Source organism: Muntiacus reevesi, chromosome 19 (genome assembly GCF_963930625.1).
Source record: "Muntiacus reevesi chromosome 19, mMunRee1.1, whole genome shotgun sequence".
Taxonomy (NCBI): domain Eukaryota; kingdom Metazoa; phylum Chordata; class Mammalia; order Artiodactyla; family Cervidae; genus Muntiacus; species Muntiacus reevesi.
Window position 1 is genome coordinate 31,334,972 of NC_089267.1, and position 122,675 is coordinate 31,457,646.

A 122,675-nucleotide genomic window follows, 5' to 3' on the forward strand; every position below is an offset into this window, starting at 1 on the left:
AGATCCCACGTGCCATTCAGTGTGACCAAAAATTAATAAAATTGTTTGTTATTAGATACTGTGTAAGAGGATGTTCATCCATTTTACCATCTAAGCATATATAATTTAGAAGTTCTCAAATTGTATCTAATAATCTTTAGACATATCTATAAACTTTGTTCAGTTTGTTCCTCACAAGGTTTACATGTGGTCATTTATAGTCAACCTAAGAACTAGGTGTAAAATATGTAGGAATGCTATTTCTTTGTCAAGGGTATTTGAGGTCAGTCAGGAGGAAAAACTCAAAAATGGTATTTTATTCTTAAGTATTAATGCATGTAAATCATATTTCAGAAATTTACTTGCATGATGAACATTTGGGGCTCCCCTGGTGGGTCAGACAGTGAAGAATCTGCCTGCAGTGCAGGAGACGCGGCTTCAATTCCTGTGTTGGAAATATCCCCTAGAGAAGGGAGCCTGGAGGGCTGTCGTCCATGGGGTCTCAGAGTCGGACATGACTGAGCCACTAACGCTTTCACTTTATGAACATATAAACATATTTATTTTTTTTGTCATTGAGTAACTTTGATTCAGTCCTAATACTGTATGCTATGTGTCAGCTCCCAATTCACCAAGCAGTTTGAAAGTCTTTTCCCCAAAATTCTCTCCATAGGATTTTGTTCAGTTTATTAAATAGAAAAGATTATTTGCATTTTCATTATTAATTAGTGTTCTAGATTAGGGGATTTTATAATTAACTTTTTTTTTTTAGCTGAGAAGTATTAATGCAAATTATTACATGCTGTTGATGCTAAATATTTGTCTGATAAATCTTTTTCAGGTGTATTTTGAGAGCTACAGTCATGGTTCTAGCAGCCAGTAGAATGCGTCTCTCAGCCCTCCAGCAGGAGGGAACATAAGGGCCTGAAGGCCCTGTAGCCGCTGCACTTGGTCATCCCCGCCTTAACACACAGTCTCTGCCTCTTGCCAGCCAGGGACCGAGCCTGGCAGGGAGATGACTCCTTCGCTTTGGTGTTAAAGCTACCTGACGGTCTTGCCAGACTCCCTTAAGATTGTGTTATAGTCGCTAAGTCACTTTCACTCAACCTTCCTTCTTTTATTTACCTGCATCAGGGCCTGGTTGCCTCCCGCCAACCCCAGCAACCCCACTCTTTTCCTCACCAGTGTTGCCCCTGGTAACTCTGTTCCATAGCTGATCCCTACTTGGTCTAGGCGTCTGCTTCCTGGAAGATCCAGACTAAACAAGTAGCCCAGGAGTGAGAGCCAAGAAAACCGGTTAATAGGAGAATAGGAGCTGATTCATCTCTGTTCCAAAGAATGCAGAGGATGACAACCTGGCTGGTAAGTGGCATCTATACAGGCCCAGGCACAAGTTATGGTCAGTTACTAAATATGTCACAGATGGTGTGCAGAAGAGTTGTCAAAGCAGGCCTGAATCTGTTACCCTTAGAGAGGCCTGCTTGCAAGGTTCACATATGTCCAGCAGTTTGGATTTCTTGGATGTTCGCCCTTCTCTTAATTGATAAGGATGGTTTACTCTGCCTGAAGTGTTTGTACAGACAATGGGATTTATGTCGAATACCTGCTTTCCTTCTGGGAATCATGCATTTTGGTACATGTTAGACAAAGAGTGCCTGCTTAACTGGGCACAATAAAAACCCTGGACTCCTATGCCCAGGCTCATGCCAGTTTCCTTGGTGGACGCTATTTTATACATATTATACATCTTTGCTGGAGGAATTAAGTTCATGTGTGAATCCATGGCTTCCTCTAGACTTTGTTCATGTACCTTTTCCCTTTGCTGATTTTGCTTGGTGTTCTTTCTCTGTAATAAATCATAGTTGTGAGCACAGATCTGTGCTTAGTCCTGTGGGTCCTTCTAGCAAGTTGCTTAACCTGAGGATGTTCTTAGAACCCCAGACACAGGTGGTAACTTAGGCAAATATCTTCGTGGATAAGAATTCTGTGGAAGTTCAATGAGGCAGGCATTTGATAAGTGTGGAAAGAACAGTGTCTCCGAGAACAGCAGAATTGGCTGGTTACCGCCAGGTTGTGATGATGACCTACAGAAGGATAATGAGAGACCCCAGGCTGTTATCAAGCTGTTAATACGGAATGACAGCCAGAGGACCCCGGGGGAGCTCACAGTTCTGTTTAATGCAGTTCAGTTGCTCAGTCGTCTCTGACCAGTTTGCGACCCAGTGGGCTATATAGCACACAAGGCTTCCCTGTCGTCACCAACTCCCAGTTTACTCAACTCATGTCCATTGAGTCGGTGATGCCATCCAACCATCTCATCCTCTGTCATCCCCTTCTCCTGCCTTCAATCTTTCCCAGCATCGGAGTCTTTTCCAGTGAGTCAGTTCTTCGAATCAGGTGGCCAAAGTTGGCTACAACATCAGTCCTTCCAATGAACCTTCAGGACTGATTCCCTTTAGGATGAACTGGTTGGATCTCCTTGCTGTCCAAGGGACTCTCAAGAGTCTTCTCCAACACCACAGTTCAAAACCATCAATTCTTTGGCGCTCAGCTTTCTTTATAGTCCAGCTGTCACATCCATACATGACTACTGGAAAAACCATAGCTTTGACTACACAGATCTTTGTTGGCAAAGTAATGTCTCTGCTTTTTAATAAGCTGTCTAAGTTGGTCATAACTTTTCTTGCAAGGAGCAAGTGTCTTTTAATTTCATGGCTGCAGTCACCATCTGCAGTGATCTTGAAACACAAAAAAATAACTCTGTCACTGTTTCCACTGTTTCCCCATCTATTTGCCATGAAGTGATGGGAAGTTGTAGGCCAACTTTTTCACTCTCTTTCACTTTCATCAAGAGGCTCTTTAGTTCTTCCCATTCTGCCATAAAGGTGGTGTCATCTGTACATCTGAGGTTATTGATATTTCTCCCAGCAGTCTTGATTCCAGCTTGTGCTTCCTCCAGTCCAGCATTTCTCATGATGTACTCTGCAATAAGCAGGGTGACAATATACAGCTTGATGGATTCCTTTCCCAATTCGGAACCAGTCTGTTGTTCCATGTCCAGTTCTAACTATTGCTTCTTGACCTGCATACAGATTTGTTAGGAGGCAGGTCAGGTGGTCTGGTATTCCCATCACTTGAAGAATTTTCCACAGTTTGTTGTGATCCACACAGTCAAAGGCTTTGGCATAGTCAAAAAGCAGAAATAGATGTTTTTCTGGAACTCTCTTGTTTTTTTTGATGATCCAGTGGATGTTGGCAATTTGATCTCTGGTTCCTCTGCCTTTTCTAAATCCAACTTGAACATCTGGAAGTTCACAGTTGACATACTGCTAACGCCTGGCTTGGAGAATTTTGAGCATTACTTTACCTAACGTGTGAGATGAGTGCAATTGTGCAGTAATTTGAACATTCTTTGGCATTGCCCTTCTTTGGGAATGGAATTCATTCTGACCTTTTCTAGTCCTGTGGCCACTGCTGAGTTTTCCAAATTTGCTGGCATATTGAGTGCAGCACTTTCACAGCATCATCTTTTAGGAGTTGAAATAGCTCAACTGGAATTCCATTACCTCCACTAACATTGTTTGTACTGATGCTTCCTAAGGCCCACTTGACTTTGCATTCCAGGATGTCTGACTCTAGGTGAGCGATCACACAATCATGATTATCAGGGTCATGAAGATCTTTTTTGTATAGTTCTTCTGTGTATTCTTACCCCCTCTTCTTAATATCTTCTGCTTCTGTCAGGTCCATACCATTTCTGTCCTTTATTGTGCCCATCTTTGCATGAAAAATTCCTTTGGTATCTCTGATTTTCTTGAAGAGATCTTTAGTCTTTCCCATTCTATTGTTCTCCTCTATTTCTTTGTGTTGAATAGTGAGGAAAGCTTTCTTATGTCTCCTTGCTGTTCTTTGGAACTCTGCATTTAACTGGGTATATCTTTCCTTTGCTCCTTTGCCTTTGAGTTCTCTTCTTTTCATAGCTGTTTGTAAGGCCTCCTCAGACAACCATTTTGCCTTTTTGCATTTCTTTTTCTTGGGGATAGTCTTGATCCCTGCCTCCTGTAAAATGTCATGAACCTTGGTCCATCATTCTTCAGGCACTCTATCAGATCTAATCCCTTGACTCTATGTGTCATTTCAACTGTGTAGTTGTAAGGGATTTGATTTAGGTCATACCTGAATGGTCTAGTGGTTTTCTCTACTTGCTTCAGTTTAAGTCTGAATTTGGCAATAAGCAGTTCATGATCTGAGTCACAGTCAGCTCACAGTCTTGTTTTTGCTGACTGTATAGAGCTTCTCTCTCTTTGGCTGCAAAGAATGTAATCAATCTGATTTCGGTGTTGACCATCTGGTGATGTCCACGTGTAGAGTCTTCTCTTGTGTTGCTGGAAGAGGGTCCTTGCTATGATCAGTGCATTCTCTTGGCAAAACTCTGTTAGCCTTTGCCCTGCTTCATTCTGTACTCCAAGGCCAAATTGTCCCACTACTCCAGATATTTCTTGACTTTCTACTTTTGCATTCCAGTCCCCTATAGTGAAAAGGACATCTTTTTTGTGTGTTAGTTCTAGAAGGTCTTGTAGGTCTTCATAGAACCGTTCAACTTCAGCTTCTTCAGCATTACTGGTCGGGGCATAGACTTGGATTACTGTAATATTGAATGGCTTGCCTTCAGAACGAACAGAGATCATTCTCACAAGGGAATGATCAAAAGGAGCTCACAAGGGGAACTCACAAGGAGGCCTTTTCTCCTGCAATGGAAGGGTTGAAACAGCCAAGATTCAGGTCAAACATCTAATTGTTACAGTCACAGAGCTTCAGTGTTCAGCCAAATTTTCTTTTGTGAAAATTCAGGGTGCTGGTAGGGAAAACCTAGAGCCTTAAAACATGCCGTGGGGACACCTGGATAGATGCCCCTGAGGATGCTGGCTCCGCACTCCCTACTGCACCCTGTAGTCTTGTGGGAGTAGCCCACCCTTCCTGCTAAGTCACCTCAGCTTGTGCTGGAAGATGCTGCGGAGGCTGCTACCCACCCTTCCTCTTCTTCCCACCCTCCTCCCCTCCCCCACCCCTCAGAGAGTAACTGCCCATCTCCTCTCTTTGCTGCCAGGTCTGTAACTAGGGTTAATTCCTTGGTAAGGGGGAAAGAAGACTAGATATCAAAAATGTAAGACTAGCTAGCATATCCTGGCAGAAACCAAGAGACTGCTACTGGGATTAGATTTTGAAAGTGCTTGATCAAGGACTAAAACTGTCCATTAAGAGAAAGAATTCAAATTAGAAAAATGCAACAAAAAGTTGTTTATAAGGAACACACATAAGGATACAGAAAATTTAAAAGTGAAAAGATAAAGATAAACTGAGTATATAGTCTCCAAAGGCAAGCTGAGATAGTTATATTCATCTTACAATAGACTTAAAGGAACAAAAGCATTATCAGGCATGGAGAAACTATATTCTTATTTTTTAGTTTAAGTATAGTTGGTTTACAATATTGTTTTAGTTTCAGGTGTACAACTGAGTGATTTAGTTAAATATATATTTTTTCTTCAGATAATTTTCTATTGTAAGTTACTATAAGATATTGAGTATAGTTCCCTCTGCTATACAGTAAATCCTTATTATCTATTTTACATATAGTAATTTGTATTTGTTAATTCCATACTCTTAATTTATCCCTCCCCCTTCCCTTACCTGTTTGGTAATAACTGTAAGTTTGTTTTCTGTGTCCTTGAATCTGTTTCTGTTTTGTGTGTAGATTCGTTTGTATTTCACATAGACGCGATATAATATTTGTCTTTCTGTGACTTACTTCACTTAGTGTGATATTCTCTAGTTTGATTCATGTTGCTGCAAGTAGCAATATTTCATCCTTTTCTGTGGTGGAATGGTATCCCACTGTATGCGTGTACCACATCTTCTTAAACCAGTCAGTTGTTGATGAACACTTGGGTTGTTCCCATGTCTTGGCTGTTACAAAGAGTGCTGCTATGAATATGGGAGTGCATGTATCTTTTCAAATTAGTTTTCATAGTTTCTGGATATACGCCCAGAAGAGGGGTTGCTGGATCATATGGTAGCTCTATTTTTAGTTGTTTAAGAAACCTTCATACAGTTTTGCATAGTGGCTATACCAATTTACATTTCCACCAACAATGTAGGAGAGTTTCCTTTCCTCTGTATTCCCTCCAGTATTTATTATTTGTATACTTTCTGATGATGGCCATCCTGACTGGTGTGAAGTGATACCACATTATGTTTTTAATTTGTATATCTCTAATAATTAGCAAGGTTTAGCATCTTTCCATGTGCCTTTTGGCCATGTGTATGTCTTCTTTGGAGAACTGCCTATGTATCTTTTTTGGAGAAATGTCTGTTTAGCGTTTCTGTGCATTTTTTAATTGGGTTTGATTTTTTTTTTATATTGAGTTATTGTTTGTATCTATTTTGGATACTGATGTCAGTTGAATTGTTTGCAGATATTTTTCCCTATTCTGTATGTTGTCTTTTGTTAATGATTTCCTTTGCTATGCAAAAGCCTTTAATTTGTTTTATTTTTGCTTTTATTTCTTTTGCCTTGGAAAACTGATCTAAGAAAATACTGCTACAATTTATGTCTGAAAATGTTTTGTTATCTCCTTGGAGTTTTATGGTGTCATGGCAAATCATTTTGGGTTTATTTTTGTATGTGGTGTGAGGAAGTGTTCTAATTTCGTTGATTTACATATGGCTGTCCAACTTTTGCAACAACCACTTGTTGAAGAGACTGTCTTTTACTCATTGTATTTTCTTGTTTCCTTTGTTGTAGATTAATTGACCATAGATGTGTAAGTTTACTTCTGGACTGTTATTTTCCATTGATTATGTGTGTTTTTGTACCAGTGCCATGCTGTTTTCTTTGCTGTAGCTTTGTATGACTGTCTGAAGTCTGGAAAGATGATGCCTCCACCTTTGTTCTTTTTCCACGCAATCATTTTGACATTTTGGGGTCATTTGTGGTTCTATATACATTTTACTATTATTTATTCTAGTTCTGTGAGCAATGTCATGGGTGTTTTGATAGGGATTGCGTCAAATTTGTATAGTATAGTGTAGCTATTTTAACAGTATTAATTCTTCTAATCCAAGAGCATGGGATATCTCCCATTTCTTTGAATCATCTTCAGTTTTCTTTATCACTGTTTTATGGTTTTCTGCTTTTAGGTCTTTTACCTCCTTGGTTAAATTTGTTCCTCTTTTTTGTATCCTTCACATTCCAATGTTAAAGTAATTCTGATCTGTATATACCAATTTAAAATAGCCTCAAATTTTATAAAGTAAAAATAGAACCATAAAAAATGACATAAATCCATCCCAATAGTGGAGATTGCAACAAAACTTTAAAAGAAATCAGGGGAGAAGGAGGATTTAAACAGCAAAAATAACAAGATTGTTTTTTTTTTTTTTTTTTTTTTTTAATATTATTTTATTAGTTGGAGGCCAATCACTTCACAACATTTCAGTGGGAACAAGATTGTCTTAAAGTTCAAGAGGGTATTTGGTTCTAAAAGAATGACCTCTGGCCTTTAAGTAGGATGATAGATGAATAGATTGTAAGAAGGAAAATTAAATACACGATATGTGAAACAGACAACTAAAACTTAGATTCTGTGCCTTGGAAAGGTAAAATCTGAAGTTTGATAAAATGCCAGCAGGGGGCAGAAGATTCCAAATGGGAATATTCTACTTCCACCTATTGTTAGAGCTGGAAGGCTTTATGAGGATTATCAAATAAAATACTCTTTATTATGAGAATGAACATACTGAGCACTTGGAAAGATATTACTTTCTGAAGTCATACAGATAGTATAAGTGTCAAAAGCAGGACTTAAATCCCTGTCTTGATTCATCTTTAATAGGCCATAAAAGGAAATACAGATGAAATTACCAATTTTTCAGTCTTGCTCTCCCGACAGTTACTTTTATTTTTATTAAATGGTGCAAGGATTAATGGAACCTATGATTGATTCTATGTTGATTTTTTAAAATGATAGTTGGATAAAAATGATTGAGCTGGATTTGAGTTTCAATAGAAATACTTTTTTTGTATTTGAATGACTGTTGAATGCAGGAACCCGCTAAAGTTACAAGTAGATTTCTAGATCCTTAAGACTGTAGCATTCTCCCTCCCCTGACACAGAAACAATCTCTGCGTGTGCTTATGGTCCCCGTATTCTTCAGTGTTTGTGACATTCAAGGAAGGAGGCATTGTCACCAGGTGCCTTTCTGTTGTCATCCTCACCATAGTTAAGGGGATTTTTACCTTTGCCTACAGCTGTAAAAAGTAGATTTTCAGCTTCTGAAAGCAGAAAACTAATCGAACAACAACAACAACAACAAAAAAACAACCTGGTTTTTCAGGGGCAAAAGACAATGTGCTGGGCATACTAACCATGAAAAAGAGTGCTAAAGGCAAATGTACAATGTAAGAAATAAGGGAGAAATAGCCATAAAAACAGAGGAAACTAAAAGGATAATGAAAGACTGTTTGGTCAATTCCATATGAATACATTTGGCAACTTTTCTAAAGGTATATAATTTACCAAAACTGAAGTTTTAAAATCTAAACAGATATCCATAGGAGAAAAATAGAAAATAGAAAAAAATCATCAGCTTGCTACCAACCCCAACAAATTACCCCAATATATGGTTTGAAGGGGCAATACTACTAAACCTTTAAAGGGCAGATAATTCTAATGCCTAGCAAGAGAAGAACCTAGAAAGAAAAGAAAACTTCTAAATTACTTTTGTCTAACTAAAAAAAAATAGGAGAAAGATTGGTACACACAAAAAATGAAAGGGCTATCTTGAAAAAAGTATTAATGCAAAAATTCTGAGTAAAATATTATCACTGTGATCTCAGCAGCACTTTGATAGACTCATACACCATGACCACATGTGTTAGGGCATCAAATAAATCATTTGGCTGAGTCTAGAGAGGGATCCTAGGTAAGAAAATCATTTGCTTCTAATTCCATAGATGCTGAAAAGGCACTGGTCAAAATTCAACACCCATTCTTGGTGTGGGGGAAAATGGAACATAGCATAACAACATACAGCCCAACATAATCTATGCCCCAAAACCAGGTCATGCTTAGTAGAGAGATACATCTTGTTGTTACTATTATTATTTTAGTCGCTAAGTCATGTCCGATTCTTTTGTGACCCCGTGGACTATAGCCCTCCAGGCTTGTCTGTCCATGGGATTTTCCGGTCAAGAATACAGGAGCAGTTTGCCATTTCCTTCTTCAGGGGATCTTCCCCACCCAGGGATCAGACCCATGTCTCGTTATTGGCAGGCGGATTCTTTACCACTGAGCCACCTGGGAAGGACCATAAATAAAGGAGGTTGCACCAGCACTATCTGCATGCATTATGATCACATTTCCAAAAAATTAAGTCAACAAAAACTACTAGAAATAAGGAATTTAGTAAAGGAGTGATATATAAACAAATCAATCTGAACAAAATATTAATTCCATATTAAAATATATGTCTGTAACTGCTAATACCAACGTAGTGCTTGTCATGGGGCAAGGCACAGTTCTAAAGGTTTTACATGTATTAACTCATAATATTCACTGCACTCCATGAGGTATATGCTGTCATGATCTCCATTTAGAAATAAGGAAATGGAATCAGAGAGATGTAGAATAATTTTTTTTGGTCATACAACTAGAACAGAATTATGCTTTTTTCCACAAGGGCCATATTGATTCTTGATATGTAAAAGGAGGGATTTGGGACCATTTACAGTGACGACAACAAAAAATATCTAAGCGTAAATTAAACCAAAAATGTGAAGTACTTATATGAAAACTATTTAAAATGCCCTTACATCAGTTCAGTCGCTCAGTTGTGACTGACTTTTTGCGACCTCATAGACTGCAGCACGCCAGGCTTCCCTGTTCATTACCAACTCCTAGAGCTTGCTCAAATGCATGTCCATTGAGTCGGTGATGCCATCCCACCATCTCATGCTCTGTTGTCCCCTTCTGCTGCCTTCAATCTTTCCCAGCATCAGGGTCTTTTCCAGTGAGTCAGTTCTTTGAATCAGGTGGCCAAAGTTGGCTACATCATCAGTCCTTCCAATGAATATTCAGGACTGATTCCCTTTAGGATGAACTGGTTGGATCTCCTTGCTGTCCAATGGACTCTCAAGAGTCTTCTCCTACGCCACAGTTCCAAAAGCATCAGTTCTTCGGCACTCAGCTTTCTTTATAGTCCAACTCTCACATCCATACATGACTACTGGAAAAATCATAGCTTTGACTAGATGGACCTTTGATGGCAAAGTAATGTCTGCTTTTTAATATGCTATTTGGGTTGATCATAGCTTTTCTTGCAAGGAGCAAGTGTCTTTTAATTTCATGGCTGCAGTCACCATCTGCAGTGATCTTGGAGCCCAAGAAAATAGTCTGCCACTGTTTCCATTGTTTCCCCATCTATTTGCCATCAAGTGATGGTATGGATGCTATGATCTTTGTTTTTTGAATGTTGAGTTTTAAGCCAGCTTTTTCACTGTCCTCTTTCACCTTCATTAAGAGGCTCTTTAGTTTCTCTTTGCTTTCTGCCATAAGGGTGGTGGTATCTGCATATCTGAGGTTGTTGATATTTCTCCTGGCAGTCTTGATTCCAGTTTGTGCTTCATCCAGCCTGGCATTTTTCATGATGTACTCTGCATATAAGTTAAATAAAGTGGGGTGACAATATATAACCTTGGTGTACTCCTTTCCCAATTTGGAACCAGTCCATTGTTCCATGTCCAGTTCTAACTGTTGCTTCTTGACCTGCATACAGATTTCTCAGGAGGCATGTAAGGTGGTCAGGGGAAGGATTTTCCACAGTTTGTTGTGATCCACACAGTCATAGGCTTTGGCATAGTCAATAAAGCAGAAGTAGATGTTTTTCTGGATCAATGATCCATCCAATGTTGGCCTTTTAATCTCTGGTTCCTCTACCTTTTCTAAATCCTGCTTAAACATCTGGCAGTTCTTTGTTCATGTACTGTTGAAGCCTCGCTTGGAGAATTTTGAGCATTACTTTGCTAGTGTGTGAGATGAGTGCAATTGTGCGGTAATTTGAACACTTTTTGGCTTTGCCTTTCTTTGGGACTGGAATGAAAACTGACCTTTTCCAGTCCTGTGGCCACTGCTGGGTTTCTCAGGTTTGCTGGCATATTGAGTGCACCACTTTAACAGCATCATCTTTTAGGATTTGAAATTGCTCAGCTGGAATTCATCACCTCCACTAGCTTTGTTCTTAGTGATGATTCCTAAGGCCCACTTGACTTCGCATTCCTGGATGTCTGGCTCTAGGTGAGTGATCACATCATCATGGTTATCTGGGTTATTAAAATCTTTTAAAAATGCCCTTAAAGAATGTAAAAGAAGCCTTGAAACAGTGGAAAGGGCTATTATAGAAAATAAAAATTTCACTGGAAAAAAGAATCAATGGGAGATAAGGCACATGAAAATTCTAGGCTTAGGTCATTGTTTACTAGAAGGACTTGGGATATTAAGGGAGAATCCTTTTACACTTGTGAGAGATTTGAACACATTTATAGGTCAAGAGGAAGATATCAGTTCAGAAACAGAAATTAAAGGAAATGGAAATACTTGAAGCAAAATCTGAAATGAGGGAGAAATTGGTGTGTGAAGGTTTCAAACATTTTTTTCCATCAACACAGGAGGGAAGGACTGGAGTAGATGCAGCTTTTTGCGGGGAGAGGATGGACAGGGAGTTGTCGGATCTGATTTTAATGACTTGCTTAGATGAAAGATGTGGCAAGATCTCTAGAGGGAGGTTGTGCAGAGTGGCAGAAAGAGATGAGAGAAGAAGTGACCCAAAATGTGTAAAGGGGTAAGGAGTAATGAGCCTGAGGTGGCTGGGGTTTTCTTGAGAGGCTCCATGTGGGCAGTTATGCCTTGTTCTGCTGCTGCTCTGATGGAGATGGGAAGATGGCATCCTGAAGGGGACTTCTGTCGTTGGGGCCTTAAGGTCGTCAGTCCTGGAAAGACCATGGAGTGCAGATGCTCAGACAAAATAGTTTAAGTGATGGATGGGAAAGAAAAGAAAACCGAAAAAGTTTAACAACCGGAGGAAAATGGTGGTATCTAGGCATTAAATTGGAGAAGGCAATGGCACCCCACTCCAGTGCTCTTGCCTGGACAATCCCATGGACTTGGAGGAGCCTGGTGGGGTGCCATCCATGGGGTCACGAAGAGTCGGACACAACTGAGCGACTTCGCTCTCACTTTTCACTTTCCTGCATTGGAGAAGGAAATGGCAACCCACTCCAGTGTTCTTGCCTGGAGAATCCCAGGGATTGGGGAGCCTGGTGGGCTGCCGTCTATGGGGTCGCACAGAGTCGGACACGACCGAAGTGACTTAGCAGCAGGCATTAAATAAATTTTAAATCTCTTCTTGAGATCAGTGAATCTGTATGGAAGCTAAGGATGATAGCTAAGGAATCAGAGAATAGGTTTTGTACAGAGATAGAATTATTAAGATTTCAGAGCTGGAGTTCTTACTGTTAACAAGTGTGGATATATAGGGAGGTGGTTTGAACGAACTGCAGGTTTCTAGTTGTTAGTTGTTAAGTCGCTCAGTCGTGTCCGACTCTTTGCGACCCCATGGACTGTAGCCCACCAGGCTCCTCTGTCCATGGAATTCTCCAGGCAAGAATACTGGAGTGGGTTGCCATTTCCTTCTCCAGGGGATCTGCCCAACCCAGGGATCGAACCCAGGTCTCCCACATTGCAGGCAGATGCTTTAACCTCTGAGCCACCAGGGAAACCTCTAGGAGGTTTCTAAAGTAGACATCAAAAAAATCATAAAAGTTAACATGTTGACACTGAACTTTTCCACATGATTATAGAGAAAGATTGGAGAAAAACTGAGCTAGGCGATGTCCTCAGTGAATGGGGGAAATGGCTTGGAAGGTATTAGGTGACACATGGAGAAGAAAAGCTGGTAGAGCCACCCGGCTGAGTCATAAGGGAAGAGAGTTTTGCATGGGACTGAAGGAGAGAGTGGATGGGGAAGTGGGAATCAGGAGGAAGGTGTGTCTTGCACGATTTTTGAAAAGTTCAATCCAAAAGTTAAAAACCGGTGCAAGGTGGCTGGTACTCCTGGTATTAGAGTTGCCAGATTTAACAGATACAAATTATAGGACATGAATAACTTTTTAATATAAATCTGTCCCATTGCACAGAACATACTTAAACTAAAAACTTACTTGTTTATCTGAAATTCAGACTTAACGGGGTATCCTTTATTTTATCTGGCAGTCCTACCTGGTGTACCTGACAAATTCCCAAACCCCTCAGAAAGACATTATCATAGAGTTTTCACCAGGAGGAAAAATCCCTGCTGAGGATGACCCACAGACAAAAGTTAAAACCACACAGACACAAAGCATCACAAACAAGAGTCGGTAGAAATGACAAACAGGAGAGAGCCTCTGGAAGTTCTTCGGTCACTGAGCAGATCCTTCTTGAAAACTGTCCTGAGTGCTGGGAATATATGTGGGGAACAAAAGAGGCAAAAGTCATTTCCTTCCTGGGATGTGATCTAGTGGGAGAGTCAGATAATAAGCAAGAAAATAAACCTGTGCTGGATTAGACAGTGACACAGATCAAGGAGAAAAGTGAAGCAGGAAAGGAGATAGAAAACGTGTTGGCGGAGCCTTGTGCAGTTTCCTGACAGGGAGAGGGAGATGTTAAGGGGCTTTTGCTGGAGTCCAGGACTCGACGGGGCTGAGAGAACAAATTGCAGTGGTCCAGGGGAGGAGGTTTCCAGGAAGAGAAGAGCAAGTGCAGAGTATGTCCCTGGCATGGGGAGGTGACAGCCAGGGGCTCCGCATGGCTGGCGTGGGGAGAACAAGGTGGGGGATGAAGTCAGACAGGTGACAGCCCGGTGGGGGGTGTCCTGTCCAAGTAGTAGTCACATCTGGCTGTCCACATTTAAATAAGTGAAAAGTCAACAAGATTAAAACAATTTTTCTTCAGTCACTCCAGCCACATGTGACTGGTGGTTACCCTCCGGAGCAACTCAGAATATTTCCGTTCTTGCAAAAGTTTTACTGGGCAGTGTTGACGGAGGCTTACAAATCATTACACAGACTTTGTGGCTCTTATTCTCAATGAGATGAAGATGACAGAAAAAAAGAATGTAAAATGAGTAGGTTTCACATGATTAATAAAAGAAGGAATCAAAGCCATAGAAAATAACAAGACACTGTAGAAAAGGGAAGACTTGAAAAAGAATCAGTAGACCCTCCAGAAATTTTTTTTAATTGACATTAAAACCTCAATGATTAAATAGCAGAAAGCAAAACTGGAAATTAGTAAACTGGAGTATAATATGTTATCTTATACAGTGCTTCATGTGGGTCAGACAGTGCTCTGAAAGCTTCATTTAATACAACAGCCATAGGTAGGGGGAGAGTATATTTTTTCCCCAGGTAACAAGCAAGGAAACAGGTGCAGAGAAGTTCTGGTTCCTTGCCCACGATGCATTCAACCACTATGCTATACTGTCTTTCAGGAATTTACTTGGAATGCAGCAAGAACGATAAAGAGAAAGTAAGAGGGAAGAAGACACATGATGCAATGAGAAGGCCCAGTGAGCATCCACAGGAATCCCAAGAGTGAATAAAGAAAACAGCAGAGGCAAGTAGTATTGGAAAAGGGAGGCTGAGACTTTTTCATAGTTCATAAAGTTGAATCCTGAGATTCTGGAAGCACAAGTCCCAAGTGAATACAAATGAATTTATAGCAACCCCAAGTGGTAATAGGGCCGGGTGGCTCAGAGGTTAAAGCGTCTGCCTGCAACACAGGAGACCCGGGTTCGATCCCTGGGTCGGGAAGATCCCCTGGAGAAGGAAATGGCAACCCACTGCAGTACTCTTGCCTGGAAAATCCCATGGACGGAGGAGCCTGGTAGGCTATAGTCCATGGGATCGCAAAGAGTCAGACATGACTGAGTGACTTCACTCACTCAGTCCAAGTGGTAAAATTGCAGAATACCAAAAGCAGAGTGGAAATCCTTAAAACCTCTAGGTGAATTTATTCCCAGAACAGGGAGAGGCTGGGTGACAGACCCATAGTTGGAGGTAAAAGATTGGTGGCAGGCCATGAACACAGCAGCGTGGTTTTGAGAAGGGCACTTCTAGGTGGCTGGATGGGCTGGGTATGGAGCAGAGACCGCTAGGAGGACTTATTCAGCCCTGGCTCCTCATTAGTGGGACTCAGCCTCTCCCAGGTCCTGGTAAGCGCCCAAGCTTGTGCTTTCTCTCAAGGAAGTACAGGGTGAGCGTGGCTCTCAGAACCTTAATAAATAGTTAGTGCATAAACAGATGCAAGAAGCATTTTGAGAATAATGAGGCCAAGCTGGTAGCTACACTTGGATTGCTAAACTGATGTATTTATGAAAGGCCTTGTGATGATGTTTCTGTGAAAGGTTATTCATGGTGATAAATATGATTTCAGTTTCTGCTAAGAACCTAAAGCAGTGCAAAATAAACAAGAGAAATCTCTAGCATCCTTTCTAGATGTTTTCTAGGCTGATTATAAATATGAGTTAGTGCACATGTAAATCATAGTAATAGAAGCCAGAGTAGCGTCAGCAACCTCTGTGGATGGCATAGTCTTGTCTGAGCAGAGATCTTTCTGCCACAATTGTTAAGAAGTGACAGACTGCAATCTTTGCGTTCCAGTAGGGTTTGATAACATAGAAAAAAACAGACAGTTGCCTTATCACAGGTGCTAATGTTGCAAAACGGAAAAGAAAAAGCCTAGTATTTTCCTGCTCTTATCCTGTAGCTTAGGCTTGGCTGTGTTGGGTGTATCAGACAGACTTTTCCACTGACCATCCTGGGCTGCACAGTGAGGCCATCCTGAGGAAGTGGTGTTCCAAAACAAAGTCCTGTCCTCGTTCTTTCTGTCATGATTGGACCATGTATACGGGAAAGAAATGGGGTAGATGGACACTGCTCCACTGTAGAGAAATCTGGTTTTTTGGACTAGTATTTTAATGTTAAAAATACATACAGCCCAAATGTCACAGTTCTTATCTGTAAGCCTTGGAGGAAGGCACACTCACATCGTTTTTATGCATGAGGAAACTGAGGCTCAGGGTTAGGTAATGACAAATTGGATATACAGATGGATCATGGGCAGACCATAAATAAAGCCAGAACTCTGGCTGGCAGCCTACAGCAATAAGCATAGGAAACCAACTCATTATCCATAGTAGCAGGTAGAGAGGCCAGCCTGTGTAAGTCAGGCTTGTAGGAAGTTGGTTCACTACTTCTGGAAGCAATCAATGCAGGAAGCCAAATTAAAATGCCTGAAACAGCTGACCCCAGATCACGAGGACTTTATTAACAACCGACAGCTTCCCTAATTTCTGTCCCTATTTCCAGCTCAGGACCAACCAGCGGAAGCCACGAACGCTCTTCCCATTGTACCACTTGTCCTTTTATGGGAGCTGAGCCTCCCGTGCCTTCAGTAGGCCAGCAAGCAGGACACCTAGGAGAGACGGGTATGTAATTGGTTTGGCATAGTTTATTACAATTAGTTTGCATAGGAAACCATGTAAACTCACAAGGTAAATGGTTTGTCCTCCACAGTAACCACAGATAATCTGCTGTGACCTCCAGCACCTCAGTATCACAGAAAGTGTCATGCAACTATAGCATTACACATTTTTAGGGAAAGAATTTTTTGGTCCACATTTTCTTTTAAAACAAAAACACACACTTTCCTCTTTGACAAAAGAGGTTAAATTCGCACACCGCCCCCCACCCTCCCGCCCACAGTGAACTTACAAAGCAAACTCAGATAAAACCACTGGGCAATGAGGTACAGCTGAAGTCAGGGCCAATCTGGAATTATAGACACCTACTTGAGGGAAAATTTTTTTCTTACAAAATTAGCTGTTTCCAGCCATCTCAGTAGAAAAAGCTCTATGTAGATTTGGCTTCAGTCACGTTTAATAACACACTTCAAATAACTTTTTTGTGTTTCAAATAGTACAATGTGCTGTTTCCGACAAAAGTCATGAAAAGTGTGGGCGTCTGACCTCAGCAGTATTTTTCATCTGAGGTACAAAAGCATCTGACACAGTAATTTAGAGCGTAATTGCTGTGCCCCCTTCACTCTCTTGAGAGAGCAGTTTTGGTTGCTCTAAGTCTCAGCAGTTGGCTTTGCAGACAGTTTGAAAAGGCAGATTTGCATGTGGAAGTGAGTTATCTGCCAGGTCTGAGGTGAGCAGGAAGCAAAGTGTCAGGAAGGCCAGCTGCTCAGAGGGCCAGGTTCCCCAGGCTGAGGGAAGTGAGGTCCCCAGCAGGCCAGAGATCTGGTCCTTGCACACCTTGAGAGGCCACTGCACATCCCCACCTGAAGTGGGGTCTCAGGAACCCGCAGCTGCTGAGGTGCCAGTATCTTGTTTGTTCTTGTTAATCTGCAGTGGTAATTGCAAACAACCACCCCGGTGTGCTTGCAGGCTTCAAGTAATTTCATTCCTTCCAGGAGAAGAATGTTAACAATGCTTTTAGTTTTCCATATCAAAGGAAAGGAAATGAGCCATAATAACAACAAGATTAAGTTTAAACAGACCTGCTGCTAACACAGTATCAGATAAAATATATTTAAAAAGTGTACATACTATTATATGTTTTTGCAACAGCTGCATCTCCCACTTAACCTCCCTGCAGAAGGAAAATCTGCTAAAGCAAACTTAAGTTACTTTAATTCTTGTTAAATACAACTCTGTACAGATTGCACATTTTACACCGAAGCAGCTCAGTATCACAGTTAGAGAAATGAAAACGCCATCTGAAAAATGTTCATTTTTCTAGCCCACAAAACCCAACAGACGCTGGCCCTCAGGGTCAGAACAAAACCAGCTGCACAGTTCTGTAAACAGTGTGGACGGGGCGGGGGCTCTCCGACTCCCCCGCAGGATCCTGTTCCCCCGCGCGCACACGCACGCGCGCACACCACACTCGCACCACACTCTCCCGAGCGCAGCGGCTTCCAGGGCGGCGCGCGGCCCGGCGCTCAGTACCGCAGCAGCAGCGTCGTTCACAGTGTGTGTGTTCACAGAAGAGCGGTCATGGCCGTCGGGTTGAGGGGTCTGAGGCAGTTTCTGGGGGCCAAGTAGGCAGCGCTGCTCGCGGGGCTGACCTGGGGCTTCTGAGAGTCGGGAGGGGCGCGCCCCGCGGCTGAGCCCTTGGGCTGGTCGTAGCCCGGCTCCGCGGGCGCGGGGCTCGGCGGCCGCTGGTAGCCGGCGGCTGGGGAGAAGGCACCGGAGGAGAGGGAGTGCTTGTGCGCCGGCCGGGGCCCCGGCACGCGGTAGCCGCTCCGCGCCGAGAAGGTGTGCGCGCGGGCCAGGTGCCGCTCCACGATGGGCGTGGCGTACTCGGGCTCGGCGTGGGTCAGGGGCAGTGCGTACTCGTGGCGGCCGGCCGGCAGGGGGCAGTCGTAGTGGCCGCCGGCCTCGGGACCAGGCCCCGCCGCGTCCGCCTCGGTGTCCATCGGCCGGAAGGTGGAGCCCTTCCTGGTGACCGTCCCGGTGCCAATCATGAGAGGCTGCTGGTAATCTGAAACCCAAAGAGCAGACTCTTGGTACCCGGCTGTCTGCAGAGGGGGTGCTCTGCCCGGTGCCTGACGAGTACCAGGCGGAAGAGAAAGACAGGGATGTAAACAGCACAGATTCCAGGCCTCGAGAGGTGGAGATTACCTCTAACCACATCTAGAGGTATGAGGGAACATCATGGAGCTCTCAAACTGGCTCTTGAAAGGCCAGATTTTGGAGTTGAAGAGAATACTGTCAGGAAAGGGGAAAGTGAGTGAACAACCTGTTAAACAACCATGATCAGGGTGGTGTGACCAGAGTAGGGGAGATGTGGAGAAATTTAATAGAAAGCCAAGACCAGAGTAATAGGTTGGGAGTTCATGACAATGGTAATGGTGATCATGGGCTTCCCAGGTGGCACTGGTGGTAAAGAACCTGCCTGCCAATGCAGGAGACCTAAGAGACGTGGGTTCGATCCCTGGGTCAGGAAGATCCCCTGGATATTGCCTGGAGAATCCCATGGACAGAGGAGCCTGGCTACAGTCTGTGAGGTGAGAAGGAGCACACAACTGGGCGACCAAACAGCAACAGTGATAATCATAAAGCTCACGTTTACGGAGTCCTTTCTTGGTGCCAGGCGCTATTCTATAACATTAAGATATCAACTAGCTAAATCCTCTGGAAAAACGTGTTATGAGGTAGTTTCCTCATAGTACTTTTACAAATGGAAAACTGAAGCAGAGAGAAATTTAAATAATTTTTCCAGGATCACATGGGTAGCAACCAGTGGGGCCAGAATGCAAACACACGTTCCAAGTGCGAGTTGTTACCTATACCCTAGATCATGGAGGGCAGTGAGTGCCCTGCCAGGAAGTTTGGTTTAATTGTGTAGAAACATAAGTGACTGGCAGAGAGGTAACCCTGGAAGGAGACAGAAGAGGTAAAGATAAAACTAAAAAGCAGAGAAATGAAACAAAAATGTCATAAATTAGGGGACTAGCAGCAGCTTTGGAAAGACCACACTTTGGGGACAGGTTTCAAAAGAATAGGGCTTCCCTTATAGCTCAGTTGGTAAAGAATCTGCCTGCAATGCAGCAAAGCTGGGTTCAATTCCTGGGTCAGGAAGATCCTCTGGAGAAGGAAATGGCAGCCTGCTCCTATATCCTCGCCTGAAGAATCCCATGGACAGAGGAGCCTGGCAGGCTACAGTCCATAGGGTCACAAGAGTCAGACATGACTTAGCGACTAAACCACCACCATCAGAAGAACTGGTCACCAACAATGTAAGTAAGGTAAGAGGAAAGAGGATGCTTCCCAGCTGTTAAGCCCTGAAAAATGGGTGCACAGATGGAAGCCACCTAGAAAAGTAGTTCCTGGAGCATATGGCTTAGAAAATGACTGTTGTGGGACTTCCCTGGTGGTCCAGAGGTTAAGACTCTGTATTTCCAATGCAGGGGTTCAATCCCTGGTAAGAAATAAGATCCAACATGCCACAGGGCATGGCCAAAAACTTTTTAAAAAATTAAAACAATTTTTTCAATTTCTTTTTAAAATTTCACTTATATTTATACTGTATTTTACAAAACTGTTGGTCCTTGATGGACTAGATATTTTGAAAAACCAAACAATAGATCCTTCTTCATAAATCCAGTGACTCCACAATGGCTTGTCAAAACCCTAAGGCTATTCTAATAGATTGCTTCATCTTCTTCCTCTTTCTTCAGGGCAGGAGCTATGCTGAATTCATCTTTCTAGTCCCTCTTTCCTAGTGCCTTAATTAAAACCTTAGTAACAAAAATAGATTAAGTAAGGGCTTCCAAATTTCAGTGGTACTTCAGGACCATCTCTCTGGGTGTCATTAGAGGCCCTGCAGGTGTAAGAGTCTAGGCTAAATGGGGCTTTGGGAAAATAGTTCAGTGTTAGTTTGTGACTCTCTACAGAGCACAGAGAGAAAATGTCACGCATTAGTGATTTACTAGATCGTGTCTAAACAGAAGATTTTAGTCGCACTTCTCTTCCTGGCCTCCCCTCCCCCATAAGCAGCACTTTTCATAGCACGGTCACAGACTTGGTACCTACCTGCTATGTCACTGGTGATGAGATCCAACTTTTGTGTCATCTCCTTTTCATTATCGTAGCTGATGGTAAACTCAGCTGACTGATGCCTGGCAAAGGGATACTTGATCTGCTTCCAACAGTCTGGAATAAAGATAACACGAAACAGCTATCTCGGGAGTATAACACAGTTACTCCACAACAGGTTCCTCCTGAGGTCAGCCGTCAGGCTGCCTTTGGCCAGCTGCCTGTGACACATGCAGAGCCACACTCTCCAGGTGTGTGGTGGGAACAGCCTGCTGAGGTCGTTACAACAGCCGCACACACCACCCAGAGCACACTTCCCGCTGTGCCTGTAAGGTGCACTTGTGTACCCAGCAGCCCCCAGGTTATCCCGTTTAGACCACCTGGGCATGAACTTCCCCAATCTGAGCTGACAGGGCATTTGTGACCTTGAAGAGTCCACACACCGGGCGGCTGAGAGCCTCTGAAGGTGGCACCCTATGGTGGCCTTGAGATTCTCAGGGGTCCTGCCTGCTGCCCCCTCTCTGGACCACAGCTGACTCACTGCAGGGCATCCCGAGTCCTAAGGAGTCTCTGAAACCTGCCAGTCCTTCCCCCGATTTCCCAGAATGAGAAACACAAGGCTCAAGGGGTGCTATCTTCTTGATGACAGGCAGTGTGGTGACCCAAACTCCAGTTGCCAAAAAAATAATTTTGACAAATGATGGGATGATGTTGAACAAAGGTAAAAGTAAACTGGCTATGAAGATTCTGAATTAAGAGATAGGATACAATATATTCTTTCCTGTTAGATTTGCTAACTTAAAGCTATTAAATCTTATTTCTTTAACCATATAGATGTGGGTTTTCATGTCCTCAAAGACAGAATAAAACTGTAATAGTTTTTTCAACCAACCTGTTTTCTGAGCCTTAGATGACCCATAAGGATTTCCTTTCTTCTTCTTCCTATTAAAACAAAAAAATCCCACTGAAAAGATTTCTAAATGATAAGTACCGCTCATGAAATACTTGATACTTTCTCCCTCTCTCCAACTTGTTTTAAAAATATAAGTTAACATTTTATTTTTGAAGAAGTGATGCTGCTTTCTACACACGAACATATGAAGAGCAGTAAACTTTTGTGATTGTTGACATAATTAGAATAAAAATGTTTTTAAATGTGAAGTCACGTACTTTCTAAGGACTGCAAAGATTCCCACTCCAGCAGCCAGCACGAAGAAGAGCACCAGTGGAATAACAATAGTTGTGATGTTTAATCCTGAAAGGGGAAAAGCCACCACATTACAACAGAAATGAAGAGGGACCAAATTCCATGATCTAAAACTGAACACTGATTTGAAAAGTCCTCACTGGTTTAACATGTGGGGAAAAAGAACACACGCTAGGCATGTAATGATACTGGAAAGCAAAAAGAGAGGACTCAAAATCCCAGCTAAAGTTTAGGAAAATAAAATTGATCTTTCTTTTCCCCCCAAAGGCACTTTCCAATGTTCCTTGGGATTAACATTTACTCTGAGTTTGTTGCTTGGATCATATTAGACTAAAAATCAAAATGGTTGGGGAGGTTTATAGCTGGCCTTATTCAGGCAGGTAGATGATGTAAGCACAGTGCAGAACTCTCAGTGTGGCTCAGGTAAGCATTTCCCCGAGAGGGGGGCAGGTTTGGACCTGTAGGAAACAGAAGCCCGGGGAACCAGACCCTTGGGACTGTGGACTGAAAGGACATGCGGGCCAACATCAGACCATGTCTTCCCACAACTGTCTTTTAAGGAAGAAGGTCGCTTTAACAGCCATGGAAGACCCCAGGCTTGTAGAAACTATGAAAACTAAAGGAGAAATGTTTCTTCTTAACCCTTCTTTTTTCTTTGTTCCCTGGGAAGAAAATAAAGGAATGATCAGGAGTGGAAATGTGTTGTGCACGAAACGGAGGACAAGGAAGTTAGAAGGGAACAACATTTATGTAAATAACAGTGGTGTTATTTATAGGAGTGGGAATTTGGGGAAAATCTAACAGTTCAAACATCCAGTAACAGGGGAATGGTTAACTAGATGGTATGTCCATATGAAGAAATACTATAAAGATATCAGTAACTATGTTTTTCAACTATTTAATTGCATTGGAAAATGCTCATAATACAATGTCAGATGAAAAATACATGCTACAGAACAAAATATGTGGTATGCTGCCATTTTGTTTTGAAGTTACAAAAATAAATATAATTGGATACACAGTGGAATATGGTGACCATGGATGCTGATTAATGGATGATTTTTATTTTCTTATATATATATATATAATCTTCCACATTGTATAAAATTAATATGCAAATTATTTTACATTCTGAAAAAAATAAATTATTTTTAATGTTTATTATTAGTTGTCAGTGTGTCTCAGAGAACTTTCTCTAATATACCTTTTTATAGTTGTTAGAGTATTCCATGGCGTGTATGTGCTATTGTTTTTTTTTTTTCCTACAGAAGATTTATGTAGTGTTTGAAGGGCACATGCTTTTGTTTCTACTGAAAACATCCCAATGAAAAGTGTGGATACATACTATCTTATGCATATGCAGATACTTCTGAACCATCTGCTTCTAGACACTTATATGACAGAGGAAAAAAGAATGTTGTTGAAGCTACTCTACTATTGCTGGAATACCAGCTATGTTCCTTAAGAAACCACAGAACAATCCCTGCCATACCTTTGGGAATTTCTTCAGCGGGGATGGGTTTTGAGATTGTCTCATCTTCTCCTTTCGTTGAACCAACAGTATCCACACTTGTTTTGTGCCACACCAGTGAGTCATTGTCTGAATGAGAAGAGATGTTGGAGAAACCACACTGGTAACAGCAGTTTGTGAAAGGAGGGGACCCAAATTCAGTAACTCCTTCACTCACCCTGAGTCCTGCTTGGTGCAATCTGGCAGCCAAGGAGCTCCACTTTCAAAGCTATCCTCTGGTGCCACGTCTGGGGGATGACGCGCACATATCTGGCCACAATGGGAGGGATGAAATTGTTCCGCACAGGGTCCCGAAAATTAGAGTTGCCCTGAAACACCTGTAGGAACAAAGTAACTTTTACCTGAAGATTCTATTAGTTTCTAGGTCTTGATCAACCCACTCACACCTGGTGATATGAAATCAAAGCCAGGATTCTATGTCCATTGCATTTGTATAGACATGCCTGATATTGAAGATCCAAGGCTTTGCACATAAAGGCTAAGTAACTGGACGTGGTGCTTTGCATCTGTTTTCTGGAAACACACTAATGAAAATATCCGGAGGCCCGCTCTCTGACTCAGTTCCTCCCTCCAGAGTGTCTCTTACCTTTTCTTCATTATTCACAATTCCTTTATAGGTCTTCCACTTGGAGTTGTTGTTTCTGAAGCTCATTACAAAACTCTTTACATAGAAGTTGAAATTTGACTGTGTGGATCCTGTGGTCCTAATTCCTTGTAAGAACATATTATTTATGGGTTAGTTTTAAAAATATGTTACATATAACTTGCATTATTATTTTCAGGTTTCTTTTCCTTTCCTCCCCTCCCCCACCTGAAATTTCAAATCATTTTTCAGGCCTGCTTTTCTCATCTGCATTTAGAAACCTGATGACAGATGAGTTTTCACACTGACAACATGCCCTAAAAAGGTTTCTGTGAAGAGATACCATATCTCTTATCCACACATCCATCTGTATACCCTCCACACAGGTTCTTCTCACAGAGACAAGGTGAAGATTTGTTACTTTTAAACAAGACATGGTACTTTGAGATGGGGACACCCATGCAAATTCAAAACAATTTCAATGACAAGTCATCTTGTTTCATGAAATTGCACTTGTGTCCATACCTGTTATTTTCTTTTTCTCTCCCAAATCTATCCTTAGCCACTCTCGCTGTTTGTGGTTCTTGCTCCTGTCCCCTGAAGCCCACGACGGGCCTTGGTCCTGAAGGCGGGCTTGGCCAGGAGACCAGCGGACCTGATCTCCAGTCTCATTGATCCACTCCCAAGAAGAAGAAGCTCTGATTTGCCTGTCAGGTTCCAAACTCAAGGATCTGCTGCAGCCTAGGATAAAGGGCAGGAAAAGATTTCAGATATGGACACAAAATGAAAACAAAAAAGCAAACAAAAAACAGACACCCCATTTCACCTAGAATGATTCAGTTGATTTACTTCCATTCTGATACTGAATCAACTGTTTAATTACTAGTTTTTAATGATCCATTAAAAACTTTGACTTGTTGGTACTGTGGCGTCTTGAAATTGTTGCTGTTTTTTTAACAATTTATATCCCTAAAAGTGATATCTCTTTGTCCCCACTGTAGATTTTCCTTTCTATCCTTCTAAATTCACCCTAATTTCAATGAAGTGCAAGGTGTCTTAAAAGCTTAATGCTGAGGTTCTTCTTGGTTGATTAGAAGGGGGACTTCATGCTCTGTACCCTTGAAGAGCAGGTACAGCCGGTGCTCAAAGATCAGTTCATCATACCCAACATCACCCCTGGACGCTTAACTATAGCAATGTCCAAGACAATGCAAAGGTAGCAGATAAAGGCCAGTACTCTTCCTGGGCAGAGAAGTTTACAGTGTTCTCCCCAAATATTTTTTATGAGGGAGACTATTTCCCCAGAATAAGTTCCATGATGGAGGGGCTAAAAAAAGCCTTAATACTATATATTCATTTTCAATAACTTGGTCACAAATAAAATTGTACTTACTCAAAAGCTTTTCCTGTTAAAAATTGACAAAGGAATTTATCTTAAATGTCATTTAAAATTTTCATTCTTGTTTGGCAAAAGTTTGAGAGATTATAAAGAAAAATATTTTCTTCCTAGTGCTAACTGGGTTTATTCTCTGATGTATTTTTAAGTCACAGCATATTGGTGCTACATAGTCTGAGGGCAAAGAAAAATAATCCTTTAAACTATTTTATCTGAGGGGTATGGAAGAATAGACTACCCCTGAAGATTTTTAAATTATCAAATTCTTAAGGAAAGCATGATCCTTACCATTGGAGGTAAACAGAAATCGCTTGTCTGACAGGGAACCGCTGAAATAATAAACACAAAGATGAGGAGGTGAGTTGCTTCACTGGATCTTAATGACTGGGACAGCGCTACCGCATGGGGCTCAGAGCCTTCCCCCACCTCACGTGGTCCTCAGAGCACCTGGCAAGGCCACTCTTCCCTCGGTCACTGGTATTTCACAGACCAAGAAACTCAGGCCCTTTGAAGGTAAGCAACTTCCCTGAATTCATACAGGTGACAAGTGGCCAGGACTCTGGAGGCACTGCTTGTGAATCAAAATTCTGTGCTCTCCCATCACGCCACGCTGTACTGGGACGGAATGTACACACATACGGTCTCCAGAACACGCTGAAACCCCAGTTACTGAGTCTGTGGTGGCGGAGGCAGAAAGGATGCCTGCCCTGGACATGCTCTTTGCTTCAGCAGACACCCCCACAGCGCCCCACTCACGATCAACCGTCAAGGACCACTGAGGCATGCAGATGCCCGCTCACTTTGAGGATGGGCATGCTATCTGCTGCCTTCGCTACAGACTTCACTCCTGCCCTGAGTGGCCCTGTGTCAGCCTGAGGACTCGGCCTGGCCTCTCTCTCCAGTCACACTCCGGCCTCCAGCAGCAAAGACTCCCAGCCGTGAAGCAGTTCCTGCCTCTGGATAACAAGGCGCAGCTGGAGAAAACTCAGAGCGCCTCACCGACAGGTCCTGACCCGGGCCCCCACGGCTGCTGGGCAGTCCTGCCCGGCTGGCCTGGACCCTCGGGGCCCCCCGGTGCTACAACTTGTATCACTCTCCTGGCGAACTTATCAAATCAGCCTTGCTCTGCAGTCGTCTCCTGCAGAGAAGAGGTTCCTAAGGCCTGCCATCACATTTTTCTTCTTGTAAACCCCTCATCAACTCATTGCTGTGACAGTACAGAGAATGAATAGAAAACTTGAAATTCTCAAGATTCATCTTATTTGCATCATACTTTATGTATTGGATACTAGAGGTAAACAAAAAAGGTAGACATCACTGTCATGTTCAATTATTTTACAATCTGAGTACTGCTTACAGTTTTAAATGTTTTGACTCAATTACTCTGCCAATAATGGACAAAGAGTACTGAAATGTGAAATCCACAGAGAACCCAAAAATAGTCTGGACAAGAGTATTAGCACATTCACATCAAAGGTTTTGTTTTTTGGTTTTTTCTTAAGTAACAGGTTTTTCTTTCATATTCTTTGTCCACTCTCAGGAAGAGACTCTGTAAACCTTGGTTTTCCACATTCAGGTTCTATTATGATCCGTGCTGAACATAACGCAGGGACCAACCATTTCATACATGAGAAAACGCAGGCCCACGTGGATCATTGAACCTCCTTCAGTTCAGTTAGTGGCTGAGTGGGGGTGAGGACCCAGTTTTCCTAGCCTTTAAAGAAAGGGTCACACTGTTGGAATTCACATTTTTGTGATTCATGTTTAAATTAACATGTATTTAGAACCTCTTCTTGATTTTTTCCATTTCCTCTAACATTCTTGCACTAAGTATTACACTTCAAGTTTGGCCGGATAAGCCCAAAGAATACTGCCTCTTCCCTGATCGTCTGGATGTGCTCCCACTGCCATGAATCATTAAAAGCTTTGTTCTGTGACTCAAAAAGAGAAGTTAAGGCAAGAAGGTTAGCTTTGGAGTTAACCCTGAGAAGATGATGATGCTGGGGAAGGCTGTGCTTCTAAGATCTCTCTGCCTGTCTTTCCTCTATTATCAGCTGGAATATGTTTTTTCATTTCACCCAATTAAACTAATTAAATACAACCACCTAGAGAATTCTGTAGGTAAATAAGCTGCTGCTTTTAAAAATGAAAACCCCCTAGGGAGGATGGGATTGAGGCATTTGCACACTGGGGTGAATGAATCAGATTCCAGGAATTGCCAGCCTTCCCAGAGGGCTGTAGAAGCCATCACGAATCGTCTGATGCAAACACAAAGCCCTCCCTGCAGATGGTCTGAGCCGTCGGCCTCTGTGTGAGGTCAGTGGCTCTTCCTGATTCCATTCTGGTCTTCTCAGATCAGGGAAGTGACCTGACCCAGGATGAATCCCAGAAGAACCCTAGATATTTACTTTAGGGACCCCTTCTTCCTCAGCGGCAATGCTTCCTTCTGTGTGTCTTCCTGAACACCAAACAATCATGCGTGGGAACAGAAGTTCAATGACCGCATGTACAGTGCTTCCCCAACAGCAAAACAGCACCGACCAAAACAAATGCTCCCTGAAGACCTGGGAATGGAAACCAGTGGAAGGGACGGTGTGAGCACACAGTTTACTCTCTTCTGCTGGGCACAAAAAGACCACAGGGCCAGAAGGGAGAAGGGACCTTGATATAGTTCTAGACTTTCTGTCTATGCACACCAAAGCAAAAATCACTCAATTAGTTCAAATACCTATATGGAATTTGGAGCAAAACTTTGCTAATTCATTTATGATTTAGATTTCTGGACTCTTGTTTTTGCCCTAAAGTTTATTATCAAATTATATAAAGTGACTTCTAATGTCGTAAGTCCAGTTGATGTAGCAGCAGTAATTGAGGACATTATGTCTACTGTCATTCAATAGCTTAAATACTTTTCTTCAAAAGTAAAATAAAATCCAAGTAATACAAGTTTAACTTTTTCCTATCCTTTTTTTCTAAAAAAGCATGCAAATGTATTCAAACATAGGCAAGAGACCCAAAAACAACAAACTTAAGGCCAAAGGCCAGTTCTTTGTTTCTATTTGAGAAATAGCACCCCAGCAGATCTAGGTCACAGATGGATGCCTTCCTGATAAATAGTACCGTAGTATCAGTAGAGCAAACCATAAAAAACATAAAAAGAAATAGATCTTCAAAAGTCAAAGTTGAGCAGACATTGAAAGCTTACTGTGCTGAAGCAATACGCTAAGCTATAAATACTACAAATCAGGGAGCCTGCGTGCTCAGTCATGTCTGACTCTTTGCCACCCCGTGGACTGCAGCTCGCCAGGCTCCTCTGTCTATGGGATCCTTCTGTTCTCCTGGCAAGAATACTGGAGTGGGTTGCTGTGCCCTCCTCCAGGTGATCTTCCTGACCCAGGGATTGAACCCACGTCTCTTATGTCTCCTGCATTAGCAGGCAGGTTCTTTTCCACTAGTGCCACCTGGGAAGCTCCCCATAAATCAGGGTATACATTTATAAATCAGGATATAAATTTTAATGTCCCAAAGAGTTTGAGGTAAATATGTAAGTGAAAAAAAAGTATATACTTACGTGTGTGCATATATGTGAGCATATATAATACATGTGTACATAATATAAAATTTATGTTTATAGTGTATGAGCACATACCATGTGGATATACAGTCAGCCATATCTGCAGATTCTGCATCCCCAGGGTCAACCAACCAGAGTAAAAATATTCAGGGAAAAAAATTCCAAAAGGCAAAATTTGAATTTGCCACATGCAACTCTTTACACAACATTTACAATAGTATTTACAACTATTTACATAGCATTTACATTATATTAGGTATTATAAGTAATCTAGAGATGATTTAAAGTCCATGGCAGGATATGCATAGTTATATGTAAATGTTACGCCATTTTCTATAGGGACTTCAGCATCCCTGGATTTGGGCATCCACGGGAGTCCTGGAGCCAATCCCTGAGGACACGAACTGTAAGGGGCTCGGGGAGCACTGTTCCCTCACTAGGTGGCCACCCGTTCCAAAGGGAGTGTCCCTCTGGACCAGTCTTAGCTGCCTGTTTACACGGATGGACATCTGGATCACAAGGCTAGCCTATTTTAGTTATAACAGTTCTAGTTTTCCTCTCCAAAAGCTGAGGAAACCTGAAAGCATTAAAAACTGAGGTTGAAGTGTTTAAAGCAACTGACATACTTTTTTCGTAAAAAGCTAAAGGATCAGAGGATAACACAAACGGAAGTTAACAAAAGCCATCTTTTTTTTTCACTTCTCAACTATTATTCATCCTTAAGAGACTGTCTCTAGGGATCCTCTAGGGATTTCTGTGGTTCTGCCTGGGTTTATTTCAGTCCTGTGTCGTCTTCAGTATCTTTGGTAATATTGGCGATAATAAGTAATTTACTTATTACTTATAAGAGAGGAATAAGCCTTTATTCCCTCCCACTGAAGCACCTGAGAGTAGAATGTTCTGCTGCCCTGGGACTTTAGAAATGTGCCATTTTAACTAACTTGTCAGCATAAACAGCTATTTCATTGCTACAAGCTAAGTCACTTCAGTTGTGTTGGACTCTTTGCAACCCTATGGACCGTAGCCCATCAGGCTCCTCTGCCCATGGGATTCTCCAGGCAAGAATCCTGGAGTGGGTTGCCATGCCCTCCTCCAGAGCATCATCCTGACCTAGGGAGAGAACCTGCATCTCTTAAGTCGGCTGCATTGGCAGGTGGGTTCTTTACTATTAGCGCCACCTGGGAAGTCCAAATGGACACTATAAATACTACTCTAAGCACTCACACTTATTTTTCCCAGTTGACAGGCCCTTGGTATCACAAGCCAGCTGTCTTTAAAAAACTGTGAGCTGATTACATACGCCTGCAGGGTTACCTTGCATTCAGAACAAAAGCTAAGTACTTACTCCCTTGAGAGAACACCATTGGCCAGGATTCCTTCATATCGACTTATCCCTTTGCGCAGAAACACGCTGATCTGACCACCCACTTCATCTGCAATCACTCCTGCATGGATGGCGGCTTTGCACAATAAAGAGGTCTGAAACACAGCAACGTCATCACTTATAAGTGACTCAACAATGCATTTCACACATGGTGGGAGTTTTCCATTTTGTTGCAACTTGTGGTCAGGATGCCTACATGACCCATGATATGGCTAAATTATAATTCATTTAAATAAAAAGCAGAAGGGAATGAAAAAAAGTATTAGATAACCATCTCAGAATGACATCAGACCTTTTTTTTTGCTGCATCTACTGCGAGAATGAAGACCATTCTCAGCAATCAGACTGTCGACATCCCAGAAAATGTCGACATTACCTTGAAGGGACGGATAGTCATTGTGAAGGGCCCCAGAGGCACCCTGCAGAGGGACTTCAATCACATCAATGTAGAACTCAGACTCCTTGGAAAGAGAAAGAAGAGGCTCCGTGTTGACAAATGGTGGGGAAACAGAAAGGAACTGGCCACTGTTCGCACAATCTGTAGCCACGTACAGAACATCATCAAGGGTGTTACACTGGGCTTCCGTTACAAGATGAGGTCGGTGTATGCCCACTTCCCCATCAACGTTGTTATTCAGGAGAATGGTTCTCTTGTGGAAATCCGAAATTTTTTGGGTGAAAAATACATACACAGGGTTCGAATGAGGCCAGGGGTTGCCTGTTCAGTATCTCAAGCCCAGAAAGATGAGTTGATTCTTGAAGGAAATGACATTGAACTTGTGTCAAATTCAGCTGCTTTGATTCAGCAAGCCACCACAGTTAAAAACAAGGATATCAGAAAATTTTTGGATGGTATCTATGTTTCTGAAAAAGGAACAGTTCAGCAGGCTGATGAATAAGATCTCAGTGATCCTGCTGCAGAAACAAGATAGCAGATGGTTCTGTGGACTCAGTTGTGATATTTTAAAGAGACAATAAAAACTCGATTTGAGATTTTTTTCTATTGATTATCATTTCAAACTATTTGACTAGTAAGCAGTTAAGTAAATTCTAGTGTTAAGAACAATAAAAAAAAAAAAAAAAAAAGAATGACATCAGAGTCCTATGTTTATGCTGACTAACTTGGGAATCTTTCCACTAGCTAGGAAGGAACGGAGGTGATCTACAGTATCCGTGGCTCTCCAGTGAATAATGCCTCCTGGGGCCATGCCCATGTGTGGTCACCTCCCACACCAAGGCTGAACTGGGCCACAGCACTTGTTCTGTTCTGCTACAGGTAACATGGCCCTGCCAACTGTCAGTGAGGCCTCCTGAGACTCCCACCCCAGATGACCTGTCACACAAATCCAGCTGCAATTCTAGGCAAAGGGAGCTTAAGAACCAACCAACCCACATTGTTAACCCACAAACTGGCCAGCAAAGAAAACGGCTATCATTTTAAACCATCATTTTAAGTTCTGGGGTGACTTGTTCAGCAAGAATAGATAGCTGCTCAGTTTCTTACAAATCCTAAAAGATCATGCTGTTAAAATGCTGCACTCAATATGCCAGCAAATTTGGAAAACTTAGCACTGGCCACAGAACTGGAAAAGGTCAGTTTTCATTCCAATCCCAAAGAAGGGCAATGCCAAAGAATGTTCAAACTACCGCACAATTGCACTCATTTCACATGTTAGCTAAGTAATGCTCAAAATTCTCCAAGCTAGGCTTCAACAATACATGAAATGAGAACTCCCAGATGTTCAAGCTGGATTTAGAAAAGGCAGATGAACAAGAGATCAAATTGCCAACATCTGTTGGATCATCGAAAAAGCAAGAGAATTCCAGAAGAAACATTTACTTCTGCTTCATTGACTATGTTAAAGCCTTTGACTGTGGATCACAACAAACTATGAAAATTCTTCAACAGATGGGAATACATGACCACCTTGCCTGCCTCCTGCGAAACCTGTATGCAAGTCAAGAAGCAACAGTTAGAACTGGACATGGAACAACAGACTGGTTCCAAATTGGGAAAGGAGTACGTCAAAGCTGTATATTGTCACCTTGCTTATTTAACTTATAGGCAGAGTATATTATGCGAAATGCCAGGCTGGATGAAGCACAAACTGGAATCAAGATTGCTGGGAGAAATATCAATAACCTCAGATATGCAGATGACCCTTATGGCAGAAACTGAAGAGGAACTAGAGTCTCTTGATGAAAGTGAAAGAGGAGAGTGAAAAAGCTGGCTTTTTCAAACATTCAAAAAACTAAGATCATGGCATCCAGTCTCATCACTTCATGGCAAATAGATGGGGAAACAATGGAAACAGTGACAGATTTTATTTTCTTGGGCTCCAAAATCACTACAGATGGTGACTGCAGCCATAAAATTAAAAGACCCTTGCTCCTTGGAAGAAAAGCTATGACAAACCTAGAGTGTGTTAAAAAGCAGAGACATTACTTTGTTGACAAAGGTCCATCTAGTCAAAGCTATGGTTTTTCCAGTAGTCATGTATGGATGTGAGAATTGAACCATAAAAAAGGCTGAACACTGAAGGATTGGTGCTTTTGAATTGTGCAGAAAGACTCTTGAGAGTCCTTGGACTGCAAGGAGATCAAATCAGTCAATCCTAAAGGAAATCAATCCTGAATATTCACTGGAAGGATTGATGCTAAAGCTGAAACTCCAGTACTCTAGCCACCTGAAGAGAAGAGCTGACTCATTGGAAAAGACCCTGATGCTGGGAAAGGCTGAAGGCAGGAGGATAAAGGGATGACAGAGGATGAGATGGTTCGATTGCATCACCGACTCGGTGGACATGAGTTTGAGCGAACTCCAGGCGACAGTGAAGGACAGGGAAGCCCAGCGTGCTGCAGTCCATGGCATCAGAGAGTCAGACAGGACTTAGTGACTGAACAACAGCAACAATGCAGTTGCAATAAAATTGAGAACTTTTGTGATCTTTAATTTAGAGAGCTCATATTTCCTGAACTAGATTAGATTTGGCAAAGTGAGTCAGTTTTCCAATGGTTTCTATCATCGTGAAAAAAGCGGAGCATCTCATGACAAAGAAGAAATAAGAGAAGAGAATGCTGAAACAGATGCAGATACTACCCCCTTCTTGATCTGGAGGGAAAAAAAAGAATTAGAAGATAGTAATCTTTAAAAAGGCAGCTTGCCTTTTCATCTTTTATGAATTTTCTTTTTTTTTTTTTTTAAAGGTGTCTTATTATGGTTTTAGTCTCTTAGGGCACAAAATAGAGGAGCTAGCTATAATGGAGACATCCTGAATGTAAATTCAGCAATTTAGTGCATCACCCTGTCTCTGTCTCCAGCTCTACCAGATGTGAAGTCATCTCACTGTTCTGGACCCAGCTTCCCAGTTCTCTTGGACAATGAAAAGGCTGGACTGGGTGGTATCCAGAATCGCTCTGTGATTCTAAAGGTCACCCTGTATACTATTATAGGGTCGATGCAGGGCTGCTTCCCTTTCTCAGCCCCAAATAAAAGGCAGATTGATCCAGGGGTCAGCTGGGCACCTATTCCCACTGTCTCTGGGATCACCTGGCTTCCTCTGAATTCAGTCTGGGGATGGGATGCTCTTCATCCCAGGATCCCTGCCCTGCATAGAGCTCTCAGTGGACTTGGCATGTTCAAGGACCTCCTTGGTAACAAGAGGACAGGTTTACAGGCCAACAAGCAATGGGACCTATCAGCTTCATTGACAACAAATATTCTCATTTCCCATGGTCCCTAGTATTGATGTACCCAGTGGTATGTGCCCCTTTTATGGAATTTATTTCATTATATTATTGCATATTAAATTCCACATATTTAATATTTTTTCATTATATTAAAGGCAGGACATAAGATACATCCCCAAGAGAATAACCACCAGATCTGGCTACCATAATATCATAATAAAATTGTAAGCCCTTTCCTGGGTTATTTCCAGGAAGGAAGGTTATTTCCTTAAAAAAAAAAAAAATCACTCCACCAACTTAAATAAAATTGATGTTTTCTAAAGCTGAGGCTTTTTGGTCTTGTTGTTCAGTCACTAAGTCATGTTCGACTCTGTGACCCCATGGACTGCAGCATGCTAGGCTCTCCTGTCTTTCACTGTCTCCTGGAGTTTGCACAAATTCATGTCCATTGAGTTGGTTATGCTATCTAACCATCTCATCCTTTGCCACTCCCTTCCTTCTCCTTTTGTCTTCAGTCTATCCCAGCATCAAGTTCTTTTCCAGTGAGTTGGCTGTATGCATCAGGTGACCAAAGTATTGGAACTTCAACTTCAGCATCAAACCTTCCAATGAATATACAGGATTGATTTCCTTTAAGATTGACTGGTTTGATCTCCTTGCAGTCCAAGGGACTCTCAAGAGTGTTCTCCAGCACCATGATTGGAAAGCATCCATTTTTCAGCATTCAGCCTTCTTCATGGTTGAACTTTCACACCTTAACCTGACTACTGGAAAAACCAAAGCTTTGACTATATGGATTTTTGCTGGCAAAGTGATGTCTCTGTTTTTTAATATGCTGTCTAGGTTTGTCATAGCTTTCCCTCCAAGGAGCAAGTGTCTTCTAATTTCAAGGCTGTAGTCACCATCCATAGTGATTTGGAGCCCAAGAAAATAAAATCTGTCACTGAAGGGATGGGACCAGATGCCATGATCTTAGTTTTTTGAATGTTGAGTTTTAAGTCAGCTTTTTCACTCTCCTCTTTCACCCTTATCAAGAGGCTCTTTAGTTCCTTTCACTTTCTGCCATTAGAGTGGTATCATCTGCATATCTGAAGTTGTTGATATTTTTCCAGGCAATCTGGATTCCAGTTTCTGATTCATCCAGCCCAGCATTTCCCATAATGTACTCTGCATATCCGGCTTTCCCAGTGGTTCAGCAGTAAAGAATCTGCCAGCAGTGCAGGATCTGCAGGACACGTGGGTTGGAAAGATTCTCTGGAGAAGGACATGGCAACCCACTCCAGTGTTCTTGCCTGGAAAATTCCATGGACAGAGGAGCCTGATGGACTACAGTCCATGGGGTCACTAAGAGTTGGAAACAACTGAGGCAACTTAGCACACACTCTGCATGTAAGTTAAACAAGCTGTTAGATGAACAGCCTTGTCATACTCCTTTCCCAATTCTGAACCAGTCCATTGTTCCATGTTGGGTTCTAACTGTTGTTTCTTGACCTTTAAAAATTCACACTCAGTGAACTAGATTTTTAAAAATTTTCCTTTTGAACAATAGATTTATACTTTGTCTTCTAGCTATTTGGGGATCTACACTTCACTGAAATATAAATACGGGAAAGCCTATATTAACCAGTGATTGCCTTAAACAAAAAAATTTAAACATATTTCTTCAGGAAAGGGAATGCAATGGACAGCTGAGGAGAACACCTGCAAGGTTCATGAACTTGGAAGTTGGTGGAATTAAACATCTCTGAAGTTCCCTGAGCCACAAAAGATGGCCAAGCAGATCCGCATGAGAAGACTCAAAGAAATTATCAAATCATCCCAGAACTGGAGCATTTTTCTAAGTCTTCCTTTAAGAAAAAACAACTTGTACTAAAAAGTATTGACAGTATTAAAATAAAATGTAATAAGAGTAAACGTTTTAGATTCACTTTAACATAAAGACGGCTTCCCTGGTGGCTCAGTGTTACAGAATCCACCTGCCAATGTAGGAGACACAGGTTCGATCCCTGGTCCAGGAAGGTCCCATCCCTGGTCCAGGAAGGTCCCACATGCCATGTGGCAATCAAGCCCGTGGGCCACAACTACTGAGCCTGTCTGTGCTCCAGAACCCGTGCTCTGCAATGAGAAGCCACCGCGGTGAGAAACCCATGCACCACACCTAGAGAGAGGAGCCCCCCACTCACTGCTACTAGAGAAAGCCCTGGCACTTCAACAAAGACCCAGCAGAGCCAAAAATAAATAAATAATTGATTTTTTAAAAAAACATGAAGAAAGCACATGTTCAAAATTATAAAAATGTATTCCTCAGTCTATTCAGTGAATTGTTTTAGTGTCGCTACAATCTTCATAATGACCATGATAACATTTTCCTTAGAAAAGTAATATACATTTACCATAGAAATTTTAGAAAATATGAAAAAATGAAGTCACTATATTGTCATCACTCAGAGACAAGCACTCACCTATATGATGGATTTATTTGCCTCTGGCTTTTTCTGGGTGTAGGCAACTGGGTTTCTCCCTTTCTCTGCTAAATCAGGAACACACTTTTTGCACTGTCTCCCCTTGCAGTACTTCTTGAATATTTGGGGGGAATGGAGAATTACTGAAACAAGTTAGTTAAGGGATGTGTTCTGCTTAAAAGCAGACGGTACAGTCAGCAGGCTTGGGAGAAGCTGCCAAGAGAAAAACTGTTCTGAGCGCTTTTTATTTCTGGTTTCCAGGTGAGGCAGAGCTTAAAGTCTGTGTTTCTTAACTGGCATGTTAAGCCTACACTGTACGATGCCTTCATTCACCAGCCAAGGAGACAGAAGCACAGAATCTTCAGAATTCTAAATGATCGTGAAAGTTTTCTGTGACACCTCCTGACAGACTGTCCCCTTCTCCTCCTCACACATCCAGGCCACCGTGACAGAGGCTGTAATCTCCACACACTTGACACTTTCAGTGATTAGGGCCCCACTGTTTCTGGAGACACCCTATCCCATCTTGCATTGTTCAGTTATTCCTTATATGCTACGGAAAGTGGCCTCGTGGATCTTCATTCTGCCTTTTGAAACAACACAGAATGAACCAATTCTCTTATTATTATTATTGGAGTCAGTTGCTTTACAATATTCTGTTAGTTTCTCCTGTACACCAAAGTGAATCAGCTGCACTTAGACCTCCCTCTTTTTTGGATTTCCTTTCCACTTAGGTCACCACAGAGCTCTGAGTAGAGTTCCCTGTGCTGTATACAGTAGGTTCTTGCTAGTTATCTATTTTATGTGCTGTGTTGTGTTAGTCACTCATTCATGTCCAAATCTTTGCGACTCCATGGACTATTAGCCCGCCGGGCTCCTCTGTCCATGGAATTCTGCAGGCTAGAACACTGGAGTGGGTTACCATTTCTTTCTCCAAGGGATCTTCCCAACGCAGGGATCGAACCCAGGACTCCTGCACTGCAGGCAGATTCTTTACCGTCTGAGTCACTAGGGAGCCCTATCTATTTCATACACAGTATCAGCAGTATATATATCGATCCTAACTTCCCAGTTCTTCCCATCACCACCGCTTTCCCCCTTGGTGTCCCTGTGTTTGTTCTCTATGTCTGTGTCTCTACTGAGGCTTTGTATATAAAATCGTCTATACCAATTTTTTTCCATATGGATGGACCTAAAGACTGCCATACTGAGTGAAGTATGTCTGAGCCACCAGGGAAGCCCATATAATTGTATATTAACTATACATAAATAAATAAATAAAGATGGTATACAGGAAAAGGAAAGAAAATTATCAGAAGGGGAAAAAAAAGCAAATAGCCATGTTGAAACAGTCCACATGGTAAGGAGCTGAGGACAGCTTCCAACCAAGAAGAAATTGAGGTCCTCTATCCAACAGTCCACCAGTAACTGCATGCTGCCAACACCATGTGAGCTTGGAAGCAGATATTTTCCTAGTGGAGCCTCAGATGAAACTGCAGCCCCAGGGACACCCTCGTGTCACCTTGGATAGAACCTGCTGATTGGGTGTCCCTGAAGCAGAGAACTCAGCAGTGCGTGCTCGAACTCCTGACCACAGAACATGAGAGGTAATACATGTGCTTCAGGCTTCCAAGTTTTTGGTAATAGTTATGTGGCAATAGTTAGCTAATATACCCACAATATCAACATATACAAAAGAGAGACACTAGTCCAACTTCTTTGAAGAGATGCGTTTTCAAAATACAAATTTTCCCTCCAGATAAAAGCATACTGAGAGCAAATGGTATAAAACCAGCTAGTGCGTCAAACAGGAAACCTGTTTGTCAGCATTTGCAGGTCACCACCCAGGAAACCATTTACCTGTTACTCTGAAAAGGAGAGCCCTGTCCAGAGGAGGCAGGGTAAACAGCCAAAGTAAGAAAGAAGCAACGCTATTTCTCTTGCTGCATGGGATTCTTAAGTTTCTTACACAGGCCAGGAAAATAATAAATTAAAAGTATACATTGCTAGGAGGTGAAAACTATACCTCAACTTTTTTATGTCTTTTGGTTTACTTCCTAAAGTCATTTAGTACTTCAGCCTGTGCCAAGTAATTTTCAAACTGAGCTAGTATAAATCATTTTCAGATTCAGTTTCTAGGCTAAGTGAACATTCTATGTCAATCTTGTAAGTAAACAAAACACATGAAAAAGGAAACGACGAGCAAAATCACAGACCTGCTGCTTCCAGAATCAGGAGGTACTGAAAGCAAAATTAAAGCCAATTTCTCCTCCTCCTGTAGGAGATAAATGATCAAGCTCCTAGAACATGTATGTTCCCTGTGCATAAAGACATGTTAATAAATCATAGGAAAGTTCCATCACTAGACAGATCTTCATATTTCTAATAACTCAAGCCCCTTCCCAACCATTTGAAATAGTAATGTAAATTTTTTAAAATCAGGTATCAGATTTCCAGGATAGAAATCTGTGAATAGTAAGAAATGAAGAATTGTGAATCTGAATGTAAGACATATACTTAAAAAGGATTTCTGGTGAGTTTATTTTTTTCTGGGAGCAATGTATATCACCCAGTTTCAATAGGCCTAAGAAATTGGGGTGCAAGGAGGGAGGGGAATAATATAAAAGAGCAGGACAAATGGCTTCATTGGTCCCAGATACAATGTCACTATTCTGTGCTGTAAAATGTTCATGTCTTTGGCTGTATTACCTGAAGCAATTGGAGTAGTAAAATCAATAAATAAATTATAACAAAAGGATGACCTCTTATGAAAATTGGATGGAATTATACTCAAGATATAATAAAGGGTTTTGTTTCATTTATAGTATCCTTAATTGGAAATGCTAAAAATAGGAATGAATGCATGAAAAACCTTGGTTTTTATACTTATTATTTCATTTATTCTCAGAAAAGAGAACTGTGCCTCTATCTACAAAGTTTTACATCTTATTTGACTTTACTTTGTAAAGACTTTAGGCAGAGCAACAAGCACTAACTTTTTAATGTCTTCCCTGCCATAAAATTACCCTCAATTACTTACATCTCTATAGCCATGCACCACATTCCCAGAAATATCTCCTGGTATGTCTCTACAACCAGCTGGGCAGAACTTGCTGGAAAAAAAAAGTAGAGTATATATTTTATTAAGGCTTGCTTAAATTAAAAAGTATTAAATTATACTTAAAAGTATTTTCTCTCCATGCAACATGCAGGAACATCTTCCTCTAATGACAAATCAGAAACTTGATTTGTGAAAACACAGATTAATCTAAAGGCTTCCCTGGTGAGTCAGGTGGTAAAGAATCTGCCTGCAATGCAGGAGACATGGATTTGATCCCTGGGTTGGGATAAACATTGACAGATTTGAAGATGAATGCCATAAGCCCTTGTTTCTATATATACCATATTACAATAATGCTTGTTTGGTTTGCTCAAGAAGAATGTACCAGCCCAAACAGATTCCAAAATAGCAGTTGCTTTTATTTCATTTCCTCTCAATTTCCTCCTGCTGACTTAGCAAGTTAGATGTGTGACAACACCTAATTATCAAAACTACACAAGTACATGGTTTATAATTCTTCCCCGTTGACCTAATGGAATCCAGCACTGCAGCAATAATCAAGGAATTAAGAAACAGAAATAACGGAAATCCTATTACAGGCTTACAGTTCCTTATCCTAGCCCTTAGAGCCAAATATATTTGAGAATTCAGAATTTGAAGGATTTTGGAAAAGTAAAACAGTGCTCACAGTATATATGATGTAAAACCCTACTGAGGTCTGCAAATATTAATCAGAACTTCAATATCTCTACCAAATACATGGATAGTTGTATTGGGCCAAAAGGATAAAGATAAAACAGCCTCATGTTTAATCTGGTCCAATTTTGCTGTCAGATGAATCTATGGTCACATTAATCAGGTGCTGCCACCAAATGAATTACAAAAATTATTTGACTTTTCCAGCTTTCCACATTTTCTACATTTCATGATAGATGAAGGATTATGGCTCTGTACTAGTCATCATACCTCATCTTTAACTAAACATTACAAATCGGCTGGGCCACAGCTTAGATGATCCAGCACTATAATATCACACTGTGGGGCTGAGCATATTCCGTTCTCTAAGAGGATACAAAATGACTACTGATGCCCAAAGGCCTTGGCACCACTGGGGGTATACACAGATGGCTGGAAAGAAAATGCTGGTGAATGTCCACATTGGATAAACAGCAACTTTAATTATTGGTCATTTTTGTTTTTGTCTTTTCTGAACTAGACTTCATATTAGTAAACAGTGGAGTTGATTCTGCATATAAGATAATCTCATTTGTTAGAATGTTAGATGGATAGGACCATGGACCCTTGAGCTTAACTTTTGGAGTACACTTATTTATTGTGCAGCTATTGATATACGAAATCCAAAGAGTTGTACCTGGCACTAAGGAAACACTCTAAGAAGTTAAGAGTTGTTGTTAGTGTTTGTTGACAATGACTTCTAGACCAGTGGTTCTCAACTAGGGGTGATTTCTGCACACCCAGAAACATTTGGAAATGTCGAGATGTTTACCACAACTGGCACACACAGGCCAGGGATGCTGCTAAATAGCCACAATGCACAGACCAGCTCTTCATAAGAACAAATCGTCCACAATATCAGTAGTGCCAAGGTTGAGAAATCCCCTCTGGGCTCTTGTTTTAGAAATGAGAAAATGTACATCAAAGAGATCAAGTAATTTTTCCAGTTAAAGTAAGGCTGGAGTGAAACCTTTCATCTGCTATTCTCTGGAGGTCTCTTTCCTGTGGGAAAGAGAAAATGAACCCCCTCCAGAATCACAAAAGTCACTCCCAAATGCTGGCCAGGTAATAAATGCACTCTAGACTCCATTTTGGCACACAGGTACTAGAGTAGAACTCAGGGGTCAGTAAACTATGACCCATGGGCCAAATCCAACCTGCACTTTTTTTTTTTTTAAATAAAGTTTTATCAGAACACAGCCATGCACATTCATTCACACACATACTGTCTATGGCTGCTTTTGCACTACAAAGGGAACAGAACTGCGTGAACAGATAAAAAAAGACTGCATGGCCTGCAAAACCTAAAATCTTTACTACCTGACCTTTGACAGAAAGTTTGCTGATCTCTGCTGTATAAGAAACCATTTCAAATATTCTTGATTCATTACAACACAGATGATTTTTTAAATTAAATACAAATAAAGGTACTTTATCTGGCTTAACGTCAAGGAAAACAAAATATTCAGCAACAAATGACTGCAGCACAACTAGGACAGTGTATTTACCTGTATTCTGTCTTCAAATAATGGTTAGCTCGTTCCAAACATGTTATTAAATCTGTCATAAATAAAGACAACTGCAATTAGCAGACTGAATAGAAGTTAGGACGCTCATGCTCTAAAGATTTCTTTTAAAATGAAACAGTTTCTGAGAAGCATTTATTTATTCTCTAGTTATCTGAACTTTTCTTTTTAAAAGTAAATAAAAACTGATACACTATCCCCAGGATTTCATTAGTTCATCTTTCTTTTCTACCATCAATGATGGTTCTTCACCATTTATCCAGTGGATGGTAACAGAATCTTTTTTCAACCAAAGAACAACATTGGTTCGTTACTATTGACTACACACCTACAAAGATCATGTAACTTCTACTGGCAGGTAGAAAACAATTTCAAGAGCCCATGTGGTTTACAGAGAAGGTTCAGGAACATTTTAATTTGACAGTTTATCTAGCGGCATCCAAGCGACCACAGGGCCAGGTGTTTAGCTGGAACACAAAGTGCTTATCGGCTTTGATCAATGAGGTTCGAAGACTTAAAAGAAAGGTGCTCTCTGAAGCAACTTATAGAACTGAACTTATACTAAGAATGGAAACTCGAAGATGCTGTGGATTTGGGTGCTTTTAGATGCACCTAGGATAGTTTCCAATATTCCACACTTGCTGCTGTTCTTTCCTTAATCTTTTCAGTGGTTCTTAGGGAGCTATGCTATGCTAATGATTAGCTATGCTAATCACTGGCCATGCAGCGGCCTGCTAGGATTGCTCAGATCTGATTGACTGAGCAGGAAATAAATGGAGTACCCTGTTCTCAGAGTTATTTCTGCTGGAGGGAACTGAGCAGAAACTCTGGACACTTCTGAGGCCCTAGAGAGACCCTGGGCTGCATAGAAATGACTCTGGAGTTGACCCGGATGAGACCCTGGAGTTGACCCTAGACTAGAGGCTATGTTTTCCTTCCCCATCCGTGTTCATGTTCCTCTTCTCTCCTGCTGATGTGCCAGCTTGATGAATGGGGCACTCGGTGACAGTGACCTCATCCTCGCATTGCGTGCTCCCAGGCTGGTGTGCTGGTGTGTATGAGGGCTGGGGCGGGGGGTACCACTGGTTAAAAGGCTTGTCTCCTGGACTAAGAAAGGGGTTGGGGGAGAGCTCCAGAGAACAGCCAGACCTCAGAAGGGTCAGACGCATATCCCTAAAGATACACAATCCAAGGTTTCTTGGAAAATTAAGTCAACCCTCTCCCATATAAGTCAGTGATCAATCTAACATGTGCTATGAAAGCATTCAGTTCAGACCTAACTAAATTCCTATGAAGACACTGTGTTCCTCTCCTCCCTGACATCTCGATTCTGATTCTGAGGTCCCAATTCTGTCCAAAGATGGTGACTAGCAAGGGGAATTCTAAGACAGATAAAGGTTTACCGATTCATGCTGGTTATTCCCCCATACCTGGATGGTCGCTGCTGGCATAGGTTAGCAAAAAACCCCGCCCAGAAATGTGGGATCCACTCTCAAAGCGCACAGTTACTTCATTGGTGTTCAGCAGAAGTTCTTTGGGCATAGTCATGCTTCCACAATACGGACCTGAAAACAAAGCATGCTGGTGGCTCATTTCAAAATTTAGACCAGTACAAAGAATTTGTTTATGTATTTTTCTTCCTTAAAGGTCAAATTTACCAAACAACACACACATAGGAATTATCATGTTTACTGACTGAAATTTTGTTTTGTACCAAGATTGAGAGGTAGAAATTGATGGTAAACTTAATTATACAAACAAACCAAGGTAGGAACAGTGGCCAACTCTAGATAGGCAACAGGCTGGAACTAGTTAATTTAATTAGGAATAACCTAAAGATATAGGTTTTTATTTTTGTAAGAACACTACTAACAAAAATCAAATATATTAGGGGACTTCCCTGGCTGTTCAGTGGTTAAGACTCTGTCCTTCCAATGCAGGGGGCATGAGTTCAATCCCTCGTGCAGGAACTAAGATCACCCATGCTGTGCAGTATGGCCAAAATTAAATAAATAAATTGTTTAATAAAACAAAATATATTGGTGGCTTCCCCGGTCATGCCAGTGGTTAAAAAAAGAAATCTACCCCAACTCAGGAGATGCAAGGGATGCAGGTTTGATACCTGGGAAGATTCCCTGCAGAAGTAAAGGGCAACACACTCCAGTATTCTTGCCTGGAAAACTCCGTTGACAGAGGAGCTTGGCAACTACAGTCCACGGGGTTACAAAGAGTCAGACAAGACTGAGCGTCACTGCACGCACACACACAAATATGTTAGATAGTAAAGAAAATGTTACTACAAAGGTGATATTCTAGGAACTTCCTATATTTGCTTAAAAGAAAAAAAGTGAAATGAAAGTGTTAGTCGCTCAGTTGTGTCTGAATCTTTGTGACCCCATGGACTGCAGCCCGCCAGACTCCTCCCCTCTGTCCATGGAATTCTCCAGGCAACAATACTGGGGTGGGTTACCGTTCCCTTCTCCAGGGGAATCTTCCTGACTCAGAGATCGAACCCAGGTCTCCTGCAGTGCAGACAGATTCTTTAGCATCTGAGCCACCAGGGAAGCTCAAATTTGCCTAAAGTATAGTCCAAATAATTGTGTCCCAATCAAATTCATGTTGAAATCCTAATGTCTGATGTGATAGGATTAGGAGGCCTTGGGGGGAGGTGCTTAGTTTAACAAGGGCAAAGCCCTCATGAATGGGATTAGAGCCTTTATAAAGAAGGCCCCAGTGAGTTGGCTTGCCCCTTCCAGCAGGTGAAGACAGCAAGATGGCTACGAACCAGGAACTGGCTTCTCACCAGCCACTACACTGTATCTACCAACACTGTGATCTTGAACTTCCCAGCCTCCAGACTGTGAGAAATGAATGTCTGTTGTGCATAAGCTACCTGGCCTATGATATTTTGTTATAGCAGCCTGGAGAGACTAAGAGAGATAGCAAAGAAAATGTTATCACAAAAATATATTCTAGGGTCTTCCTAGGGCTTCCCTGGTGGCTCAGCTGGTAAAGAATCCTCCTGCAATGCAGGAGACCTGGGTTCTATCTCTGGGTTGGGAAGATCCCCTGGAGGAGGGCATGGCAACCCACTCCAGTATTCTTGCCTGGAGAATCCCATGGACAGAGGAGCCTGGCAGGCTGCAGTCATGGGGTCATAAAGAGTCGGACACGACTGAGCGACTAAGCACAGAGGCCTCCTAAATTTGTTCACAGAAACTCACAGATTCCCTTTTTTCAAGAAAGTTCCACCACTTTCTTGAAAGTATAGGGAACTACACTCAATATTTTGTATTAACTATAAGGGAAAAGCATCTGAATAAAAAATGTGTGCATAACTAAATCACTTTGCTGTACATATGAAACTAACACAGCATTGTAAATCAACTATACTTCAATTTTTTTACAAAAATGTACATAAAGAAAAGAAAGTTCTACAATTTAAGGACTGTCCCATACATGGGAAAAATCTATGTTCATGCAGTTCACTCATTTCTCTTTCTCTTCTCTACCACTCTTAACAGTAACTTCTGGTTAATGTATGTAATTTACTTTGATTTGTAAAATGAAGTTTATAAGAAAGCAGAGTAATTTCTAAAGGCTTTTGAAATACCACAGTATATATTATACAATTAAGAGTATAACATACTGTTTCTAGACTATGTTGCTTGAAAAGCAATAAGAAGGTCTATGAACTTTTAAGAGACAAAATGAGATTTGGAGCTTAAAAAAAAAAAAGAACTTCCTAAGACTACTCAAGTAGAAGTTTAGTTTGTAAATTGTCATCTTGAAAGTCAAGTATGCAAGACATGATAATTTCTCTGAAAACAGGGATCAGCAAACAAATTTTGAAGGCAGGTACTCTGCATCAACTTCTCCCAAAATAGAAAAAATAGCGTAGAAAGAGCTAACTGCAACAACAATGACTGCATCAGGTTAAGGGAAGACCACTCCAAGTCAGCACCAGTACGACTGGTCACACCAGCCAAAGCCAAAACAGGGCCCAGACGGCTTAAATAGGCAGAAGAAGACTGTGGACCCAGCTCAGCCTTCCTCTCCTGGCGTAAGGGATCAGATTTCTCTTGGTTCGGTCCAGATGTCATATTCTGAAAATGTGACGAAATGAGAGACATGCTGTGTGTTTACATGTCACACATCTCTGTTGCTCCCTATTATTAAATGATAATGAATTCCAAACAGAAAAGAGTGTTTCTCTCTTTAGAAATACTCGTATATACTTACTTATGTGAGTTAATACTCGCAAATAATTTAGAATGGAACCTAGGATATAAAGAGTTACTTATGCATTAAGTACCTGTTAAATGAATATACGAAAACAAACAAATAATGCCTGTCTTCCTTTTAGGCTATATTCCCTGGGGTTAGGGACTCTTCTATCATCACTTTCTCTTAGACAGCTTGTACATGTGGCAGCTTTCCAAATATTGTCTGAATCTAAACAAAGTTAAATGTTTTTCTACTTGCAACAGTTGGTTTTTAAAAACAAAACAAGATTATAAAGATACACAAAATATTTAATCTTGTCATTACAGAATATCATGAAGAAGCAAGAAAATTGTAGAAAAGAAAGGAAAGAAAATCATTAGTGTGGTATATGGATTTTTTTATCTTTAAGAGTGCTCATAAGCACAGAAGATAGGCAATTAATACTAAATCCATTTTTGTATAATAAAGTAGAATGAGAAGCATTTTTTCAAAATTAAAGTGAGTCATTACTGTGCTTGACTTTTGCAACTGATTCTCAGTTTTAAATACGTTTCAAATTCATTTGTTCTTTGCACAGGTTAAATGAGATACTTGCTTTGCAAACCTAACAACAAAGATGAAATAACTAGTTACTTGTTGCTATTAATAAGTCAGAATATTTTCCTAAGCCATATTTACTTTTTCCAAGAAGAAATAACAACATGAAGACTTCTCCAAACAGTGATGATGACACCATACCAATTTCTCCTTAAACTTCTATTGCATTCCAATGAGTTCTAACAAAAACAGTGAGGAAAAGAAAGTCTAAATTGATTATCAGTGGGAACTTGACATTTTTCTAGTTGAAATATATTTGACATATAACACTAATTTAAGGTAGACAACATGCTAGTTTGGTATCTTTATGTATTTTAGTATGATAGTCACTGTAGGGATAATAAGCATGTGTGGTGTTGTGTTAGTCGCTCAGTCGTGTCTGACTCTTTGTGACCCCATTGGGGTCCTCTGTAGCCTGCCAGGGTCCTCTGTCCATGGAATTCTCTAAGCAAGAATACTGGGGTGGGTGGCCATTTCCTTCTCCCAAATTAGCATATCTATCCTATTACTTATCATTTCTTCTGAGTGGTTGCAATAATTAAGTAGTAGTCTCTCAGCAAGTTGATGATTACAATAAAGTACTGTTGTCTGTATTCACTAAACTGTGCATTAAATCTCTAGGGTTTATTTGTTACTCACCGCAAGCTTGTACCCTTAAACAACATCAATCCTATTTTCCCACCCTCCATCCCCTGGTAGCTACCATTTTGCTTTCTGTTTTTATGAACTGGTCTTTTTTTAGATTCCACATGTAAATGGAGATCATACACTATTTGTCTTTTTCTATCTGACTCATCTCACGTAGCATTATGTGCTCAAGGTCCATCTACGCTGTTGCAAATGACAGGATGTCCTACTTTCTCACGGTTGAATAATTGGAGGGTTTTGTGTTTTTTTTAGATTTTTATGGAACAATTGAAAGGAAAGGCTGCAAAATTTTAAATACTTTACATGTATAGATAAGAGTGCATGCCATCATACTAACTTGCTGTGCAATACATATAATTTCCTAAATCAAAAACACACAGTAAAACTCTAATTTGGCTGCATCCCCCCCAAAGTCCCAGTAAACATTTCTGGAAGAAGTTCAAAGAAGGAAAATGTAAACACACACATCCTTTAATCACCCTTAACCCACTGATACCATCCTTCCCACATTCTCATTGATATGCTGCAAAAACATAACTAAACCTTAGCAGGGATAGGATATACCCTGTCTATACAAATGCCATCATTCAAAGTTATTTGATAGGTTCATCAAGGCACAGCCGCCACACAGCAGAGGCAGCTTTAGTCCAGAGCAGGAAACTGAAGCTGGGGACTGGCTGCTCTACTGCCTTTGGCAAAACATTCAAATCATTGCTTGTCTGCAGGTCTGACAGATAAGATTCCTTTGCACAGACTTCAGGTTAATAACTGCATTCCTGGAGTTAAAAGGGAAAAGTGATGAAAACAGAAAAGTGTGACTGGCAGTGAGAAGGAAACATAATTAATTAGAAACCACAGAAGGATCCTACAAGCCTATCCTAAGTTCTCTTTCAGTTTTTTAAAAACTAATTATTAATTTATTTTAATTAATGAACTTTTTGGCTGCATTGGCCTTTGTTGCCGCGTGTGGGCTCCTTCCAGTTGCAGAGAGTGGGGGCTACTCTCTACCTGTGGTGCACGAGCGTCTCACTGTGCTGGCTTCTCATTGCAGAGCACAAGCTCTAGGCTCATGGACTTCATGAGCTGTAGCTCGTGGGCCCTCGAGTGTGGGCTTCAGCTGCTGTGGCACATGGACTTAGTTGTTTGGAGGCATATGGCATCTTCTCGAACCAGGGATTGAACCCAGGTCCCCTGCATTGGCAAGTGAATTCTTGACAACATGAGCCACCAGGAAAGTCCTGCGTTCTCAGTTTTCAGCCAGACTCCCTTGAGGATGGTATCTTTTTCTATGAAAGACTTTCTCCACCCCACCTGCCCAGAAGATGTATTTACTCTTAGGTACTCTCTGTCTCAATTTTTAAAAAGGATCTACACCTGTATTTGAATAATACACAATGCCAGTGTCATTGGAAACCCATTAAGAGTTCAGAGGTGACTTCTAGCTTTGACTGTGGTTATATTCTCTTCCGGCGCAGTGTTCCTAGATTGGTGAAACTGCCTCAATTCACAGTCAAGGCTGAACCCTAACCCTTTTGAGTGGTTCTTAAGAACTCAAGCAGACCCCAAAGCAAGACTCACAATCTGCATGGATGTTTGCTTTACAACTGGAAGTGCTGTGTGTTTTGCAGAACTTGGACTTGCTGTTTAACTCTGCCCTCCTCCCTACCTCTGTCCTTGTCTGGGAAGCAGGTTCCATCTTTGCAGCCCCAAATTCCGATCCGACTGGGAGACAGCAGAAAGGCAGTTCATCAAGTAGTAAGAAAATCATGAGAAATAAATCCTTCTACCTTTTGTGGTTGTTTGTCGTGAGTCACCCTGGATTGTGGGAAAAGCCATCAGTGATATCAAATGGAGTAGCATGTGGTGTTTGGCACCAGACATCAGACCAGGAGCTGGCAGACAATGGACTGACTCCTTGGACAAAAGGAATAAGGGCCAGCAGTCCTAGGAGCTGCCTGCTTTGAGCACAGTAGGCCAGTTCCTCTCAGCACATCCCCTGTTCCATAAGCAGCTGAGAGAGGAAACCCTTTATCTTCCCACGTGTGAATAAAAGCCAACTGTCCTACCAGGAAGAATGAACTGTCTGCCTGGAGCCAGCCCTCTGGAATCTCTGGCAATCTGACAATCCATGCAGCAATTCATCCTCACGCTGCATTCTCCATGGCCTGTCTGCCTGAGTCTCCGGATACAAGGCAGTATTCTGTTTAATAACGGTTCCAAGTCATTTCAGATGGGTCTATGCTTTTGATCTTGAAACTGATGGCACTAAATTATTGTTTCATCTGTGAAAAGATGTGTTTAAATGATGCTATGCATGCCATTAAAAGAAACCAAAGAGGAGATCTCTCCCTCTCCAGATCCAGTGGTGAAAACAGAGACCAAATGAAAAACTAACTCGCCAGAGATTTGTCATAAATCAAATTGAACAACAAGCACCAAAAATCTCCTAAAAGCCTTCATTAGCCTTAGGAGCACCATCTTACTCACACATTTAATTTTTCAAGGCAGGTAAGAACATGCCGATGAGATGAAGTGATGCTCCCTGGGCAAGCCATTGGCAGAGCCAGCCACACGATGTGCCATCGGCCAGCTGCCACAAAAGTGGTCCCTGATGTGGCCCAGATCTGGTGTAGAGGTACACTGATAAAACAATCTCCAGGAATGCTGAAGCTGCAAACGCCATTGGACTTCTGTCCATTTTCCTCTTTTTTTTTTTCCTGTGCAGTCAAATGGCAGGGTTTGTCCTGCTAGCTAATTGCAATAGACCACTGTACAAAATTACAGAATTTTCAGGGCCATTTTCTTTGAAAAGGAGGGAAATTTGCATAAAAAAGGGATATTCCTGGACTGTGCCATTAAAACCATAGTCACGTAAGAATGTAAGTGGTATCCCTGGAGAGTTTTGGTCTCTGGTTCCCAGACAAAAATCAGTGACAGATGATAAATGAACCAGGCAGATTCCTAGACAAAGGTGCAGCTTTCCTTGGGGCTATGGGACTTGGGTCAAGAAGTGCCTTCATTCCAGAACCTACCTAGGCGATTACTTTTTGCCCAACAAAAGATGGCAATTTGCTGAAATGAACCACAGTGTATCTCTGGGGAAGTGCTTGAGGAAAAGGAGAAGGAAGAGGCCAATATTTTTTCTCCTTGAGGCTTATGGTTATGTTAATGAGACATCTAGCATGGAACATTCTGGCTGATACAACTTTTTTAAGAGATACGTTTTATTTGTATTTAAAAAAAATTTTTGGCCATGCCATGCAGCATGTGGGATCTTAGGTCCCCAACCAGGGGTGGAACCAGCACCCCCTGCAGCAGTGGAAGTGCAGAGTCTTAACCATTGGACTGCCAGGGAAGTCACCTAACTTTTTCATATGCTTACAATTCTTTCTGAATTCTATCTTGGTATAAAAAGCAAAACAAAGCAAAAGAAAAAGCAGTCCTTCTTAAGCATTTCCACCAAAGCTGCCCCAGTGATAGAGGAAAATCCATTTCTGAGGTGTCGGAAACCCCAAAACAATTTTCCAAAAGCTTCTCCATAGGCTTTTGTTTTATCTTCAGAAGTCGTAAGAATTTTGCATTCTCCATAATATGGCTTTGAGACATAAACCATCTATAAAATAGAGGCTGCCAATCTTGCGTTTTTCTCTATTTGGAATTCTCTTAACAGAGAAGTCATAATGATTAGATCTTATTGCAATATGCCAGATACATATCATTCTAAACTATTATCACAGAAATCTTGTTGTAGTTATGAGTCAAAACACTCAGTATTATTTCCGACTTTTCCCATTTCTCTTGTTCCTGGTGTAATATAAATATTAATGGCTGACTTCACATCGTTGTATTTCTAAGTCACTGACAATGGTTAAAAAAATACTGGGGGTGGAGGTGGGAGTAGAGGAAATGTAAGAGAACAATTCTGGAACTTCCTGGGTTTTCCATAGTCCAAGTCATTTAGCAACACAGCTTATTTAACTGACTATAATTAGGTTCACTGACCATGATGTCTCCCTTAATTTCTTGACTAAGAAGCACTTTTTTAAAAGCCTTAAATTTATACTAGCACTCTGCATGTGAGTGATTTCTCAAAATTCCATTTGGTTCTCAGGATACCCACCCCTAGGGGAAGGCCTGCAGAGGTCTCCATTTCTTCCAGCAAATAATGAACAAGAACTACAGTTCACTTCTGCACAAACCACGAGATCAGATGACTTTTATTACCCTGAATGGGAATGGCACGGTGCTTAAGAATGGGGTCCCTAGAGCCAAATGTCCAGACTTGAATCCCAGATCTAGTTAAGTGATTATAAGCAAGTGACTTGACCTCTTTGAGCTTCAGTTTCCTTATGTGTGGATGCTAATAATAGGCCCCCTCTTACAGGGCCATTATGAGGGTTAAGTGAGTAACTCTAGAGCCCCAAAGCCCAGTGTAGAGCACAGCTGAACACTCTATTGCAGGAACCTTCTATACAGTTTCACTGTCTTTTGTATATAATAAGTAGAGTCCTAAAACTGTAGGTAAATCAAGTCTTTCTTTAAATGCAGAGCAGATATTTATTGATAGAGGAATATTACTATAAATCTTCCCACAGCGTGAGTAAAGATACTCAAATTTATAAGATTATAGACTTTTAAATGTATGTTTGCCAAAATCAAGCTGCATGCAATTTGATTCATTAAATGTTGATTGTGAGTCTGCAAGTGTAAGATTATGACAAGCAACAGGGGATGTTCAAAGGATGAATCAAATGCAATTCCTTCCTCAGGAAACCCCGAATCAGTTGAGAGGCTGAAACAATGATCTCCACTTGAGATTGGGGCTCCACTGAAGGCTTAGAAAAACAACGTGAGCCCAAGAGAAGGAGTATCTGGAGCTGCTGAACATTAGAGGAGGTTCTAGGGTAACGAGCATTGGATTTGCTTGTCTTCACACTGTGTATGTGTGTGTGTGTGTACATGTGTTTTAGAAGGGGCAGAAAAGTGGGGGGAACAGGAGAGGGACATGCAGAAGAAATGACATCATCAAAAGTACTGAACATGAAACTGTTTGATGTGTTTATTTGGAAAAGGCATTGGGATGCGGAGACTCAGAGATGTGGCTGGAAATGTGGGTGGGGAAGAGAGTGAGTGAGCCAGCCTTGAACACCAAGCTAGCGATTGTCTGTAGACAGTGGGGCACAATTAACCACTTTTGAAATAAAGAAATCATCACAACAATGTTTAACAAGATAATCTTAGATGGCCTGGAGGGAATGGAGACTGGTCAAAGAAAAGAGGAGAAAATCAGGAAGTTTTTTCTATAAGAAATAGACACAAAATGTGAACTGGTGGTGGCAGTGGGGAAAAAAAAAAGAACAAAATAAGCCAAACTGAATGAACTATGGGCTTAGGGAACATGGGTTCTCTGCTCATCTCATGAAGCTGTATGGAGAAAATCTGTCCATGAAGCTACTTCTGACTCAGGGAACCCCTGCCACAGGCTGGGGCTGATTTGGATAAACTTGGGTTACCAGGGATGCACCAGGAGGTGTAGATGGCGTGTCCTGCTGCAGCTTAGCCTCTTCTGGGTGAAAGGAGAGCGTGTGGGGTAGCAAGAGGGACTGATGCGTTCTCTGTTCTTAGACATGTTAGACAAACAACAGACTGTATTCTAGCCCACTGAGGAGGAGGAGCGGCTGGAAAGGCAGGGGAGAGGCAGGAAGAGGGGAAGGAGGGAGGGAATGATGATGGTAGCTAACGTTGACTGAGAGCTTATTATGGGCCACACATTGTACTTTAAAGTTATATATACAAGTGTTTCCATCACCCATATGTGGCAGATATTGTTATTTTGCCCATTTTGAAGAAGGGAATATGGAGACACAGAAAATTAAGGCATTTGCTCAAGGTCAAAGTAATTTAAAAATAAGCAGTAAAGCAGGAATTTGGAGTTAGGCAGTCTAATTCCGGAGTCTGCACTCTTAAGCCCAAGTGAAAACTCTACACAGAAACAGAAGTATTCATCTCAGTCCATGCTGAAGGCCTGGTTTTACTGGTCCACAGTGACCTGGGTGTGGAAGTCTATGAAACTCCATCAGAACAAGGTCCTTTGAGATCCCAAGGGACCAATATTCCCACCAAGATTCTTCCAGCAGGTCCTTCAGGGGATTGAGAACAGCCCTAAACTCTACCCACTGGGGGAAGATCAACTTCATGGAAAACTGGGACCTAGTAAATCTTGAAATATCAGGAAACAGAAATGACAGTTTCACTGGGATCCCCACAAACAGTGGTGGCAGAAACAAACCTCTGGGTGGCTTCTTTGTGGTCAGCAAAACTGGAAATGGAACTTAACATTAAGTTCCATTACATTACCTTAACATTAACTTAACCTTAACTTAAGGTTACAGGGTGCCTAACAAGTTTTAAAGTTGAGAATAATGATCTTTAGTATGAATCCACAGTCTTCCCTCTTCAGTCTCATGAATTAAACAACATGAGACATTTCATATTTTAAATGTAGGTATATTGGTACGACACAATGCCTGAATCAGCACCTACTCTCCCCACAAGTTCAAGATATCTTAATATTTTATACAACTAATTTCTTATTATTTTACATCACAAATATAAAAGGGAGGAGATTGAGAATCAATCCTGAAGCAGCAACCTGAACTGAACTATACAACTAAATGCTTCATGATCCTGACTGGATTCTAGACCAGGAAGGGACATTGCTGTTTCTTTTGAAGGAAGTCTCTGTTACTTTGGCCTCAAACTGAAATGCAAAATGCCCTTAGTAACAATGAAAAAAAATCTCTAAGAAAAGTATGATACTTCTTAAATTTTTTTTTGGCCAGGATATTAGTACACACGATCTTAAAAGTCAGTATATATGTTTTATATCCAAAAATGTTTATAAGTTTAAAAGTTTATGTTTAAAAACATCTTGAGAATCATACTCTCATTTATGGATGTGAGAGTTGGACTATAAAGAAAGCTGAGTGCCAAAGAATTGATGCTTTTGAACTGTGGTGTTGGAGAAGACTCTTGAGAGTCCTTTGGACTGCAAGGAGATCCAACCAGTCAGTCCTAAAGAAAATCAGTCCTGAATATTCATTGGAAGGACTGATGCTGAAGCTGAAACTCCAATATTCTGGCCACCTGATGGGAAGAACTGACTCATCGGAAAAGACCCTGTTGTTGGGAAAGTTGAGGGCAGGAGGAGAAGGGGACGACAGAGGATGAGATGGCTGGAAAGCATCACCGACTCTACAGACATGAGTTTGAGTAAGCTCCGGGAGATGGTGATGGACAGGGAAGCCTGGCATGCTGCAGCCCACGAGGTTGCAAAGACTCGAACATGACTGAGCAGCTGAACTGAACTGAACTGAAGACTCATACCTCATTCTTAACGTATGTTCTAAAGTAAGCCTGATAAAGATGTTGATTCCTGGCTGTTTAAAGAGTATTTTAAAAAGGAGAATCAGTGTCTTAATTCAGCCACAGGTATGTAAGTGCACTCTTCTAATTGATGTTGGAATCTGAAATATCAGCCATAATTATAATACACAACAAACAAAAGAAGAATAATCCCACCTTGTTTGTATCAGGTCTCTTAACAATCAGTGAGATCAGGTGTATATTTTGCTTGATCACTGGGAAAGCTGATGTGGGTCATACCTGTTTATAGTACATTTTGCTTCCATGAATGAAAGTACTCAAAGTATATGCACCAAACCCTTAAAACAAAATCGGTGTGGGGTGGGCAGGGGGAACCATTACAAATTAAATGCATAATGATTAAAAACTGTACAACCTCAGCTTATTCACAGTGGTTAATGAATCACATTCCAACCATGTCCACTCTTGGCAGAGCTTCCAAACATGAATGCCAGAAGACATAATTCTTTTTCAAAACATTAACTCCACATTTAAAAGTCTGACAGTGTTGAGTCTTAAAATCTCTTGGCAATGGGTTTTAGCAATTAATTGAAAAAAATCTGAGCTGAATAAACCAAAACTATTTAGCTGTTTCAGCCACACATGTAACTATTAGAGCCCAGTATACTGGAATTGCAGGCGGTATTCCAGATCATGTGTTTCTACCCTCACTCCCTCGTAGGGGGACTGCAGTGCACACTCTCCTCCAGGTGCTGTGGGCCCCTGGGACGCCCCCTCCACAGTCTTGGGGCCACACTGGCTGCAGAGGGGCCTCACCTCCTCCAGGGAGCGGGATAAGAGCCCCACAGGAAAGCCCACTCCCTCAGCTCGCCCAGGCCAACAAAGCACTCCAGCCTCCTCTTCCTTCTTGGCAGATGCCAGGAAGTTCAAACTGACCAGGGGACTGTTTTAACTAAATTAAATGTAGGTCTAAAGTCAGTAATCTTAGTCAAAGAAAATCTACTTGTTTTTATTAAGAAACAAATGCTTATTAAAGAAAACAAGAGTCAAGGGAAGACAAAAAAAAATACACCAAGTTGAACCTTCTAAAATCCTCCTCCTAACAATTTGCTGCAGTCATGTTCTCACTCTGTTTAGAGGCTTTTTTCTATTATTATAACATTACTATGTATTCATATTTCACCTAACACCACAACATGGCTCAGCGGTAAAGGATCTACCTGCCAATGCAGGAGACTTGGATTCAATCCCTGGATCAGGAAGATGCCCTGGAGAAGAAACTGGCAACCCACTCCAGTATTTTTTTCCTGGGAAATCCCAGGGATAAAGGAGCCTGGTGGGCTACAGTTTGTGGTGTCGCAGAAGAGTTGGACAGAACTTAGCGACTCAACAAAAACAACATCATCATAAGCAGCTTTCCATTTAACTGTCTTTTTAACAGATAGCTGTTTAATATTGCAAATAAGTATTATATGCTTTACTTAACTGGTTCCTTGCCACTGAACTTGCCCATTTACTTTTTAAATCATTTATTCACAGAGTATCTACTATATTCAAATCACTGGATGAAATATAAATACAAATATATGAATAAGCAGCTTCTCCAAGAATGCTCTTCAGAATTATTATACAAAGACACAAATATACAGATGCAACATACATGCATATGCATGTGTATACCCGCTCTATGTGGCTCTGAGCCATTTAATTCTTCTAAAATATGCTTCTAGGATTGAAATATTCTAATTTCCTTTCCGTGTAGTCCTTTCATTGCTAATTTCTATTATTCCTGTCTACTAGATTTGCCTTAATGTAACTGATCAAGAAATTTAAAGAAGTCTCAAAATAAACTAATTCTAAGCATCAATAAGTATTTTATCTTAAGAACATCCCCAACCCAAAATTTTAACTACACTTGTGTTTTAGGCAAAATTGCTGTCTGATGTAGTACTGAGCGGAGCCCCCCGGGAAGGCAGTTGAGCATGAGGCTTTCTTTGGGTGTTGGGACTTGGGGAGAAAGAGACATCTGGAAACAGATGTCTTGAAACCACAGAGACATAGACATAAATTTTCCTTTCAGCCCTTAACTAGCTGTGTGATCTTCAGCATGTTAGTTGAAAAAACAAAAATCTTGGGAACTCCCTGACAGTCCAGTGGTTAATTAGGACACAATGATTTCACTGCCAGGACCCAGGTTGTCTCTGGTTGTGGAACTAAGATCCCGCAAGCTATACAGTACAGTTAAAAAAACAAAACAAAAAAGAACGAAACAACAAAACTCATCATGCCTCAGTTTCTCTATTTGCAAAAAAAGGTTAATAGTAACAACCTTGCAGCGGGGAATATGAGGATTCCAGAAAATCTACTTAAGGCCAGACCTATGCCTGGCATACAATGAATATGCTTACTTCTATAATGAATATATATTTTGTTTTTAAAAAACAAGCATAACTATGTAGGAAAAAATCTGAAGAGAAAAATGAATTTACTAGGCTTTATTGAAATGAATGGCAATTCATTACTCACTTCCAAGTGAAGTGTCTAACTCTTGAAAATTCAAGAAGCTAGAAACATGGAGTAGAGTGCTCTGATGCCAACCATGATCACCTTGTAACCCAGCTCCTAAAATGCAGTTAAATGCTAGTCACTCAGTCATGTCCGACTCTTTGAGACCCAAGGACTATAGCCTGCCAGGCTCCTCTGTCCGTGGGATTCTCCAGGCAAGAATACTGGGAGTGGATTGCCATTCCCTTCTCCAGGGGATCTTCCCATCCCAGGGATCAAGCCCGGGTCTCCTGCATTGCAGGCAGATTCTTTACCATCTGAGCCACAAGGGAAGTTCTCAAAATACAGTTAAATCCCAGGTTTTTCCTCTTTTCTGTTTGTGAACATACATCAAAAATGCATGGGAAAGCCACACCCATTCTCCAGTCATGCTTCTGAACAATCTGCCCCCCTTTCTAGTTCTCACCTCACCCCCTAAGCTGAGACCTAAAGCAACAGAGACGATCAGACTGCTGCTGTGTCAGTTGGTAGAATTAACTGTTCATCTTCAGGGAAAGTAGATGCTTCTCCAGAGAGACGAGCCATGAGAAAGCCGTCCTGGCCCTGGAGCACCTTCCCTCACATTCTACATGGGAGCTCTGACATTCAGTGCCCCCTTCTGAATCTGGAGGGAATGTCCTGGCTAGTGAGGGATTCCCTAAAGAGTGCCTCCGTAAATTAATACACCTGCCATTACCGGAGCTACCTGAACAGCAAGTGCTCCCAGCACCCCTGGAATTTACGTTTTTCCCCTTTGAGTCAAACTAGAATTAAAAACTTGCAACTTGTTAATTGCAATTTAATTTTATGAAAGTCTTTTCACACTGTTCATGGGGTTCTCAAGGCAAGAATACTGAAATGGGTTGCCATTCCCTTCTCCACGAACTGCGGTGCTGGAGAAGACTCTTGAGAGTCCCTTGGACAGCAAGGAGATCAAACCAGTCAATCTTAAAGGAAATCAACCTCGAATATTCACTGGAAGGACTGATGCTGAAGCTGAAGGTCCAATACTTTGGCCACCTGATATGAAAAGCCGACTCATAGGAAATCTTTCCCTGATGCTGGGAAAGACTGAAGGCAGGAGAAGGAGGTGACAGAGGATGAGATGATTGGCTGGCATCACCGACTCAATGGACATGAGTCTGAGCAAACTCAGAGAGATTGTGAAGGCCAGCGTAGCCTGGCCTGCTGCAGTTCATGGGATAGCAAAGAGTCCGACATGACTTAGTGACTGAACAACAACAAATTTTATGAAACCAACCATCTTTACTGTCAGAGTAACTGAGCCATCATTACAACAGATAATATTCCCAGGCATTAAAAAACAAAACAAAACTTAGGTTTTCTCCCTCCATGCTACTGCTGCTGCTAAGTCGCTTCAGTCGTGTCTGACTCTGTGCGACCCCATAGACGGCAGCCCACCAGGCTCCTCCGTCCCTGGGATTCTCCAGGCAGGAACACTGGAGTGGGTTGCCATCTCCTTCTCCAAGGCATGAAGGTGAAAAGTGAAAGTGAAGTCGCTCAGTCATGTCTGACTCTTAGCGACCCCACGGACTGCAGCCTACCAGACTCCTCCGTCCATGGGATTCTCCAGGCAAGAGTACTGGAGTGGGGTGCCATTGCCTTCTCCATTTCCTCCATGAGGGCTAGGTAACTTTAGACCCCTGAAGAGTCTCCGGGCTGGTCTGGGCTTTCACACTGGAGGAGGCACCACACTGGGAGGAGTGCAGAATCTCTGGGTACAAAGGTAAAGACAGCCCAGAAAGCTGTGTGCTTGGGAGAAATTACCTACGAAACTAGCAGGTGGGCAGGGTTTTGCTTAAAACCTGTATCATTTTCAGAGCTGTATGCACAGTGAATTTCACAAAAACTCTAACCTCGGAAGAACCTATATATAAGACTCTGTTCTTGTTTTCTAGTCATCTAAATCCAAGTTGTTTCCTTGGGCTAAGGACTGTAGGGTCACTGTTAATGTGAGTTCAGATACCAATGTGCTAACAGCATATTGAAACCACAAAGAGCTTAATTTCAAAAGGTTACTCTGAAAACTGTCCTTTGAACTTGCCATTCCCCTACCCAGAAACCTGCCCATAGACATAGGTGTGGTGTGACTTCATTCAGTCCACTTGGGTCTCTGCTCAAATGCCCTCTTGTTGGAGAGGGCTTCTTGACCATCCCATCTGAACACAAACGCACTCAGAACCAGACTCGACATCACCTTAGGATGACTTACTTTTCTTATTCCTTATTTTTCTTCCTCTTTACCTCTCACATTGTAGATGCATTTGCTTGTTGTTTTCCACTTGTCCCTCCACCAATACAAGCGCCACGAAAGGAGGAACTCTGTCTTTTCACTGCTATATCCCACTTAGTCCTACACAGGGTACTTGAACACGTGACCACTGTTCAATGCGTATTCGTCACATGAATGAATGAACTGTAGACATTTTAGCCAAATGCTACATACACATCTCCAGTTCTCTTCCCAGCAAGACATAAACTCAAACTAAGCTCCTGAGATCCACACAAAGTGCTAATACTTCCTCAGTTGCCTTTGTTGTGGCTTATGAAGCAAGTGTATCCACGTGAACAATCCTGAGTCTACAAAGGGCAAGTTTCTCTTTGGATCTTCCCAGGCTGTGACCCTCATGAACACACCACTTGCCTCCTCTCCACATCTCAAAATTTCCCCCACTCGCAGAAAGTGAGAGCTCTTTTCTTACCATATTGATCAGAAGAGCTAGTGAAGAGAAGGTAATCAGAGGCACAGGTCTGGGATTCAATATCCAAATCTCCCAACCTCAGAATCAACCTCTTCCCCTTCGGTACTGTGAGCGTCCTTTCACAGACAGTGTGATTGGGGTACGTCCCCGGATAATTCTTAGACGTCATGGTGCCACTGTCCTTATAGGTCACTACGTGCCCACAGCCATCACCTGGTAAAGAAAAAAAGGACACAAGAAGTAAGTGAAATGAATTCTTACCGAGAGCTGAGAAAGTTCACTGTAATCTTCACCTTATGCATTTTATTCCTTCTATGGAGACAGAAAAGCTAAAAATAAAAATTGTTTCAATTATTATACAGTATCTATTATTCCAGGTTATTTCATCTCTTGTTTCTCAGCTTAATCTTCTGAACATTGTTGATCAAAATGTTTCATGTATTAGTATGGTAAGCCCTTTGCAAACACATCATTTAATCAAATTACTTTTTCTAGTCATCTATTCATCTACCCATCCACACTTGCACAGTAGGCCCTTGGCATTCACAGATTTGTCATTAGTGGTTTTGTCTATTAGCAAGCCAATGGTATGAAACGATTTGCAACTAAGGAAGAAAAAAAAAATACTACTCATTTTGGGGGTAATTGTCCTGATTAAATGGGATCAAGTATGCAAAATGCTTCTGGAGAATCTGAGATTCATGCTGAGTGGACTATGTTTAAGAACCTGTCATTCAACTGGGGATTAACAATCATCCCACATTCATATCTCAGCTAATAACAGCCACAGATTTGGAGACTTGGAGGCTTCCCAGGTGACTCAGTGGTAAAGAATCCGCCTGCTAATGCAGGAGATGCAGGTTCAACCTCTGGGTTGGGAAGATTCCCTGGAGAAGGAAATGGCAACCCAGTTCAGTATTCTTGCCTGGAGAATGCCTATGGATAGAGGAGCCTGGCGGGCTATAGTCCAAAGGATCGCAAAGAGCTGGACACAACTGAGCACACACAATAGACTCAGGACGTATCATGAGTTTCGTGCTTGCCACCTGCCGGACATGGCGTTGTTGGAGACACATACAAGTAGCAATGGCTGTTCACCACTCAAAGTGAAATGGGAGACAGTCACATGCTCAGATAACTATAATTCTAGGCGCCCCTGCCACTGCAGGAGCTTAAACAAAGTGCCAAAGAGGGCAAGAGAGAATCTATTTCAGTGAATTCTCACTACTTCACTAAAATAAGGAATTCCCTTAAGGCTTTCTGAATAGGGAAGTTTAATCAATTGACCAACAAGTTGCTCCAGTAGATTAAAGCAACCAAGTTATCTGACAGCAGGTAAAACTGGGTGGGCTGCAAGATTAAGGAGCATACGTTGAATTCAAAGCACAAAATGCCTATAATTAGTACAGTTTCAGAGAAACAAAGCCAGAATTTTTGCCCTTAGCCAGAGGGAGAGAAAGCAGAAGTCTGTTGGAGAAGAAACTCTCTGTGGTGGTAACAGAAGGCAGACCAAAGCCTCCTATGGCAGAAGACCTAGCTAGGTCATCACGGGAATCTGAAGCCCTAGGCAGCCTTCTTCCTTCTCCAGCCTAGCCCCTGCCTCAGGATTCATCTGGGGTCTTCTTTTACCCCACCTCCTTCTTGCCCTGAGGCTTGCAGCCCAAACACTGATGGTTGCCGTTTAGTAGCTCAGTCACGTCCGACTCTGCGATATCGACTATAGCCCACCAGGCTCCTCTGTCCATGAGATTCTCCAGGCAAGAATACTGGAGTGGAGTGCCATTTCCTTTTCCAGGGGATCTTCCCAACCCAGGGAAAGAACTCGGGTCTCCTGCATTGGCAGGCAACTCTTTTACCACTGAGCCACCAGGGAAGCCCAAAATGGTATTGGAGGCCTCATAAGGGGTGGGAGAATCTGTGCCAAACCAGCAGTCATGGTTGAGGGACAGCCCCACCCAAGTGAAGAAGAACTCAAGAGCCTCCTGATGAAAGTGAAAGAGTAAAGTGAAAAAGTTGGCTTAAAGCTCAACATTCAGAAAATGAAGATCATGGAATCTGCTCCCATCACTTCATGGCAAATAGATGGGGAAACAATGCAAACGGTGACAGACTTTATTTTTTGGGGCTCCAAGATCTGCAGATGGTGACTGCAGCCATGAAATTAACAGGAGCAAGCGACTGGACTCAACTGAACTCTCAAGATTCCAAGCTGGGAGGCTGGACTGGGGGAAAAGCGTAAGTGTTTATTTACAAAAGTGTTATTTAAGTCGTGTCTGACTCTTTGCGACCCCCTGGATTGAAACCCACCAGGCTCCTCTGTCCATGGGATTCTCCAGGCAAGAATACTGGAGTGGGTTGCCATTTCCTCCTCCAGGGGATCTTCCCTATCCAGGGATTTAACTCAGGTCTCCTGAATTGCAGGAAGATTTGTTACCATTTTAGCCACCAAGGAAGCCTTGGATTAGAGGAGAGTTGACCTAAAGAAGCAGGAAGTTAGTTCCAAGGGGAAATGGAGATAGACAGCTAAGATAAAACTACTCTGAAACCTAGAGGTCTAGGCAGAAGTTGTGGAATTTATATGACTATGTAATAGAGGCCCACAGAGAATTTTGAGAAGAGAGATAATGAAAGAGGTATTTGAAAAAGACTTGAGATAGGAACTAGAATGCAGGAGAACGTGCCTCCTAGAGCAGGAGGAGGGTTAGAAATATGGTAGGTGGGATGGAAAGGGAATGAAAAACAGGAGGAAGTTCACAAGAAAAAAAATCAATGAACTTGGGTTTCAACCTATTATAATGGGAAAGACAGGAGGAGAAGAAAACAACATTGAGATTTTGAGTCCAGAGATGATTGGAACACTGAGGCTGATAAGACAAAAAGAGAAGCCCAGAGGGCAAGCAGGTTTGGGGCAAAGGCTGTAAGTTTGGTTCTTAATGCTTGAGGTGATAGCTGTAAAATATATTTCTGGATGCGGGTTCGATCCCTGCTTTGGGGAGATCTCCTGGAGAAAGGAATGGCAACCCACTCAAGTCTTCTTGCTGGGAAATCCCATGGACAGAGGAGCCTGGCGGGCTACTATCCAAAGGGTTGTAAAGAATTGGACATGACTTAGCAACTAAACAAAAACATATTTCTGGAGCTCTCTGGCAGTAAGTACAAAATTGTTGAGAATTAAACGAAAATTATACTAGAGTAATGCATATGCTGCAGAAGCACATAGGGAACAAAGTTTTGATTTAAAATTTGAATTATTTACCTGCTCTTAAAGATTTTAGTAAAAAAAAAAAAAAATCTAATGCATAATTTCTCTTGGAAACCAGAAGACATGGCAATCACACCAGCAGGCATTCTAGCTGTCCTTTTACTAGAGATAGATGCCCTCACTCCCCACCAGGTCCTGGTCACTCATTTCTATGACTCGCCTCACTTAGCAGGCACTGATTTTGAGCACTCTGATAAAACAACTCTAAGGTAACTAGTGTTGTTGTTAGTGGCTCTATCGTGTCCTACTCTTTTGTGACCCTAGCGACTATTGCCCTCCAGGTTCCTCCGTCCAAGGAATTTCCCAGGCAAGAATACTGGAGTGGGCTGCCATTTCCATCTCCAGGGGATCTTTCAAACCCAGGGATTGAACCTGAGTCCAGAAATATGGCTATCACCTCAAATGTAAGAACAAAACTTACAGCCTTTGTGCCCAAATCTTCTTGCCCTCCGGGTTTCCCTTTCTGTCATATCAGCCTCAGTCTTCCAATCACTTCTGGACTCAAAATCCCAATGTTGTTTTTTCTCTTCCTCCTGTCTTTCCCATTCTGATTAGTCAAAATTGGAGTCTGCTGATTTTTTTTTTCTCGTGAACTAGTTAGTGTACAATTCTGCATATAAATGTACATATAAATAACGCTCTCTAAGTCACCAAGATATCACTGGTCAAACATTTAAATGTCCCTTTTCTTAGTACTATGAAACTCTGCTTTTATAAGAGAAAAGAGAGAATTTCCTGGCAGTCTAATGGTTGGGGCTCTATGCTTCCACTGCAGGAGGCTCAAGCTGGATCCCTGGTCAGGGAAATAAGATCACGCACACTGCGTGGCATAGCCATAAAATAAATAAATAAGAAAAAAGAAAGTGAAAACTTCTCCTAGACAACATAGCTACATATAAAATGAGGACCAATGACAGGTGAGTAAGTCTGTACATGATTATTGTATTCTAAGTTTTAAGTGACATGTCATGACAAAGGAAAATCCCAGGGGGTCACTTCTATTCAAGGCTGTAATTATGCTTCTTTTCAATGCCTTCTACTCTAAAGCCCAAGAGGAAACTCCTTTCACCCAGGGACACTGGCAGAATAGGAGCAAGTTTAAGTTTTCAACACTCCCGTCATTACTTTACATGGGAGATCTGTGCTTTCTTGGGAAAGTTTTCCCTTTTCACAGTGTAGCAGAATGAAACTAGGTCTTTGTTCTCCCAAAAAACCTGAAAAGAACTGCTAAGTCCTAATTCCTTAGAAAAGCAAACAACTGTCATCAGAAGTTGCAATTTCACTCTTACCTATGGAAGACTATCTATGGAGTTTTCTGGGGTAAGTGCTAACGTAATAAACATATTTCATGGATATTGATGACATCAGGAATTTTCAACCGACCGTCTTCCCATAGTTTTGGTTACTTCAAAGGACTAGGTAGAGTTAACAATACTATAGTATATAATTGGAAGTTGCTAAGAGAGTAGATCTTAGATGTTTTCACCACAAAAAGGAAACAGTAATTATGGGAGGTGACAGCAGTTGTTAATGAATGCTATGGTGTTAAATAACTTTGAAATATATAAACATATAAAACCAACTCATTGTAGGCTTAAACTTCCACAATGTCATACGTCAATTATATCTCAATAAAGTTGAGGAAAAAAAAGAACTAGAAATATGTCAAAGAGGGACTAGGAAGTGCCTAGGGAGAGAAAATGCCTGTGGTATCATATATTGAATAAAGCAGAGGATAAATAAAGTATATGGTATTGTATATTGAATAAAGCAAATGAAAACAACAGATAAACACTATTCCCATGACCTCATCCTAACACTCTGTCACTTAACTCAGAACCCAGCTGTAATTAAGAATCACAAACAAGGAAGATGACAAGAGTTATTTAAAAGTCTACCAATTCATGTTCCATATATAATGTATTAACTTCAATATTGTGGTCATGATATTATACTACAGTTTTGCAAGATACTATCACAGGGAAACTAGGTAAAGGTACACAACATCTCTTTGTATTATTTCTTACCACTGCATGTGGTCTGTGATCATCTCAGAATAAAAATTTCAATTAAAAAATTGGAAAAAAAAAAAAACAAATCTATCAGTCTGGTTAAATATGACTGCCAGTGCATGAAAACAAAGGTGCTTTTATTTCCTATTTTATACTTTTTTATGCTATTTAGATTTTGTGATCCTGTATGCTTTTCTACTTATCTTTAATTAAAGAATTTATAGAAGCTTGCATTAAAAAGATCACTATGGAATGATAACCAATAAAGGAGAATTTTTGTTCTAAAATCTTTTTGTACTAAATTCACTAACCAAGTTCTCATATTTGTCTAAGGAGCATGGAGTGTTGAGTTTGAGAGGGTCATAATGTATGACCCAGTTCACAGATGAGAACATAAGATGTATATGGCCTTGCCTTAAAGCTATTTAACCAATGGTGGATGCCAGATGACAATTCCAAGATGATCTAATTCTAGAATTTTGAAAACACTTTTGTCTTACCTCTTTATTTTGTAACATAAGTGTATTTGTGTTTAATTTTGGAAAACTACCTGCACTACTATCTTATCAGAGCTCTCTTTAGAGTCTTTCACAACATCTGTCTATTAAAATGAACAACTTGCTGATAAGATTATCTGGCAACGGTAACAAATAGATGGAACAAATAGATGGGTAGAAGGTGGAGGAAGAACTTCAAAATGAAAGGATCAGGCAGGGCACCATCTAAACTCACTGACGGATCTCAGCATGACTACATGAGACCATGAGATGTTACAAGTCTCCTGACAGGATAAAATGTGCTCTACACACCTTCACCTATGACGTGTACTCTCAACAAAAATCAAAACATGCGAATCAATAATTGAATCTCATCAAGGCTTTACATCTAATTTCAGTCTACAGGAAACACAGACGGTAGAAACACAAATGTACTGACACCATAAGGAAGTCATTAGCTGAATCCAGGCTGCAATATTCTAGGCGCAACTGACCCAGTTTCTTCAACAATGAATTTTACAAAGAAATGTTTTAAAAAGTGTTTTAGATTAAAGGAAACTTAAGCACCACAACAACCATGTGAATCTTATTTGGACAATAATTTGGAAAATCCAATCTTGCCAAACCATTTTTAAGAGATAACTGGGGGCGATCTATAGACTCAATGCAATTCCTATCAAATTACCAATAGCATTTTTCACAGAACTGGAGCAAAAAAAATTTTTTTTGTTTAATTTGTATGGAAACACAAAAGACCCTGAATAGCCAAAATGATCTTGAGAAAGAAGAAGAGAGCTGGAAGAATCACAGTCTGATTTGACTATACTACAAAGCTATAGTAATCAGAACAGTATGGTGCTGGCACAAAAACAGACACATGGATTAATGGAACAGGAGAGAAAGCCCAGAAATAAACCCACACACTATGGTCAGATAATCTCTGACAAAATAGGCATGAATATACAATGAAGAAAAGACAGTCTCTTCAATAAATCGTGCTGGGAAAACTGGGCAGCAACAGGTGAAACTATGAACTTAGAACACTGTCTAACATCATACACAAAAATAAACTCAAAATGGATTAAAGATCTAAATGTAAGACCACTCCTAGAGGAAAATACAGGCAGAACATTCTTTGACATAAATCACAGCAATATTTCTTTTGATCCATCTTCTAGTGTAATGGAAACAAAAGCAAAAATAAAGGGTACTTAATTAAGCTTAAAAGCTTTTGCACAGCAAAGGAGACCATCAACAAAATGAAAAAACAACCTACGGAATAGGATAAAATATTTGCAAATAATGCAACCCACAGAGGTTTAATTTCCAAAATAAAAAATAGCTTATATAGCTCAATATAAAGAAACAAGCGACTCAATAAAAAAATGGGCAGAAGACCTAAATAGACATTGCTCCAAACAAGACATATGGATATCCAACAAGCACATGAAAAAATGCTCAACATCACTAATTCCTAGAGAAATGCAAATCAAAACTACAATGAGGTACCACTCAGACTGTTTAGAATGGCCATCATTAAAAAGTCCACAAATAATAAATGCTGGAGAGAGTGTGGAGAAAAGGGAACCCTTCTACACTGTTGGTGGAAATGTAAATTGGTACAGCCACTATGGAGAAGAGTATAGAGGTTCCTTAAAAAAACAAAGTTACCACATGATCCAGCAATCCCAATCCTGGGCATATTAACCTGAAAAGATAAAAATGCTGAATCAAAAAAATAAATGCATCCCAATGTTCATAGCAGCACTATATACAATAACCAAGACATGGAAGAACCTAAAGCCCCACCAACAGAGGAATGGATAAAGATATGGTGTGTGTATGTGTGTACACATGTTGTTTGTGTGTATATATATACATATATACATGAATATCACTAGTTATAAAAAAATAAGGAAATAATGCCCTTTGCAACAACATGGATGGACCTAGATATTATCATACTAAGTGAAGTAAGTCAAAGACAAATACCATATGATATCACTTATATGTGGAAACAAATGATACAAATAAACTTATTTACGAAACAGAAGTAAACTCACAAACATAGAAAACAAGCTTGTGGTTACCAAAGGGGGAGGGGTGTTGTGGGATTAAATTAGGGATTTGAGATTAACAGATACATACTACTATATATAAAATAACAAGGACCTACTGTATAGCATAGGGAATTAATTATATTCCTTATTACAATATTGTATTGTAATAAACTACAATGGAAAAGAATCTGAAAAAGTATATATGTAGCTGATTTACAATATTTCAGGTGTTCAGCAAAGGGTGGTTCGATTCCTGGGTTGGGAAGATCTGCTGGAGAGGGGATAGGCTACCCACTCCAGTATTCTGGAGCTTCCCTGGTGGCCTGGATGGTAAAGAACCCACCTGCAATGCCTGGGTTCAATCCCTGGGTTGGGAAGATCCCCTGCAGAAGGGAATGGCTACCTCCTCCAGTATTCCAGCCTGGAGAATTCCATGGACTGCAGAGCCCATGGGGTCGCAGAGGACACACTTGGCTCTGAAAGGCTGAGCAACTTTCACTTTCACCTCCCAAGTCTTCCTTAAGAGAGTCAAGAGTCGTTCCTCACCACCTGCTCCTAATCTTTGACTGGGATGAGAAGAGGACTGACTGCGAAATTTTTCTTTTCATCCTGATCCCAGAGAGCTGCTCTAGAAACTGAAACTCAGCCTTAGATGTTAGGGGCCTGGGTTCTAATCCCAACACTCACATGTAACATATCCTTGAGGGAGCCATTGTACCTTGCTGTATGCCTGAAACACTGTAAATCAACCGTAAGCTTAAAAAGTTGGACTTGCAAATGCAATGTATTTCTATTAATAAATCGGTGCTTTTGTGGTCAGTCGTCGCCTCAGTTATGTTCAATTCTTTGCAATATTATGGACTGTAGCCTGCCAGGCCCCTCTACCCCTGGAATTTTCCAGGCAAGAATACTGGAGGGGGGTGCCATTCCCTCCTCCAGGGAATCCTCTCAACCCAGGGATCAAACCCGCATCTCCTACATTGCAGGCGGATTCTTTACCACTGACTTACAGGGGAAGCCCATTAATAAATGTTGTTGTTGTTCAGTTGCTCAAGTGTGTCCAGCTCTTTGTGACCCCATGGGCTGCAGCACTCCAGGCTTTCCTGTCCTTCACTATCTCCCGGAGTTTGCTCAGACTTGTGTCCATTGAGTCAATGACGGCATCCAAACATCTCATCCTTCTTAATAAATACTGATGCTAATTTTAAAAAAGATATTGGGATATTAAACACTATCAGGGGAGTACTATTCACTTTTTTGGGTGTGATAATGGTATTGAAGTTATGTGAGAAAATGCCTTTTTTTTAAGGGATGCCTACTGACACATGTAAAGGCTGAAAAGACATGATGACATGAAGTATGGGATTTGCCATAAAGAACTTCAGCAAAAAGGGGAGGGAGGAGAGAGTGAAAACGACGGGGGAAATATTGATGGTTACTATATAGCTGGTGAACTGTGGACGGAGGTTCGTGACATTGTACAGGAGACAGGGATCAAGACCATCCCCACGGAAAAGAAATGCAAAAAGGCAAAATGGCTGTCTAAGCAGGCCTTACAAATAGCTGTGAAATGAAAAGAAGCAAAAAGCAAAGGAGAAAAGGAAAGATATTCCCATTTGAATGCAGAGTTCCAAAGAATAGCCAGGAGAGATAAGAAAGCCTTCCTCAGCAATCAATGCAAAGAAATAGAGGAAAACAACAGAATGGGAAAGACTAGAGATCTCTTCAAGAAAATTAGAGATACCAAGGGAACATTTCATGCAAAGATGGGCTCAATAAAGGAGAGAAATGGTATGGACCTAACAAAAGCAGAAGATATTAAGAAGAGGTGGCAAGAATACACAGAAGAACTAAACAAAAAAGATCTTCACAACCCAGATAATCACAATGGTGTGATCACTCACCTAGAGCCAGACATCCTGGAAAGTGAAGTCAAGTGCACCTTAGAAGGCATCACTACGAACAAAGCTAGTGGATGTCATGGAATTCCAGTTGAACTATTCTAAATCCTGAAAGATGATGCTGTGAAAGTGCTGCACTCAATATGCCAGCAAATTTGGAAAACTCAGCAGTGGCCACAGGACTGGGAAAGGTCAGTTTTCATTCCAATCCCAAAGAAAGGCAATCCCAAAGAATGCTCAAACTACTGCACAATTGCACTCATCTCACACACTAGTAAAGTAATGCTCAAAATTCTCCAAGTCAGGCTTCAGCAATACGTGAACCGAGAACTTCCAGATGTTCAAGCTGGTTTTAGAAAAGGCAGAGGAACAAGAGATCAAATTGCCAACATCCACTGGATCATCGAAAAAGCAAGAGAGTTCCAGAAAAACATCTATTTCTGCTTTTTGACTATGCCAAAGCCTTCGACTGCGTGGATCACAATAAACTGTCGAAAATTCTGAAGGAGATGGGAATACCAAACCACCTGACCTGCCTCTTGAGAAACCTGTAAGCAGGTCAGGAAGCAACAGTTAGAACTGGACATGGAACAACAGACTGGTTCCAAATAGGAAAAGGAGTACGTCAAGGCTGTATATTGTCACCCTGCTTATTTAACTTATATGTAGAGTACATCATGAGAAACACTGGGCTGGAAGGAGCACAAGTTGGAGCTAAGCTTGCTGGGAGAAATACCAATAATCTCAGATATGAAGATGACGCCACCCTTATGGCAGAAAGTGAAGAGAAACTAAAGAGCCTCTTGATGAAAGTGAAAGAGAAGAGTGAAAAAGTTGGCTTAAAGCTCAACATTCAGAAAACTAAGATCAAGGCATCTGGTCCCATCACCTCATGGGAAATAGATGGGGAGACAGTGGAAACAGTGTCAGACTTCATTTTTGGGGGCTCCAAAATCACTGCAGATGGTGACTGCAGCCATGAAATTAAAAGACACTTACTCCTTGGAAGGAAAGTTATGACCAACCTAGACAGCATATTAAAAAGCAGAGACATGACTTTGCCAACAAAAGTCCATCTGGTCAAGGCTATGGTTTTTCCAGTGGTCATGTATGGATGTGAGAGTTGGACTGTGAAGAAAGCTGAGCACCGAAAAATTGATGCTTTTGAACTGTGGTGTTAGAGAAGACTCTTGAGAGTCCCTTGGACTGCAAGGAGATCCAACCAGTCCATCCTGAAGGAGGTAAGTCCTGGGTGTTCATTGGAAGGACTGACACTGAAGCTGAAACTCCAATACTTTGGCCACCTCATGTGAAGAACTGATTCATTGGAAAAGACCCTGATTCTGGGAGGGATTGGGGGCAGGAGGAGAAGGGGATGACAGAAGATGAGATGGCTGGATGGCATCACCGACTCGATGGGCATGAGTTTGAGTGGACTCCGGGAGTTGGTGATGAACAGGGAGGCCTGGTGTGCTGCGATTCATGGGGTTGCAAACAGTCGGACACGACTGAGCTACTGAACTGAACTGAACTGATAGCTGGGTGATGAGGTATTCATAGGTGTTTTTGTTTTTAATTAAAATGAAGAGAAATAAAGGTCAATCCTGAAGCGGAAAACAATACAATCAGGTTTAGGACGAAGCTACACATGGTGTTAGGGGACTCCAGGACAGTGAGCCGCGGTGATGCACTGGTGGGAGGGGCAAGGACACTGACCTGCCACCTGCCCACCATCAAGGGGCGAACAGGGCAAGAAGGGGGAAGGAGGAGGTTTGGCCACAGGGAGTTTGTCTGCTCTTCAAAGTTCTACCACACCGGGTTTATCTTCTTCCTTTGAACTGTAATTTAATTGCCAAAGCACATGATGACTAAACTTTGTATCATTTCCTCCTCTCTTTAGGCTGAAAACTTCTCCCCGCTGAAGAATATGTGAAGGGTTAATGAGGGGCTAAATCCCAGGGTTTGCCGGGAGCCATCAACCCTCTACCTTCTCAAAACAACTCACAGAAATAAAACTGGATGTCTGAAGCTTAGATTTTGGAGAAAGCTGCAAGTACTCATCAATGCTTTATAAATCCCCAAGCAATCTCGACCCCAACATTAAACATTTTAACTCTAAGCATTTGGAAACAATCTAAATAAGAAGAGTCAAACTATGATGTCTTCAAGCAAATTGATATTAAGGAAAAGTTAAGACCATGTTTTAGAAAACTAATTTTAAAACAATATTGACCACATACACAAGTATGAAGGAAAAAAAAGGTTTAAAGTGTTTATTTTTATGGTGTGGGATTAGAATTGATTTCCATTATCTTCTAAACTACGAGTACATTATATATAAACCAGAAAAATAACATAATTAAGACTACCAAATCCACCTAATGTTCTTTGCAACATTAAAGGCTGTGTTCAACATTAGTCTTAAGGTATAAGTCTATGTAAACCAACATACCTAAACTGGCATTAAAAACGTACTCAACAAACAGCTCAGAACTTAGTATACTGTGGTTCCCACTTGAAGGAGCTCAGTCAGAGGGGGTGAGGGGTGAGTTAACAATAATTCCTGAGAGTCAAATGACAGATCCAATGGACCCAATATCTGCTCTCCAAATGTCTGAAATGAACGGATACGCCTCTTTCAGACTTTAACATCAGCTACTTAGGAAGTATGGCTATACAAGGTATTTTCTAAATAAGCTTAAGACAAATCCCAGATGCTTGTCTACACGAGCCCACCATTTATTTAGTCTACTGTAATTCCAGCCACTAAGAAAGGAAAACAATAACTTCCTTAAAAGACTATTTCCCTTTGATAAGAAGTCACGTTCCACTAACAGCAAAGTGAAATTAAGACATATCTGATATGGACTAAGTTCTGCAATACTACAAAGAATGATTCAGGCTTTAAACACTTTTTTTTAAACTGAATTGCACTTGTTGGAAAATTATCTGGATGAAGTTAAACAACTAGTACAAAAATACCTTTAAGATTAATTACTAACTCGACCACAGAACAAGACAGCAGTCTTCAAACTTGTTTTATTATGACCCATAGTTAGAATAAAGATTTTTTTCATCACAACCTAAGCAAGCGCACATGCATACATCTGCATAAATAATAAAAGCCTAATGTTATAGTACTTTTTTTATATGTAATGAACTGTGGTATTTCCTACTCTATTCTATTTCTTCCTTTTTTTAAATTAAAAGCATACTGGTGTGCCAAGTGAACTAAATGTACCACCTACAAATGGGTCCCAAGTTGCAATTTGGGAAAGAATGCTCTAAAATATCACAAGTAAAACCATTTCTAGCAACATGATTTCATTACAGTTGTATCTTTGCTCTTTGTAATATTCAAGTTACAACAGGTCTCAATGCATACACCATCACCCCTGTGTGGGTGTGAGAAAATTTCTTCCTATGTCTGAGACCAAGTGAGCTCTTGATGACTACAATCTTTTCAACCACAAAAGGGAGTTTGCAATTATTACAGAGCTCCTTGTCTGATGGTAAGGCCAACAGCTTTCCCAAGCTATTACTAATTTCACTGTCAGCCATCCTCTCTTGTAAACTTTGTTACCCTCCAAATGTGCTTACCTTTTTTACCTTATGTGTTGCCTGGAAAAGAATGGAAGAGCAAGAGGAGGAGAGTTTTTTTTATTCTTTGTGAGAATAAATAGAGTAAACAGAAGTTATGATGGTAAAACTTCAATTATTCTAAATCTTTAGTTTTCCTGAAAAAATAATGGATGAGAGTCATGGCTACAGACTAGAAACACATGACTAATTCTGCAAAACAGTTCTGCAAACTAGAATCTCCTTAAACTTTATTCTCACTATGTATAAAATAGGTACTAAAGGTATAACTAATAATTTAGTGAAGATGACACTTTTGTCTCAGCAGATGAAAGTAAAAAAAGGAGGGGAACAGAAGGGACTTGTCAAAAGTCTCTCCGTGTGAACTCTCAACACAATGTTTCCTATCAGCTAAAGAAAAAAACTACTTAAATCAATATGAATGCATGAAAATTAAATCATTTCAAGAGGTCCTATCCAAGAGTCCCTACATAATGGGAGATTATTTTCATCAGTGTGCAAAGACATCAATAATTTTAATAGTAGCACATTAAAAAACATCATTTATGCCCAATGGAAATAAAAATCTCAAAACCTAGCTTAATGCTATTCTTTAATGTGGTATAAGTAAAACCAGTGACAACTCCATAGTTCTTTGGTCACCCTCCAGTCTTGTGACTTCTACAAAAAGGAAAAAAGATCACTGTAAGGGTTGTGGATGTGAGGGGAAGACACATATTCTTTTTCTAATTTCATAAACTATTTCCATATACTTGGGAAGTGGCAGAGCACAGTGCACTGGGTTCCTCTGTCCTTGGAAGCTGTGCAGTTTTGAGTGAGTCCCTTTATCTCTCAAGCATCAATTCACCATCTGCAACACAGAGACAATGACAGTGACCAACTCAGGGGGACCATGAGCATCAGATGATCCAATACTAGTAAAGCACTGAGCATAGAGGCGAGCATATAGCAAGAATTCAATATGTTATAATTACTATATTTTTCTTTTAAAATACTATACACAAAGTGTCAAGAATATTGTTTTGAATTAGCTGGCTTCTTCCAAACTGTAACACTCTATGATTCTAAGAAGTTTGTATCAATCTTCCTTCAAAATGACCAACCCAAACTGAGCATGGTAAAGATGAATAAGGCTGTGTGTGTTAAGTGCTTGAAATTACTGGAAAGTCTAACTGGAATGCATTCCTCAAGATGTATCTAGGGCCACTAGCTGCTAGCTCAGCATCTGTCAGAGTAGGCACTGTGGATCCCCTGGTCCTAGGTTTACAGAGATCACACCCATGTCACCAAAAGAGAGTTACAAGGCAAATAAGCTCCCAGAATCCTTTTCTTCACCTCAGGACATCTCAAAGCCCTTGCTCTAACAGAGGACACAGGCTGTAATACTCCCAAGGAAGGAGTATTATGATCCTTCTTGCTCACTGGGCGTCTCCTGGGAGTGGTGTTCTGTGGGACACAGGGGCCAACTCCTAGGCACACAGAGATCCCAAAACAGTGCTTCTGGGATCAAAGATCAGTTGTGGAGAGACGGATCTGAGACTTTAAAGGTCTAAAACCAGACGCTGAAATTGTAATACCTGACTGATATTCTACTGTCGGATTTCCCAAAGTTGTTATTAAGTTACAAGTGCTTAAGTTACAAGAGAAATTGGTAACAAATTGGATACATTGTATGAGAGAAGTGTCTCAGTTTCGCAGATGCAAATATAAAAAATAAAATAAAACCCTTGTTTGCAAAGCAAAATAAACCTAAGATGACTGTTTTATCCCTGTTGAATAGATGCTCAGGATAAGGAAGTCAGAGAAAAGTGGCTGCTGACCTTTACTAATAATGTCAGGATGTTGATGTCATGTCCACGCTGCAGTTGCTCAAACTGAGGATAAATAAGAGCAATCCTTCCCACCTCAACGTGCTATATTTTCTAAACTTGGTTCCATGTTAAATATGCATACTACTGATATTCACATAAAGTGGAACTTTATTGACTTTTTTCTCAATGTCCCAAAACTCCAATATTACCAAGTACAAAGTTCGCCTGAGTTTTAGAAGGTAAAACTGTGGATAAACAAGGTCCTACTGTATAGCACAGGGAACTATATTCAATATCCTGTGATGAACCATAATGGAAAGGAATATGAAAAAGAATGTGTGTGTGTGTATATATATACATAACTGAATCACTTTGCTTTACAGCAGAATTAACACAAAATTGTAAATCAACTAAACTTCAATAAAATTTTTTTAAAATGTAAAACGATAAATGTTTCTCTCTTGCTCCCTCATACACACAGGTATTTTCACTTTGACAGATTTTTAAAAAAATATTAAGAACCAAAAAGTTACTAGAACAGGGGGAAAAAAATCATAAAATTAATTGTGAAAAGGCTCTTACTAATAGGCAGCATTTATCAAACATTTACTGTAAAAAGTGACATACTGAGTGTTCTAAGGACCTTTATATTAATTTTATTTAATTTTCAGGGTCATCATATCTGGCTGATATGTTATTACCTTTTTAAAAATTATTAAACATTTCATACATACAGGCATACATACAAATAGCTGTGTATAAATAGTAAAATCTCAAACATCCAAGTACATATCCCATATCTTTTAAGACAGGACAATTCCAATGCAACCCAAGAAAGCAAACAGCATCCTTTCTTCATCACATGTCCTTCCTATTATCCCTGTTCTATGTGTGAAGAAGCAGAGGCTCTGAGAAGCTGAGTAGTCAGCCCCATGGAGGAGCTGGCATGTGAACATCACCTGTCTGATTCCGAAGACCATGAAGCTCAAGCATTTAGGCTGCAATTGCTGAAGTTATACATTTCGGGGGTGAGGAAACAGAGATTTAAGACACCGCCACTGCTAAGCAGCCCAACTGGCATTAAAACCCACATTACAATTATTTATTTATAATCCTTCTCTTTTAGTCTCGAAATTAACATGAGGAAGAGAGCCATATTTAAGTCAGGGTTTCTCATAAAACTTATGAGAAATTTCACCACTCTCTCTTTTAAATTATTTAAGTAAGTGCTTTTTACTAGACTATTAGAGGAATAGCCTGAGAGGTGACTATTTCACTTTCAGCAAAGGTTGTTCTATTTGATTGCATCAGTGTAGCTCCCAAAAGCTGCTTTGTAATATGAAGGTTTCAGTAGAATAAAGTGCTGTTTCTCAAACTTCAGGGGCACAGCAACCACCTGAAAATCATACTAATACACAGGGCCTGAAATTTCTACATGTCCAAAAATCTCTTGACAATGACTATTCTGCTGGTACTTTTAAGATGTACTCTGAGTAGCAAGAGACTTGGGAAAGAAGTGAAGTGTTAGTTGCTCAGTCATGTCTGACGTTTTGCAACCCCATGAACTGTAGCATGCCAGGTTTCTCTGTCTATGGAATTCTCCAGGTAAGAATACTGGAGTGGGTTGCCATTCCCTTCTCCAGTGGGTCTTCCCAACCCAGGGATTGAACCTGGGTCTCCTGAATTGCAGGCAGATTCTTTACCATCTGACCCACCAGGAAAGCCTGAGAGACTTAAATGGCTGTCATTATTAACAGGGATCTTGCAGTGAACTTTTTTAAAAATGAAAAATCTTTAACGTAAGTTCTGTATGGTTTTACTTTAATATCTATTTCTAAAATTGGAACACATCTATTTCTGACACAATTTTACTCTAGATTTCATTTATACACCTAGGACAGAAAATAATAAATTTCAGGATCTATACTTAAGCCAGAATGATATTTCTGACTCATGGACAAGAGTGTCAATTTAGGAATTATTTGAACATACAATGGAAAATATACGAAGAAATAGGATGAGAAGGTTTGTGGGAACACACATGTATGCACCACATATAAGAAAAAAGCAATCAATGTTTACCCACCAAAGAACAGCAAATCTCAGTTGGAAAAGAGATGGCATTTTATCAGACATCTAATGAGGTATGAAAGATAAGATTTGTGAGAAAAAAGTAAACTTATAAAATTCATGTCACATTGCATGGTCCTAAAAATTGTACAGTCATTGCACATTCTGTATTCTGCACTGCTGAATGTATCACAGTGGAGAAAAGAACATGGTTAGCTACTAATTGGAAGTTTTTGGTGGTTCAGATGGCAAAGAATCTGCGTGCAATGCAGGAGACCTGGCTTTGATCCCTGGGTAGGGAAGATCCTCTGGAGAGGGGAATGGCAACTCACTCCAGTATTCTTGCCTGGAAAATTCCATGGACAGAGGAGCCTAGTGGGCTACAGTTCATGGGGTTGCAAAGAGTTGGACACAACAGAGTGACTGACACTTTTCACTTAAAGGTCTTAATATTTCTGTGGCAAATGTAATCACCTCTAAGAGAAAGCCAAAGGCTATTAATTTAAAACTTTATTGCATAAATAACCCCCTGAAACTGTGTTCCTCCAAGGCTTCTTTTCTTGAACTTGATCCCATCTGAAAGAACATCTCTTGCAGATGAGTCAGGAGACCATCCTAAGGCACTTAGAATTGTAGGACATGTTCCCTGAGTCCACTTTTAGGCACAGAAAGTGAATGTGCCTAGGGTAAATGATCCAGTCTCTCTGAATCTCAGTTCCTTCAATACCTCTCAAAATTCTCAAGACTAAATTAAGTTAGAGGCAAAAAAAAAAAAAAAAAAAGAGAGAGAGAGAAAAATTGATTAAAAAAATACAAAGGTAAGGTTTTAAAATATTATTTACATAAAAAAAATCTGATTGGGTAAGAATGATTAACAGATGCTTAAACCACTGGCTGAAATATTGATGGGAAGAATCCTGTGAGTGAGCAAGAAATTACTATCCTGCAGACTACTTCAAGGTCATATGGGAAAAGGCAACTTTATAATGGAGGGATCAAGTTATAATTTCCAGAAGTCACTGATCATTCTTGGCATCATTCAAGCATGGGGCAATAATAATAACAGTAATAATAAATGCATCTTGTTTTGATACAATTAGCAGTACATGGCATTTTGAGGTACCTTTATCAAAACATATAGCCTGAGTCTAATCACAGTTGTAGGTCTAATTCAGCTTTATACTTTAGGCGCTGGTGCAAGTATAAGACACACCACTCAGAAGCAGTAAGTCAACTTAAAAAGTGAGCCATGTCACCAGATAACTGAATCTGAGTTTCTTTCAGGAAAATAAAATGTATGCGGGTGGGGATCAGCTGTAGACTAAAAGTGACTTAACAGATGTAATAACTAACTGCAAAGTGTGAACCTTGTTTGGATCCTTCTTTAAACAAACCAATAGCCCAAAGACATGTCTAGGTTAACAGGGGAAATATGACTTGAGTATTAGATGACATTAAGATATTAACATTAGTATTTTTAGGTGTGCTCAAGCCATTGTGGCCGTGTCAGAAAATGTTAATAAATGCAAATGAAATCTTTAGGGGAGAAATGCCATGAAGTCTTTAATATACTTTTAAAACCTCAGGGGAAAAGCAGTGTGTCTGTTAAGATCTTAATAATATAGCACAGTAACTGTAGCAAAGAGGATGAAAAAGGAAAACAAGAAAGATGGGTTGGGGGGAAGAAAAAGGAATTTCCTACCCAAGAGGGTCTCAAAGATTTTTCAACCCTTCTGAGCTAGCACTGACAGAAGGTATAGGGCCATTTCTTTGTTGAGTTGAGTTACCTTCTATTCTAGACTCTTGGCAAAGCAGCAGCTTTCTAGGGGCAAGTGGAAAAAAAGGCAAATCGTGGTCCATGTAATTCTCACAGTAAGCAGCCTCCATTCTAAACTCAGAGCAGGAGCAATCCAATAAACAGATCTCACGTTCCAGTGGGCCCATGAGCTATTATGTCTCATGAGCTATTATGTCTCAACAGTTTCCTCCTTGGGACTGAAATCAACCACATTTCAAGCTGAAGTGAACCTGCTTTTATGAAAAGCAATAAGAAAGCTGCATTAAACCTACTCAGCCACTTAAAATTTAAGTGAGACCCACAGAAATGTCTACCATTTTCCTTGTAGGAAATTTTATATACTGGCACTCAAAACTGAACTGGACTTCATAACTCATAACCTTTAATATTCACTGGTCTTGATGTTTCTCAGAAAGAAAAATGAAATAGTTGTTTTTTCCTTTTCCTTTTTTCAAGAATAGAGTGCTCCATAAAAATCATTTACACACAACCTCTAGGTATATTCATGAAACACTCTCAGTTATGAAATGGAACCATATAAAATTAAAATGACCATATACAAGTGTATACAAGACAAAGACATTTCTGCAAATATGGGGAATTACGTCTTCCCTGGAGATAGTCCATGAAAACTAGATAAATAGATTAAACAGAAGTGACATTACACAGTCAAGGCATAGAGGACTCTAAGGCTTGACACAGTGCTCATGTCACAAATACCTAAACTAATTCTCCCCAAATGATCTTCAAGGCAAAGCAGACCCTGCTGCCCTCAGGTATAAGCACCTGCAGACCTTAGGGGACCCCTGGCTCACCTGGCCCAAACCGGAATACCACCTGCTCCCCTGTTCTCAAGACGGCCAGCGCCTAACACGGCAGCTTTGCCAGTGTTGTTTGGAAAGGAGTCTCAGATCCCCAGCCCTTTTCAGGGTTGAATTTAGTTATTTTCTGGAACACATGTACGGTATCTCTAAGGACATCACAATAGTCACGTGTGCAATTTCCTCTAAAAACACTTAAGTGACTATCACCCTTCACCTCATTCTCTCAGACTTTAGCCTCAGCGTTCATGCACTGACTCAGGAAACAGTTATCTGGAAACAGTTATCAGCCAGACACTGAACTTGGTGCTGGTAGTGAATTAAAAGGCTCTGTTTTCATTCCTGCCTTCATGAATCTTAGACTTTCCTCCTCTTTTTCTCACCATGTGGCTTTTTCCCCTCATCAATTAAGTCTCTTCCATTCCTGAGCTCCCTAAGGTGAAAAACTATTTTTAAAAATTTTATATACAAAGCAGAGAATCAACATCTGGAAGATGGTATCAACTCTAGATCTGAAAGTCTGGCAATAGTTTTCCTTCCATCTTCAATGCCTTTGAATATACCAGAAGTTCAGTTCAGTTCAGTCCAGACACTCAGTCAAGTCTGACTCTTTGCGACCCCATGGATGACAGCACGCCAGGCTTCCCTGTCCATCACCAACTCCCTGAGCTGACTCAAACTCAAGTCCATCGAGTCAATGATGCCATCCAACCATCTCTTCCTCTGTCATCCCCTTCTCCTCCTGCCTTCAATCTTTCCCAGCATCAGGATCTTTTCCAATGAATCAGTTCTTCTCATTGGGTGGCCAAAGTGTTGGAGTTTCAGCTTCAGCGTCAGTCCTACCAATGAATAATCAGGACTGATTTCCTCTAGGATGGACTGGGTGGATCTCCTTGCAGTCCAAGGGACTCTCAAGAGTCTTCTCCAACACCACAGTTCAAAAACATCTATTCTTCAGCATTCAGCTTTCTTTATAGTCCAACTCTCACATCCATACATGACTACTGGAAAAAGCATAGCTTTGACTAGATGGACCTTTGCTGGCAAGTAATGTCTCTGCTTTATAATATGCTGTCTAGGTTGGTCATAGCTTTTCTTCCAAGGAGCAAGTGTCTTTTAATGTCATGGCTGCAGTCACCATCTGCACTGATTTTGGAGCCCCAAAAAATAAAGTCTGTCACTTTATTATAAAGTCCATTGTTTCCCCATCTATTTGCCATGAAGTGATGGGACCAGATGCCATGATCTTAGTTTTCTGAATATTGAGTTTTAACCCAACTTTTTCACTGTCCTCTTTCACTTTCATCAAGAGGTTCTTTAGTTCTTCTTCCCTTTCTGCCATAGGGTGGTGTAATCTGCATATCTGAGGTCATTGATATTTCTCCTGGCAATCTTGATTCAAGCTTGAGCTTCATCCAGCCTGGCATTTCACATGATGTACTTTGCATATAAGTTAAATAAGCAGGGTGATAATATACAGCCTTGATGTACTCCTTTCCCAGTTTGGAACCAGTCTGTTGCTCCATGTCTAGTTCTAACTGTTCCTTCTTGGCCTGCATACAGATTTCTCAGGAGGCAGGTCAGGTGGTCTGGCATTCCCATTTCTTGAAGAATTTTCATAGTCTGTCATGATCCACATAGTCAAAGGCTTTGGCATAGTCAATAAAGCAGAAGTAGGTGTTTTTCTGGAACTCTCTTGCTTTTTCGATGATCCAATAGATGTTGGCAATTTGTTCTCTGGTTTCTCTGCCTTTTCTAAAACCAGCTTGGACATCTGGAAGTTCATGGTTCACATACTGTTGAAGCCTGGCTTGGAGAATTTAGAGCATTACTTTACTAGCGTGTGAGATGAGTACAGTTGTGTGGTAGTTTGAGCATTCTTTGGCATTGTCTTTCTTTGGGATTGGAATGAAAACTGGCCTTTTTCCAGTCCTGTGGCCACTGCTAAGTTTTCCAAATTTGCTGGCATATTGAGTGCAGCACTTTCACCGCATCATCTTTTAGGATTTGAAATAGCTCAACTGGAATTCCATCACCTCCACTATCTTTGTTCACAGTGATGCTTCCTAAGGCCCACTTGACTTCGCATTCCAGGATATCTGGCTCTAGGTGAGTGATCATACTGCCGTGGTTATCTGAGTCATGAAGATCTTTTTTGTATAGTTCTTCTGTGTATTCTTGCCACCTCTTCTTAATATCTTCCGCTTTTGTATGAGTTCCTCTATTTTAAATCCACATTTTCAGACTTTCTGTTTACAAATAGCAGTTGGACTAGACATACAACTTCAGTACTCTGTCTTGTTCAGGTTGTGATTCTCAGCTAGAGTCAGCTCGGAGTCTTCAACCACAGGGCAGGAACTGGTTCTTCACTGTCTTCTCACCCTGTTCTCACTGAGCACCCATTTCCTACCGAGCACCCGCCATGTGCTGGCCACTATTCACTGCAAAAGGCTTCTCATGGACTTTGGATTCTCATGGAGGGGAGACAGACAAGAAAGAAAAGTATAAATTACTCTGTTAGAAGATACGAAGTGCTCTGGAGAAAACTGCAAGCAGGGAGCAGGGCATGTGGAGTTCTGGGGAAGATGAGAGGGCTCCAGGTGGTTAGGGCTGGTCTCCTTCCAAAGGCAAGGTCCAAAGAAAGACCAACGGGGAAGGAAGTGTGGACATTTGGGGACAAGCCTGTTCCAGGCAGAGGGAAGAGCACACGCAAAAGGCTCTGAGATAGAAGGGAGACTGATACAACCAAGAAATAGTGAGAAAGTCAGTATGGCTGGGAACACGCAGTATGGTAGAGAATGAGGTCCAGGAGGCAGTGGGGGAGGCAGAACAAAGGGTCCCTGTATGTGTCAAATTAATAGTAACAAACAATAATGATTAGTAAGGTAGTTGCCATTTACTGAGTTCTCTGTGCTACCAGCAAGTACAAATAGGTATTGTATATTATCTCCTTACCTGGAAGAGGGCATGGCAACCCACTCCAATATTCTTGCGTGGAGAATCCCACAGACAGTGGAGCCTCGGGGCTACAGTCCATGGGGTTGCAAAGAGTCAGACATGACTAAGCACAGGACATTATCTCCTTAAAATTTCAAAACAACTGGCTGCTCTAATATGCAGAGATTTGACTTCATGATTCAGGACAGGTACAGCAGTAAGTCCAAAACTCTCTAGGAAATAGTTCCCTTAACAAGTCCCTCTCCCCTGTCCCATAACCCCACTGCCTTAACATGACTAAAATCTTTGCTACATGCTGCAGTTAATCTTCCCTTGCACCTGAAAAATAAAAATCTAGTTTCTTATAAATGTCAAATGTCTTGCTTATTTCCAAGTTGTGGTTTTTAATATGATTTTCTAGTCTGCTCCGGTACCCTAAGGTAAAAGGGTTCAACTTATGAAAAGTTGGTAAGTACAGTTTGAGACACTTCAGAGTTCAAATCCTGTTTTAATAACATCCTTTGATGTGTTTAATTAATCCTTCAGTACAACTTTTTCTCCTCTGAAATATATGGTATAACTTAATGTTTCAGGGTGCCAGTTATAGATTGCACTTACTAGTCCCAAAAGACATATTGTTCTGGTGGCCACCCTCCCTTCTTTCTGCTGCACCTGCATTTAGAAGGTATCCTGATGTACAGAAATAAGCATGCCAAGAGGGCTGCGCTTGCGAAACACAGTTAATTAGTGGAAGCATCAGATGTGCCTCCATAAGAACTTTGGTAGACCCTTCATTACTTAGTTTCCTCTAAGGAGGACAATTTGAAAATATCTTCTATATAAAAAGACACTGTTCAGTTCAACTTGAGAAACATTTATTGGTCAGGTGCTATGAAGATAAAGACAGTCCCAATCACTGCCCACCAGAACTTAGAGTTCATCACATTGACCAAATGGCAGACCTTCAAGATGAAGGAAAATCTGGGATACTGCATGCACTGATGCAGAAGGTGCCAGAAGAAATTGGGAGTACTTCTTAAAAAAGTCACTCACCCAAATCATCAGACATCAGCTGTCCCCTGTTGAACCAAATGTAAAGGATGGATGGCTTAAAAGCAGAACTTCTGAAAGTAAAAAGTTAAGAGTTGGGCAGAATCTTATAATCAAATTTTCTGTATCTAATTGTATGCTCACAAGTTTCCACAGAGATTAACTGCTTATTTTTATTCTCCTAATACTTAAACCACAAAAAGGAAATCTTTAATATCCATTTCCAAATATTTTGGTTAAGAGAGAATCAGAGATTTTTAGTTAGCACCAATTCCTCACATGAATAAAAGGTATTTTATTTCACAAAACTGATAATCAAGGTAATAAGACCTAAGCCCAAGCCTATGGATTTATACAAACTGAAACAATGCTAATGATCAACATACATGTGACATTACTGTTGTTGTTTTAGTCACTAAGTCATTCTTTTGCCAGGCTCATCTGTCTATGGGATTTTCCAGGCGAGAATACTGGAATGGGTTGTCATTTCCTTCTCCAAGGGATCTTCCCAACCCAGGGATGGAACCCACATCTCCTGCATTGCACCGAGATTCTTTACAGCTAGGCCACCTGGGAAGCCCCAAATGTGATATTATGTAAAGTCAAAATGATGTGAAACAATATGTGGAAATGCTTAACATTAGTTAAGTAAGTCCAGAGGAGCAGGGCATAAGAAGGAGCAAAAATCAGCCCATATTCTGCTCATCAAGCCCTAATGCCTGGGGCCTGCCTGGCAGTGAATATAGAAGAATGGACTTAAAAAAAAAAAAAAAAAAAAAATATATATATATATATATATATATATATAGCAAAAACAGCACATAGGCAAGCAGCAGTCTTACAAGGAACCAGTATAGCTTCAGGGGTCACCAGATTCTAACTTTTTTAAAAAAATGAATAATTTCATTGACTAGGCCTATAAATATTCAGATTAATTTATCACATTTATTTTCTGAAACAATACAATGAATAAAAGTTTAATATTAAATAAATGGTCTATGACACTGATGGTAGTAGCACTTTATCATATTATCATTATACAGTATTATATGATATATGTTATAATAATATATATGATATATATAATTAACATTATACAATATCAGATGTTTCCACCATCTCAAAGCTGATTTGAATCAGAATTACCTGTGGGAACTTTTTAGAATCGCATCTTCCCAGGCCCCACCCATTGGATGTTCTGATTCAGACTTTGGGTTTGGGGCTTTACAAAGCTTCTGGAGACAGTGGTGATCAAGCAGGTTGGGGAGCCAAGAAGACTCCCAAGACTGCCAAAAAGGCAGACTAAGCTGTCTTCAAAAACAATGATAGTAAAATGCAATAAACAGTGTCTTCTCAACAAAACCAGACTCACGCTAAGGCACGAGTCTTACTTCTTAAACGCTAAGAACACTAATATCACTGAAGATCATCAAACAGCTATATACCCAGTAGCATATTTCAAAACCTAAAATGGTTTTGCATGCTTAAATTTAGGAAACTTGAAAAACAAGTGAGCAAGGGCTAATCCGAAATACCACAGACGTGAGAGATACTCAAAAATCATTGATTATGCCTCTTCACTCAAGAGATATCAGAACTCGAATTTCTGGATTTTTTTTCAATAAATGTACCAAATCTTAAGTTTTGCTTCTTTTGTGCCTGAATACCTATGCCTTCATTGGTTCTTTTAACGTCCTAAATATGCAGGATTCTTCATGGAAACATGACATCTTCTTCCAACAATTTTGTGCAATGAAGTATCAAATGTGAAGCTCTAAGAATCTAAGCAGTCACACTGCTTCCCAGAGACTGCTCTATAAAGCACCCAGTTAACAGTCTGGATGCCATATAACGTCTAAAAAAACCGCATTTGGAAAGATGGTGACAGCTGTGGCCAGACTAGTATAGGAACACATTGCTGGATCTATTCATAGATATACAGTACTGAAGGTGCGTCTTCCAACAATGACCTGGGAAATATTTTCTACAGGCTTAAAACACCCATGATCAAAATCCTACATATTTAATAAAAACACACACATTTATCAATATTTTACAACATTCCTAGCATTCTGCTACAGTGCCAAGACACAGTTTGCCTAAACTTTAGGGTTTTTCTTTCTTTCTTTCTTTCTTTCTTTCCTAACAAATAGGTATGATAGCTAATTTAGGAACCAAAACCAACATCTTGACTATCAAAGTTTCAGACTGAGAATACAGAGTTCAGTGACCAAAATGCCTGCCTTTGGTTTAGCATTGGTTCTTGTCCCATTAGAAAACACCGGATGGGGAGCCGTCAGAATAGTCTGGATAGATGCACTGCCATTAAATCATCTGGGTTGCAGAGGGGCAAAAGTAAGGCAGGACGGAAACCACAGGAAAACTCCGCAGAAAGCTGCCCCTCGCGATCAATAAAGAACTAAATTTCAAGGATTTGCCTACAGCTGGTAAAACGGCTTACGGCTTTCATCTGCTGGATAAGCAGCAGTAAACTCGCTGGTGGGCTAATTAGGTCCAACTTGAAGGCAAGGACCGGGTCCAGAGAACGATCAGCCAGGTCGGGAGACTCGCTCAGACACCCGAGAAGGAGCCGAGCCACACGGTTCCAGCACGCTCGACAGGAGAGGGGCGGCCTGTTTGGGGCTGCCGGCTTCCCAGGGCGGACCTCGGGGAATCATTTCCCAACCATCCGTGCCAGCCAGAAACTCACACGCCGCGCAGGGAAGAGAGGCGGCCGGCTGTGGGCAGCTCTGTCAAAAGGTTTGAGAGGCGCCTCCCCCACTAACATCCTCCCCCTAAGGCTGGGGTCTTCATCTCGCGCCCCCCCGGGCCATGTCACTTCTCACGGGGCCCGCAGAGGCTGGAAGTCTGGAAACCAACCGAGAGGGGAGAGAGAAAGTGGGGAGGCGCGAAGTGTCTGCGGGCGAAGGAAGGAGTTTGGTGGGGAGCGATCGGAATGCAGTAACTTATTTTTGACCCGAGCCGCCATCGGCCGGAGAGAGCGGGATTCCAGGCACAGGCTGCGACTCCAACTTCCCCCCGCGCGCTGTCCCTCCAGGCCCAGCCCGCCGCCCGCCGGACGCGCTCCACTCACCCAGCTCCTCCGCCTGCAGCCAGAGCGGCGCGGAGACCGCGAGCAGCAGGGCCAGGAGGCCGCGCCGGACAGCCCCCGCCTGCGCGCAGCCGCCGCGGGCGCCGGCCACCATGGCCCCGCCGGGGGCCAGCTTGGCAGGCTCGGCTTCCCCTTGGCGCGCGCAGCGCCGCCGCCGCCCCGGCCGGCCGCCTCCTCCGCGCCCGAGCGCAGCGCCTGGACTGGGCGCAGCCGCGGCCGGGCACCGAATCTCATTGGGGCGGCCCGGGGCCCAGCCCGGCGGGGGCGTCTCCTGCCCCGCCCCGCACGCCGGCCCCCAAGGAGGAAGTGGCTCCCGGGTGGCGGCGGGCCGCCGGGGTGGAGGCGCCCCGGGAGCTCCCAGCATACGCTCTCTTTTTCCTCCGCCCCTCCTCCCCGGTGCACGTGAACCTGGGAGCCCCGAGGACTCCCGGCGGTGAGACCCGCCCCGAGCCGCACTGTGCCTGGGGCGTCCCCGGAGTGCCGGAGCCAGCGGTGGGCGCGCCGCCTACTCGCCTCCAGGGCGTTGCTAAGCCCACGGAGGTGAGCATGCCATTGACAGTAGCAATGGGGGACTCGAAATATTGTCACGGTAGATGATGGTGGTGAAAACATCCAGTTCAAGTTCCCTCATTCACTCATTCATTGAAAAGTTACTAGGTTTCAGAAGTGTGCCTTCCAGGCACGGCGCTAAAACCTTGTGACCCTTGGCAGACATTAAAAATAATCAGGCAAGTATGCAATGAAAATTGCAATCGTAGACGAAGAGTTCCAGTGTACACCCAGGAAGGTCTAATTATATGGCAGGAGTCGAGACTGCAGGTAGGAATTAGACACGAAAGGCTTCACTTAAAAAGAGGCATCTAAGCTGAGGCTCAGAGAGCGAATGGGGCTCGCGAAAGCTGAAGGCGGGGGGCAGGAGAACTTGCCTGCTGCGCCCAAGAGCTGAGGGAGAAAAGACCCTGCGTGGGGGGAGCAAGGCGAACAGGTGAGTTCATGGCCGGGAGTGGGAAGCCAGAGTGCTGAGCAGGGGCCGAACGCGGAGGGCCTGAAAGGGTGTTTAAACTTCATCCTCGGGGCAAGGAGCAGCCGCAGAGGGTTCAGACGAGAGGAAATGACATATCCCGATTATCTGGCGGGTGAAGGAGGGTTTGGGGGAGGACAGTTTGGAAGAGGGGAGAATTACAAGGCTATTAGCGAATAGCTGGGTGGGAAAGAGGTAGTGGAAGTGAACGAGGACAGATTGAATACACATTTTAAAGACCGACGTCTCCAGATCGCTAGACCTCAGCTCTCTACCATAACCTTCTCGCTACCGCTCCGCGCGCTGCGGCTTTCCTGGGCAACAATTAACACCTGCGGAAGCCGAGAGGCGGAAGTATTGGGACGAGGATGGGGGGCGGGGGGCGGGTTACCAATAGCCTCTCTAAGGTCCAGTATCAGTCCGTCACGAGCTTTTTGGATACCCCCATAGAGTCTGTTCACACATGCATTCCTTTTTTCCTCTATTTTTTGACTAAATAAAGTTAGTTGCAACTTCCAATGAGATTATCTTTGGGGCTTTGCTTTCTGGAAGGCAACAGAACTTAGAGGAAAGAATTTAGGCTTAGAAATGAGGTTGATACAAGTCTGGATCTCGGATCAGCCAGTGACTGGGACTGATTCTCTCTGGGCTTCTCTTCACTGGGGAGTATAATACCTAACTTTCCTGGTTGTCACAAAGACAAGATAAAATATGTATAAGAAGTTCTAGCATACTTCCCTGGTGGTCCAGTGGTTAAGAATTCACCCGCCAATGCAGGGGACACGAGTTGGATCCCTGGTCCGGGAAGATTCCACATGCCATGGGGCAGCTAAGCCCGGGGGTCCCAACTACAGAAGCCCAAGTGATGTACTGCCCTTAGCCGCTCAGTCGTGTCCAACTGTTTGCGACCCCGTCGACTGTGGCCCGCCAGGCTCCTCTGTCCACTGGGATTCTCCAGGCAAGAATACTGGAGTGGGTTGCCATGCTGTCCTCCAGGGGATCTTCCCAACCCAGGGATCAAACCCAGGTCTTCCGCATTGCAGGCGGATTCTTTACCATCTGAGCCCACCAGGAAAGCCCAAGAACACTAGAGTGGGTAGCCTACCCCTTCTCCAGGAGATCTTGCGGGACCCAGGAATCGAACTGGGGTCTCCTGAATTTCAGCGGGTTCTTTTACCAGCTGAGCTACCAGGGAAGCCCCACAGAAGCCCTTGGGCAGCCACAAATAAAGAAATAAAAAGGGAGATTTTTTTTTTTTAAGTTCGAGCATGTGAGTAATCAGTAAATAATATGTTTAGCATATTTGTATTGAAAGCAAATTCACACCCATGAAAATATTTTATATTCTTGCACACAAAACACAAAAAGGTACGTTGATACATTGAATCATTTCCTAACTCCATTTTTCCTGGTTTTTTTTTTTTTTTTTTTTCCTTTCATTCTTTCTAAGAAGGTGGGTATGGGCAGCTTCTGGCTTCTACCAGGTGTGGCTCTGAGCGTAATGAATGAAGATAAACAATGGGAGCATTGTTCACCTGGAGGAATTCCTAGGGTGGGGCAGGTGGGCTCCCTTGGGGATCTTTTCTAAGACAGTACCTTGATGGGAATCCAGCAGTTTATTTTACACCAGAATCCTGAGCCAGATCAGGAATTTGGGGATCAGGTAATGAGAAAACTAAAAGGCCAGGTGGATCCTAGTACTTTCAGATGCCATTCTTTCCTTAAAAAAGACAGTCTCTAGTCAAAAAAAAAAAAAAAGCATAGTGAAAGAAAAACATGAAAATGCAACAGATTACCAATTATACTTTTGTATATAGTACAATAAATAAGCCTCATTGAATTGATATATTTCAGCCACACAGACTTTTATGTTAGGCCCGTGTGCCTGTTTTATTCTTGAGTTCGTACCATTTTGATTTTTCTTTTATAATACATCTCTGAAGTTCATGTAAAGTTCCAAGATGCTATTAAAGATTATAGCTGTTTGACTCCATCTACAACATCTCACAAACTAAGATCTAAAAATTATTTATTATGTGAAACATTTTTCAGAAGGGTCTCTCACAGGCTATCTAACCCCTACTCCTACTTACTATCTAATATTTCTGTATTTTGCATATCTAACTATAATTTATGCTTATATTTGCTAGCCCTTCTCTGAAAATTGAGAACAGTTGGTCAGGGTTCCTTTGTTTTATGTATAAAAATGTATTCTGTATTGTTTGGATAAGACAGAATTTAAACAGAACTGCAAGCCTAGTTTTATTTTAAAGTAGTTACAGTTCTTCAGATTGTCAATTTGATGACCTAATCAAATTTGTCCTTAATATTTAGTAACCCTGTTTGTGACTGTCTGGAGTAGACCAAATGAGGTATCAGTTTGAAACCTTTACAGGCTGCTGCTTCCTTAACACTCTTCCTTTTCTGATTCAACTCAATAAATATATTTTGAATATTTTCTATATGTGAAACAATGTGACAGAGATTCAATTAAAACAAATACAGGTACCTCTCTCCCTCATTCATGATCTATTGATAGAAATTTGAGACAAGTAATTATATAGGTTGATAAATACAATGAATGGAAGAGATCAGAGAGGAGAGAAAGGTTCATAACTTGGGAGGACATGGGAGAGGTAAAGATGGGAAATAGAAATAATGTTTGTCAGATGAGAAGAACTTGTGAGAAAGCAGAGAACTAGACTTGACAGGTGCTTACAGGAATGGAGTCTAATTCATGGGGGCTGGAACAGTGAGCCTGAGACAGGAGTGGGTGCCTGAAGGCGAGGAAGGAGACAGCAGCAGGATCTGAGGCTCTGAGGGTTATGGGAAGCAGAAAAACTGGTAGAACTTGTTAGATTTGCATTTTTGAAAGACCACACTGGCTGCAGCATGGGGAATGTATTGGAAAAAGAGGCAGGGAGACCATTTAGGAGTTTATACCAATACTCTAGACTAGAGACGCTGACACCTCACCTCTTATGCTCTAAGTGCCCCCAATCAGCAGCAGCTGCAACTTGTAGGAGCTTTCCAGAAACACAGACTCCTGTCTCCACCCCACCAGGACCTCTGAACCAGATTCTGCATTATAATTATATTTACAAGTCAGGATAGAGCCATGGGCAAATCTGAGCAATAAGGGGTGACAATACAAGATGTATATTGAGTCTTAGAATGTAAACAATGAGAAAAAAAGAAAGATTAAATTTTGAATGCAATGGCCAAAATAATTTGTATTATCCACACTAGTTCCTCATCTCTAACTCCCTATTGACTTTTCAAAAACTGGTTGCTGTTATTCACTAGTCACTCCATCATCTAAGCTCCAGCAGTAATTCTTAAATGCTGTAGCTCACCGTGGCCAGGTCTCACCTTCTGGGCCTCTCTTTTGCGGGCCCAGAACCTTCTTTTCTGTCAATGTGCTTGCCGTGAGTATACTGCTGCATGATTAAGTTGGTCACAGAAGCATACAAACCAGCACCAATGCCAGTGTATTAAATATCAGTGAGAACTGTAAGATGGTGAGGTACAGTCTCTTCAGCCTAAAAACAACTTTGGGAGCTAGACTCCATCAGAGGTTGTTAGGTAAACATAAAGAAAAGCAAAGTTGACTGCTTGAGAGATTCTAATGTTAGAAGCAACAAAGTAAGGATGTTTGTCCTTCTCACCTCTCAATCCTATTAAAGTACAATCTTTTTCTGACTCTTATTAAAACTATAAGGAAGACTTTGTTCAGGACTATTGCAATAGGGGTCAAGACTATGGCAATAGTGGAGAGAGATCAAGGTTCACCTCTGAATATGGCAAAGACAGCTGGGGATTTCCAGGCAAGGAGCAGAATGACAAGGAGTCCATGGGACAATACTAGGAGGAGACATCAACGCGAGGGGGATTCTTGTTGAACCCACTTAGCAGGATTCCTGCTGAAGGCAGGTCAAGGATTTATACATCAAAGGTGGAGAATGAGGAACTCGATCAGATATCAGCAGTAATCAGATATTAAGGATGGGGGATTCTCTCTAAACTGACTTAGCAGAAATCTTGCTAAAACGACTAAGCAGTCCAGAGAGGACTCAAGGATGAGGCTTAATCAGAAAGGGGCTTGGAGGAGTTTGGGGTTAGTTTGATCAAGAAGAGAGTCTTTGTCATCCTCATCTGTGCAGTTCTGCCACCAGCTCTGAGTGAGGAAGTGAGTAAAAGTCACTCCATTGTGTCTGACTCTTTGCAACCCCATGGACTATACAGTCCACAGAATTCTCCAGACCAGAATACTGAAGTGGGTAGCCTTTTCCTCCTCCAGGGGACCTTCCCAACCCAGGGATTGAACCCAGGTCTCCCACATTGCAGGCGGATTCTTTATCAGTTGATAAAGAGAGAACTGTAAGATGGTGAGGTACAGTCTCTTCAGCCTAAAAACAACTTTGGGAGCTAGACTCCATCAGAGGTTGTTAGGTAAACATAAAGAAAAGCAAAGTTGACTGCTTGAGAGATTCTAATGTTAGAAGCAACAAAGTAAGGATGTTTGTCCTTCTCACCTCTCAATCCTATTAAAGTACAATCTTTTTCTGACTCTTATTAAAACTATAAGGAAGACTTTGTTCAGGAAACCCCACAAGGGAAGCCACCAATGCTACACAGCTAGAATAAGCTGACCAAATCCTTTCCCAGCACAGGGCTTAACAGAGCACTGTCTAGCTTGCCTCCTAAGCTGGCCTTTCTCTAATTTCCATTTCTTCTTTGGATGTTAATGAGAGAGTCAGGCTTTCTCCTGCCGAGACTTTTTCTCATGTTCCCTCATCCTGTTTCCAATTCATTATCTGTTGATTTACAGTGTTAACTTTCAAGGAATATCCCTGCTTTCAAGTTCTAGCTGCCTGCAATACATTTGTGTAGTTTAAAAAAATAGTTTTGGAAGAACATTCATATACTTGATCTGAATGGGTTCTTAGTTTACCTAATTGGGGGACACTCAGAGAGCCCCTGAGGCTGGACAAGTTGTGAAGCCAAGAAAGTGGTTTATTTGAAACTATTGTTTCCCAAATGGATTGAAATTTTATTTCTGTTTCCTGTGGTGCATTGGGTGAGATTTAGGGTAACCTCATAGTTTCTATTTTGTTCTTTTCCCAAACACCTTCAAAAGAGGCACAGTGGGGCAGCTTCCCCCTCCAGGCTTAGAAGAGACCATGACTAGCAGTGGCCTGTTTCCACTCTCTTGTGGGAGACTGAGCTGGAGAGGAAGATCAGTGTGGATTTCTAGAGGAGAGTTCTAGGTTCTGCTGTCATCACAGTTGCCACCTGCAGTCCAAAGACCTGAGTTGTTTGGCTGAGAGGCAGGGAGGGGAATTTTGAGGCTGGCTCATTTCTGCAAACAGGCTGAGCCAGGTCCTCTTACTTCTCCTGGAACTACATGTCTTTAACAGATGTCATACAGACACCCCATTCATAAGAGCCACAAACCCTCAACTTGAGTGTTGAAATTTGTCCTGGGCACTGATTGTCAGGCTTAGCTTAGGGGCTAAGATTATTAGGGCTCCACCCTCATGACTGGAGAAGGCAAGGGCAACCCACTCCAGTACTCTTGCCTGGAAAACCCCATGGACAGAGGAGCCTTGTAGGCTGCAGTCCATGGGGTCACTAGGAGTCAGACACAACTGAGCGACTTCACTTTCACTTTTCACTTTCATGCATTGGAGAAGGAAATGGCAACCCACTCCAGTATTCTTACCTGGAGAATCCCAGGGATGGGGGAGCCTAGTGGTCTGCCATCTATGGGGTTGCACAGAGTCTGACATGACTGAAGTGACTTAGCAGCAGCAGCAGCACCCTCATGACCTGATTACCTCCTAAAGGTTCCACCTTTGAATACAATCACATTGGGGATTAGAGCTTCAACAAATGAATTCTGGGGAAGACACAGCAATTCAGTCTATAGCAGAGGAGCAACTGAAAACAATATTAAATTCAACTTCCTGGGCCAATGTTTTCTTGCCCTACTTGAAGGTGAATCCAGTTGACTTTATTCCTAAGACATCTCTTGAGGACTAGGACACACTCAACAGTGGGGCTTGATATTATGTACTATTTATCAAACTTAGGGACTGGTGACCGATCACATCTTTATACCCATACTCTTAAGTTTTCTCCTCTGTTGAATGTATTTGAGATTCAATGCACCAGCTTGCAGTCACCAAATTTTCCATGGGAAGTGAGGTTGGTCTTACTTTTCATTGGAAGGAAGCAAATACACCTGATTTCCAGCTGGAGATATGACAGGGAAGTATCAAAGACAAAAGAGAGCAATGTTAGGTTCACTGAGACCAAATAAAAAGTCAAGACTACAAGCCAGAAGTACTATCAGGATGAGGGTCTCAGAGCCAAGTCAACAAACCAACCTGATTGAGGACAAGGTCTACTTATGAAGGATAGCAAGTTCTCATCATGCTGATCATGCCCATCTGACTGAGGTGTGAAAAACAGCCTTGATGCTCAAAGAATAGAAGTACAACAGTGGAAATGACAAGCTGAGGAATTGCAGATTTTGTTAAGGTCTCAGCTGCTTGCTTCTGCACAGTGTACTGGGTCAGTGGCTCACTTCTATTAGTTTACAAGCTTGATCAGATTATTACCCTGGAGAAAATTGTCTCTTTTCCACCTGCCTGGCTTTGATGACAGTAAGGCTTATTTCTTCCTGTTCTTCTGCATGTTCAGATATTATAGAAATTCTATAAGCCTCTTAATTTACTCTGCAGAAGATCTGCTTTAGAATGTACTGTGTGCTGTGTTATCAAAATGTGTCATTTAAAAAGAAGCAGTTTCGATCCCTGGTCTGGGAAGATTCCACATGCCTCGGGACAGCTGGGCCCGGGAGCTGCAACTACTGAAGCCCAGGCACCCTGAAGCCCATGCTCCGAAACAATGGAGATCAGTGCAATGACAGGCCCCTGTTCACCGCAGCTAGAGAGTAGCTCCCACTCTCTACAACTGGAGAAAGCCCGTGCAAAGCAATGAAGACCCAGAGCAGCCATAAAATAAATAAATAAATCCTAAAAAAAAAAAAAAGGATTCAAGAAGGTGAATGAATCTCAAACACTATAAATCCAAAGAAATCCACAGAATGGCATGTCATAATTAAACTTCTAAAAACTAAAGACAAATAAAAAAAATTAGAAAATAGAAAGAAAAAATAACACGTTACTATGGTGGGGGACAATATCAGAATGACAGCAGATTTCTCATCAGAAATCATGGAGACTGGAAGGAAGTTGAACACTATTTTCAAGTACTGAAAGAAGTCAACCAGAATCTTGCATCCAGAGAAAATGTCTTTTAAGAATGAAAACAAAATCAACATATTCTCAAAGGAAGGAAAAATAAGAACTTATCTCCAGTAGATGTTAAAGAATGGCTGAAGAAATTCCCTAAACAGAAAGGGAACTTTAATGGAAGAAACCCTGGCATATAAGGAGGGAAGGAAGAACACAAAAACCAAAAATACAGGTAAATACAAACTAAACCCATCGCAAGAAGAAGCCAGGAAATAATAAAGGTGAAAACAGAAATAAATGATAGCAATTTTTTTTTAATTACAGAAAATCAATAAAATAGAGAGTTGGATATTTGGGGAAAAAAACAAAACTTGACAAATCTCTAGCAAAACTGATAAAACAGAGAGAAATTACAAATTACCAATATTAGGAATGAAAATGGAGATAGCAGCACAGATTCTGCAGACATCAAAAGCATCACAAGGGAACATTTACAGTACAAACAACTCTACACACATATATTTGACAACTTAGATGAAATAAATCTCTTTTTCTTTTTGAAAGATGTGGACTACTGTAATTCACTCCATATGAAATACTTTGTAGATCCCTGTAACTATTAAGGAAATTCATTTCATAAGTAAAAATCCTCCAAAAAACAAATCTGCAGGCCCAGATGCTTTCACTGGAGAAATCTACCAAACATGAAAAGAAACCAATATCAATTATATACAAACTTCCCAGAAAGCAGAAAAGGAGGGAATAATTTCAATTCATCTTATTAAGCTAATTGTACCCTGACTCCAAAATGGACAGCAAAGAAAAAACATCCCAGAAACATACAGACCAATATTCCTCAACAGTACATATTCTAAATCCCTAACAATATAGAATTAGCAATGTATAAAAAGAATTATATTCCATAGCCAAGTGGGGCTTATTCCAGATTTACAAGGCTGGTTTAATATTTGAAAATAAATCACTGCCACCACCATATTAGAAGGCTAAAAAAGAAAATGTACAAGCTCATATCAATTGAAGCTGGGAAAATATTTGTATTTCCCAATTGTATTGGGAAAATATCAGTATTCACTCACTCACCAAAAAACTCAGAAAAATAGGAATAGAAAGGAAATCCCTCAACTTCATAAAGAAAATCTATCAGAACCCCTACAGCTAACATCATATTTAATGTGAAAGTCCTATGCCTTCCCACTAAGATTGGGAACAAGGTAAGGATGTCTGCTCTCACCATTAGAAGCTCTAGTCAGTTCGGTAAAACCCCCCCAAAAAGAAAAGAAAGGGCATAAGATCAGAAAAAAAAATAAAACTATTCTTTTTTAAAAATTAATTAATTTATTTTAATTGGAGCCTTTAACGATATTGTAGTGGTTTGCTGAAAACATGATTGTCCACATAGGGAAGACCCCAGGAATATACCAAAACTTCCTAGAACACAAAGGTGAGTTTAGCAAGGAATGGCTTGATTTGTAAGTTTTTGGGCAGGTCCAGACAGTCCCCTTTCTCTCTTCCCACTTATTAATCTACTGGCAGGAGTAATTCAGTTTGTATTCACTGTAGGATTCGGGGGATATTTTCATTCAACTCATATTTTGTACTTATCAAGTCTGTCTGCCCACACTACCCCAATACTAAAACAAAACAGCTTTTTTATTGAAAGCAAAAAGCTATTATTTTTATATAGCTAAAACAGGTCATATAAATCTTTTCACCTTGATTGTGTAGGGAACAGCACATAGAGGTAGCCTAGACTAAACTGTCATAAGAAGAAATATGAACTCACTTAGGTTTCAGAAAGAACTAAAGGATAGCCATAAAGCAAAAATAATTTAGGGGTTTGAAGAAAAAATAAGGATGTCTGTTTTGCAAAGGACATATTGGACAAAATCTGGTAGATGGACATACTGGAAGATGAAAGACTGGGGGAAGATATTTGTGACTCCTACACAGACAAGGAACCAACATTTGGAATACATTCATATATATATATGTATATGTATATATATATATATATATATATATATATATATATATATATATAAATCACCCTGAAAAATCTAGGACTTGTTTCAGAAAACAGGCAGAGTGTATAACATATCATTTACAGAAACTTAAATGCCTAACATGTGTATCAACAGTTGTCCAAACTTAATAATGAATTTTTTAAAAGTTTTTATTGCAAGATATTTGTTTTACAATATTGTACTGGTTTCTGCCATACATCAACATGAGTCAGTGATAGGTATGCCTATGTCCCCTCCCCCTGAAGCCTCCCTCCCACCTCACCTCCCACCCTGTTCCACCCCTCTAGGTTGTCACAGAGCCTGGGTGGAGTTCCTAGAGTCCTACAGAAAATCCCCACTGGCTATCTATTTGCATGTATCAGTGTATATATTTCCATGCTACTCTCTCCATTAGTCTCACCCTCTCCTATCTATCCCCATCTCCTTGTGTCCATAAGTCTGTTATCTACGTCTGCCTCAATAATGAATTTTAAATGCTGTGAAACACCATCTTATACTCTGTGAGAATGGCAAAAATAGAAAGTTAGAAAATATAAAATTTGGTGGGGACATTGGATAATAGGGACCCTCCTGCACTGCTGGAAGGAGTGTAGACGGGTGCAACCATTCTGGACAGTAATTTGGCAGTGCTCAATCAGATTAGGTATCCACAGCTCTGTGACCCAGCTGGGAACATAATGGAACATGCATGAGGATGTGGAGGAATCAGGACGTCCATCACTTGAGGGATTGAGCAGAGTGAAATGTGGTGTTTGTACACCTTGAAGCACCGTGCAACATTTAGGATAAATAAACTTGATACGCATATAACAACATAGACAGATATTAAAAACAGAAAAGACCCAGAATAGGACTTTGTGTGTGCAAATTTATATAAAGTTTTAAAACACACACTCAAACAACAATGCTTTTTATAAAGTTGCATGTAAACTCAAGAAAACATATAAACTACATTCGTTTTGTTGCCTGTGGTGGGGAAGAAAACAGGGGTGGTATATAAATAACTAAGCATAAAGGGGCTTTGTATAGACTCTTGACGTTGATGACGCTGTGACTTGCAATGAGTATCTTAGCTCAATCCTCTGAATCTAAGGTAATTAACAAAGAAAAGATGAAGGAGTAAGGGAAGGATGGTTGCATAGAAGAGTGAGAGCTGAGATGATTTCATGTAACATCATCTAAGTGGACTTGATAAATCAGAAAGTCACATTAGGCATGCACAGATCAGCTGTTTCTTGTTTTCTCGGGAGGGAGGCCTCCATCATGTAAGCCTGCTTCCGTCCAGGGCTGTCTAGGATTGGGTGGGAACATTTTCCTAATTTTGTAGTTTAGTCAGCAGGCCTAGTTGGATCTCACATTTGCAACCAAGGACTATTGGTAATGGCTTCCGTTTTTACTTTATTACTTAAATTGTTTAAAATGGGACAGGGGAGAGGGCTACTATTTATTGGGAGCTGACCCAGAGACTGTGACTGTCACAGGCACTCCCTAACCTGAACTGTGTTGCTTTTATTATTTGGCAACTAATTTTTTCTCCCGTCTTACCAGCCTGGATCAAGATACAGCATGGACTTGGCAGAAAGCTGTGGAGTGCCGAGTTGAGTCGTAAAGGTCATGATCTCACCACCAGAGTGGAATGAAGCCATTAACAGAGCTTGACATTGATTCCAGGGGTGAAGCGCTAAAAGACAGACCTCAGTTCTTGTCTTCTTTGAAGAAAGAATTTGGCCAAGACTGTGAAAAAGATGAAAGCATTTATTAGAAGCAAAGTATGTCTGAAGAAACAAAGTGCGTGGAAGAGCATACAGGTGAGCTCAGAGTGAGTTACCCACCACAAGGGCGGCTTAGGTTGCTTATATAGGGGCATTTTCTGGGTTGTCTCTGGGCAGTCACCTCTATAATTGGTCCTGGTGTGGGCATGGAGGGGCTTCCCAGGTGGTGCTAGGGGTAAAGAGCCCGTTTGCCAATGCAGGAGACGTGAGACGTGGGTTTGATCCCTGGGTCGGGAAGATCCGCTGGAGAAGGGCATGGCAACCCACTCCAGCCTGGAGAATGTCCATGGACGGAGGAGCCTGGCGGGCTACAGTCCATGGGGCTGCACAGCCGAGGCGACTTAGCAGGCAGGCAGGTGGGCGTGGGTCTCTCAGTCCAGATGGACTCCAGCTTCACCCTCCTTTTGTCCTTCCCTGGACTGAGGCCTTCTCTGTGCGTGTGTTAGGGAATCCACAGGAATGCACCCGGTCAGGGTCCACTGCTGCCAAGCCATCGCAAAGCGTTGGCAGGAGACCAGGGCAGCCGCTCAGACTGGGGCCTGGATGTCTCCTACCTCAATGTCAGAGCTTGTTGACTCAGGCTTGTGAGTAAAGTTACATGAACTTGCTTATCAGTCTTTTTGCTGGCTACTTTCAATTATTACTGTGTTCTTAGGGTGTGGCATACCAGGAGGGAACGTGAGATGGGGGCTGTGACATTCTGGAAAAAACAGGCAGCGAAGGAGGTAAGGAGGGAGCCAGACAGCGTGTAAAACCCTTAGTCATCACGGCGTGCCTCCCACTGCACAATCCCTGATGTCCCTGAACCGTAGCACAAAGGTGAAGTGTTCCTCCATATATTCTGTTCAGTTAGGCAAGAAAATGTCTGTTACAGCTTTAATAGATTGCCATTAAAACTAAGAGGCTATTTAATACAGCTAACTTCAGCTATCTTAAAAATTGCTCATGTACCACACCTAATTTCCCAATCTTGTTTGATAAAGACTTATGACTTGATGGTACTATTTAAAAATAATTACTGTATTTACAGAGTCTACTCTTGGTACTTTTCTAAAAATGTATATCTTATTCTTCTCCACAGTTGTCGAAGTAATAAATCCAAGTTCATTATTAAGAGTTCCAAGTCCTTTCCTCAAGCCAGTGAAACGTGTAAGAGTTTTAAACAAAAGAGGTATCTGTAGTCTGTCAGTATTTATTTCAAATTCTCTATTGCTTTAGGGAATGTTGTGAATTTGCAACATATATATTTTGTGTTATGTAATTGTATACTTTGATCAGAAGCACACAGTTAAATAGTAACCTGTAATACATTTATATTACATATGTAGCTAGGTTTGCAAATTCTCTGTACAACTTAGAATGATAATAACTTTTAATTTCTTCAGTTCAAGTCTGAGGAAACTGTGAGTGTGTTTGAAAACCTGGGCCAGCAGTAATGTTTCTAGCAGGACTGTGTGCATGTGTTTGGTCGCTTAGTCATGTCCAATTCTTTGCAGTGGACTGTAGCCCAACTGGCTTCTCCGTCCATGGAATTTTCCAGGCAGGAATACTGGAGTGGGTTGCCATATGCTACTCCAGGGGATCTCCCTGACCAGGAATCAAACTCATGTCTCCTGCATCAGCAGGCAGATTCTTTACCACTGTGCCACTGGGGAAGCCCCTCTCATAGGACTAGAAACACACATTTTGCAGTGTCTGAACTCTGATCTCTGCAGCGCTGATATTCACTCAGTTGTTTAAATCTCTGTGTGCCCTGAATTAGAAAGAATCACTATGAATGAGAAAACATCTTTATAATAGACAGTAGAAATTTGCTGGGAATTATCTATTGATCATGCAAACTCCAGAAGCTGAACATAAAGTTTTGAATTATTTTTCTGCTTAAAATACAGTATGTGATTTTTGTAAAAAGGTAAAACATTCCAGAAGTGTAGGACAGAATTAGGATTTTTTGTCTTCTTCATTCCTTTTCCTCACCCACACCAGAAAAACAGTTAGGTTTTTGTGTGAATTCCTCAAGAATTTGCAAAATTAAGTTTTGATTTTGCCTCAAGAACATCACTATTTATGTATAATTAATATTGTGTGATTATATTGCCCATCACATAGATACAATTTTTGAAAGCAGGTGAAAATTGGTTCACTATCTGTAAAGTTATCATAGGGACTTTAAGGAATCACTTCCCAGTGTTAGACGTGACTCATTTTAGATTCCATTCTTTGGAACAAGAAGAGCTGGTTAGGCCTGTTTCTCTTGGTTCCCACAATCTTTTCATGACCCAATCCAACTTTACCTCAAATTGTTACACACCCAGTAAAACTTGCTTTCACGTTATTGATATATCTTTACTTTTAATAGTTCTTGGATAAATTGCTTTTTTTGCTTCTTTTCTTTGTAGGAACAAAGTCAGCTGGTGTAAGGACTAGCAGCTTAAACTTTGATGAAAACCTCTGTCAAACAAGAAAAGCTTTGGGGCAATTAATTCCGAGTTCTCTGTATCCTGTGCTGTGCTATGCTTAGTTGCTCAGTCGTGTCTGACTTTGCAACCCTGTGGACTGCAGCCCGCCAGGCTCCTCTGTCCATGGGATTCTCCAGGCAAGAATACTGGAGTGGGTTGCCATGCCCTCCTCCAGGGTGGTCTTCCCAACCCAGGGACTGGACCCAGGTCTCCCGCATTGCAGGTGGATTCTTTACTGTCTGAGTCGCCAGGGAAGCCCTCTTTGTATCCTAGATGGATAAAAAAGCTTAGCAATTTGTCATTTTACACTTTCCAGTCCATTAAAGAGGTAGATAATTGATCTCTGTTGATTTGCAACAGAAATTCTTGGCACATTAAGTGGATGAATAAAAGCAGGAGAGTAATTCTCAATCTTATGTTTCCAATTAATAATGCTTAATTAAAGTGACAAATGCTTACTAAATAAGTGGATAAATATGCTTTAAAATTAATGATTAAATATATGGCTTTAACAAAGATGTGGGAATATTTTCTCATCAATAATTGAAAAGCTAAATAGTCTGAGTCCATTCATTAATTCATTCACTCATTTGTTGTTTGGTTACTATATCCAGCCATCTATGCATCTATCTTTCTTTTTATCCATCTATCTTCTCAAAAAGTACTTTGTGGAACACCTTATCTGAAGGTGGCAGTGGGAGAATAAACAAACAAACAAACAAACAAAAATCTCATAAGTGTTAAAGGTATCCTGAGGCTAAACAACAATATTCTGGATATAATTCTTGAAGTGGATTTTTTGGGGGTAGTGTTTCTCTTTTAAAAATCATAATATTGATGCATATGGATCTGAAGGGGATTTTCTAAGAAACTAAAATTAGAGATAAAAATGTATACTTTCAAAGTCCCACCCTAGAAGATCTTGATTTAGGAGATCTGGATTTGTCATTTACTAACAGTGAGCTCTTGTTCAAATAGTTTTATTTTTCTTTGCTGGATTCCTCATTTATAACAGAGAGATAATAAAACCTACCTTTCAAGCTCATCAGGAATATGATACTATACATAAGAACCTTTGCAACTTCAAAGTGTTATACAGTTCTAAGGTAAGCCATATATAAGGGGCCTCAATGAAGCACAAACACGTTTTCAGGGGTATAGAGCCTTTTTCTTAGTTTTGACAAACACTGTTAATGGCTAATGATGTTCCGTTCTAAGTAATCAGTCAATGTTTGTGAGTTAAGAAAAATACATATCTAAAATTTTTTTCTGATTGATTCCAGTGTGGGGTGTGGGGAGGACTGGAGAGAAGAAGGATGGGCAGAGGAGAGAGGAGTTGTGGAACGCCGGGTAAGAAGATGGAATTGGGCAGGAAGAGTTGGTGTATGGGGTGGTGGCTCTGCAGACCACGGCTGACCATGGATGGTCTTGTGCTGGTGATCCTTCTGGGGATCTCAATCATCCTGAGAGCCCTTGGAAATTTTGAAAGGACACTTTGAAACCCTAGAGTGTTAGCTCTAGAAAAGAATGCACAATTATCCATTCCAATGTTCCCAGTTTGGAAAGAGGAAATAGTACCAGAGAGGTTAAGCGACTTAGTCAAAATCACACAGCTAGTTAGCGGCAGGGACATATGATAATCAGCATGAGTTGATTTGACACTGGGCCATTTCAGAATTCTAAAGCAAAGTGGTTTAGTTGCTAAGTCATGTCCAACTCTTGTGAACCCAAGACTGCCAGGCTCCTCTGTACGAGGGATTTCCCAGGCAAGAACACTGGTGTGGGTTACCATTTCCTGCTCCAGGGGATCTTCCTGACCCTGGGATCGAACACAGGTCTCGTGCATTTCAGTCTGCAGGCATTGCAGGCAGATTCTTTACTGGCTGAGCCACCAGGGAAGCTCTACAACATAAAGTATTGAACTTCTATTTGTTCTTATTTTTAAATAATGTCTACAACAGACATGGGGTGCATCTTATGCCCATATCACATTGGTGTCAGAATTAGTGAGGAGCTGGGATGGGTGCGGCTCAGCTGCATGCTACTAGGGCACGTGTTGCTAGCGCTAGCCTGCCGACCACACTAACTCTTCCCAGATTTTGGCCCCCATTCTATGAGAACGCTCTTATCTCTCCATCGGGTTATGTCTTACCTTCTATGATTTCACTTTTGAAATTACAATATTTTTTATTTTTTATATTTAAATGTGTGCTTTTTTATTGGTGATGCAAAAAAACAAAATATTGATATTGAATCCAAAGCTATATGTATTCACTTGCTTTAAGTTCTCCATTGATGGAAATGTCACTAAGTGGAAAGCACCCCAAATATGTACATTTCAACTCTGCCTCTTACTAGCTGGATGAATTTTGGCAAATAACTGGGCCTTTCTTAGTATTGGTTTTCTTACTAGAAAAAATTTTACATAATAAAAGTAGTAATATTTATATAGAGGGCTATAGTGAGTACTGAAGGAGAAAAATGTATGGGAAATAGTCTGTCATAAATAATAGGTCTGCAGTGCAGACCACTTTCTTTATGGAATTTTATCATTTTATCACTTTGTCTCAGCAAATGGTCTTTAACTTTATGAGATAAGGTTCTAGTACATTTGAATTCTACCTTTCTAAGCAACTCGATTATAGATTTATGCAGAAGTGTAAATTGGCAGGAGAGCACAATGTTTATTTTCATTTACTTTAAATTAATAAATATATTTGTCTGCATAACAAAGGAAATGGATTTTCACTTGACAGTCTAGGACATGCCTTAGCTGATGATAGTTTTTCTAACAATGCTAACCTTACTTGAGTGGATATAGAGAAGACAGGTGATGATGGAGAGATATTTGGATCATAGTATGATCTCCTAGTCTCAGTTCCACACTGTTCAGAAAAATCTAAAATTCAATTTTATCATTTCTCTCGGTACTCAGTAACACATATGCTTTACTCAAAGTTATCAAATGCCTAAATAATGTTGGTTTTGGTCAACCTTTCTGCAACAGATTTTAAAAAAATGCATCTTCACTGCCTTAAAGATTATAGAAGTAACAGATGTATAAAAAATTCAGACGAACAGATAAATAAAGTGGAAAGAACCTTGAAATGGGGCAAGGTTAGGGAATGATAAGAGTCAGAGACATACATAATAAAAAATAATGTTGCCACTATTGGGAAAAAAACAGCAAATAACAAGTTTTGGTGAGGATGTGGAAAAATTAGAACACTTTTGCATTGTTAGTAGGAATGCAAAATGGTGCAGCTGCTATGAAAAGCAGTATAGAGTTTCTTCAAAAAATAAAAGGGTTTCTTCAAAAAATATATATCCAAAAGTGCTAAAAATAGGAACTTGAAGAGATATTTGCACATCCATGTTCATTATGGCATTATTCACACTAGCCAAGAGATGGAAGCAACCTGTGTATCCACAGATAAATAAACTGTGACATGATACAGGTGTTAAGGCTACAGTGAAAACCATACTGCAACATCTAAATGTATCAATCAAGCCAACACATTGTATACCTTAAACTTACACAATGGTATGTGTCAATTATATCTCTTTAAAAAAGGGGGAAATGTGGTCTATACATATAACAAAACATTATTTAGCCCTTTAAAAGGAGATTCTGTCATATGCTACAAAATGGATGAAGCTTGTGTACATTGTTCTTAGGAGAGGAAGCCAGTCACAAAAAGACAAATACTGCATGATTTCACTAAAATGAGGGATCTAAAACAGTCAGATTCTGAGACGCACAAAGTACAAGGCTTGTTGAATGGGCTGCGGGGAAGCGAAAAAGGAGAGTTGTTTCATGATGTTTGAGTTTTGTAAGATGAAAAAATTGTGAGCTGTGTTGCACAGCAGCGCGCATATAGTTAGCACTAAGAAATGGTTAAGATGGTGAGTTTTATGCTTTTTTTTTAAAGCACAATAGAAAAGTAGAACCCACATGTTCTTCAAACAAACAAACCCCAGTGATTATATTTTGATGGAGGGCAAATGTTCTGTCTCAGCAGTTCTGGGGCTGGAGCTGGAGCTCTCCAGCTTTCTAACTTGTGAGGTGGGACGTGTGATCCCCTGCTATGCTGTCTCTTAGGCTAGAGACACAGATGTTTCCCAGGGAAGCCCCGTCATTCGTGGGGAAGGAGCCCCGGACCGCAGAGTGCTGCTGGAGAATCAGCCCCAGCTCCAGAGCACTCTGCACTGGGTACATCTCTGCGTCTCTCAGCCTCAGTTTCCTTGTCTGTACCTGTGGATCATATCTACTATGCTCTGTTGTGAGGATTAGACCTTGAGCCTTCCCAACTGGCTCAGTGGAAAACAGCCTGCCTGCCAATGCAGGAGATGAGGGTTCGATCCCTGGGTCTAGAAGATACCCCTGGAGGAAGAAGTGGCAACCCACGCCACAAGGACAGAGAAGCCTGGTGGGTTGCAGCCTGTGGGCTCCAAGAGTTGGACAGGACTCAGTGACTGAACAACAATAACTTGTTAGTGAAGCATTGTAGCTATTTTGATTGCCACCCCCAGGCTGTTCTAGTTTGATTTTCAGGGCCCCTCTGTTAGCAACTCAGATTCTCAGTGATCCAAGCAGGCAATTCCAGGGGAAGCTCTTGGGGACAAACCTTAATGAGCTCAGAAGGGGGGCATTGCTTTCCAGAGCAACCAACAACAGGCAAGTTATCTGAATGGGTCTTGAAATCTGTGATAAAGGTGAGCAACCATCCCTAAAAGAAACATCAAAGACACAGCTCTCAAAAGCATCATTCATAGCAAAACAGTGCTCATACTGCCTATTTTATCAAACAGGAAGTTGTTATGTAAACTTCGGAATCTATTGAGAAACTGTAAGTGGGAAGGGCCTGGCTTCCTGTGGAAGAGAGTGATGGAATTAACTAATTAGTGACTGAGCCCCCCCACATGTATCAGGCAATGCAATTTAGAGAAAGTACTAACTCAAGCAATATATTCCATTTTTGAGGAAAGTAGCTTTCACGGCCTAGATATGTACTTTAGGCCTCAATGATCCTCTGCCACAGTGAATTGCCGTCCTGGAGCGCACTTGTTAATACAATAATAAAAACAATGTTGAAAACAAAAAATGACTCTATTCAATCTAATTAGAGCTATTCAGTGTCCATTTTTACAAGAGTTATAAAAGTGGGCATTTAGAATTTCCAAACAGAAGTTCGTAGACAGAGTAGGACAAGAATTTAAACATATGCTACCTTCTCTCTTAGAGAATTTGATAGAGTTAGAGAAAATTAGATAGTCACTGTCGACCTGTTCAAATTTCAGCAATGTCATGATAAATACCTGAGTCAAACATGGGCAAACAAGAGACAAGTAAAATTAGGACTGAAGACTCCTAGAAGAAAACAGATCGCAGGACGAGGCACCCTGAGAGATCAGATTGCTTTTTATGCCATGAATGTTGGGACCTGACATTAAAAAGTGAGACAGAATATATGTCTCTAGATTCACGTTTAGTCTGTGTTTCTTTTTTTCTCCTTTAGTTTTACTCAGCTGCTTTCTTAACAAGAGGCAAACACTGGCCTGGTGCGTGACTTAGAAACTACAACAGGGAAATGGTTTCTCTCAGTAATTTCAGTGTTGTCTTTTCGTCTTGCAAAGACCTCCCTTTACCCCTACCTTTAATGATGTGAACAAAGTTTCCAAACTCCAAGTCTGCTGTCGTTTGCAGCAAAATGTATAATTTCCGTCTAGACTCCTTTTTCAAAACTAAATATAAAAATTTGTGAATATCATGTCTGCAGCATTGGATTTATTCTAATAGAGCCAATTCACACTAAAGGTAATTGTTTTTGTGCTCATTTTTCAGATAACTTTGAGAATGTTCAATGAAGGGGTTCAAGAATGTTCAAGAAAGGTTGGACAAGAATTATGTTTTCTCAGTTTAAGAATTTTAACACACCCATGAGTCGAGATTTGGTGTTAAGCATGTAAAAGTAATTTATTTCTAAGAAACAAGTATTGAAGCTAGTGAATGAATAAATTAAAAACTAGACAAGATTCAAGATTATCCTTATATCCCTGTCATTCACCTGAATTTCCAAATTCTTCCTTAAATTGAGGGAAAGGAGTGAAGTTATAATTCATGAAATGTCAGGGGTATGTGTAGTGTCTGAAAATGTGTTTTGTGTTTTTTTGTGGAAAAAAGGGCAGAAAACACTGAATTTTGTGATTTTTAAGGCCCTAAGATTCTAAGATTTTGTCAAAAGAAATGTTTAGGAAAGCTTTAACAAGGGCATGCAATGTTAGCCTTTGAACTGTTTGATTAAGTTTGTATTTCTTCTGCCATACAACCCAGCAATTCCACTGCTGGGCATACACACCGAGGAAACCAGAATTAAAAGAGACACGTGTACCCCAGTGTTCATCACAGCACTGTTTACAATAACCAGGACACGGAAGCAAGCTCGATGCCCATCGGCAGGCAAATGGATAAGAAAGCTGTGGTACATATATACAATGGCATATCACTCAGCTATTAAAAAGAATGCATTTGAATTAGTTCTAATGAGGCGGATGAAACTAGGGCCTACTATACAGAGTGAAATAAGTCAAAGAAAAACACCAATACAGTATATTAACTCATATATATTGAATTTAGAAAGATGGTAACGATGACCCTATCTGCGAGACAGCAAAAGAGACACAGATGTAAAGAACAGAATTTTGGACTCTGTGGCAGAAGGTGAGGGTGGGATGATTTGAGAAAATAGCATTGAAACATGTATATTACCATATGTGAAACAGATCTCCAGTCCAGGTTGGATGCATGAGACAGGGTGCTCGGGGCTGGTGCACTGGGATGACCCTGAGGGATGGGATGGGGAGGGAGGTGGGAGGGGGGTGCAGGATGGGGGACACATGTACACCCATGGCTGATTCATGTCAATGTATGGCAAAAATCACCACAATATTGTAAAGTAATTAGCCTCCAATTAAAATAAAAATTTTTTTAAGTTTGTATTTCTTGTTAGGGCTCCAGGGTGGTTTGGAAATGTTAATCCTTAACCATCTGGGTCCATTTACCGCCCACAAAACAAAGCCACTGATTTCAGGAGAAGTTGATTGGCCTTTGCCATTTCCCTATAAAGATAAAGATCAGGTTTTATTAACACAGGTGTTACTTAAATTCCGTTTGGTTTCATGGAGTGTTACACTGCCACCCTGTGGACATGAGGTTTTTCAGCTTTTGGGGTAGTGGGGCTCAGTCATGTCTGACTCTCAGCGATCCTGTGGACTGTAACTGGCCAGGCTCCTCTCTCTGGGCATTTTCCAGGCAATAATACTGGAACGGGTTGCCATTTCCTACTCCAGGGGATCTTCCCCACTTAGGGATTGATTGGCAGGTGGTGGATTCTTTACCACTGTGTCTCCTGGGAAGCCTGCTTCAGCTTTTAGGGAGGTCTTTAATTACTAACTAGTACCCCGCCTAAAAATATTCAGGGCAAGCAATTGTAACAAACATACCACTTTACTGGGAGACTTTGATTATGGAGGAGGCAATGTATGTGTAGGAGCCGAGAGTATATGGGAAACCTCTGTACCTTCCACTTTATTTTACTGTGAACCTGCTCCCAAAGATAAAGTCTTAAAAAATATCAAACAAGGAAAATAAAAATGCAGGGCAAATAGTATCTATCTGCTCACCATCTAGTAGATAAATATATATAACTTTAAAATAGTATATGTGAAATTGTAAATTTTTAGGCATTGTTCACCATGCAGGAAGTAAAAGAATAATGATTTTCTACTCTAATGAAACTATGTAAAACAATAGTTACTCCATAAGCCAGTTTAAAAAATATAACTATACTATCACCAGAAATATGTAAAATGATAGTAGTAGGTACCACAAAAGCCAGTTTAAAAAAATTAACTATACCACCACCAGAAACCACAAAACTCATTCCGGGAAAGTGCGTTTCTTTTCTGAGCTAAGTCCCAGTTGCGATTGGCCAACCATCCTGGTTTGTCCGGAACGAAAATTTTCCTAGGATGCAGGAATTTCCATGTTAAAACTGGAGAAGTTCTGGGCAAACCAGAATTCCCTGGTAATGCAGACAGTAAAGAATCTGCCTGCAATGCAGGAGACCTGGGTTTGATCCCTGGCTTGGTAAAATCCCCTGGAGAAGGGAATGGCAACCCACTTTAGTATTCTTGCCTGGAGAATTCCAAGGGTAGACCATGGAGTTGCAAAGAGTTGGACACGACTAAGTGACTAACGCTTTCACTTCACTTTCTGGACAAACCAGGAAGAATTGATCACCCACAGTGTGACCCACATATTGCTCTCTTGCCCAGGGATTTTAGCCTTCTTTCTTTCTAGTAATCTGTCACAGACATAGGGAAGCTCATTGTAATCACTAGAGAATAAAAGGAGAGTATGGTGAGCTTGAAGCAAATGGAGCTAGTGTTATGAACAACATTATTCATAATCATCCCAAAGTGGAAGCAGTCCAAAAGTTTGTCATCTGTAGAATGGACAAATAAAATGTGGTATATTCATACAATGGAATATTATTGAGCAATAAAAATGAGTTAAATAGTGATACAGGCTACAACCCTGGATAACTCTTGAAGACACCACGCTAAGTAAAAGAAGTGGACCTAAAAGGCCACACTTGTGATTCCATTTATATGAAATGTCCAGGGTAGGCAAATCCATAGAGACAGAAAGTAGATTAGTGGTTGCCACGGGCTGAAGGGAGGGGGGATGAGGAATGTTAATAGGTATGGGTTTCTTTTTTGAATGATGAAATGTTCTTAGATTAGATAGTGGTAATGATTTCACAACTCTGTAAATAGACTAAAAGCCATGGAATATCACACTTTAAATGGATGAATTGTCTGGTATGTGAATAATATTTCATTAAAGTTGTTTACAAAAGAGAATAGATCCTCAGTATCATGCTTCCACTGTAGCAGACTGTCAGGAAGCAGAATGATGAATAATATGGAAAAACGTGAAAAATTAACTTTTGTGTAAAAGTTTTCATGATTAACCCCTTTCAGGTCTATAAGCTATGGAATCAATTAACTTGCAAATGACTTGAGAGAGTAAGGAAGCCCTCAATTTCAGATGCAACTTTGCCTGAGAGATTCAGAGATATATCCATCTGGGTTTGACTCCTGACTCCAGCACCTCACTGCTCAAGTCTCGGTTTCCTCACCTGTAGAATGGCTTTGATAACATGTTCACTGAGTTGAGTTGCTGTAAGGACTGAACGCAGGTGGGTCTTGAGCCATCTGGTTGGCCTCCTGAGACACACTTGCCGTGACTGTTGTTCATGCATGTCCTATTTTCCTGTTGTTGTGACCCCAGATACTGACCAAGTGCTGGACTGGGTGAACTGTCACTCTGGGTAAACTACTCAGTATAAAAGTTAGGGGAGTTTTGGCAAGGCATCCCTGGAGAGGCGCTCCTAACTGAGAGGACAAGTTGCGGTTTTAAACATTTCAATTCAGGAAGGGAAAGTGAAGAAGGGTGTCTGAAGCAGGTGTGTGGCAGTGCAAAATCTAGATTGGGTCCCGGTTCCTCCTTCCACAGATAGGAGGGTGATCCTGTGGAATTCACCTGTAGGGGCTTGTGGGAGCTCTAGGTATGACTGTTTTGGCTAAATCTACAGAAGAATGAAGAAAACTCTCATGAACAGAAAACTGGCCTAAAATCAAAGCAGTAGAGGGAAACTACTGATGTATTTCAAGTAGGACTCGTTCTTTAGAATTCATTATTGTATTTAACTTTGAAAAAGATTTGTGTGAAACCCAAATACATTTTTAAAATTAACATAACTTGAGATTTTTAAAATAACATTTAACACTTTTAATAACAGTTAAAATTAGCGTGATTTGAGATTCTTTTAATAACAGTTAACAATTGCTGAACACACACACCCCCAGAAATCCTAAAACCACAGTGAATGTTTTTTAATGTGTTGCTTAATAAGTATTTGTTGAACAGGTGTTAGGTTGACTCATGTGAAAGTGATGTTCAGATATCAGCCCATTTCACATGCTTAAACCTATTGGCTAAATTTTAGCTCAAGGAGTCAGCAGTGAGAACTCTTCTACTCTCAAGTGATTGATAATCTAGTAAGGAATACAGCCTTCATACAAATACCGACAGAGTAATTAATCAGCAAATAATTACAGGTGTGCCAACTGTGAGCAGAAAGAGGGACCCAGTGGACCGTGGAATGAGGGCACCAACCTAGTCTTGGAGGGCCACTGGGGACGTGGTGGGAGGGACGGGCAAGAGGAGTCAGATGGAGAAAGGGGTGGTCTCCTAGGTGGTGCAGACAGAGGGGAGGCCGCTGGAGAAGAGAACCAGAAAGAACTCTGGCCAGCTGGAGGCTGATGTCAGGAGGAGATCAGAGGGAGAGGAGCTGAGCAGGGAGGATGAGGAGGCCCTTGTAAACCATATTCATTTTAGGGAGTTTTTGATATTGAACTGTTAAAGGGTAAACTGCGGCACATTAATAATTTTAAGAGTTTACGTGAGCAAATATAGATTCTAACGCAACAGTGCCACATCGGAACTCGTTAGGAGGGAAGTGGGTAGAAGTGCTCTGCGGACAGGAGGTAGGGGAGAGACTCACATAGCTAAGTGAAGAGGCAAAGCAAGGAAATTATTTATCTATTTTATTTGGCCGTGCAGCTTGACCTGTGTAATCTTATTTCCCCGACCAGGGATCGAACCCCGACCCGGGCCCCATGCATGGGCAGCGTGGAGTCTTAACCACTGGACCGCCACGGAAGTCCCAAGGAAAGTATTTGATTAAGCAGTTGCCTCATTTGGGAAAAGCCCAGTTGACTGTTTATGATGGATTGTTCTCAGGTTTCAATTTCTCAACTTCGAGGCATTTACAGGCTTAAGTTTTGGTTTGCTTACCTTGACCACCAGAGCATTAGAGCCAACTCAGACTAATGGCCTCCCTGTTTAATTAATTAAACAGTCTAAAGGGAAATGGGAAGCCACAAAGTGTTTTGGGTAGGGGAGCAGTTGATTTTTATTAATACATTGTGTATTGGTATAGAATTAGTCTCAGAGACTGTCTAGCTGGCATTTCCAAGCCTGAACAGAATGAAGCATCCAAAGTCTGAACTGGTGTCCAGTCTTAGGAGTGCAGGCTCTGCGTCTGTGCCTCTAGAAGGAGTGTCCATTCATGATGAGGGCAGTGCTCATCATCCTGGTGGGTAGGGAGGCAGTGATCACACCACAGCCCTCACAGCTGGGTCCCTTGAGATTCATTCACAGGCTCTCTTGTTCCTCTGAGAAACTGTGACTATTCAGTTTCCAGTAGAACAGATGGAAGCTGAGATTCAGAAAGGATGTGGCATATGGAAGACATCATACTTCTCTTTTACACTTGAAATAAATGGCTTGGGGTGGATTAACTGCTGAGAAGTCCCTTCAAAACAACTGAGCCAGGGTTTTAAAGTGACTATTTCAGTGAGAATTCAAGGTAGGTATAAAAGCAACTGAGAGAGCACAATATTGATTACAGTAGTTGATCTGCTTTATATAGTCACACTACACATAATATTGAAACACACAGCCATGTTGACTGTAGACAGGGCACCAAGCTTGGTTGCTGTTCCATCACTAAGTCACGTCCGGCTCTTTGTGACCCCATGGACTGCAGCATGCCAGGCTTCCTTGTCCTTCACTGCCTTCCAGTGTTTGCTCAAACTCATGTCCATTGAGTCAATGATGCCATCCAATCATCTCATCCTCTGTCACCCTCTACTCCTCCTGCCTTCAATCTTTCCCAATATCAGGGTGTTTGACTCTTCACATCAGGTGGCCAAAGTATTGGAGCTATAGCTTCAGCATCAGTCCTTCCAATAAATATTCAGGACTGATTTCCCTTAGGACTGACTAGTTTAATCTACTTGCAGTCCAAGGGACTCTCGAGTCTTCTCCGGCACAATTAAGAAGGATCAATTCTTCAACGCTCAGTCATCTTTATGGTCCAACTCTCACATCTGTACATGAAATGTTAGAAAAACTGTATGCTGGAAAAACATAGCTCTGACTATAAGGACTTTTGTCAGCAAAGTAATGTCTCTGCTTTTTAATATGATGTCTGAGTTTGTCATAGCTTTTCTTCCAAGGAGCAAGCATCTTTTAATTTCGTGACTGTAAGACTGTTTAATACCTGAAACATACCTTACTAGTAAATAACAGCTCTGTGCTCCTAAAGCTTAATTAGGATCCATCCTTTCCATGTAATTAGGATAAGCTACCAGAAAAAGAAAAATAGAGTTATTGTGAATTTTTGACAGTAAATATTTTCATGTTTGATACCAATATTATCACCCACAAACACTTTTGTATGACCTGCAAGATGTTAGGCTTCATTTTTATCTGTTATCATTTCATATACTTTTGTTTTTATTATAGTGCATCACTTTAGAAGCTCTTGACTAAGAATCACAATAACGAATTGACAATGTCTTAAACAACACAAACGTGATCTCATTTAAAGAAGTCTGAAGGTAGGTGGGCCCAGTGTTAATTCAATAAACTGCTAAATTTGTATGAATTTTAAAGTCAAAACTAGAGATAGAAAATTTGAGCTTGTGAATGGCTCAAAGACCAAAACGCAAACCCAAGTCCGGAGATGGCCATCATCCCCACTTAACTCATAAATTCTCCTTTGCTGTCAGAGTTGTCCCAGGGAGAGGACTCAAAAGCACAGAACATTGTGATTTTGTGAACGTAGTGGTGTTGGTGCTTAGAACAGGCCAATGAAGTTTAGTTACCTCACACATGTCAGAGGGATTTAGTTGGATCAACTTTTCACAGTTCTAGGGATCAGGGAACAATCTGATTGACCTAATAACATATTCATGAGGACAGTCTTAGTTCCCAGTAAGCCAGAATTTTGGCTTCTGTGGTGGTTTAGGCAGTAAAGAGTTTGCCTGCAATGCGGGAGACCTGGGTTTGATCCTTGGGTCAGGAAGATCCCTTTGAGAAGGGTATGGCTACCCTCTCCAGTATTCTTGCCTGGAGAACTCCATGGACAGAGGAGCCTGGGGAACTGCTACAGTTCATGGGGTCACAAAGAGGCAGACACGACTGAGCGACTGACATTTACTTACTTAAGCCAAAATTTAGTCTCCTGTCCAAACCCTGTTTAGTCTTAGATCTTTGTCTTGGTAACTCCTTTGAGAAATAGGTAGTATATTTCATATATTCTGAGAAATATCTAGCATAATGTAAGTCTTATATAAAGAATGTTACTATTACAAATGATAATAATATACTTAAAATGTTGCCATTCCTCCAAGAGATTTATTTAAATCTAAAACTTGAGAAATGATTAGTTATAGCAACAATCAGAATGTAATGTATTATAATTCAGGGATTGCTTTTCTCCTGTTATTATTATTATCATTGTGTTAAATTCCGGGGTGAAGGTGGGAAGTGGGAACTACTCTAAACTTTAAATTGATAGTGCTAAATAAAATGCATTTCTACCTTAAAAGGACCATTCTATAAATTAGATAGTCCACTTCAGAAAGATGAAAAGATTGCTGATGAGCCACTGAAAACATCACCTGGCTAAAGACAGCTTAATGTCAAGGTTAATGTTAAGATTAAGGTTATGGACTTTAGTGTTGGATAAATATGGGTTTCATTCCCAAATTCTGCTACCATTCATCTATCTGAACTTAAGAAACTTTTTTAACCTTTCGGGCCTCAGTTTTCTCAAACAAAGTGGACAGGCTAATAGTTATTTTTTTGAGTCTTAGACTATAACAAGATAGCCCATATAAACCATTTCTCGGTGTGTGGTACACAGACGTTGCTCATTCCATATGAATTAATCACAACAGCTATATCTGTGTGTTGATTCAAAACTCATGATAGAAGAAAACCACAAGAACCACCCTGAATTATGTGTGTATATCCAAACAGGGAAATTAAACTCTGACACGTAAACAAAACATTCGAATAGCATATTTTCCAAACTCCAATTGCAGACTTTTTTTTCCTCAGTGATTGCCTTTTAAAGGGGAACCCTGATTGAGGCCTGCAAAGCAATTTACCATGCTCTTGCCAGGCAGAAAATGGACACTCATGCCTCCTTGATGCTATGAAAGCTCGGCACTGATCGCCACCTTAGGCTGTTGGCTATTAATGTCCAGATGCCTGTGGTTTGAACTAACCTCCTTCTCCAAGCCCAGTCTTTGAAATAAAAAAGTAAATGTTATAGTGTTTTAAGTTACATTGTTAAATATATTTTTAGTAATATTAAACTACATTGTTTAATGCTATTTAATCATATTATATTATAGCTAATAGTATATCATATTATTACTTATATTTAAAATATTTGATTAAATTTTAAAATTTAAAATATTTAATGGTATAAATCTGTTAATAAGACTTAAATAATTAATAAAAATAAATATTAATTATTTAAAATACAAAATTATATTATTATAAACTATTTTAGAGGGGCTTTGCAATCATTTTGTGTAAAATTTCTAGCGAAAGATTCAATTGGAACGTTTGTCTGAGGTATATGTTGCAATATTTTCAAATGCAGATCTGATGATTTGATAAACAAACAACCTTGCTAAGCCCGAAGTCATGGTTTCCTAGTTCATCATCTCTGAGTTTAAATTGTGTGTCTATCATCCACGATAGCAATAAGGTTTTGAAAGAAAGCACTTTGCTCTTGGCTCTAATCTTTGCTTGTAAGTGGTCGAAGTATTCTTGTTGAAAATATGTGAGAGAGGTGGAGACATCTTTTTACTAAACACAAAGAGCTAAATAAAATAATGTTTGTGCAAATGTTTTTAATTTGTGAACAGATAACCTTGTTATATGGAATTAGTTCATATAATGGAACTAGTTCGCTGTTCCAGTTAAAATCACAATCTTATATATATTTAAATAATAAATAAAATTATATAGAGTTTACTGAGTGCTATAATATTGCATATAGCAACCTGCAAACTCAGCCCTCTATCCCCCCAAATCTGTCCTTTTTCCTCTTCAGAACTTATTAGCATATAATAACTTAGTATGAGTTTTACCTGTTTATGTCTAGTGTGTCTTCTGGTCACTACCCAAGTGACGACAGGGATTTTGATCTGTTTGGTCCACTGGTGTCTTCATAGTTCTTTGCATGGTCCTTGGCACACAGTGCCAAATAACTGTTCAAACAGTCAATTCAATAGTTGTCAAAGAATCAATGAACCAGTCATTAGAGCTAATTTAACCTCAACTAGAGCAACCTGGGTACCTAGAGTGACAAAATTCTTAAATGTGAAGAAATTGACCGAGAACATACCAGGTGGCAGGTACTAATACACAGTGGTTGAATCTGTTATAATCTCCACCTATAGATGAGGAAATCGAGTCAGATAGCCCATTATACAGAGTGAAGTAAGCCAGAAAGATAAAGAACATTACAGCATACTAACACATATATACGGAATTTAGAAAGATGGTAACGATGGCCCTATATGCAAAACAGAAAAAGAGACACAGAAGTACAGAACAGACTTTTGAACTCCGTGGGAGAAGGTGAGGGTGGGATGTTTCGAAAGAACAGCATGTATATTATCTATGGTGAAACAGATCACCAGCCCAGGTGGGATGCATGAGACAAGTGCTCGGGCCTGGTGCACTGGGAGGACCCAGAGGAATCGGGTGGAGAGGGAGGTGGAAGGGGGGATCAGGATGGGGAATACGTGTAACTCTATGGCTGATTCATGTCAATGTATGACAAAACCCACTGAAATGTTGTGAAGTAATTAGCCTCCAACTAATAAAAAATAAATTAAAAAAAAAAAAAAAAAAGAACTGAAGTAACTCCAAAGCTCATCGGTGGAGCCAGGATTGGACACAGGCTAATTTAGGAGTCCGTGTTCTAACTACTGTGCTATTTCCAGAAGACAGGAAAGGTGAGGGCTCTGACGTTAGAGACATGTTGGAGGTGGGGGACAGAAGAGAAATACAGTGCTCTGAAATCTAACACCATGTCTACCATGATGGTAGTAACTGATCTTTCCATACACGCTAAGGGTGAAGAACTGTTTCTGACATACCAAGAGCCTCTCTTTACCACTGCAGTAATTTCTGAAGCAAAGAAAAACCTGAAAGACCCCTTTTCTTCTCTTTCCTAGGTGAACTTTAGTGTATTCTTGGAAAGACATTGGTATTTAAAGCTAATTGATTTTGTGCTCAGACTAAGTCATAAATGGTAAACAACAATAAATGATGTAATAGAAATAAGAAGGAAGGGGCCAGGGCACAACCATTAAAAGAATGACACTGCTGTTGAGGACACAAGGAAAACTGGTTAGAATCTACCAGGCGCAAGATGGTGGAAGATTGGACTTGCTGTGGACCTTGAGCCTCATTATACAGTCATTGTAATGCATTAGTATGCTAAATTACACGCCCACAGGCACCATGACAGTTCTGAGGCTGACCACAAGAGGCCAAAAAATGGGCAGTGCTCCTGTTCCTGGAAATCTCTACCCATTCTCAGAGAGAGAATATTCCTCCCGCTCGGTAGCCTATGAAATTACCCAGCCCTTAAAAACTGCTAACAGCCACTCCTGCACCCTGGGGCTGCTGTCACCTTCTGAGATGGACCTTATTCTGATCCGGGAATGTGTATCTCTCTAAATAAACTTGCTTTCACTTTACTATGGGTTGCTCTTGAATTCTTTCCTGTGTTAAGCCAGGAACCCTCACTTGGTGGCCCATCCCAGGAATTCGCCCAAGACCTGGGACAAGACCATCCTCTTGATCCCCATTTTCATGCAACTTGATTAGTTATTGGGTAAGTTTTCCTGTTTTCCCCCCTCTTTTGTTTGTTTCTCAATATCTGTAATAAGGGCAATGTTGGCGTTTTCCCCACATCACTCACAGCTTAATAATTACAATTATAATCCCACATTTCTTAGAGTGCACGACTTCATTGCCAGATAAAAGCCCTGGGACTCGGTTCTCACGCGTCAGAGGCGCTGCCTCCCGTGCCTGCTCCCGCGTCCCATCGAGGTGCCCTGGCTCGGTGAGCTGCAGCCGCGCTTTCCGGCCCTCGGCCCACCTTCTGTCCTTCGGCAGTTGCTCTTTGCCCTGCTCATGTATTTCATGCCTGGAGCAGGGTTTGAAGCGGCAGCAGTTCTGTCCTTGTGGGGTGCTGGTGGGGTGTATGGCGGTCTGCAAGGTGCCGGGTGACAGTGCGGGGTGCCTGGCCCAGAGCCACACTGGTTGGAGAAGTTCCATTAAGAACAAAGGCTGGGACTTCCCGGCAGTCCAGTGGTTAAGACGCTGCGCCTCCGCTGCAGAAAGCACAGGTTCTATCCCTGGTAGGGGAACTGGGATCCTGCATGCTGTGGGTGTGGTCAAAGAGCAGAAAAAAAGAAAACAGAAGTGGGGCGCACTCTAGTCGGAGAGGAACCACGAGAACCCTGCTGTAGGTTATGACTCCTCTGATCTGGAGGCTGGGGGAAGAGGGCCTGATTTGACGTTTGAAAACCTCTCAACTTTATTACAAAGGCAGTTTTCACTTCAGGGCTGGCTGTAGGTAAAATGTTAAGTGGTCATCCAGCATCTAGATTCAATCTCTGAAAGTATTTTCCATGAAACGCAAGGCCTTCTAGTCTCAATTAGATTGAAAAGGCTCGAAAAGTGCAAATACTTTCAAAATAAAACAACAAAAAATTGGTAGAAATATATCAGAATATTTTTTTCTCTGAGGGGTGAAGAAAGAAAGAAAGGAGGGAGGGAGGGAAGGAAAGATGGGAGAGGAGGGAGAGAGGGAGCTGGTGTTACTTTACATACTTGAGATCAATCTCAGAACACATATATAATTTTATACACTCCTTTCTACCTAATATTACAGCATTAATTTCCTCAAACCATTAAAAAAAACTCCCCCTGAGGCAGATTTTTAAGAACTGTTAAGTACCTCATACAAAGAGCAACCGCTTAAAAACCAGCTTCCTAGAACTTTATGATTCTGAGAAAGCTCCAAACGTGGAAGCAGCAGGAAAACAGGCTCTGAACAACAACAATAATAAAATCCCCTGAGCACTCAGAGATAAATAAATATACGAGAAGAGCTGGGAAAAAAACAAAAACAAAAACAAATGATGCCTTTGTATTGTGATTTTTATCTTTTGTTGTTCTGAGCAAAAAGTGTGGTGTGACTGATATTATTTCCACCTTCAAGTCTCAGGGGAGGAGTATGGAGGACAGAGTGTCTAATAACTCCTCACTTGTACATTTCAGCCACTGAGGTCCCAGGCTAAAAGAGAACTTAAATTTGATAATAATGTAGCGAAGCCAAACTGCAGACCAGAAACTGAAATGTGTGTTTCTGGCCTCTGTTCCTCCTGGCGAGGACATTGGCTGTTGAACCTTAAAAGCTAATAATTTAATCTTTTCCTCCTTGGCATGCTGTAGCATCACCCCTTCCTTGAGGCATGGAGAGGAGATGCACTGGTTCCGATGAATGTCAGTGGGGGACCATACCCCCTCGATTGATACCCACCATAGGAATAATTATTGCCTTGGTGATGGCTAGTGTATCTGTCTTTTTAGCCAGTTTCAAGGTTCAGCATATGTGCTGTGGCACACCATGATCAGGCTTCTAGTGGGTCTGATAAAGTAGAAACGCAGGATGGCAAGGCCATGTCTTAGGCCGTGAGTGTTCACATGGCCCTTCTCCAGCCAAGGTCCTTCTCTGGGGCTTCTTTTGATGATTGTAAAATTTTATTTCCCTATAAAATTTCATTCCCCATGTGGTACTGATAGACTGCAACTGAGTTTGAGAATGTACATTGTATATTTTCAATATATATAATTCCAAAACTCAGATGTATTTGATCACATCAAATCTGTTGTTAACCATCTGTAAAGCTTATTCTAACAAAATAGGATTAGAATAAAGGAACATTTTAACAGTTTCTCCTTTAATGGTGCCACCTCACTGATTCAACTATGAACCAGGCCATTGTTTCAGAATGTGATCTGTTCATTGCAGAATTGATCCCATGGGAAAGTCAATTTATTCTAAGGGATTTGCGGGAGCTTGAGTCTTACTTGTTAGGATAACATTGTTAATGCATGTACAAAAGTTTTGTTCAAAGCCATCTTGGAGGAACTTGTTTGGTGTGAACTCTAGTCACGTGTTTCAAGTATCCTATTCTAACTTGAGATGAATTTGGAGGCTTGCAAGTAAGTCCTATGCTTTCAAATTCTCATTCAGAATATGTTAAAAAGCTATTATTTAAACATTAATTTTTTGAAGCTGTAATATGTACACATGGTACAAAACTCAGACATTACAAATAAATATTAACCTCTTGTCAGATATGTGATTTGCAAATATTTTCTCTCATTCTGTAGGTTGTGTTTTCATTTTGTTGATGAGTTCCTTAGCTATGCAGAAACTTCTTAGTTTGCTATAGTTCTCTTTGTTTATTTTTGCTTATGTTGCCTTTGTTTTTCATATCAAATCCTCCACTTACATTTGATTCAAATATCACTTCCAGTTTTTTCAGCTTTTATTTCTCTGCTGCAATTTTATTTTTGTCAGTCAATTCCTTTTTTTAATTATCCATTTTTCTAAACATCATTTTGCAAAATGTCATGTGGATTTATCACTGGGAGACAAGGAGGCAACACGATCCCTTGCTTTGCTATCTGTGTGAGAACCGAATAACAGGTACGCAGTGAGGGGCCAACCACTGATAAACTTTGAAAGAAGTGACATTATTGACATCTGATCTTCATGTGCATCTGTTATATACATCTGATTTGTGGACTGCAGAGATAGAAGAGAAGTTTGTATTTAATGCATAATAATCACAGGTAATATATTGTGCTAACTGAAGTTTGAACTGTGTTATTAGTTAACTAAACTGTGGTAACTGAAATGTCTACATTCCAGTCATGACTGCCTACACAGTGGCAGATTTTATTCCAAAGATGGTGCAATAGTCTCTCCCATCCTACACGTTTTTCTAGGACTTTGCCATTTCCATCTCAAAAGGTAGGGTCTAATTCCCCTTTTCTTGAGTCAGGGCAGTTTTGTGCCTTTCTGGTAACCAATAAAACAGAGGAAAATAGCCTCATTAAAAAAAAAAAAATAGCTGAATGATTTCTAAAGATGAATCATGAAAGTCAGTACACGTAACATTAACACTGGCACACTTTTATCAAAGTTCTAAATCACCATGTAAGCTACCCAACTGCTGGGTGACTATTGGGCTGTGAAGAAGTTCAAAGAAGTGTATTTGGAGAAATCACCTGGACAAGTTGTGTGAATTGCTTGATCCACTATTAGATTATTGAAATTTTAGGTTCAGTCTTTTGCTAATATAATTAATTTTATAACAAACATCTTGGAACATACTTCATTTTTCACAAGTGCGAATCTATGTGCCAGTTAAATTCCTCAAATCAGAATAAGCACAAATCTTGATATTGAAAGGATACATCAAAGAATTAGATTAAGTGAGAGTAAAGATTATATTTAGGTTTTCAAGGAAGTATTTAGTGGTCCACCTAGTGAAGTAACAGTTACAAATATTACTTGTGCTAATAAGACAGTGGCACTGGGAAAAGACACATTTCTTTGCGAAGAGAAAATTCCATAGGCAAGGAAGTTTATTCTCTGACTTAAACATGCTTTTGTAGAAAAATGGCCATATCCTCTGACCAAGAAATTGGAGAGTTGCTTATTCTTTGATCTATGTTCTTTCAAATGCAGACAATGAACAAAAAACAGGCAAAGAGTGGGGAATTTTTTCAAGAGAACAGGTTTTAGGGGTCAATCTAGAGTCAGTACCATCCTTCTTTATGTTGTTCATCAGTTTGGTCAGAATTTACTAAAGGATGCTCAGCTGGAAACAAACCCTCATGTGGGTGTTCCTCACAATGAGAACTTCACATCATTAACACAAGGGCAAGTTATATCAGTATAATTTATCTAAGAAGACAAGGAAGTTGATTTGATACTGTAGATTTTCATGAGAAAAAATACCAACATGACAATATTTGGCCTTAAAGAGTTAACCCTAGGCAATCTAAAAAGTAGCTATCCAGAATGACTCACTTCTGTACCTTGCAAACTTTTCAAATTCTTTGTTTCAGGCTTGAACTTAATCTCCATGCTGAGCTGATTGAAATTTGTACAGTGTATCCTTT

The 122,675-nt window shown here is 41.0% G+C and overlaps 1 protein-coding gene and 1 pseudogene across 1 annotated transcript; one reads left to right on the top strand and one right to left on the bottom strand.

Annotated features, from left to right (window-relative positions):
* Positions 1–17,623: 17,623 nt before the first annotated feature.
* On the bottom strand, positions 17,624–87,071 carry DCBLD1 (discoidin, CUB and LCCL domain containing 1). The gene is made up of 15 exons (XM_065911590.1): positions 86,870–87,071; positions 59,957–60,169; positions 43,262–43,396; positions 41,814–41,865; positions 39,550–39,622; positions 30,319–30,452; positions 25,688–25,728; positions 24,529–24,744; positions 24,007–24,131; positions 23,578–23,737; positions 23,382–23,489; positions 21,853–21,937; positions 21,575–21,624; positions 20,680–20,799; positions 17,624–18,625 (listed from the first exon to the last, which is right to left on the bottom strand). Exons 1-15 carry the CDS (start codon positions 86,979–86,981, stop codon positions 18,123–18,125), a joined length of 2,127 nt encoding a protein of 708 aa, XP_065767662.1. The 5' UTR covers positions 86,982–87,071; the 3' UTR covers positions 17,624–18,122.
* Positions 30,666–31,362, top strand: LOC136150743 (large ribosomal subunit protein uL6 pseudogene; annotated as a pseudogene).
* Positions 87,072–122,675: the final 35,604 nt, after the last annotated feature.

Bases quoted from the DNA above. Each gene is read 5' to 3' on its own strand.
- DCBLD1 (XM_065911590.1), bottom strand. From the start codon at position 86,981: ATGGTGGCCGGCGCCCGCGGCGGCTGCGCGCAGGCGGGGGCTGTCCGG. The intron at 43,397-59,956 runs GTAAGAAAAGAG...CTTTGTTTTCAG, and splicing joins TAGCTCTTCTGATCAATATG to GTCCGTATTGTGGAAGCATG. The intron at 41,866-43,261 runs GTATGGGGGAAT...TATTTATGACAG, and splicing joins TGCCAGCAGCGACCATCCAG to ATTTAATAACATGTTTGGAA.